The 144,179-nt window shown below is 35.8% G+C and overlaps 8 protein-coding genes across 14 annotated transcripts; 2 read left to right on the forward strand and 6 right to left on the reverse strand.

Annotated features, from left to right (window-relative positions):
* Positions 1-1,689: 1,689 nt before the first annotated feature.
* Positions 1,690-27,287, reverse strand: LOC100377601 (nucleosome assembly protein 1-like 1). Of its 6 annotated transcripts, none has more exons than XM_085500087.1 (15): positions 27,200-27,230; positions 23,703-23,733; positions 19,689-19,730; positions 16,223-16,347; positions 10,901-11,003; positions 8,818-8,959; positions 8,294-8,404; positions 7,558-7,618; positions 6,747-6,892; positions 6,166-6,305; positions 5,060-5,225; positions 4,380-4,499; positions 3,624-3,671; positions 2,832-2,894; positions 1,916-2,153 (listed from the first exon to the last, which is right to left on the reverse strand). In XM_085500087.1, the coding sequence occupies exons 3-15, from the start codon at positions 19,706-19,708 to the stop codon at positions 2,118-2,120; spliced, it is 1,281 nt and encodes a 426-aa protein (XP_085356213.1). In that variant the 5' UTR covers positions 19,709-19,730; positions 23,703-23,733; positions 27,200-27,230; the 3' UTR covers positions 1,916-2,117. The 6 variants fall into 6 exon arrangements, with proteins under 6 accessions (XP_085356230.1, XP_085356228.1, XP_085356213.1 ...); XM_085500098.1 differs by having other exon boundaries at positions 8,303-8,404; positions 27,200-27,227; XM_085500104.1 differs by lacking the exon at positions 23,703-23,733 and having other exon boundaries at positions 1,690-2,153; positions 3,648-3,671; positions 8,303-8,404; positions 27,200-27,287.
* Positions 27,288-29,607: 2,320 nt separating this feature from the next.
* LOC100368307 (leucine-rich repeat- and IQ domain-containing protein 1-like) lies at positions 29,608-59,941 on the reverse strand. 2 transcript variants are annotated; one of them, XM_006824697.3, is made up of 27 exons: positions 59,798-59,941; positions 57,904-58,041; positions 54,180-54,339; positions 53,861-53,955; positions 53,444-53,606; positions 51,778-52,088; positions 50,877-51,016; positions 49,353-49,850; positions 48,791-49,240; positions 47,559-47,703; positions 46,341-46,493; positions 45,117-45,267; positions 44,320-44,513; positions 43,750-43,877; positions 43,481-43,554; positions 42,495-42,588; positions 42,175-42,342; positions 41,033-41,299; positions 40,450-40,738; positions 39,936-40,058; positions 39,571-39,836; positions 38,825-38,901; positions 38,152-38,253; positions 37,842-37,917; positions 36,470-36,659; positions 32,832-32,931; positions 29,608-32,493 (listed from the first exon to the last, which is right to left on the reverse strand). In XM_006824697.3, the coding sequence occupies exons 2-27, from the start codon at positions 58,024-58,026 to the stop codon at positions 32,369-32,371; spliced, it is 4,662 nt and encodes a 1,553-aa protein (XP_006824760.2). In that variant the 5' UTR covers positions 58,027-58,041; positions 59,798-59,941; the 3' UTR covers positions 29,608-32,368. The 2 variants fall into 2 exon arrangements, with proteins under 2 accessions (XP_006824760.2, XP_085356237.1); XM_085500111.1 differs by lacking the exons at positions 53,444-53,606; positions 53,861-53,955; positions 54,180-54,339; positions 57,904-58,041; positions 59,798-59,941 and adding an exon at positions 53,098-53,161.
* Positions 59,942-60,193: 252 nt separating this feature from the next.
* On the forward strand, positions 60,194-67,174 carry LOC102806292 (nurim-like). The gene is made up of 4 exons (XM_085507509.1): positions 60,194-60,377; positions 61,229-61,404; positions 65,056-65,211; positions 66,311-67,174. Exons 1-4 carry the CDS (start codon positions 60,239-60,241, stop codon positions 66,590-66,592), a joined length of 753 nt encoding a protein of 250 aa, XP_085363635.1. The 5' UTR covers positions 60,194-60,238; the 3' UTR covers positions 66,593-67,174.
* A 6,213-nt stretch (positions 67,175-73,387) lies between these two features.
* On the reverse strand, positions 73,388-74,491 carry LOC100377933 (melatonin receptor type 1B-like). The gene has a single exon (XM_002737047.2). The coding sequence runs from the start codon at positions 74,489-74,491 to the stop codon at positions 73,388-73,390; it is 1,104 nt and encodes a 367-aa protein (XP_002737093.1).
* Positions 74,492-89,615: 15,124 nt separating this feature from the next.
* On the reverse strand, positions 89,616-98,626 carry LOC100368759 (uncharacterized). The gene is made up of 10 exons (XM_006824698.3): positions 98,107-98,626; positions 97,451-97,615; positions 95,105-95,289; positions 94,198-94,357; positions 93,959-94,070; positions 93,145-93,304; positions 92,706-92,850; positions 91,766-91,931; positions 91,087-91,283; positions 89,616-89,850 (listed from the first exon to the last, which is right to left on the reverse strand). Exons 1-10 carry the CDS (start codon positions 98,594-98,596, stop codon positions 89,822-89,824), a joined length of 1,809 nt encoding a protein of 602 aa, XP_006824761.3. The 5' UTR covers positions 98,597-98,626; the 3' UTR covers positions 89,616-89,821.
* Positions 98,627-100,643: 2,017 nt separating this feature from the next.
* On the reverse strand, positions 100,644-111,764 carry LOC100368914 (nose resistant to fluoxetine protein 6-like). Its single transcript, XM_085507619.1, has 15 exons — positions 111,279-111,764; positions 110,569-110,720; positions 110,206-110,284; positions 110,014-110,104; positions 109,709-109,914; positions 109,076-109,243; positions 108,699-108,792; positions 108,418-108,507; positions 107,840-108,020; positions 107,533-107,612; positions 106,154-106,261; positions 105,637-105,775; positions 101,337-101,523; positions 101,109-101,251; positions 100,644-100,976 (listed from the first exon to the last, which is right to left on the reverse strand). Exons 1-15 carry the CDS (start codon positions 111,658-111,660, stop codon positions 100,854-100,856), a joined length of 2,223 nt encoding a protein of 740 aa, XP_085363745.1. The 5' UTR covers positions 111,661-111,764; the 3' UTR covers positions 100,644-100,853.
* A 3,608-nt stretch (positions 111,765-115,372) lies between these two features.
* LOC146750815 (nose resistant to fluoxetine protein 6-like) lies at positions 115,373-123,450 on the reverse strand. Its single transcript, XM_085507653.1, has 15 exons — positions 122,831-123,450; positions 122,270-122,439; positions 121,761-121,833; positions 121,566-121,656; positions 120,973-121,271; positions 120,258-120,425; positions 119,957-120,050; positions 119,775-119,864; positions 119,326-119,497; positions 119,071-119,150; positions 118,775-118,882; positions 117,514-117,661; positions 116,297-116,483; positions 115,962-116,104; positions 115,373-115,756 (listed from the first exon to the last, which is right to left on the reverse strand). Exons 1-15 carry the CDS (start codon positions 123,180-123,182, stop codon positions 115,634-115,636), a joined length of 2,298 nt encoding a protein of 765 aa, XP_085363779.1. The 5' UTR covers positions 123,183-123,450; the 3' UTR covers positions 115,373-115,633.
* A 5,519-nt stretch (positions 123,451-128,969) lies between these two features.
* Positions 128,970-139,185, forward strand: LOC100368008 (nose resistant to fluoxetine protein 6-like). Its single transcript, XM_078005623.2, has 15 exons — positions 128,970-129,324; positions 129,833-129,987; positions 130,665-130,743; positions 131,919-132,009; positions 132,551-132,741; positions 133,674-133,841; positions 134,623-134,716; positions 134,826-134,915; positions 135,166-135,343; positions 135,790-135,869; positions 136,193-136,300; positions 136,812-136,953; positions 137,103-137,289; positions 137,420-137,562; positions 138,791-139,185. The coding sequence occupies exons 1-15, from the start codon at positions 128,970-128,972 to the stop codon at positions 138,911-138,913; spliced, it is 2,184 nt and encodes a 727-aa protein (XP_077861749.2). The 3' UTR covers positions 138,914-139,185.
* The last annotated feature ends 4,994 nt before the right edge of the window (positions 139,186-144,179 follow it).

Below are 144,179 nucleotides of genomic sequence, written 5' to 3' on the forward strand. Positions count from 1 at the left end.
GATTTACCATTTCAGGCATATTCAGTGGGTTTTAAATTCACGGTTTTGTCATTTAGATAATGTGTTCTATGCTAAATTTTACATATTCACTGGGTTTTAAATTAGCGCATTTTCCAGTCAGCGAAATAAGCTAAATTAAAACCCAGTGAATAATTACCCCCTTTACAGTACTTACTCCTATAATGCATGGCGCCCTCTACAGTTAACAAATCTCAGTCAACAATGCCTGCCCTCAGTGTTCAAACTCATCCTCTTTTGTTTCATTGCATACTTGTACATTGATATAGAACAAACTGGTACAGACCAACAGGATTTCCCACATTACTCAAAATAAACAACAATCCATTCAATTAATGGTCTACATGTGACACCATTATTAACAAGTACAGAGCTCATACTGAATGCACATAGTGCTTTATTTCTTACTAATTAATCATGATTGAAAGATATTCACAATTCAAAAAACAAACCTGGACCTTTTAACAAGTGGGATTCATGTCATTTTTTTTTTTTTTTTTTTTTTTTTTTTTTTTACAAACACAATAAATGCCCAGAGTGAAAAAAAAAAGAAACTATTACAACGCTAAACTTGCAGTCCTGTGTAAAAATTTCTTTATGACACTGGAAATGGTACAAATGATTTGGTATGCAAGACTAGGTAGAAAATTGCGCTATAAATTACTGACATGATAATACAGTATTGTCAACAACATTATTATGTGAACACATACTAATACTAAAAATGAATTCTAACAGGGCTAATACAAACAAAGATTAACGTATCAGGCCCAGAAAACTTTAAATCAAGGTATACAAGTCATTTTTAGCCAGTTAATGTATAATCTTCTAAGCCAATGAAATGCTATGAAATGTATGTGCCTGCTGTTTCTGCTATTAAAAACAGATAACATTCACGTAAATGACTTGTTAAATAGGTAAGCATCTAAAGAAACTATTTTTGGGATAACACTAGTGGTACTTCACCGATAAAGCTAAATATGTTATATCCAAGCTTTCAGAAAATACGTACAGTGTCTTATATGCTGGGTTCCGCTAGTAATAAAATAGTTTTATCCACGGGGGCAAATACTTTTTCAAGTTTTCAATACAAGTTTGCTCAGGCAATTTGGAATTTCGTAAATCAGACGAAACAAATCAGAACATTTATCAAATTTTTGTAAGAAATTGTAAAATTCTGGTGTAACATCCACTTCATATTAAGCAATATGTTTTTAGCTGTTTAATTTACATTTCTGCGGGACATTTTTTCTGGAAGAGCTACTTCGCAGAAAATTCATCTTTCCATTGGTGCAGAGAGTGACATTTCTTGTAACCAAAATGAAAACAAAATTCACCATTAATGACTATTGAAGGGTTAGCAGAAGCCAAGGTCATATGCATATTTGTTGTAAATATTACAAGTCGTGCCACTACCGGTACATGGATATCAATGATATGAGCGGGAAAAAAAAAACCAAACCACTCACTCATTAGTGTGAAAGTCACTATACTCCTTCGCAATCAGCTTACAGGAAAGTCTTACACCAGACAAGTAGTTAACCACTGAATCCAGATTTACAGAACACAATCGAACCTCAATAAATTATAAACTTTGACAAGCCCTCCCCTTCCACTCCCTGTAGGGAAGCTAAAAGTACATAAAAACACAATATCACCTGTACACATGCATTTTTATCCAAAGAATTTTTATATACAACAATTCCAAGTGTAATTATTTATAAATTCTGACAGAAAACGTAATCACCACTGATTGAGGTCCAAATTTGCTTAATGACTTAAAAGTCTTCGCAGGAATTTTGTAAATGGTGACATTACTGGAGGAATGTAATGACCACAAACAAACATTGACTCCAGTTACTATTGATCTAAGTTTCACTTAAAAACACAAACAACATTATTTATTATTTAATTAAACTACTTTTTTGAATTTATTTATTTGTTTATGCAAAGCATAGACTCTAGCAGTAGGTGTAAACTAGAGTTACTGCCTTTCTTATGATAAATTTGCCGAACGTGGATAGACTGTGAAAAAAGAAATGTTGTAAATCTTGGGGTATGAAAAAAAAATATGCAGGAAAAAAAAACTGTGGCTAGCTTCACTGTTGTTTACATTCTGATGGCTTCTGTCCATCCTGAAACAAAATAATACAAATAGAATGAAATAGTTAATATAGCTCAAAATATATTTGACAAATCAGTGGAAAAAAAAATTTTCTTGGAAGTTGATCTTATGTTAAATCTTGTGTCTACAAGTTAAACAAAATGTTGATGGGAGGTAATTTATAGTTCTTGATCTTGGTTAAGGCAGATACAAACAATTACTGTCTCCAATTGTAAACATGGGTACTCTAGTTGATAACCTTTGACCTTATATTATATGGACACTAACCCGACATAATTGTTTTAGTAAGAACATTTGGTCCAAAAGACAAAACTAACTTGACTATGATGGTCAAGTAAAATACATTATTTTTGCTTTTTTTCCCTGAAGGGATGAAGCGAAGAGTACCTTTTTTCCTATGTTTTACATTCATCTTGGGAAAAAAACATTATGATTCAGTGAAAATTAATTACATACAAAACATCCAAAATGTCTTTTCAATGAAAATTTATTATTATTAATAAAGTATTTTTCATCAGTTATTAAACAATTTTTCAGGTTTATTTCAAGATGGGGATGAAAACCTATTTTATTCTGACTGGACAACCATGTATCTTTTTTATAAATTTTAACTTCTACTGCTGTATATATAAAACCCTCCCACTACTTTTTTTTTTAATCATCTTCTCTATGTAACACATTAACGTACCTTGCTGGGATCGTATTCAGGGTCATTGTCATCATCATCATCACCTTCCTCGCCGTCAGCATCCTGAAAAATTAAATGCTACAGTCACCTGTGAATCAGGTCTTTCCCCCCTTCCCCTTTTCTCACACCATCTAAAGCCAAGACATGTTCAGCAGTCTGGACAGCAGCTTAGGAAATGTGCATAATTACGTCCTTCACTACATGACAAAGTATACACTCTCTGTGAAGGCATATATACATGCAAGTATACAGAAGGAAGTGTGGAACCAAATATGAAAATGAAAGAGAAGTTACTAATGGATGTATTGTAATTTCAGGTAATTATACACATTTCCTTTACTCCTACCTTAGCCAAAACTACAGTTATCATGCACCTGTTGGTAGAAAGCTACAGAGCACATGGTGGGTGAACATGCTGTACCTGTGCATGCATTATATGTTTACTGAGCTTCTGTTGCTGATGAACAACACACTCATATAAAAGAGAATGTAGTCCAGATGACTAGAAGACCGTGGGCATACAAGAAAAAGAAAGTCGTCACAAGACCTAAAGGGCATATAAGAGAAAATAGGCCCAATGACTATAAGACCTCAGCTGTACAAAGAAAGTAGGCCTGCTGACTAAAAGTACCCAAAGGTTGCGGTAGACGTACAATGCATCTAGTGTTCAAATTTTTAATGTTGATTTGAGTTGCGCAAAGAACCCAGAGGAGAACCCAGCGTATGAGTATACATAACATGCATGAAACATACGAGAGACTGCCATACATCTACCAGACTGTTAGTTTTTACCCCTGATTTTCTGTTCAAAATTACCTCTTCTTCACCTTCTTCTTCATACTACAAAAATTAAAAAAACAAAACAACAGTTACACATTTGCATAAAAAAATAGTTTCCCAAAAAATTAGATATAGTCATAGCAAGCCATAGACAATACTCACAACATATCGCAAACATCAATATTTTCACTGAGCGCAAGTTCAGATACCACAAGTGTCCATATATGGACTAATTTATTCTAGGACACAGGATTTAAAAAACCCAAATCCCACATTCTAATTCGATCTCATCACTGAATCGCAATTTAAATAGACATGTGTCATCGAACTGAAAGTATCGTTTGTTTATTAAACTGAATTAAAGTGCAAAGCATGCACTGTTCACTTATTCTTACATTAATGGTGGTTGCAAGTAACACACAGTTGGGATAGAAATTTCCTGAAGTTAAAATTATTTTCTGTGATCCACTGTTTTAAATAGTTGTGGTACCCAAACTAATTTTTGAATTATGAACCTCAATTGTATACCAATTTTCTAATCCAAAATAGCCACCACAGAAAGGTTTAATAACATGGGGAAATAGCAAAGTCAGTATTTTCATAGAAATAAGTTAGGAACCGCACTAATTTTATTTATGAAACTTTTATCAAGCAATCATCGATGTACATGTGGAATCATATCATCTAACAGTGCCTGACAAAGGTTGGTCAAATCAGGGAACAATGATACTTCCTCAATTGTGAAGTGTGTGACAAAAAAACACCCACCTCATCATCGTCTTCAATCGCTTCTCCTGTGAAGTAAAGGACGGCCTTTGGAATAACTCTCTCTCGGAAAAAGTGACCAATCTCAAAATCTGCTGCTAGCACTACTTCAGTCTCTTCATCCTAAAAATTGAGAACGATATCAAAATAAAATGCATGTTAAGCCAGGCTAGCATCTTGTGTTTCGATTGATTCTGACTTGATTTTACAGTCAGGAACATACTAGGTAAATGTAAATGTCTGGAATTATCATACTCATTCACTCATCAGCAACTCAGTCATCAAGAAGATTAGCATCTTCTGAACTAGTCATTGTCCAGCTGACCCATTACTGATCATTAGAATTAACATGCAATTTGTTGAAAAAAAATAGCTGAAAAGGAGAGCACTCTTATAATATAACATGCAAAGTGTCTGGCAGGCAAGATCCAGTCATTCATACCTAGGTAGGTAGGTACAGCAAATGTGGTTGTTTGCTACTGTGTTATTATTCAATATACTTGCATGTTTAGGCAATGTACATCATTACTGTACATTACAAGCTAGTTCTGATCTGTGCACACCATTTTGTATTGAGTATGCAAATAAGTAAAACCGTAATATCCGTGTGCCAGCCTCTAATGACGTCCAAATCTGATACAAAGTTCTCTAGACTAAAAAGTAGAAAACAAATTCCTACTCACCATTTCACCATCTTCTGGAACTTGTGGAGGATTAAAGAAATTAAAGAATGAATCATTTTGGACAGTTTTGGTCACCGTTCTGGTTGTCCCTCGTCCTTTATGCTTCTGTTTCTTCTTGATAACCTTAACTGTGATGTTCTTGCCTTTCTTCCAGTCTATTGTGCACCTTAGGAGTAGAGACGAACATATTCAGTACACAGAATCATGCAGTTACAAAAAAAGTTCACTTATTAATAGATTTGACAATCACACTTGAAAACGTGCGAGCTGAATCAAGAGTTGTCTATGAGTACGACTTGTCCAGAGAACGAGTCTACTCTTTAGGTATTGTATTAAAAAGGAGGACATGCAACTGTTGTCGTAAGCGATGGATATTTCAAGTCACATGAATTGCAACATGATCAGAAAATCCTAAAACAAATCTACCTACAATTCAAGAAAGACTATGCAAATGAATAACTCTGTCAATGAACTGTTTAGAGTTCATCTCAACTGTGTCAGCTAGAGTCCTTGCTTTTTTTTGAAAAGTGCATTTGGCTTTATTGAAAACATCAATAATCCCCATCACTAATACACCTTTCCGTAAAACAGTAACAGCATGTCTGCATATGACTTTGGCTTCTGCAAACTTCACCAGTAACTAATAGCAAATTTTATTTAGTTTCGGCTAAAATAAAATGTCAAAATCCTTCTTCTAGAAAAACACCTCACAGAGATGTAAATCAAACATTGGGTGAAAATATAGTGCTTATTTTACAATTTTCTACAAAAATTTGATAAATGTTCTTATTTTTCATTTTGGCTTACTCAATCAAATTTCTCAACAGTCCACTGTGCTCTCTGATGCCATTGGTTAAAATTTATTTGATTGACATACAGACTAAACTTTCGAGATTATGAAATATCTATTGCTTACAAAGAAGTACAAAACATATCAAAGTTGCATACCCTTATCTTATTAATCCTACTTCATATGTGTAGTATGCTAGTTCACTGACAAAAAACAATCTTCCCATTCATACCCCTACTACCCCAACTCATGTGCATGATATTTGCTGATAATTGAATTTTATTAACAGGTTTCAGTGCATTCTATACGTACGTACCCTGTACAGCTAACTATTTCAGGACCTTCAAAACTGAATGGATCGCTTTCATCAGGCTCCGATCTCATTGAATAATATTTAGTTAAGACTTTGTTAGTGAAATAATCATTTGCCGCAAAGTGAAATTCAAGCGTAAAACCCTGCAAGATAAAAACAATACTGTGAACTGTTGGTATTGTTATCAGTCCTCCCCTAACACATTTCATAGTAGTAGCAATACAAAATGTTTGAATATGTCTGATCGAACAGATAGTACAACGACCAACAATTTCAAACTGCGTCATTGATGCCATTTTAGGTAAATTGGGTTAAATTTAGCAAATTTTAAAAGATCAATGACAATTTTATTGATTTTCCTGCTATAGTACAAGCTTTTATTAGCATATTAAAATGAAATCTATAATGCATTGATCAAGAGGCAGGTGACATTTAAAGTACTTTGTACATTCCCTCTATATCAAAACAACATCATAGTGGTCATGGGGCAACATTATTTACGGATTCTGTAATCAGGTGTACCATGACATAAAAGCATTAAAAAATGTTAAGATGAAACAGATAAAGCTGAAAACTCAACTCACCATTGGTTGACCCGGTTCTGAAAATTTAACGTGGATATTTTCTAAACATTTAAGTATAGGTTCATCATGCTCTTGTACCATTTCACTCAACATGTCTACATTCTTGAAAATAGTTAACCAGAATTCTGGGATTCCATTGGGATTCTCTGTCAAAAAAAAGAATCAAAGAAAGCTTAGAGTTTTATTTATCCTTCCAAACAACAAGCATGGCAACTAATATTTGTCTGCTATCTGAAATGTACAGGTACAATGTGATTGCATTGACTTACTTACAAAGATTCATTAAAAAAAAAATGTTAAGTACTTGAGACATTGATGGAAAAGCTGAAAACTGACTTAAGTATTATGCAAATCGGTTAATTAATATGCACAGTTTTTAATGTAAATCTAATATCATCTGCACAACGTCACAGACCATCATTGTACCAAGTTTCAGAACTTGAGATATCAATAGAAAAGCCGAAAAATTGTTAATTATTATGCAAATTAGGTAATTAATATGCACAGATTTAAACCAAAACTAAACAGGTACGTGAATTTCCATTATTCTAAAGCATTCACATACCAAGTTTCATTGAAATATAATCAGTAGTACTTGAGATATCAGTGGTAAAGCCAAAAATTGACTAACCTTTCTACTAATTAGGTTATCAATATTTTTTTTTTCTTTATTCAATGGAGCTTTTAGCTCAGTAAAATATCAAGACTTTGTTGTGTTTTACAATTTTCATAATTTTTTACTAGTACTAGTTAGCCAGATCAGTCATTAAGATGTGTCACCATGCAAAATATACTGGAATTGCAAACCAACCTTCTTCCTTTTCATCCACTTTTTCCTTCTCTTCCAGTGAGGCTTTCTTCTTCATTTCATCCTGAAGTAAAGTCAAAACAGAACACTTATTTATGTATATTAAGTAGCTCATGAATATTAATCAACAACAGACCATGGTCACTTGAAAGAACACTTATGTTTTTTGTCAGTGTTATAATAACAGTACATTTTTCTATTTCATTATGGGCACATTCTCTTCTTCATTTTTGGAAAACACTTGCAACACACTTGCATTCTCAACAATTCAAAAGTCAGTCATACCCATTTCAACAAACTTAATTTGCAGCAACAATTACTAAGTTTGAGCTGCCCTTAAATGTTTATGGCATAATGACTTTAGTTTGTATGAGAGAATGAGCAGACTCTAAAAACCTATCCTGCTCACAAGATTAGCCATCCCATGTATGTATTTACTATCATGGTAAATTGTACCATTTTATGCATACACAAAATTTCAGAATTTGACATTGTTTGAGAAGACATTTCACTAAAAATCAGTGACCCTAGTGAAATCACTGCAGCAATATTCCACAAATTTTCTCTTGCAACATTGTCTCCATGCATCACTGATTGGACCACACAAGTTTACGTGCATTAATAAGATTACAGATATTAATTTAAATTTTTTGCATTAAATATTGATCACTCACTCACTCACACACACACAAATCAAATAACAAGAATATTGATTCCCCCACAATAAAGGCAGTCGTACATTACTCACTGCCAACAATTCATTTTCTTCATCGTCTTCCTCTTCGTCACTACTTTGCCATTCACAGTCCGAGTCTGTAGGCTCTATTGCACCAATCACAACATCTTTCCTCTAGTAGTACAATAAGACAAGTCATGGAAACCCAACATCGTCATAGAAATGTACAATCAGTCAAACGGCAGACAAAGACAAATGTATTTTGAATGAAACATTTTTTAAATGAAAAAATGCCATCTCTGCAGTTCTGAAAATATTTTGGTGTTTCATTTTGAAAGGTCACAAGTCAGCCATCTTGAATTGGGACACTTGTGCTATTAATAAAAATTGCATATGAATATAGGCAATGTAAACATGAAGTTTGAACGTAATTGACAGAGACAGCTCAAAGATATTATAGGTTGTACACATCTACAAGGGCAGTAAAAAAACATCAAAAATGACTAGGAAATAAACAATGGAATTCCCAATGGAATATTATGTTTACATAGTTGTCTCAATTGAAAACCAAAGTTACAATTACAAACCTTTTCATACAATGACTGATAGAGGGCAGCATACTTGCATTCAAGTTCATGCACTTCTTCGTAGAATTTAGCTTCTGTCTTGGCATATTTCACCTGTAGATTCTTCAACGCCTTGACACGCCTCTTGACTACCTTTGGTAAACTGTGATATCAAACGTATATACATTATATAGCCATAGTAATGCACTATGTCCGATATAGATAGAATATTCGTAGATGATTTTCCCGTGTCAAAATGTTGGTGCTAGTTTGGGTTTTAAATTTACCCAAAATTCACCTCCGTAAATTACTTTACAACAAGTCATTGAAAATGACACAGTCCCCGTTAAACTTTTGAAAGTTCTCTTTGTGCTCGTTATATTAAAGGGAAGGGGTTGTCGCGAGCGTGTCCTTGAAACTTGAGTTCCAAGTGGCGTATACAACAGATTGTTTATTTACATCAAAACACGTGCAGTAGTAATATGGCCAAAAATAAAAACAGCCATTTTTCGGCCATCTTTGATCTGATTATGAAATACACTCATATGTATGATGTATGTGCCAAATACGAATGAAAATGGTACATAAATTGTGGAAATATAGTAGTAAGACCAAAAATTCAGATGGCTGTCAATCGACCATCCTTGACCAGATTTCGAAACAAATTGTCATGGACATTCATCCTAACATGTATAAAGTACATGTATGTGCCAAATTTGAATGAAAACTGACAGAGCACGTCCAAGATACCACATAGAAAAACAAAACAAGATGCCTGCCAGTCTACCATATTTGATCCAATTGCGAAATAAATCGTCATGGACATGTATCCTAACATGTATATTCTATGTACCAAGTTTGAATGACAACTGACAAAGCATGTCCAAAATACAACATTTTCCAAAAACAAGATGGCTGCCAGTCGGCCATTTTGAATCGAATCGCTAAGCCACTGCATGTGCATATGTCATACATAAGGTACTAGGCACATGCAAAGAATGAACGGAATCGGTCCACAGGATTCTGAAATATGACTCTGGACAGATTGACGCAGGGATGGACAGACACACGGACGGACAGACACAGGAACTCACAAACGGTCGGGAACATGTATCCTAACATGTATAATCTATGTACTAAATTTGAATGAAAACTGACAAAGCATGTCCAAAATACAACATTTTCAAAAAACAAGATGGCTGCCAGTCGGCCATCTTTGATCCAATTGTGAAATAAATTGTCATGGACATGTATCCTAACATGTATAATCTATGTACCAAGTTTGAATGAAAACTGACAAAGCATGTCCAAAATACAACATTTTCAAAAAACAAGATGGCTGCCAGTCGGCTATTTTGAATCGAATCGCTAAACCACTGCATGTGCATATGTCCCACATAAAGTACTAGGCACATGCAAAGAATGAACGGAATCGGTCCAAGGGATTCTGAGATATGACTTCGGACGGACACACAGACACACGAACGGAAACCGAATTATACGTCCCGTTTCGGACTTTGTCCGAACGGGGACTAATAAGAGTGCAATTCAAATATCTATGGCAATTTGAACATTTCAATGAACATTGAATATAAGGGTTCAAAACAATTGAGTGCACAATGCACTCTGTATGTTGCATGTATACCCAAATATGCATACTGTACATGTAGGAATTTAATTTAAGCCAATATATAATTGCTAAATACAGATAAATTACATGATTTAAAAAAAAATGATAAAAGCGTGGTGGAGAATTCCAGAATGTGCATCAGGTGCTAATCAAGAAGTCACAGATGCAGCTATGTATATAATGATGGTCTGATGATAATAAATTAACACCTTTATTTGCCAAATTTTATTAATAATATTTGGTGAATGTCACATTGAGGTTGATGTAGATAATTCTAAAGCCCAACATGCACATCTGTCTATTTATTTCAATCCTTTGAACATTGGAAAACAGCAAAAATTTTCAAATGCTTCCACATGCTTTAATAGCATGTAAACACATAGCCTGCTGAAGACAGATGGATGCTCCATGGACAGTCGGTATGAATGGTATATAATCAGTCAATGCGTTGACATGGTGTGCACTATTACTTACTTTTCAATGTAACCAGTACTTTTTCCAACCAATCCATCCAACCTTTCTTGTAAAGCTGCTAATACCTGTGGATTCTGCATAACTTGAGATGAAATATCACCAACTGAAAGAAGAACAATGTCAAAAGTCAAAAACAAGTAACCCGACAAAGTCTGTACAACACATACATGTACCATATCTGATTGGTTCAAAGTGCATCTCTTATAGAAGTGCATATAAACCAAGACGTGCATATACTATACATGCTAGATCATTAAAATGTGGCTTATTTTTAACCAGACTTTATTTTTGATATTTTGTTTGAGTTGGTACATTGAACATATAAAATTAAAATCATTTTCAGGTAATATTTTTAATTAGTTTTTTAGCTCGAAATAATATCGTTATTTATTTATAATTTCCTAATCGTGAGATAAGCCTGTGTAAAGTAATCCACAGAACATGGTTTGAAATTGAACTTTCAGTCAACCTTAAATTTCTTCCTTTGATTTCTAAGTGTAAATTTAGGGTGAGACAATGGATGGGGTTAAAACAAGTCAAATGCCTCATAATACACTCCCAAAAATTTAAAACATAATTGTGGATTTCCACTGGAATAAAAAAACAAAAAATGGGTGAATGCGGAAGCTTTGGCTTCACTTCAGCTTCACCTTCGCTTCAGCATCGCATCATTATGGCATTGTTATGGCTTCGGCATGCATCAATGTCGCGACATTAAAAAGTTAGGCGGTTATCGCTTCGCGTCATTGTGGCCTCATTATGGCGACAATGTGGCATCAGCATCGCTTCATCAAACAAGTACAGAACTCATTTCGCCCAACCTCTCGCCCGATTCCGCTTTTCAATCGCTCGCTTTTGCGATCGCTTGTTGAATTTCCGCTTTAATTTCGACTGTGCAAAAATTCGGACTACTAACAATTTTCTGGTTTTGATAGATCACGGTTACTAGTTTAGTAACCGTGCATAGATGTTGAACAACCGTCAAAAGTTCAAATACTTTTTGTTTTAACTATAATTATATGCACGCAATCTGACCCTTTGACCTAGATTTGGCTGGGATTGACTATTTTATTTTAAACAATATTCTGACGTGAAGCACTGCTACAAAATGTATTTCAACAGAAGTACGACATGGTTGTCTGGGTTTCTTTTCCTGACTGTGTTGAGTTTACGATTTGTATAATTATTGTTATTTCCCCCAAGGAGAACACAAGCTGAAGGACCATGAAGCTAAACAGAAGTCCCACACATGGACTGATGGAGAGAAAATATTTCTAAGGCTAAAATAAAACCTAATATCTCTATGTATTTGTCAATTTTGCATATATTTGGATAATCTCGTCTTTCGTTAATAATTTCATTAGTTTGAAATGTCTACCGACCGTGTCCCAATAATTTGTTTGGAATATCGATCCCTGTTGGTTTCTCCAAACGGTCCCGACGTCCATCATTCAACACAATCAGCATTTATTTATCGTAATTCATGGGGATCATGTCCCGTAATTTGCGGGCTGTAAAACAAAATAATTTAACAAGTACTATTTATTATATATTTTTTTTACCTCGCGAAACTAAAACACAGCGTAGAGTTGTCGCAGTGAAACAGTCGCCTTGAAATCGATGGAACTTCAATTATCCATTTCTCGCCTTGAAATAAAATAAAAAAATTCGAAGAGCATTGTGGGATATATTATTAACCAGTCTTACCAATCGCTAGCTTTATTTTATTCAAATCCATAAAATTCACAAGTTTTTCGACATTTGTTGGCAACTTCCGTGCTAAAAATGGTTGAAAATGTGGGTGTGGTTCTCTCGCAAAGTCCCGTTGATAAATATGGTTCTGTGACCCAGGTTGTGCTCCGATCAGGTGACTCTCAGCCAATCAATGATGTTGTAAACAAAGCATATTTGACGCTAATTTAAGGGTCGTCGTACCATCCAATCTCCGGTGTCGATTCACTGTGCTGCGACAAACTTCACAATCATTCAATTAAAAACATCGGTATATTTTGACAAACGGCTGGGGTTTGACCTCAGTTCAAAAAAAGAAAAACTGGGCTGAGATACAAATCAGTTTTGCAAGTTGGGAAACAAGGTAAACCAGATTGGGGTCGATGATATTCAGTATCGAAGGACTTCCGTGTGTACAATGAGTTTCAAATTGTTCATCGACTGGTCACCAAATATTTACGGCTACAACTAAATAAACACTTTTTTACTGAAGCCCAAAAAATTATTTCTGCATGTCAAGTGCTATTCGATTTTTTACAAGGCCTGTGGTCACTGATCGTGACTTAATTTTGAAAATTGGATGTAAAATTTTACCATAACGACGCCACCACAACCATCCAATCATGGTTGGAAATATACGTACTTGTTTTGGAACTTTGTATCAAGATGGCAGGCGACAACGCCGATGCACCAGGCGGTGTACGCGTGTTTTGCATGAACTAGTAGTCCGGGGATCGGACTCGGCTAAAACTAAACGAAACACAGAAAAATACCACCAAAATGAGGAATCTGAATCTGTTCTCTTACCAGCAAATAAAATGAACGAAAATAAGGTAATTTTATAACAAGAACAGTTTCATTTCGTATAGCAAATTGTGTTGTTTCCGAACGACGATTGCATCATGTGATTTAAATTTATCACGATTTTCCTTGCAGTCAATATGACACTCGTCACCTTGCAATGTACTTCACATAGTTTTTGGTACCCAATACTCGCAACATTAAATAATTAAACAAGATATTTGTTTAAAATGTCATTTTACTCTTGGTCAAATTATTTTATTCCCCTTACCGCTTTGAATTTCAAATCGATTACATATAGAACTTCTGTACATGTGATTTTCACTACTGCCTTTCCATGTGAAAATAATTAGGTCATACTCATGTCACAATATTTTGAAGTTGATGCCATGTTGATGCCATGAGACTGCGAAGCTGAGGCGACAATGAAGCCATGCGTAGGTGAAAATGATGCCACAAAAGCCAAAGCTTCCGCGAGAACTGTACTGTATGTGTGACAGATTGGTGACAACCAAGATTAACTTCTAAGAAACGGGGCATCTTTTATAGAGGACATGCTTTCATTGGTGTTAAAACATGAAATTATAAAACTATTAAATGTATGTGTGATGATAATTATTTTTTGGCATAATCCAATATATAATTCCTTGGTGCTTATGATTTCAGTTTAATTTTCTAAACCCAGAAATACTAACCACACACACCATACATGTATATGCAGTAAAAATGAGAGAAAAAAAAAGAAGCCGCATTAATGTAGGTAAAAATCTGATACAGTCGTAATCAAGACCCATAATAAACTGATTGTAACTGGCTAAAAATTAATGCAATTCTTAGAAGTCAACATCATTTTAGAAAGTGATAAATGAACTTGTAACCAGTTAATCTCTCACACTAATTGTCTACAATTACTGAAAGCCTACAATATGAAGTCACCTGGACACAAAAAATACATGACATACGACACCATTATCTTATTAGTCGTGGTTAATTTGATTGTCAAAGTTCAAAGATGCTGACAGTGTATTCTGTTTTACATGCTCAAACAAGGTATACTAGCCATGGATATCTGATACATGGATTGCATTAGCCCCTAGGCATGCAGGAAACAATAGTAATTACTACCATGTTCAATACACAGTAAACTCAATAACAAAGAATATTGCATTTAGATTCATCAAGAAGCATTCCATGATAGACCTGACATAAATCCTTAGTTCCTGGGGACACCATGAATGCTGACAGTTCTACAGTATCAAGTCTCACAGCATTTACGTTTATCTCGACCGATTTGACTGCCATTGTAACAGTGACCAAATTTGTCACATATTTAATAGCTCCCTAGAATCCACTATTTTGGAATTTGAGATTTTTGATCCCCATCAGGGTGGATTCCCCCCCCCCCCCCACCATCACTTCCCTATGATCTATATCTTTTTCAACATCTGAGTGTACAAAAATAATGTCTCACACCAAGAATGACAACTCGTGCATATGAGCAAAATTAAGCATTGGAGATGCAAGACGAGCAGTAAAGCATGTCATTTATAAAGGGAAACGATACGTGAAATAATTCAATTAAATGCAGGTCAAGTACTCTCACAGTACAGATGATGATGAAAATGGACATTCACCAACAAAGTATGTTCCTTTCAAAATCTTCCAGTTTTCCAATTCCCATTGAATTAGAAAATCAAACATGTTTACAAACACTAGGGTATTCGTAGACTCTAGATTTGAACTAATAATAACAATTTTGAAAATTAGAGTTTTCTAAACACTTGCCCACATGATGAAAATACAAAGGCTGCATTTTGATTCAATTGCGTCTTCTTACCCACCTTCTGAAACGCCATTCTAATGAAACAAACAGCAAACGCTTCGACTCTCAGGTATTAAAACTGTCTAAGAAGCTAACAGATTTGAAGAAAATTGAACCCATGATGTTTGAAGAGAAAATTGGTGCTGCTAAACTGCACACTAATGTCTTTTCTATTACATTTATACTGTTTAAATGGACATACCCCGATGGCTACAGGTTTTGATAACGTTTCTGAAAAATTATGAAAGACGTATGTAGGCATTTTGCTGACTTCAGAATTCAAAAGGTTAACACTGATGCTGTTTTTTCCCTCATTGATATCGTCTATCCTTGGATGCTTTCATCAGGCGATGTATTCTAGTATAACTTTTTACAGTATATGGATTCAATAGTTGACCACAAGCTTATAATTAATCATGTTTAAAAAGTTTAGAAAATGAAAATGGTTGACTAAATATCAAACAATGTCGTAAAAAAAATATTTTTTTACTTTATGAACAGTTCATTGACAGGACAAACATTTAGTAAACAAAACTGAAAGCAGTCGGGCAATTTGAATCAAACAATTCCTTTGCAGATGATAAAGACAAATGTATACCCTAACAAACAAACAAACAGTATAGCTTTTGCCCAACCTATTGCTCATGTTCACACTTTGATGGCAGTATACCAATTATTGCAATCTGATGCTTATTTCGCCACTTACATCATACATTTTCATCACTTATCTTAGCGCACCACATGAAAGAATGAAAAGATCGATTGTTAAAATGCATGACCCAAACTTAATGGAAAAGCAATAAAAGCACAATCCAAATGGCATAAACATAAAAATGTGATACAAGTGCAATAAATGCACGGCCCTGAAGTGATGAATAATCAATTAGAACATAAAAAAAATCGACAAGTTGCACAATGACTGTACTCGAGGCCATGGGACAAACATAAATCATCACAAAGCTACTTACCAGCAGATTTACCAGGAGCATCACCAGAACCCTGTTTACCACCACTCTCTTCAACTTCAACCTCTTCAACTGAATCTTCATTCTTGTCACCCATTTCAATGTCCACTGCAGTTTCTACTGGTTTACTAGGAAATTCATAACAAAACAAGACTACAACGATTAACACATACAATTACAATGTAACCAGATGGCAACCACCAATTGAGAAAATACAATCCTTGCATAGGTCACGCCAATGCAGATTGAGGTACAACCTAAACGATCTCTCTTTTACGCATGTCCCCCCCCCTTTTTTTTCAATTAAATATTGTTGTGCCAGGCGATAGACATTGAATGTCACTGTTGTCTCTCCTGACTTTTTTTTTGTATAAGCAAATTGCAAGTGCTAGTGCTGACACAGTGCATTTTGCCACAGAAGTCATATGTTTGGGACTACATGACAGGGCTGTGTGGCCATCTCTCTATCAAATGCCAATTTTAATGCGCTATCTTGGCGTCAACCAGGTTCGGTCGAACACAAGCATCTGCCAAGGTTCCCCCAAAGTCGCATTCGTTAGTGAATGAATCTCGGCCAGTGGAATTGGCCTTCCCATTGAGTCTGTGGCACACTCACCCAGGGTAGGGGTCGACCCTTTGATGTTCAGCCCAAGGTAGGATTTGAACTTGGGTCTACCTATCACGAGTCTGGAAGGACAACCACTATGCTACCAGTGACCGGCTACTTTACCATTTCAATCATTCTTCACAATTATAACCCACATGCACATGATATCAACAGGGGTTGCATTAGTGTTCGATAATGTGGAGTCCCTGGGACCCACCCCTTATAAAATGTGTGGGTCCCTTAAAAATATGTGGGGTCCCTGCTGCTACCGCACTTTATTTTTCTAAAATAGTTTTTTGCACGAACTATTACACAATAAACATAAACAGGCATTAATCACATTTATATTGTACTTTATTTACATGTTCATTCCAGCCTTTACATGTCAGCAATCTGCATTATTTACATGGTTTACTTCTATTTTTACTGTTATTAAAATGTAATGCTGCTTGTAAAAATTTTAAATCATTACTGGGTTTACCTTCAAGTTCTTCATAAGCCAAGATAAATGAGATAGTGTCAGACTTAACTTAGACTTAATACGATTCTGTCAAGAAAAGGCAATGCCACATGGAACCTGCCGGGGAGGCGATCTTGCAAATAACGAATCGATCCATGGCTTCTAGAAAAGTGATTTTTTTCCCCCCAAAGTCACTTGTATTGTTTCAATTAATATTGCCCCCAGAAAACAATACACCCAAAATTTGTACATACTAGTACTCAGTAGTACCAGATTCTGCAGTAAATTCGCATCTGGGCAGTTATGGTTTTTAAAAAAAATTAAATGGGACCAAGAAATCGGCGATTTTTCGGCAGATTTTATTTAATATTTGTTATTTAAATATTTTGCCGTCATTTTTCGGACATTTCAATCTTTCCTGACGCCTAAAATAGAGTTTAAGTTTTTATTCAATTTCAAGAGTACGTTTTTTGTGACTAGCGTGAGTGCGCAAACCTTGTTTCGGTTCGAGTTGTTGTCACTGAAAATTATGTTAAATTAGTCTTCAAATGCTTAGTTTATCTTTTGAAAACAACTATTTTTTGATTCGAAAAAAAAAATCATGCCGTTTTCCCGTAAAAATCCAAGCCAAATGATCGTACTACAACATCGGCAAATCTCTTCCGCGTTGTGTTAAATAACATTAACATATTTAAATGAACTATGGTAATTTGAACACGTTGGCGTTATCCAGCATTTTTATTGGTTAATTGGAGATTTGACCTATTAGGTCAACCATGCAAGACAAGGAACATGGCGAATACTCGACAGCATCGAGCGTTAATTTGCGACCGGAATTATTTGCTTACGACGAAACGAAGTTGAATTTTATTTGCATTTCATTACAATTCAACAAATTTGTTTTTTTTAAACGTTATTATAATCACTACTGAGTAATAATCAACAATTGTGAAACTCAGCATGACTGGATTGCGCAACCGTGATCATTTGTTGCTCGGCAGTTGTGATCGTTTTTACTTTGTTTAGAATATAATTTCGTTACCAATTAAATTAGGAAAATAAAGTTTATTTCACGTACCAGGTTCGTTAAAGTAATTTTTTGGAGAAAAATTACCCTGGGTGACATTGTAAGTTTTAGGCGGTTAAATTAGCAGGTCTCAGTATTGACTGTCTCGCCGTACTTCAGACGGGACTTCACACTTTCCATTGTGAAATGTAGATTCTAATAGGTGTTTTTGAAGACAATGGCACAGTAGTGTACGTGAATTTAAAAGCTCTATGAACTTTGTATGCGGGACAATGGCATCGCAGATGCACACAATGCCTTTAGACCTATCACAATACGACCGAGACGTGTGCTCACCGGATGCGTCCCAGGGACTCACCAGTTGAAAAATTCATGCGTCCCACAGAAAAACTATGCTTCCCAGACGCGTAATTCCGCGTTAACGCAATCCCTGATCAATAAATAACATGTTGGGATTTAAAGCAAAGTCAAGCCAAGCTAAGAAAAGGTATACAGGTGTTCACATATTGAAATTTAGTATATCCATTTAACTAAGAAAAATGTACATATGCACAACACAGCAATTAACATTATATGAACCTAATTATAAACTATTTAATTTAATGATTGGCCAGATACTAATAAACATGTATAATTTACAAATTTTCATTAAGGCAATTTTGTTTCACTTTCGAATTACACCCGCTTTCAAACAGTAACAAACTATACTGTATTTGCTCTATTAGTACACATAGTGAATAAACTTAATAAATAACAGTTGTGTCTTTGGTCATAAGTAAAATTAAACGAGCAACATTACAATAAATCAAATATCCACTTCTACAAACAGAACAAATACAGCAAGGCCTAAAACGTGATGTAATGCTTACTGAACAAAGTCAGTCAGAATGAAATCAACATGCGACCCACAACTTCATGACATTATTTGTAGATGCAAAAACTCTGAATATCCCTCATCAGCCATTCAGTCAGCCATTTAGTCGCTAGTTTGAAACATCCAACAGTGTTGTATGCATTACATTTGTCTGTTTTGTAATCACATGCAGCCTAACCATTCAGCAAAGTGGCTGGTGATGTTACAAACCAGCAAGACATTTACCAGAATGAAAGTCTGACTCGGCTCATTTAAAGATGTTGCGTGCACAAAGTAAGAAGCATTGTCAAAAAGTCTTGTATTCAGACCACAATATTCACATCATAAACCAAGCCAGGAATTACATTTCTGATCACAATCAAGCAAAAAACAATACACGGTGTACACTTTCACCTTCAGTTATTCAAAATATTATAAAGCAACAAGAGTTCAACAAGCAACCCATACAGTAACACAACCACTACCGACACACATTCACAATAATGAAATTTGAAGACTCACGTTTCTGGATTATCTGCCATGGTTACTATTCTTTTTTATGTCCTAGGAGAAAAATGAAAACTGATTACTGGTAATGTAAAAACTGCATTTAAAAGTCGTTTCCTATATAGAAACCGCACCAATTCATTTTAGAACAAAATCACAATCATATGTGTACATGCTTTAATAGAAGCCGCATCCCCTCTGTTGCATTTATCATTCTAATAAAAGCCATGGCTGCTAATGCAGTAATATGTATAAAGGAAAACATTGCATCGTATTATATCACAACGCAAATGTATAAAGATATGTTGTTGCTGGACATTCTCTGGATGTTTTCGTTTTTTTTTGAATCTCAGTAAATATGATAATTAAAACAGAAAACAAAGAAATAGCAACCATTTTCTATTATAATACAATGTTTACTAACAGAGCTTGAAAGATAAAGTATTGTGTGCAATACACAATTAATCTAAAATAAAAATTATTCATTAAAATTATTTGGTCAACATGCTTATTTCATAGGGTTGTAATCAGAATTTTTCAATCAACAATATATCCCATTTTTATGAAAAATCAAAATAAAAGCACAGTTTTTTTGACAATAAAAGCTTGCATTCATTGAGTATGATATTTTTTGTTTTCAAATAAACATTTTGATGTAAGCTTTAGTGTAGATTTTTGTTGTTTATAAATTAATAACTCATTTTAATTGTCATCATGATGAGTGAGGAACATGCAGCTCTGTCAGGTAGTCGTAAACATGAAATTGAGTTTCAAATTGCACTATACATGTATATCAGTAATTCACACATAAAAGTCAGGAAAGATAACAGTGAAAGTTAACAGACAATCAATGCCCGAAAAAAAATTGACTAAGTCAGAGGTGTATTTTACGAAAAGAGACCAAAGGTTGACTTATGCTATAAATTCTGATAGGAAAATATCTGTTGGTGATTAAAAAATCATTTGGAGATTTGTATTAATTTTGATTCCTACAGTAATGCAAGAACCTTGACAAATATATCCATGTACGCATGATTATCAATGTATATAAAATAAGTGTGGGTAGTAATTTGATCAATTATCTGTTGTTGTTGTTCATTATTTATTATACTGTATATAGTGACGCAAGGCCATCAAGCTTAAATGTGTACTATAATTACAAAGGTAAGTAGACCCAATTGTAAAATACATCATATATTACGAGGTATGCAGTATTTTAGGGGAATCAACATGACTGCAGTACGGGCTTGCGTCTATTAAACCTGTTTGATTTGCATTTATGTCACTTAAGTATTGCATGTACATTTACATGGCCTAATTTTGGCATTAGCAATGGCAAATTGCTTTCTTTCCCATCACGCTCAAATAATCTTTTTTTTCATTAAAAATTTTAATGTACCACGCTGAGAATAGAACAGAATTTTTAAATTAATTTGATTTTGTATTAGATCATTATTTGCATAATATAGGTAAAAAATATCTAGTTCTGATGCAGAATGGAATCACAAATGTGGGTGATCATAGTAGAAGTTACGTTTAGATCTCTAATGCAGGGGTTAACACATGCAATATAAATATATGAAGTGAGCAATAAGGAATAGTAATAATTGTACAACAAATGCATATACAAGTATACAATAACAGGATGTACAAAGCCCATGGTAATGTACTATATATCAATGGCTGGCCCAATACGGGCAATTGCATCCAAGCATAGATCATTTTCTCCCTAAAGGTCACTAATAAAATCCAAAACACTACATGCATGTAACCCACTACACTTACTAAGTACATGTATGCCTCACCTCCTCAAAATATTAAAGAAGAACTTGCTTCACATACAGGTCACAATGATGTACATGTACTTACTATTCTCCTGTGTACACTAAGATCAGATGTACAAAGCCAAAACAGTCAAGTGTTGTGATGAGATATTACATAAATTATATACATGACCGACCCACTTTGCTTACAGAAAATGAGAAGAAATGTCTGTTTCGTGTTTTGAAGATTTGTTGCCATGGCACCAGCATTGTTACTATGGCTACCAATCCCGCAGGCTATCCTTCCGTATCATATTACCATGATGAAATATAATTATGAATTCAGTTTAGAATGGCTGCAGCTGCGTTTAGACCTTACTTTCTTAGGGGAGTGATCACTTTACTCGGCTAACACTCAAGACCCAGTAGAGAAAATCATCCCTCTCCAAATACATGCATACCATTTTCAAGAGTATTTCACAGCATAGATCCCTTAATTACTCGCATTCCTGTTTTATGGAGAGCCATTTCCAGCTCCTAGGTCATTTTCCAAAGGTATTAAAGGCCTGCGTACTTGAACTTAAATGTCTGAAGAATGAAAAGTACATCTAGTCATCCAGGAACATTTGAAAGTAGACCACCTAAACGAGCTCACAAAAGGGTTCATACAAAGGGGTTTTGAAATACCCGGGGTCGCCACCCTGTTGTCATTGTGAAGTAGCCTGCTCTAATATACCATGCAATACTGTGAATTGAACATCTATTAATCACAGTGATTAGAACGCAATAAAAGGTGCATCAAATCATACAGCACATTTTTCACCATTAATTGGTGGAAAACACTGTTGAATAGCAGTGCTTACTTTAATATAAACAATAAATAAGTGCCTTTCAATATCACACACACACACCATTATTTTCGATAAGAGCTTAGATTTCATGTAGGTGTACTGTTTTTGTGCTTCTACTGACCCATAATTTGAAGATTCTGTTGGAATCTAACATTACCAGTGACTTGCCTGTATACAATCACACAAGTCCTACATACAAAACATTTGAAACCACATGGCTCGAAATATGCACATATGTGTATAACCATCAATGTTGTGATTACTGTCATTGCCAGAAAGTCATTCCCTTCATTTTAATTGCAATGACAGTTGAATCAAACAAGTATGGTACGTACTATGATAACATCATTTGAATCTTCCAATGTTATTCAATCGGTCAACAGAAACACCTCAATTCAGTTTCTGAAATTTATAAACGTTTTTTGGAAATCAAGAAAGGGTTTGTGGTACTAATAGTAATAATTGGAAGATAAAGGTCACTGTGACTCACTTTTTCATGAACCACAGTGGATGTTCATTCTTACATTTTTTCGTTATTTTTTCCTTATAACTCACAAAATTCAAGTACATTTGGCACAAACTAAATCAAAGCGTGTTACAGTATATTTCCCATCGTAGCCATGGTGAATACAAACATCTATGAAAAAGTTGTATTGCACATTGTAGTGCATTAAATATTAAATCAGTCTCAACAAGTCTGGATCAGTCAACACATTTAATCTCACTGCCCACTGTTGTATAAGCATCAAGTTCAAACTCAACATTTGTAATTTGTTGATAAGTATTGCATACATTTTAACATGGATCTTTGTGAAGTATTTTGTAAGCAAGCTAGCACAAAGTACATGTAAATGAGTCTGACGAAGAAAATTAAAACAAGCAGCCTCTTGGCTGAGATAGCTTCGCTGTTAGCAAGAAAATGAACAAATCTGAGAAAGGTCTACCCGAGGTACCTATATGTATAGTATCAAAGCAATCTGACTTTGTTTTCAACAAGAATTTGAAAATATCACTTTTCACCAAAAATTACAAAAGTATTCATTAAAATTGGAAAACTGAACATATCATCCTGAAACAAAACAAATCTGAGGTACCTATATGTATAATATCAAAGCAATCAGACTTGCGGTTCTTAACAAGAAGTCAAATATATAACATTTTACCAAAAATGACAAAAATATTCACAAAAATTTTGACTTGAAGATATCACAAAAAAAAAAAAAACTACGAGAGGTCCACATGTAGTACAGTACTGTACTGTACCCATATATATACTTTCAAAGCAAGTGGACTTGCGGTTTTCAACGAGAAGTCAAAAAATTAAATAGTTTACGCAGACGCCGACGACGACGACGGCGAAGCTATTAAAAAAAAACTAATTTTACGGACTAAATTTAAAATCTGACCTATCTTACCTGCAGTGTGTCCTCTAATTAAACCGGGATCCTAAGTCAAAATGGAAAACCCAAAATCAAGTTAAGTCAGTTTGGTAAAAAAAAAAATTGTCAGATTGTGTAGGTAAGTTGATATGCAAGCAAAAATGATATTTAGTAGTCTGTGTTGCCTTGGGCTAATGCTAATTTAAGCCCTGTCGGTGTAAACTGAACCCTGTGTAAATTGAACTATGTGAAAACTGAACCTTTTGATATTCATTTTAGACAGACTTCACACATGTACCTAATCGATGTTGTACCTGATCCATTATATTGATAATATGTTAATTAGTGTCTGAAATGTTGAAGTACCACAAAATTATAGGGCCAAAAAAAAAGAAAATGTGTGGTTTCGGTAACATACACTTCGAAGAGAAGTAGGAAGTGTGCCATCAAAGCTGATACAATTCAATGTTATTCACCCGGGTGTCAAAACGCAACAGTAAATCATAGACTGAAATAATGATCTTGAAAATTGTGAATATTTTATGACATTCGTGAAGACGCTTTGTGTCAGAGAACAGCAGAAGAATTTTCACTGTTACAAAGTTTCATGAAATTTGCAAAATTAAAGCAGTACACAGTACTGGCATTTGATCCATTTCAGAAAAACATGCTATTATTACGTCTGTTCATTATTAACACTGTTGTATGGATGCACATACATTTTTGTATTCTTCTATGTTGTACATGGTAAATGGGATACACCATTAATTAGCTTTATTAAATTTATGTGCAGAGCTTTTTTGTGTGAAAAATTTATACTAGCTATAACACCAGTGTGCCCTCTGACAGGGCTAATTTTGTAGGGATCCTGCGTCAAAATGGAATCCTCAAATTCAAGTTGTTAGCTGCTTGGGTGGGAGGGATCAACCTTCAAGACAAAAATAAAATTGCATGTGAATGTATAGATGACTTGATGCACAAAGAAAATGCTGTGGTCCCTGATTACCTTTGTTTTTATATTTATTTTGTTTATAGAATGTGTATTTTATTTTACCAAATTACAAAACGTCATAACTATAGCAAGATGTTCTTTCAAGATCACTATATCAATATATGATTTTTGTTGTTGTGTCAATGACCTGCCAGTGAATTAGTACAACTAGTTACGTCACAGCAAATCTTCATGCGTCAGTGACACGACGTCATACCAGCTTAGAGGGTACACTGTAACACTTCTGGAATACAGATTTGATTTACTTTTTTCTCTAATGGTAACCACTGATGAACAAATGTATATGCTGTATTTGTTCTATTAGAAGCACATCTCCAATAGAAACCGACAATTACATGTGTTGTACGTCATTAAAACGTCTAATAGAGCAGTTATGGTGTATACACATGTACATGTATATATATATATACAGTTTATTAACAGTCCTGACAAAAAATAAGGCGAATATAGCTGATCAAATGATCAAACCTACATGTAAACTCGTAGACTGGTAGGCTACCATTTTCAAGAGCTTTTAGAAGTTTTAATCCAATGGTTATATTGGGTAGTCCAATAGGTTCAGTAGGAACTTAAAGGCATGTCAGAAAGTGTGAATACAAAACCCTGTGTAAATGAAACAATGTGGAAACTGAACCTTCTGATGTTCATTTTAGATAGATTCCATGTACCGAATCGGTGTCGTACCCATTGCCCTACTGTAAAGTTGCGTGATATCAATGATATGCACCAAATATACGATATACTGCAAACCGCTTTAATTTGGCAAAAAGTGATTTTTGCAAAATTTTGTCTTTACTAATGTCATAAAATTACACACCTGCCACTGTTCTAGTGTTTGTTTTGTTCATATCAAATGGTCCCACGAATAATTTACTAGACTGTACAATTAACGATATCATTGATAACAGTGTCATTGCGCTTACATTGACTGTATGAGTACCAACTTCTGCATAAAACATCCACTCATGTACAACAGCGCCATGGAAACAGATATTTGCTGAACATGCGTAATAAATTGAATTGCTTTGTTTATGAACCTAAATCTTTCCTGGTATTCAACGTTTGAAACATACACTCAGAAATCACAAATTCTATTTTGTAGGTTTTTCTCCCAGCGTTGATGTCTCTCCAGAGTTTTTATTTGCATGTGCAGACTGCAGTTGCAAGTACATGTAGTTCTTATTGTAGCGTGCATTTTCGTCACAATAACCACATTCCATGTTTGTAACATGAACAAATATACGTGACCGGGCTGTGTCATTGTTTAATCCACACAGTTAATACGCTGCTAAACCCAGCCATCCATGGCCCCCTCCTCCAAACCTGTGTGTTATTTTGTAGGGAAAATCTGTATTCGACCTCAGTTAAATTGAATGATTAGATTGGACATATAGAGGACCTGGCATTCAATTTTCAATAAAAGCACATAACACGCGACTTTGGGTTACATTTAGCATGGAAATACATCAGGAACTGTCAAGGTAAGGCGACATAATTAATGAACCTTGGCTGGGGAAGATGAAGGGGCTGTGTACCACCTATTTTGTAGATCAACAAATTTTAATTTCCTGAGACGTACATATTTTCTTAAATTTTGCGAGACAGTTGATTGTGAAAATGGCATAATTTTGTACATGTGTAGCAGTGAAAATGTTGTCTTCACGAATCATGAGAATTTCTAGCACTGAGAATTCGATAATTTACAGTTTGTGACATAATATAGAGAAGAAACAATGAATAAACATGTATCTGATAAAATTCCCCTCCTGGTAAATAATCGTTAACACAAGACCACCTGTGACACTTGCAAGTATTGAACTATAAAAATGAATTAATGCGAACTAACATCTTAGCGTCTCAAAATGGAACATTTATAATCTGATACATCTTTTGGATATAAATACATATGTTCTGATCATTAAAACATTATCTGAAATGGTTTCATTATTGTAAAATCAGAGGAAACCAGTATTGGATGATTACTTGAACTCTATTGAAATTATCATAATTGGCCTATTTCTGTGTTTTCCTTCGAGGGTAATGACAATTAATAAGGTCAGGTTCTACATTCAGATATTACGTTAAAATTGACGTAAACATCACGGAACACGCGGCGAAGACAACATTTCCAGTCGTCATAAAATTATTATCCATAATATTACAAGCCATCGCAATGACGACTGCGTAATTCTGTCGCAGAAACAATTGAATTCGGATTTGTTATTTTGGCTTTTGAAAAACACAATAACATGTAGATTGACCGTGACCAGTAATCACATTCGCCGGTTTTCTACTTTCTGCGGTAAAAAACACAGTAAAGTGGAATATAAAACACATGTAATATCTCTACAACATGGCTGCCAGCATCTTTTTACGAATGACAATTACAAGACTGTCACATGCCAACAATTAATTAGTTGTCAGCGTAATCGGAAATCATAGTTTCTACGATCACGCCTTTTTTAATTACACTTGGAATTTACAAATAAGAACTAATATTTGGTGTTATTAATTCTCTTACCTTCGAGACTGACAAGTTACACGAGGATACCGTCAAGCAATATGGCGGGACAAGCTTCACGCAACGTGATTGGATCCTCTGTGGGGTCAAAGTGCAGACATGTCCACTCATCCTCTGATTTTCCCGAAAATGTACGCGGGAAATCGGTCCATACATTATTGCTGCTCACAATTTATGAGGCACGCATGCCGACCCTGATGTAAGACGATGGAATATAAATTTCACGACCGGGAACCGAGGAACTCCGACCAATAACACGGGTATATACTGGCACCGACATGGCCCGGAACAGGGCTTAATTTGGAATGACTCATTCATTGAGTGAAAGTGGCTGGTGGTTAAAATAGTAACACACTTTTGATGTAAAAGTACAAGTTTTCATGAATGTGCGTATTTCTTGTCATTTTGAAATATATGCGTGTGTGTATATGGGCTAATGCCACGAGAAACTCTCTTGCCACCCCACCCCCAATGAATCAATGGCATAATCCTTAACCTTTAAAAGGTAAACCATTTTTAGGTTCGATGTGCTCCGCATTGAGTTGGGAGTTAAAATCTCAAAAAATTCTGATCCGATTTTGATCAAATTTGGTATCTGGTTACCTTTAAATAATGAGAAGATATAAGTTTTGTGGCCATGCACATGCATCTTAAGTAGCTAATTTGCATATTATTTTTCTCATTTCAGACTGTTAACAAAATTTTAAAGAGTGGTAGTCGTCGTGCCATGCATTGCATGAGATATATGGGTCTCGTATAAACAAAGATGGCAACTTTGACTGTTACACAGATCAACAAGTACCAGACATTTCCAAGCTTTAATTAGGTAATTTTTAGGTGATTGGAAGGTATCGAAGGAGTCACCGCCGGTATTCAGTGCAAGTCGCACCCACGTCAAACCTTATACGTGTGATTTCCATTTGAAGAACGCATTGTATTGTGGGAAAATAAATGTTTATCAACACAACGACCACTGCGCTTTAAATACACATTTGGCACCTTGGTAACTTGGGAGTAAAGTACACACGTGATTAGTTTTAGAGCTATGTCATCTTTTCTGACTGTTCTGCAGTTTGATTTTTTAGATATTTCGTTATATAATGCCAATTAGTGCATATATTCTGTATTCACACAGGAGATCTGCAAAGTTTATCTTTGATTATAATTGTCACCTTAAAGTAGAAGGTGTAGCATTCTACCTTAAGGTAGTTTGCTACCATTAAAAAAATACTCAGAAATCCTTGAAATCCAGCAAGAGGGGTTGGGTTACTGATATGTTAAAAATTCTAAAATAAAAATATAGCAAACTAAGTTTTTCAAAAAACGACCTCAAAAACAGTGTTTTTTTTAACAGTTTACAATTGGTTCCTAATGTAGAAACATTCTATCATTTCAAAATTGTTTCCGGTTACCTATGCTAAAAACCTGATACAGCTGTATGGAGTGTTATGACTATATACACATATGAGTGTCACGAAAAATTGGAGAATTTTGATTATTAGTATAAGTTATTTACCGGGTAGCCAGATTTTAGATTATTTTGCATGTTTTCTCCGTAAATATGAATGACGTCTTGTCGTGCATGTATGTCAATCATCACACAACAATTTTTAAAAAATTTACTGTGATCAATTTTTTCGATGTTTTAATGGTAGCAAACTACTACTTACCATTAAAACAAATGATCAGATTTACTTGATGTTTACACTGTAGTTTTATTTTTAGCTGTTTTTCACAAAACCCAGATAAAAATACATCACCAAACTACTTTTCGCACAAAACACAAGTCAAACATTCATGAAAATGGTGATTTTGGGGTCATATTGGTTCCTATGCTAAAGGGTTCACATCATATCTCAGTCATTCATTTGGTTACATGTGGTGAACAAATAGAAAGTTATAAGACAGGTACTTATGTGTGTCAAGAATTATTGTGACATTTTGAAGATTATTATTCATGAAATAATAATTTAACATGTCTTACGAGAATTATTCCAAAAATGTAGGCATTTTTTCTTCAAACGAATATTTCAAACTAACAATAAAGTTGATGACATGTGTCAAAACCAATTTTTGCTCTAATTGTTTAGGTCAAATACAAGCAATCTACCCCAAGAGAGAGAATTTTCGAGTGTAAATTGACAACATTTCTCTGTATAAAAAAAATACAATTACCATAGGAGTATTACCTACAGTGTGTATAACTGTATATAATTGTTGCCGTGGCAACAAATTGAAATAAATGATTTCTTATATTTATGTTGAACAAGTAGATCAAAAGTGGCATGCTACAATATCCATGTATAGCAGAATAACTGTCTGATGGGTAACATTCAGTGCACACCTAATTAGTTATGTGTATATGCATAATTATATTCATAGAAAGGTTATGATGTTGCATACAGCAATTTAGTTTTTCATGCAAAAATCCATACATATTGTTTATTATTCACATTATTATAGATTTGAAGCATATTGCCCCAGATTCATTGATTGGATTGGAAATGATACAGTTATTGAATATTACCATATTCAATAGAATATTTAAATTAATCCATTAATTAAACTTCAATGACATATATTTTAAATATTTGCCACTCCCATTACACACATTACCAGTTTCAAAGCTAAATTTGATAATATAAAATATAGTTTTTGAGACGTATATTTTCAGAGTGCATCAAGGACTAGCATTTTTTACCAAAATTTACTGAAAATATTGACATAATTGAAGGTATCATCACAAAATGAACAAATCTGACTAAGGTCCACCCAAAAATATTAAAACACTTAAGCTAAACATTTTAAGGAAAAAGTCAAAAATAGCGTTTTTTTACCAAAAATATTTATCAAAATTTGAGAATTGAAGATATCTTCACAATGTCAACAGCGGAGCTAAATAGTGCTACCAGTAATTTTTGTCCATCAGAACGTTTTTAAGTGGTAATTACATTTTTATATATGTGTAGATGCTCTAATAGAAGCCACATCCCTTCTGTTGTATTATATCATTTTAATGATATAATATATAATAGAAGTTGCATCTTTTAATACAGATTTTACAGTTCACGCTGGTCAATAATGTTAATGAAATCCACATACATGTAAGTGACATTACTGGGACACTATCCAGGTATTGCATTAACCCAATATTCTACTTCCAAGACCCCCTAATACTAGTGAAGGCCCAATTTTAGTAAATTTTTAATGATGATATATACACAAAACCTAATGTCGATTCCCCTCCACTTTCTCATCATAACTCGCTACACACAAATGTTTATAAAATCCATGCACCGCCCATGAGGCATTCTACATGCAACTTTTTAGGCTCAACTCCAACAACCTCCCAAAGCAAAATGAATGTTTTAAACAATGTAACTTCTAAATAAAATACAGATGGCAGTATATTGCATCACATAATTTGAAGGTTCAATCTGTTAGTGATGACAACAGGCAAGTAAATAACATTTATTAAATATGTACTGCAGAACACACAGCCATGCAACAACATTAGGATTGTCTACAACTGATATGCAAATGAGATAAAAAAGTCCCCTCTAAGAGTTTTCTTGGCATTTGTTGCATAACTTGAACTGCCCCTAAAATTATTGTTGGAATGTTATGATTTTGTAATTTGAATAATAAAACTTCCAAAGTTACATTCGTGTACAAACAAGAGTATCGAGAGCTACGAAATAAACTGCAAATTAGGTATGTGTCCATGAAGAACTTATCCTGGTGTCTTCATGGTTGGGATCGTAAGACTCAAAGTTGTTGTTTTTTCAGAATTTGAACAACAAATCAAAGTGTATTTATATAGATCAAAACATTAAACAAAACTGTGCAGCTTAGAAAATCGCTGTGACATTACAAGTCTCGGTCGGGGTTTTGGTGTCATAAGTTACATTTACTCTTTGATATCAATGTCACAAATATTTATAAAAAGGTCATGTGTCACAATAGATATCAATGGGATGTATTGTTTTTATTTTGTAAAACTCTTGAACTCCATTCTGTTTGATGCAATCGTCAGTATCTTCTTCAGTTACACAACAGACAACACTGCAATGTGTGTCTCCTTTTACTTGAATAGAACGAAAGACTGGATTGGCCAATCATTAGACAGAATTTGGAATACCGCTAGGTCATTGCTCTTGTGTGCACTTATACAAACATCTTGGATCAAGTGATGATCTTCCTGACGATCTTTGGCAAAATCTGGGAACATATTTAATAACAACATGGCCTTGCCCTGATCTTTGTTAAGTATGGAAGTTATTTTCACTTGTGGTGTGGTGAATCCATGCTGTATTTTCCCTCTCTTCACTCATGAATATACAACACTTGTGCTCCACAAACATCAGGGAGAAGCCATGGAATTATTTCAGAGTACATATTATATAGTTTAAAGCAAATATATAGTAGCAATCAAATTTTAATTTTAAAGCACAATTTCAATATTAAGTATTCACATCCAAGCTATACAATTGAAACTTATATTCATATTTACAAAGTACTTAAAATAGGAAATATATACAAATACAAACTGCAAAACTTGTAGATGGTTAAAATTAAGACATTAGTTTAAGAGTATAATACTGTTCATAGAAATATGCACACTTTACATAAAATTGGATGACCAAATTGATATTATCCTGAAAATTGATAAAACTGACTAGCATTAATGTCCAATCTTCATATATGCATAACTCAAAAAATCAATTGAAGGAGAGCTTAGAAAGGGAAATAGCTACAAGCCATGAAAGAATTACTCTGTCAATTTCCATGTTCAATAATTGCTTTAAAACTTGGCATAATTACAGAAATTTTCTGGTATAGCAAAAATATTCACAAATTTGCTGACCATTTTTGTTTTCACAAAACAGATGGCTAACCAAACTTCATGGTGCAAATAAGTAGTCGCACACATTCTAGACTAATCCATATTGTAACTACACAACCCCAATTAGTCTCTAAAACTGTTTTACAAAAAGAATTTTGTATATTTTATTTTCAGCACTACAATCAAAACGTGTATACACACCAATGGGTCATAGCACCATAACATAACATTAAACATATTTCCTGTGCTCCTGACTCAGACCACATTCTGTCAATATGTGGACTAGCTTATGCTTCATGGAATCATTGTAGAATACAAATTAATTATTTATGTTTGTTTTTTCTCCTTCCAGCACCCCATGCATCATGTCCTGTCACAGCCATCCTTGCCCTGGTGTGTGATGTTGGAGCTGAATTGGTCTTCAGTGGTGGGAATTGCACTCTTTCATCTATTGAAATAACACATAACAATTGATATTAAAGTCAACCTCAGAGATACGACTCACCAAAGGAAAACGATATTGAGTTCTCACTTCATGACTCACGACAACCTCACATTCTCACTGCATGAAATAAATACTGAGTTTCACTATGCAAACCTCACACAGACATGATTGACTATTAGTATTATATTTCAATGATCAGAGTATTCCATTACCTACAATCTACTAGCTACAGCTTTATATATAATATTTGCATACAAGAAACTGTCTATAAACATGCATGAACAGAGCAGTATCACCACAATGTATATTAATTGACAAACAAAGTGAGATTTCAAACTTACCAATTGGTGAAGAGAAGGAATGTCTGCGTGAATTGTCTTGGGAAGAAACCACTGTGCTTGTATCACCACCCACTGACTGTAGTTCTATACTCGGACTAGACTGAAGTTAAACACACACAAGAATGAATGTGAATACTTAAAACCTTATGAAACTTTTCAAATTAAATGAACCATCAAACTACAATAGGGCTGCTGATTGAAAATGATGCATATCATCACTGTTTATATATTTTCAGATAATGTATTTTTAAATGTATAATGTATTATCAATGTCACTATAGACTCACCACTAACTGAACTCATCCATGTCACTATAGACTCACCACTAACTGAACTCATCTATGTCACTATAGACTTACCACTAACTGAACTCATCCATCTCACTATAGACTTACCACTAACTGAACTCATCTATGTCACTATAGACTTACCACTAACTGAACTCATCCATGTCACTATAGACTTACCACTAACTGAACTCATCCATGTCACTATAGACTCACCACTAACTGAACTCATCCATCTCACTATAGACTTACCACTAACTGAACTCATCCACCTTACTATAGACTCACCACTAACTGAACTCATCCATCTCACTATAGACTTACCACTAACTGAACTCATCCATCTCACTATAGACTTACCACTAACTGAACTCATCTACGTCACTATAGATTTGCCAATAACTGAACTCATCCATCTCACTATAGACTTACCACTAACTGAACTCATCCATGTCACTAGACTCACCACTAACTGAACTCATCCATCTCACTATAGACTTACCACTAACTGAACTCATCCATCTCACTATAGACTCACCACTAACTGAACTCATCCATCTCACTATACTTACCACTAACTGAACTCATCTACGTCACTACAGACTTGCCAATAACTGAACTCATCTACGTCACTATAGATTTACCACTAACTGAACTCATCTACGTCACTATAGACTTACCACTAACTGAACTCATCTATGTCACTATAGACTTACCACTAACTGAACTCATCCATGTCACTATAGACTTACCACTGAGCTAATCCATGTCACTATAGACTTGTCAATAACTGAACTCATCTATGTCACTATAGACTTACCACTGAGCTAATCCATGTCACTATAGACTTGCCAATAACTGAACTCATCTATGTCACTATAGACTTACCACTAACTGAACTCATCTACGTCACTATAGACTTACCACTAACTGAACTCATCTATGTCACTATAGACTTACCACTAACTGAACTCATCCATGTCACTATAGACTTACCACTAACTGAACTCATCCATCTAACTATAGACTTACCACTAACTGAACTCATCTATGTCACTATAGACTTACCACTAACTGAACTCATCCATGTCACTATAGACTTACCACTAACTGAACTCATCCATGTCACTATAGACTCACCACTAACTGAACTCATCCATCTCACTATAGACTTACCACTAACTGAACTCATCCATCTTACTATAGACTCACCACTAACTGAACTCATCCATCTCACTATAGACTTACCACTAACTGAACTCATCCATCTCACTATAGACTTACCACTAACTGAACTCATCTACGTCACTATAGATTTGCCAATAACTGAACTCATCCATCTCACTATAGACTTACCACTAACTGAACTCATCCATGTCACTATAGACTCACCACTAACTGAACTCATCCATCTCACTATAGACTTACCACTAACTGAACTCATCCATCTCACTATAGACTCACCACTAACTGAACTCATCCATCTCACTATACTTACCACTAACTGAACTCATCTACGTCACTACAGACTTGCCAATAACTGAACTCATCTACGTCACTATAGATTTACCACTAACTGAACTCATCTACGTCACTATAGACTTACCACTAACTGAACTCATCTATGTCACTATAGACTTACCACTAACTGAACTCATCCATGTCACTATAGACTTACCACTGAGCTAATCCATGTCACTATAGACTTGTCAATAACTGAACTCATCTATGTCACTATAGACTTACCACTGAGCTAATCCATGTCACTATAGACTTGCCAATAACTGAACTCATCCATGTCACTATAGACTTACCACTAACTGAACTCATCTACGTCACTATAGACTTACCACTAACTGAACTCATCTACGTCACTATAGACTTACCACTAACTGAACTCATCTATGTCACTATAGACTTACCACTAACTGAACTCATCCATGTCACTATAGACTTACCACTGAGCTAATCCATGTCACTATAGACTTGTCAATAAGTGAACTCATCTATGTCACTATAGACTTACCACTGAGCTAATCCATGTCACTATAGACTTGCCAATAACTGAACTCATCTATGTCACTATAGACTTACCACTAACTGAACTAATCCATCTCACTATAGACTTACCACTAACTGAACTCATCTATGTCACTATAGACTTACCACTTACTAAACTCATCCATGTCACTATAAACTTACCACTAACTGAACTCATCCATGTCACTATAGACTTACCACTAACTGAACTCATCCATCTCACTATAAACTTGCCACTAACTGAACTCATCTATGCTACTATAATACCACTTACTAAACTCATCCATGTCACTATAAACTTACCACTAACTGAACTCATCCATGTCACTATAGACTTACCACTAACTGAACTCATCCATCTCACTATAAACTTGCCACTAACTGAACTCATCTATGTTACTATAGACTTACCACTTACTAAACTCATCCATGTCACTATAAACTTACCACTAACTGAACTCATCTATGTCACTATAGACTTACCACTAACTGAACTCATCCACGTCACCATAGACTTACCACTAACTAAACTCATCCATGTTACTATAGACTTACCACTAACTGAACTCATCCATGTCACTATAGACTTACCACTAACTAAACTCATCCATCTCACTATAGCCTTACCACTAACTGAACTCATCCATGTCACTATAGACTCACCACTAACTGAACTCATCCATGTCACTATAGACTTACCACTAACTGAACTCATCCATGTCACTAGACTTACCACTTACTAAACTAATCCATCTCACTATAGACTTACCACTAACTGAACTCATCTATGTCACTATAGACTTACCACTTACTAAACTCATCCATGTCACTATAAACTTACCACTAACTGAACTCATCCATGTCACTATAGACTTACCACTAACTGAACTCATCCATCTCACTATAAACTTGCCACTAACTGAACTCATCTATGCTACTATAGACTTACCACTTACTAAACTCATCCATGTCACTATAAACTTACCACTAACTGAACTCACCCATGACACTATAGACTTAACACTAACTGAACTCATCCTTGTCACTATAGACTTACCACTAACTGAACTCATCCATCTCACTATAGACTCACCACTAACTGAACTCATCCTTGTCACTATAGACTTACCACTAACCAAACTCATCCATGTCACTACAGACTTACCACTAACTGAACTCATCCATGTCACTATAGACTTACCACTAACTGAACTCATCCATGTCACTATAGACTTACCACTAACTGAACTCATCCATATGTCACTATAGACTTACCACTAACTGAACTCATTCATGTCACTATAGACTTACCACTAACTGAACACGTCCACTTTCCAATACTTGGGGATCTATACATGGCAAGCTTGGCTCACTTGCGTATCGGCCAAATGCTGTTAAATTATTAGTTGCAGGATTTGTTGTATTAGCATTGCCACTATGTGGACGGAGACTGGACGTACTTCCATCACTGCTGTAAGGACCAGCTTGTGTGTGAACCCATCTGAAAATTGTAATTTTATTTATAATCGTATACATGTAGTAAAGATTACAATAATGGAACATAACTGTTAAACATAATTAACAGGACCAAGTGTAACACCATAAAGACAGTGTTATAAGTAAAATATAAAATATAAAAATGTTGACAGTTCATAAGTAAAAGCTTTGAAGTCAGGAAGCAGGGTCTTACTTGACATCGCAATGCCTGCTGTCAATTTTGTAATTTTATATTAGATTGTATTTTTTAGTAATTTAGTGATTGTATTTGTTATTTAGTATATTGTGTTTTTGTTTTTTTGTTTTTTATATATATATTTCTCCTTGTACTTTGTGACCATTTTCTTTCCCTCCGGGGATTGTGTAAGAGTCAATAAGTAAATAAATAAATAAATAAATAAATAGTTAATACTACATGGAGAACTTTCTCGTTCTAGTAGGTGAGTGAGCTGTATATATTATTAGATTCCTGTCCGTCCAAGACAAAGTCATTACATTTTTCACAGGAGTAAATTACTGGGATTCCACTTTTTCTAAAACTGATATAATTTAGGAAATTCAATATAAAATGTTGACACTCATTGTGCACAATGACAAATGCAATGGATATAATGCAGGGTCATACAAAATGCTGTACTGTAGAGATTTGAATTTATCATTGTGACAAGTAGTTGATTGCACATTATATAATATATTTTAAGGAAGCTAGGTACACATGTTTGCTGACATCATCTTTATTTATTAGTTGCATTGACCTGTATTTGACAAACTTAGTGTTTACTTTAGTGTGATTTCTATGTTTGGGGGTTAAGTTCAGCTAAGCACCAACGATTCTGAAGTGCGGAAAATCTGAATGACTATATAGCCATGAAATCTGCTAATAGGACAATCAGTTTTGTCATCGTTGTACTATGTTTCGATACCGAATTGTTACAAACATGAAAGATGTAAAATACTTTCTCTCTCAACTTTCTTATCTGCCATTTCTTGACAAAGATCGTACTTCAACATCAATAAAAGTCTTCAGAGTTGTGCTCACCATTGCTAATATTCAAAATTTCAAAAACTTTTCAGCAGTACCGCACAACATTTTGTGTTTGTGTCAGACCAAAAAACTATAAACTTGTAACAATGATGGATTCTAGCTGTATCTGATGTGTAGCATATTTAACAATACTGTACTTACTCAAACACCATATCTTTTTTGTGTTGTTTCTCTTGGCGATTTTCTGTCTCTATAAAAGTTTGAATTTGTTGTTTAGCTGGAAAGAAAATACAGCAATGCATAAAATTTTCGCTGACAGAAAAGTTCACAATTTGACCATTTAGTGGCATTCACAGGGACTAGATTTTACTGAATACCTATAAAATTTCCTGATTTTCCAACACACGTTTCAACAATAGAGACTAGATCAAAAAAATTCTAATTTTTTACCATCACAATCAAAGAATTCATATCTTCCCGACAGCAAAAGAACACCAAGCATTATACCAACCTTTGAAATAGTCTTTCCTCCCTGCCTGCTTCCTAACTGGAGGGTGAACATTCTTGTTGGTTTCTTGTAGTTTCTTAAATAATTCATATTTCTTCTGAGGGTCTATGGAACACAACAAGATGCATGTTGAATCATTACAAAAGAAAAGTAAACAAGTAAGCAGCATGCCCCCAAAAGCCGTGGATCTGCTGTGATGCAACTTGTTATGCTAATTCACTGGCGTGAAACAGGAAATCGTACATTGATATAGTTATCTTAAAAAACATCTTTCTATACTTACAGAATTTGTAATTTACTAAAAAAAATAATAAGGAAAACTATGGAACACAATATTTTCATTTGTGCCTTAAGTATCCCACACAGCCACATACAATTGTTTTTGTTTTTTCATGAGGATCTCTCTCTCCAGCAGTCAACAAACTGACTCAACTTGATTTTGACGACTCCATTTTGACTAAGGATTCCTACAAAATCAGACTTAAGGGCACACTGCAAGGTATTGCATTACAGAATGATGTAGTTATGAATGCAACATGTAGATGAAGCATTGGTGGAGTGGCTCATTAGATAGATCACATATTATTATTCTGATTTACATGAACACACTTTCACTGTTTAGTACTACCGGTACTACTAGAAGAAAATGCATTATAGTCAACAAATAAAATAATACCTATTATTTTCTTTTTCCTTTGCATTTTCTTTGCCCGTTTTAACATTAGTTCTGCAGTTGAAGAATCCTTAAAACCCCTAGAATTAGAATGGTGATGAAACAATTCAATGTCAACGTTTGCTTCACGAATGAACTTGACTCAATGTTGCACTAGCAATACTGATAATTGTCTATTTTGAAATGAGACATATCCAATATATGGCCATCCATTTTATGGCAGTCAGGGATTGGGATCACATCTTTCCATGACCTGAACGATCATTGATATATTTTTTTTTTATTGATACATGTATCATAGTACGTATATGGAGAATAGACAAGCACACACAAAAAGCGAAACAAAATGGTCATTAGTTGGCCCCATCAAGTTATGAATGTATGGTCTTCAGAAAAACATAGACATGTTGAAACAACATGTATTAAAGACATATACAGCAGTCAGTGGGGCATACCGGTATTTGGTTAGATCACACAACAAAATGGTTGTACATATATATATATATATATATATATATATATATATCAGTGAACCCTTGTGTCTTTTATCAATACAATTGTTTAACAAGATCAGGCAGATTACATAAAAAAAAATTGTTTCTTGCAAAAAATAGCAAAATAATTGTGTGTTTTTTTCAAAACATCAGTATGGTTATTCGGAATGAGCACTATATAACAAATACAATTGATATATACATAAATGCCAGTGTATATTTTTGAACACCACAGGTGATAGTTATATTACTTACCATTCCTCACTGAGTTTATCCTGTTTACTAGAAGCATGTGTCCTGGGTGAAAATCCAGTGTCTCCACTCAGGCTAGAACCTGGAGGTAAAGGGGGCCTGCCCATGGGAGTAATCCGGCCTCCTCGGTTGTCAACAAGAGGAGAGTTAGCACCCCTCCAGGCATTCCTGGGAGGGTGTGGTTGCACTGGAGGTGTTGGTGGGAGCACAGGGTGGTTCATAGGAAGTCGTGGAGTCTCAGGTGGAACCCAGCCTTGATCAAAGTTTTCCTAGAGAGACAAGAGAAATTCACATCATGATGAATCTCTGAGAATACAGATAAGGTTGAAGCATCAAAAGTACTGATTAATCTACAACAGCACTGTTACCTCATTAAATTCAAAGGAGGACAGATCAACCTCTCCGAATAACACATCATCGTCTTCATCAAATCTAACAGTTCCCCTGAATTCAGAAATTCTACGTCTGATGTAGCAGCCTCTCCACCATGCCTGTCATCAATGGGAAAGAATGAAACAAATGAACTTTCGTTAAACATACTATTTTGTACTTCAATAAATGTACCATATATTACAACTGATGCTGTAAACTGAGATTTTAGGATTTTATGGCATTCATGAAAATAAAATTCTGCAAAAGTCACTGGCACTCAATGTTTTTCACTACAAAATTTTACAACTTTAATTTGACTCACAAAAATGTGTCTCTGGTTTCTTGGTTTACAGTAAATCTTGTATGCATGCTTTTACAGATTTCATAGTATGCTTTCAATCCAGAAAATATCATCTCGTCTTTGAACATTTTTTTTATGACAAAAACATAATATTTAGACTTGATTGAGGGTTGTGAAGTAGAGTAGTTGTACCAAACTACAGAAAATACCTGTATCGTTGTTGCAGCCATGTATTCCAATGGTGATTCATTAAGCTGGTTTGCCATAGCATTCTGTACATTTATGTGTGTAATCGTCTGTTCTCTATTAGATGGGTAAGATGACACTGGCGCAGCATCCTGATTTCTAATAATGTGGTGATGTGCTAGCTGTTTTCTGACTTGACACCCTCTCCAGTACGACTGTATCACTGTTGCTGCAAACCATTTTTGCATGTGTATGTCAATCTCACTGCGAACACAGTAACCTCGCCATGCTGCTTGGATCTTGGTTGCCGCACTGCAAACAAAAGACAATCTATTCATATAAGGCTCCTATCTATGCATTTAATATATGTTTGAAAATCTTCACGGCATAGATATGTATAAGACAATTTAAGATTGAAATGTACAGAAACACTGATGTACAAACCCACTGGTACTGAATCATATATCATGTTCGTCATACACTTTGGAATTAACACAGAATTCACGATTGTGTGTTGTTCTCAATCCATGAAACAATCTTTTAAAACACAATCGTTAAGACAGCATGAATGGACAGGCAAGGTCAAGTTTAAGTCAGCATACTTACACATGGAACTGCTCTTCACCATCATGCTCCATTTTCTTTCCAACCATGTCAGCCGTCACAGTGAATGTCACCTGCTTATCTGGTTTATTCTTGGTAGTACTTGTGTAAAGCTCTTCTGATGAGTCAGCCATGGTGCTATCCACAGCGAGTTCCCCATACTCGTGTGTGTATCTGTGTTGAACAGCTAACTCATACACTTCATTGAAATGCTGTGATTTCAAATCAAGTATTCTGTTCATATTCCCTTGGTGTCTCTGCCTGGCTTCCCTAAAGGATAGAGATAATTATTATCACTTGGTATTTAAAAAAAACATTGAATCCATCAGCAGCTATTAAAATCTATAATGCCAAGGTTTTCATGTCACCTTCTTGACTTTCTCAGGCTGCCAATGCACATGAACTACATGCATACTCTGCCATAGATGTCACATCCAATATCTGGGAATACTTTTTATGTGTTGTGAAACCATGATATTACTATATGAACTACTTTCATTGGATTAGCCACAGCTTTATGAAACATATGACAATTATCTCATCATATATATCTTAAAATTCTCATCTGAATTTTGCTATTTGATTGATTGTGAAGACAAGTAGTACATTGTATATAAAATAAAGTAAAATAAAAACATCAATGCTGGCACGCTACAGAGCAACGTTGTCGGATCCAAGTTTAAAAGTTGAATATGCCCTGATATGTACCCACTGATATATTTGTTATAACAATTTTTCCTCAGAAGATTCTTTGGTTATACATGCTACATGCAAAATAGCAAATTTGATCAGTTTAAGCATTCATGCGACACAAATGCCCCAAATTGTGGCGATTTTTGCTGAAAATCTAAGGCGGTGGCAAATCCATGTGACTGATCAAAATTATTTTAATAATTAGCTTTTTCATAATAAGCTTCTGCCATACATTCTACATGCAAAATATCAAGTTGATCGGTTGAAGTATTCCTGAAAAACAAATGCCCCAAGATGGCGACCAAACCATGTGACTGATCAAAATTATTTTTATTTTTCCCCTAAGAAGCTATGGCCCTATATGCTACATGCCAAATATCAAGTTAATTGGTAATGAAAAACAAATACTTTAATACATACTTAGATAAAAAGTATTAGTATGTCTGACTTACTGTATCTGCTTTCTGTGTTTTGTTTGAAGGTTATCTTGTAATTTAACTTGGGAATGACACATGGCTTCAAAGCTTGATAATAATCGAAACTGGTCGGCTGATGATTTAGGATTCAAGTCTTCGGAGTCAAGCCTCTGTAACCATGGTAACTGAGATACGATGACTGATCTGCAATGTAATAAAATATGGTTATCTACAGGAAGGTCCCACTACAAGAGTAATGTATACGAGTGAATAAGAGTAACTAAATCAGTCTTGACCCAGTGATAATTCTTGAAATAAATTGCTATGAGTGTAAATTTCATGAGCGAGAAATGTACCTGTATTTAGTTTCTTCTGTAACCGGGTTACCTTGAACCACTAAATCTTGCAATCTGTAACATTCACTGATACCCGACGTGACGCTAGCAACATCTGACAACAAAATGAAATAAAGTGGTCTAATTGTACAACGTAAAGTGGTCATTTTTCTTCTGATTCATTCTCTACATATTATTGCGCCTGGTGACAATTCCCGACAGTGAATACCACTGTTGTCTCTACATGTCTGGGACTATATGACAGGATGTGTGACTATTTTCCAATCATAAACAGTATAATCCTAAAGTACTCATGGCTTATTCCATTACAAATTGCATTCATATGACTAGAATATCATGCAACCGTAATCCACAATGTCCTTTATTCTACACCAACATCCCTTTATACAAAGCCAAGGCCATTTGAATGTCAATCTGTGAATTATTTTAAGTAAATGTGTAATGTTTACATTTATTGACACAAAATTACATATGGTTAGAAAATTCTGATGAGCACAAATGAGATTTGTAGAGGTAACTTGCAGCTTTGCTGGAAAAGTCCCTATTAATGTTCCTATAACCTCAAATCAAATTCTCCTAGCAGTGACTGCAAATAAGATTCATACAGATAATTTACAATGTCCTTTGTATAGTCACAAGAACGTTGCAATATGAAAACAGACGAAAACTTAGTACGTACGTAGGCATAGTACGTACCTAGACAAAAATTAATCAGTCCAAAAGTGGCGCCAGGGGAAGTGAGATTGTCACTAAATGAAGCAAATCATTTTCATAATATTACTAACATCATTTGATAGCACCTATAACAAATCCCTCACTACAGTGTATATTGAAATTTTCATAGGGAGTTTGCTATTGAACTTCCTGTACGAATCTTGTTTGCACCTGCTGTAACATGAATTAGTTCAAAAAATGCTTATGTTTATCTTTGAAGAAACAAAAGTTGATAATTTGTGTAAAATACAAGCACGAAATTCATTACTCACCATCTATACAGTTATGGCTGATGTCCAGTCTTTTTAACAGTAAACAGTTGGAAAGGGACGGAATTGTAGTTAAACTGAGAAGAAAATAATAACATCAATCAGCAACGTTTGGTAAACATAAACAAAGAGTTCTGGAATTGGGTACTCAAGTAACTACACAAGTAACAAACTTCTACCACTTTCCTTGCAAGTTGCAGTAGTTGGACTTGGTAGTAGTAGTATTTGGTATTGTGTTGGATAGTGTGTACAGCAGTGATTTCATGACTTGCCTGTTTTGACTGACTGATAGGTGTTCCAGTAATGGCAACCATGCCTTGGAGAGGTTTTCTAATGAACTTAAACTATTGTCATCTAAAAATAATTGCCGTAACAACACATGGTTCTTTAAAAGAGGAGGCTGAAAAAAAGATATACAATATTATAAGTAAATATTATTTGTATGCAGTAAGCATTGTATATGAACTGAAACAAAGATGCACAGTTTGTATGTTGCTTTCACCAGTCCAGGTTTATTAAATCAGCCAGTGAATAATGGTTATCCTATTTTTTTATTTATATTTTTTTATGGTTATTTACTTTTCATACAAAGCAATAAACTGGGTAAAATCCAATTCTGGATCTGCTACTGAATAATCTGAAAACACACACAAAGATTACATTTGCAAATACTCACTGTTTTAACCTTTTGGATGTTCAAGACAACGTTTTTCACTTGCAGTTTTTCCCAATTTTTTTTCCATTTTGTTTATCAAAACCAAAATTATGTCCATCGCACAAAAATTACAGCCACAAATAATAGTCAGTTATCATTGAAAATAAAGCCCCATAATCCACCTTACCTCTTGTAGATTATTTCCTGTTAAATTCAAAGTCTTCAAAAGGCAGCATTTTTCCAATTCCTGTACATTGTTGAGGTGATTATGAGACAAATCCAATATATGAACGGATGGTGTACAATTCATACCCCTGGTGCTGATCAGCTGATTGTGATCCAGTAACAGTCTGGTAAGTTTACTACAGGAATCTAATCCACCTGTAATTGAGGGATAAAAAAAACGTATCCGACTTCATTCTATCATGTATGTATCACTTGTCACTACACATTATGTACAAATACTGTGATTCTTGCTAGTATGGAGCAAATGATTTGCTGGTTAACTGTACAAGGTAAATCAAATTAATCCAATCAGTTTACAGGAAACAACAACGCTATAGAAAGTCATGATGGTTGTGTTTTGCCTTGTGTGCAGTGGTTGGTTGACAAAAATAAAATAATGATTTTGTTTGCTGCTACATGTATCAAAGGACAATAATTGTCGTGAAACACATTTTTGAAATTTTGTGTGAACAAACAATGCATGGGTACATGAGTTCTATATGTCACAAAGGATTATTATATCAAACATTTAATAAATATACATAATTTATACTGTATATGTTTGTGTTTCAGTTTCATAAAAGTTTGTGCTTCAGTTTAATAAAAGTTTTTGCTTCAGTTTGACATACAAATACTGGTTGAAACCAAATTTTAACATAATGAGTCATGTTACACCAGCCATTAGTGATAGTGGGGGAACAGATGTAATATCATGCCATCATGTCTCAACAGTAACAAGGTAGTAAAATATCCACTCACCAATTCTAGTTATTCTATTATTTGAGAAGTCAGCAACTCTAAGATCAAGGCATCCATCTAATCCATGAATACTACTAAGGCAGTTATTTGACATCTGAACTTCTTGTAGTTTTTGTAAATCTTGGCAATTCAAACACTCAACTTTATTATGCTGAAGAGTAGATTTATATATTTTGTATGAGACAAATAATTATTGAATTGAAATGCACTATCACCAGTGACAAGCACTGTCCCAACAGTTTAATTTCCACTTGCTTGAAATTTTTGCAATTTTGATGAATTAATGAACAAAATCAAATTGAATCAAAGCATATATAAACAAGGGACAATTTGCTAAATCGAAAAAAAAAGTGACAACAAACAAGTTTTTCTCCGATTGATCTGACTATTAGGTGTTAGGGTCGGATAACCAATCAGACACAATCTTGTAAGTAAGTAGGTTCCATATTGACCCCCAGTAAAATTTTCAGTATGACAAAGATATCTGGATTCTCACAATTGAATAGTGAGATATTAAAATTCCTAGCAATATCAGTTTGGATAACATAAAGTTTCTAACAAAGTTTACTGAAAGTTTATATATATAATGTATCTAAAAATAAATGCAATACCGAAGGTATTACACATAAAGGTTTACACATAAAAACTATACTAGCATGATTTTTACAGGTGAACACTTGTGAAATCATAGTGGCTATAATAATGTAGGTCTCCAAGGCTTCAACAGTAAATAATTTCAATATTTTTGCACTGGTCAAACCATGGCAAAGAGAGAATGGATGCTCCCAAACACAGCCATGGATCAAGTGCTATCTGCTTCCACAGATTTTCAATGAGATCAGTTGCTCTCAACAGCTACTTGACCACATCACAAAATCCACATTAAAAAGGAGTGGTCGTCGTGCTGCGCATGTGTGACATTTGCGTTGATAAACATTGATTTTCCCACAATCCAATACGCTCTTCTAATGAAAATTACAAGTATGAGGTTTGACCAGGGTGCGACTTGCACTAATTACCGCCGGTGACTCCTTCAATACTTTCCAATCACCTAAAAATACCTAATTAAAGCTTGGTAACGTCTCGGTTTGTACTCATTGATCTGCGCAACAGCCAAATTCGCCATCTTTGTTTATATGAGACCCATATATCTCGCTCATGTGTGGCGCGACGACTACCGCCCTTTGAGTTTATTCACAATACAGATGACAATGTAAAACCTACCTGTAAATTCAAATGTTGCAATTCTTTACAACTGTTCATACCATCAGTTGACACAATACCACACTGTACAAGTGAAATTGATCTAACTAATGGACAGTGTTGTAAGCTACACATATTGCAGCCATTCAAACCATGAACTTGAACAGTAATCACCTGAAAACAACAATATCCATTCATTAAATACATTTACTTGTATTATATCGACTTCATTTCTTTAAACCACTTAAGGCCTTGTCTATTTTTGTAACTCCACACGTGGCTTTTTGCCTCTATGTGTATAAAATTTAGTAATCATCAGTAACAGTCATAGATTTTGTTTCTCATTCAGATTCTAATTGCCACTGAGTGACAGTGTTTTTCTCATGCATATTAGTATAATAACCACAGTTTAGGTTCATGCATATTAAGATCAGTAATTTGCACACTTTTTTTAGTGTCAATTACTTCTGAACTTAGAGCTTGGCTAAATGTGAAGATTTGGAATTTTAGAATGAAAGTTCTTTCTTTTGGACACACAAACAATCTTGAAAAGTCCCAATACACATTGCCATATAGCGAGGGACTTTCCTATTGGTACTATCAAATAAAAACTATTTGTTATATTTTGTAATTTCACTCCCACTTGATTTTGGAGCATTTAATTTTTGTCTTGGTACATACTAGTTGGTATAACTACTTGTCTGTTTTCATTTATATTAAATCCATGCCACAGTAACATTCAAATAAACGTTTTGCTTGTCACATTTCTATATTATTATTTCATTATATAAATCAAAAAATGACTGACCACACCTTCAAAAATGCAGTGATTCACACCCTGATTCATTGCACATTGTGCAAGTTACACCCGTGTCCCAATCACAACTGTGTATGTTAGTCAAATGAACTAGTTTCAGATTAACTTCTAGAATCGACAGAATGTAACAAACCGATCTCTCATCTGATCTGACTGTTATGTATTATGATATGGTAGCCAATCAGGCACAATCTTTTAAACAGCTTTGCAGTGACTCTTATGTTGTCCGACATAAAGTCCAGACATAAAGGCTATCCATTGGTACACAAAATTAGTTTCAAATGCCTAGAATTTGCATATGAAAACTACCAACATAGAATGTAACCTAGTGTTATTTTTTTTCCTAGATTCTGGTCCAATCACGCTTCCCAAACCATGAATGAAATCACAAAATAGTCAGAACTACCGGTTTATGAACTTACATCTTGTAAATGCGTATGAGGTGACGATGCTTGCAGTATCTCGTCCTCAGATAACTCTGGTAAATTCTTTGCAGACATTGGTCTTTTTCCTCCCCTCACTGGTACATGCCTCCTAGACTTGCTCTTAGACTCACTGATCACTTTACTGAATTCAAATAAAACATTATTTATAGCTTAATAACTATATACATTTGCATGTGACTGACTACCATATTCCTTTCATCAACTGGACCAAAAAACAAATAACTATTTTTGTAAAAGGCTGAGTTGTTCTGAGTATGAAATAGATGTGGTAATTTTCAACAGAAAAAGTATGAACTAGGGAAACAAAACACAGAAAGACTTCAAGATGTAACTAGTTATATTTCTTGTTTACAAGAAGAACAATCAAGGTGGATTGATAGCACATGGATGTGGCCATTTTCTATCAGGTGGTTGAATTGATGAAGAAAAATAAAGAATTTTATTATTAGCAAATAGAAGGATTATTGTATACCCTAAAGTAAACTAGGTATTGATAAACACAATTTGCAAAAGATGCATAACTAATACATGTATTACATAATGCAGTGGTTCTGGGATGCCAGTCAATATTGTAAAGGTTGCTAGTATTGTTGATTTCAAATGATCTTGCCACAAGTTTTGTGAATGCCTCCCACCACATATTAGCTATACCGACATTATACTGCTATGCTCATCTTTCATTCATGTACTCCAAATAATGTTGCATGGCATTTCAAAAACAACACAAAGACATACATGTACTAGTATGCAAGATGACCCACACTCTGTAAATGCCATTGCTATACCACATCTACACATGTAGCACCAAAAAAACAATTGAATTTGCGATTCTGTGAAAGACCATATCATCACTCCAAAACGTACAAGAACTTTCAATTTTCCCTTATATTGAGTAAACCACTTCACCCACATTGATCTGTTACAGATTATTGACGTCACATTCACACAGTTGTCTTGGTTTACATTGAATGCAGAAGCACTATAGCACACGATGAAAATAGAATCCCGTCACTGAATGCAAACATTCACACAACGTAAACAGTTTATCAAGCTATAATCTCTCATTCAATTACAATGACAACTAGGAAAAAGATTTACAATAAATAAGGTTATCACAAGAGTACCGATATGTGTTGATCGATATGATCGCCATACTGCCTTGAAATGAACAATGAAATGAACATGAAATTACTACCTATCATACTTACCTCCAAGGAATGCAATTTTCCATCCATTGCAACCTTTGACTTTCCAAGTGTTGGGGCAGCATATCAAACATGGTAACATTGGATGCAGAGTTCTCCTCTAGTTCAACATTGTTTGTTAATGAATCTACTTCCTTACTAGTCCTTGATAGAACAAAAGTTTTATCCTTTTCCTTTTTATCATTATTTGGTTTATTCCTGGCACCTAGGTCTTCAGTGTCAGACCTTGTTTCCAAAATATTCTGATGCACAGATGCACTTTTTCTATTAACTGTCCCAGCCTCCATCAGCTTTGCATCAGTACTTCCAATTTGGTCCTGAATTTTCCCTAAAATTTTTTCAGCTTTAAGCTCAATGTCATCCTTTTTTTTGCTATTCATGTGTTGTTCCTTTTCCAGTTGTTCTCTAAGTCGCCTCTCTTTTTCCTCTTTATCATCTTTTGCATTCTTTTTCCTATGTTAAAGACAAATTATGAACTACTTTTCAAAACGACACAATAGATCAAACTAGAATTAACTCATAAATCTACTTTCATCTTCCATACAGAATAAGATTCTGAAGTCACCTTTCTTCTTCTTTACTCTTCTGTTCTTGTATCTTCATTTTCTCATCTTCCATCCTTTTCTTTTCTATTTCAGCCAGATGTTTGGCTTCCACCTCTTTCCTCAACCTTTCGTTCTCTTGCTGTATTCTCTCTTCCTCTTCCCTTTTCTTTTGTTCTTCCTTTTCCTTCATTTCTTTTTCTGCCTCTTGCCTTTTCCTTTCCTCCTCCACTTTCCTCCTCCTTTCCTCTTCCTCTTTCTGTTTCCTCTCTTCTTCCTTTATGCGTTCCTTCTCCTTTTCTTCTCTTTTTCTCCTCTCCTCCTCCAACTTTCTCTGCTCTTCCTCTTCTTTCTTCCTTTTCTCATCTTCCTCCTTTTTCTTTTTGATGGCTAACTCCTTTTTTCTTTTCTGCTCTTCTTTCCTTCTGTTTTCAAGTATTTCCACTTGTCGTTCCATCTCTACTTTTGTCTTTCTTTCCTCTCTCCTCTTTTTCAATTTATTGATGTACGGTTTTCTTACCCTGCAATAATGAATGGTTATTAGTTAGTGTTCTGAACTATCGTAATCACAGGAATTATAAGCCCTAACATCCTCAATCTGAACACAAATTTTATTATGACAGAGCTTAGAGTAATTGTTTGGTGGTACCAGACAGAAGTGAACGCTTAATTAATTATACGTATGGTAACAGCTTTCTGTCATAAGCTGTTAAACTTTTACACAATTTGTTCCAGGGTCTCTATTTTACAAGAATCACTACAACTGTGGAGGTTGCGCTAGCCTTTTCAACAGCACATCCTAAAATGCTTATAGTCCTAATAGATGTGTTCTACGTTTAATCTCCATGTCACCAGAGTAAATGTGAACTAGTCATTAATTTTGTTACACGGTCATCAATTTTACATGATATTTTACTGTGACAAAATAACACAATTAAAAAAAAATATAATTGTTAAATTGATTGGCGTAGAAGCTTCAAAGTAAAGGTGATGGAGCGTCTCTCATTTTGTTACCGTTTGGACGAAACACTTATTGTTAGTTAACTTGCTACTAATTTGGGATAATTACATACATACGTCCATTCTTGTGTGTAAATACATCCAAACACTTGTCGTTAAGTTGATGCATCAATATGAATGTGTGTGCATCTTTAAGAACATGTTTTTCTGAGTTATTCCAAAAATTTACATCACTGGGTAATGCGATCTCTTTAACCCCCTGCCAAATGAATACCAGTGACATTTTCACTGATACAAAATGTTGACCGACTGAATTCATCTCTTCTGAAATTTAAGCATTGTTTTACAGTATATTTTGTACCAGAATGGGAAAAGTATGATGTGCATTATATAAAATGCAATGTAACACTATATAAATGGTAGTAACATAACCAATCATACACTGTACACACAAGGCAAAATGAAAAGCATGAGATATTGAATGAGAGACTACAGCTGATATTCACTGTTATAGTCTGTGAACTCACATTCTGAAAACACAGTTTCAAATTATTATTTTACAATTTAATCTGAGGTATTTAACTAACCGATAGGAACGGTATGTGGCTTGGATTTTCACAGCAGCTCTAATTATCTTGTCATTTGTTTCCTTTCTCTGTTTTTGGAGTTGAATTTCAAGTTCTTCTTTTTCTTTGTGTGTCTTCTGATCTAATTCGTCTATGTTAGCCTGGAATTAATTAAGTAAATGTTTAAGCCATTTGATAAAAAAAATATAGCTTGTGATTAGTAGTAGCCCAAGGTACACATTATTGTTCTTGCAACTGCTGACAATACATATATGGAAATATGTATAGTGCATGTTTCAAAAGAAACCATATCCATATGTTTGCGACTACATGAAACAGCTGGGCAAATATCAATTTCAGGAGCTATCCTGGTGTCAAGAAGTTTATGCAGACCCACAAAGTTGCATCCGCTAATGAATGAACATTGGTCGGTAGCTTTTAATATGAACCCTATCTGTGGCACACTCATCCAGGGTTTAAAGATGATCTCTTCTGTGATGTTCAACCCCAAGCATGGATTAAAAATTACCTACCTACTACCTACTAATCATGGCCCACTAAAGGATTCTTGTCCTAGGATTTCCATATTACAAAATTAGTAGCTAAACTGGTATGGTATATTAATGTACAATTATGCAATTGGTCTAAAGTGATATATCAGTTTATTCTACATAAATTGAGCAATGACATATGTGTACTTATGTTCATTATTCTGTTGCTGCAAATACCATGATGGACTAAAGATAATATGACCATGGACATGCAAAGGAGAGTTAAATAAATTTTAAACCCCAAAAATGCATGCAAAATCTAAGCTAACTTTGACAAACTTACAAAGACTAATTAAGTAAAACACAGTGACATGACATCCACATAAAATGTACTTTAACAATTTAATTTATAATTAAAATATAAAGCATACCTTATATTCACTCAACATCACTTCCATTCTCTTTGTGTCTTCTTCAAATTCTTTTTCAATTTTATTTTCTTCTTCAAGAAGTTTTTGTTTCATTTCTTTCTGCTCGTTGTCATATTCTTGAAACTTCTCTCGTCTGATTCTACTGATTCTTTGATCTTGTTTTTCCATCTCATCTTTTTGCAACTCGTATTCCATCTGTCTTCTTTCATCTTTCTCTCTCTGTTTCTGCATCAGTTCTTTCAGCTTCTCTCTGGCTTCTCGTTCCATCATTGTACTTTCTGTTACAACTGCTACAGTCCACATTTTTTTATCTGTGAAAATTCAACATTAGAAACAAAATTTACAAACTGACCACCAGCACGCATGCTTGGAGTGTTTTTTTCAAAGAATGTACTACCTAAATGTTGTATTGTCCTGTAACAATGTGATATTATATCTAAAAGTTCTGGACAAAAAAATACTTGCTAAAATTTAGGTGTGAACACTCCTGACAATCAACATAATGACATAAAAAAAATTAATATTTATATTCCTCAAAAAAATACTACATGTTCTGTACTGATCATAATGTCCCTTAATATAACAACAATTGTATAAAAGTTCCTAAAAATTTGGCAAGAAAAATACTTAATAATATATGTCTTTCAATTAATACTACATACAGTACTGTATAAATGTCCCTTATAGAATAATATACCATAACATGAATTGTATAAAAGTTTCTAAAATAATTACCAATGGGTTTATCAATTAATAAATAAATACATACTTGTGTATTACTACTTACTGACTCTTATAGAATAATATAACATGAATTGTATAAAAGTTCCTAAATAATGGTGCAGTGATATATACATTGTATATATACCGGTAAGCAAAAAAAAAATACTAGCCAGATTTCAAAAAGGCAGGAAAGCAACACTGTAACTTGACAGATATTGGAGAACATTTACTAAAACCTAGTTTTCATTATTAGTAACATAATTGCTTCATTCTTTCCACTTATTCCCACGTCTCTAACAAATGTTTTATTTCACCTAGAAAATTGCACCTTCCAGTGACACCAAAAATCTTATTTTCAGCCTTAGAAGAACATCTCCAATAAAAGTGCACATAAACATGCATGCACTAATAATATCATATTAACTTATGACAATGATATGGTATGGAATATATATAGTTCTATTGATTTCTTAACTAAAACATTTCTGTTTTAAAATAATTGTTTAGGTCCAAGAATTTAAAAAAAATCACCAACTGTTTTAACTTGGACTTTCACTATCACAAAGAAAGACAGTATTTACACACATACACATGTACCTGTTACTTCTCCATTTACCAGTGCAGTAGCACCTTTCAGTTGAGATGGTGTTTCATTTGTGTCACCACTATCACAAAGAAAGATAGCATTTACACACATACAACAAAACTAAAACAACAAACTTGGCCGAAAGTGGGTTCGAAATGCAAATTAATAAAGTAAATGTTAGGATTACTTATTTAGATATCTGTGAGGTAGCTGTTTTTTTTTTAATTTGCTTTCTCTTAGGTTGACTTCTCCATTTACCAGAGCAGTACCCGGTAGCACCTTTCAGTTGAGATGGTGTTTCATTTGTGTCACCACTATCACAAAGAAAGATAGTATTTACACACATACAACATGTACCTGTTACTTCTCCATTTACCAGTGCAGTAGCACCTTTCAGTTGAGATGGTGTTTCATTTGTGTCATCAACCGTCAAAAATGTTTCCTGTGCATCCTCAATTTCGCCATTTCCATTTTCATCCATTTCATCTTTCTCCTCCTCTTTCTCAATTTCTTCCATCACCTCAAGAGATTGATGAAAACAAAGATGATTCACCAACTAAATAATCTTATTCAAATACTCCACATTGAGTTGTGTTTTAAATTGTTAGTGAAGCTGGTTAGACACCATGTGACCAAATCTACCTAGAGTATTAATTGTGAACATTAAATGTCGCCCACGGTATATACATGTAATTTTATATCAAGAAAATTATTCATAACCAGTCAAATTGTAAACATTCTTAGTTTAGTATGTGTATGTTTCAGTAAACTCACTCTATCATACAGCAACTCAGGATCCTCCCCGATAGTAAACGCAATTTCTTCAATTGCTTTTGATACTGGCTGATCTCTGGCATCCACAAATTTACCTACCATAAAAATGTAAAAAGAGACTTATGTGAAGCGTAGCACAAAAATCACAAAACATACATCATACATACAAACATACTGGCAAAATCAGGTAAGAATACTACAATCAACAACCAAAAAAAACAATAATATAATCAGTGTTTGCGTTGTGTTACTTGCAAGCACATCCATATTCTATACATGTATTTAAAACATAAATCACGAGAATAACCATTGTATGTACATTTGTCTTCCACTTTTTTTAAGATAGCTGTACAATCATCAATCTCTTTCATGACTCCTTCAGATCTACTTTGCACTCGTTCAAGGTAGGCAGTGACAGAATCAGGAATCTCATCATAATCATCTTTCTCCTCCTCCTCCTCATCTTCATCAAGATCCTCCTGACAACAAAACAGAGATTTTGTTTAAATCAATATTTATTGCACACTACATACAACTACAAAACTATATAAGGATGTCATCACCAACAGTTTCTGTATAACCCCTTAGACCACTACAACCAATTGTGTGTGCCTTTCAAAGCAATGAAACAGGCTTGTTTTTCTTTTACAAATTTGAGTTATTCAACATACATGTAATAATAATAATAATAATAATAATAGTCTTTATTGAAGTCATATCCTAAAAATGCATGTATGTAAATAGGTCTCCATGTGGTAGTTGAGCGCGGTAACTGAGCGTCTCAGTTTTCACGAAGATACGAGTTGAGCGTACGCTCACTTTCAAAAGTAAGCGTGGAGCCAAACAATGGAATGCTTGAGTGTGCTCACTTTTAAAAGTAGGTGTGGGGACAAACCATGGAATGCTGGAATGAAAGCTATGCTCAGTTTAACATGAAGTTGATACAAGTTCACATATTCACAGGAGAGGACGTTTGTTAAAACAAAGCAACCATGTTTAATTAAATATTCACGCAGTTTGACTCCTATGACCTTGTAAGAAGGACGCATCAAAAAATAGTCTTCCTTTATTCATCGTCTTAGCTTTCGGAAGATGCGAGTTGAGCGTACGCTCACTTTCAAAATTGGGCATGGAGCCACACAATGGAATGCTTGAGATAGTTTACTTGTAAATTGAAGTCTTGCGGTGCAATTAACACCTCGACCGAGGTATGACCACCTTATTGTTTACTGTGTAATCGGCGGAGTTTTACGTTACAGATGGATGAATGGAGAAGTCTGTTTCTGTCACTTGTAGAAAACTAACCAGTAGAGTCCCAACACGTATGGGTGGGATCATTAGCTCCATGGTGGGATGAGAAGCGTTATATGTATCAATAAATCTGTTTCCATGTCCATTAGATAAATACGACCAAGTAAATATTGAGTTTTCATTAAAATATCAGCGTTCAAATGACTGTGCATAGCTCTGATGTTTCGCCACACGTCAAAGTATCGACTTATTTGTTGTTATCACAGTGGGTGACGGCTGTGTTTTAAATTTAGACAAAGATCATCACGCTTATAGACAAAATGCCAGTACCTGGTGATTGTTTTTTTATGCGAGGTTTCAACGGGTAGAGTTGTTTTTAATTCCAGCTGAGGTCACGAACCCAGGATTACGTTTGGTAATGGACACTGTGACGCCATGTCCAACATTGAAAGCCAACGACTACCCCCACCATGCCCACCCCAGGCCCTGTTTAAGGAATTGAACGGTTTCATAGTACCTTTTCAACAAATAGATTGATAATTGCCGTCACTATTTTGTTATAGTTTTAGGAAGTGTTAATAAATATTGTTTCGTCACATTGCTACATTTATTTTGTTATTGCACGTCATATTTAATTGAGGTAAGTATATTTGACTAATGAAGATGGAAATACATGTTATCAAATATAAAATCGAGAGGGGGTACAATTATGCGAAGTACTGTATGCATGGCGTCCAACTTGAGGTCGTAGAAAGAGAGCGTACGCTCACTTGTAAAAGTTGGCGTGGAAAAAACAATGGAATTACACAGATTAGGAACTACATGCATGACCCATTACAAGAAACCAGAAATATTTTATGCACAATTTAGTCGATGTACATGTGCAATTACAAATATATCAAGATTGCTGATCATTTTTCATAATTTAACTTTTGTGGTTTCAAAATAGTTATTTGTGTGTGCATGTGGTGGTGGGGATGGGGGTATTTTTGCATTGTTTTTATTTGTCGGCATCTATAATGATGCTCAATGATTATACAACCGTTTTCAAACGTATTTTTAACGTTACAGAGAAGCAATGTAAAGCAAAGTAACAGAAAAGCAGCATATGTCTAAATGGCGACCAATGTAGTCTCGATCAAATGTGTATTTTATATGTAAATTTATATTTTCATGAGGGTGAGCCAATCGAAGCCAAATGATTCGTAGCTGTACAATCACGGAATGATTCACGTACAATGCATAAATATCGCGACATGCAAATTTGCACTACCATTGCTGTAGTATCAATCTATGACGGTTGATCTGGACATATGAGCAAAATGGTAATGTAAATTTCATTAATAAAACAACATTGTATGTGTGGACACTTTCACTTCATGCAAGTGTGCGCAACAACTCGTTGTCACTTAGCGTTGTTTACAGACGCCGACAAATGAAAACATTCAAGACAAAACAAACGTCAGAGTTGTAAGTAAATCTTTATTGCTATCGTATCCCATTTGAGATCTTGACATAAAATACAATAAAGTTGTAGGTCCCATGCCTACAATTACACGCAAAAGAAAGCGTAGTCTCTTATTACCAGACGCGTCCATCTTACAAGGTCATAGGGTTCAAATTGCGTGAATATTTAATTAAATATGGTTGCCTCAATTTTAACAAATGTTCTGCTCATGTGAATCCAGACCTCTGAAACGAACTTGTATCAACTTCATGTTAAACTGAGCGTAGTTTTCATTACATCACCAGCATTCCATGGTTTGTCCCCATGCTTACTTTTAAAAGTGAGCGCACTCAAGCTTTCTATTGTTTTGCTCCACGCTTATTTTTGAAAGTAAGTGTATGCTCAACTCGTATCCTCGTGAAAACTGAGACGCTCATTTACCGCGCTCAACTACCACAAAGAGACTCATTTACATACCTCAAAAATGGACATAGATCTAAGTACAATAAAGCATGGTTGTCATTCCATGTTAGAAACATTCAGAATAAAAAAAAGAAGATACACTAGTATAAAAAAACTAAACAAAACTAAAACAACAAACTTGCCCGAAAGTTGGTTCGAAGTGCAAATTGATAAAGTAAATGTTAGGATTATTTATTTAGATATCTGTGAGGCAGCTGTTTTTTTTTTTTAAATTTTTAATTTGCTTTCTCTTAGGTTGACATTTTAGCATGACAGTATTCTTTGTGCCTAGTATGTTGATAAAGCTTGTATCAGTGTTGCCCTCAGAACACTGTCTAATTGTGTTGAGAAGGATCTGTCTTTCACGTTTGTATAACTGACATTTTAACAGAAAGTGCTCTTCATCTTCAATATCATTTGTATTGCATACAGGACAGCTTCTTTCGGTAATTTTAATTTTATGGTATCTGCCCATTTCAATTTGTAAAACATGTGCGCTTAATCTTAGTTTGGTCATTGATGATCTGTGTAGTGGGTTATTTACTGTCTGCAGATAATTTTCAAGTGGTAATTCAGTTTTTAATTTTCTATAAGTACGTGGTTTATTTCATTTTGCAACAACGATATTGGAAATGTAAGGCACACGAAAGATAAACAGTATGTGAGAGCAACGAGTACAATTCATCTATTTAGTGAAAGCTTAAAGCTTTACACAAGTAAAATTTCAATTTGGACAACTGAATCATAGATCACTTATATGTATCAGACCATAGTTATAAAGTATATAAGCAGCATACATTTCAGACAAGTGAGTTTATAGGTTAATGTCAAGCCCTGATTACTATACCATTTCCTAAGATGTTGAGAAATAAATTATAGATACCTCTTCCTCAATATCATTGTCATCATTCAAATTTCCGGGCAGTTCTAACTCATCAAGCTGTCGTTGAATTTCATCTTCAATCCAATCATCATCTTGTGGATCTTGTAACTGACGCATACTCATTCTTGTCAACTCAAACTAAATTTAAAAAGAAAATTAATTAAGCTGTGCAGTATAAGGAACATGTTGGGATGTGTTGGAGGGTAGGGTAGAGTTAGGGTTAGGGAGTACAAAAGAAACTTTTTTATAAAACACATTATAGAAGCACCGAAGTCATCAGAAATCACACGTTCAAATGACTCAGTAAATTCGTCCCAAGACATTCTTCCCATTAAGCTTTCATCCCATTGCCTTTGTTCAGTCTTATAACCTATCTTGTGCAGGATGATGTCGATTTCAATGTTGGTGCAAAGAGTTGTCAATTTCTACGTATACATACATGTACAATGTATGTGTGCTAAGCCTTGTCGTGGTGACTTGATTTCACTAGAAAGAACCGTGTCGGCTGCATGATGCATATAAATACAATTGGAAAACCTTTACAACAATATTTACTATATTTCCCGATATTCAGAATGAACCTATTTTATCATGTTTTCTAACACTTCAGCACATTTAATATAATTATACTATAATCATGAAATATGAATAACTTTATTTTACAATTGATGGATTAACATAATGCAAAGTGTGATACAATAAACGACTGCTTGGGTTCAGTCTTCAGGGTGCACGTTGACAACGACTGTGGGACAAATCGACTTGGGACAAATGTGATTTGGGATGAATCGACCGTCTACCGTTCAAACTGTGTGTAAACATGGTGTGAATGTGGGGGACGGTCGATTCGTCCCAAATCACATTCATCCCTAATCGTTTCGTCCCACAAGTCGATTCGTCCAAAGTCGATTCGTTCCACAAGTTAATTAGTCCCAAAGTAGATTCGTCCCACAAGTTGATTCGTCCCAAAGTCGATTCGTCCCAAAGTCGATTCGTCCCACAAGTCGATTCGTCAGATTTAACTACTAACTCGCCAAATAAGCACAAATAAATCCAAACAACGCACTGTTTTTGCCGACGTTATATACAAACACCTTACACGCAACGTACAAGTTATTAGTTAATAAATACAAATACACCGTACAAGTTATTAGTTAATAAATACAAATACATCGTACACGCAACGTAGAGTTATTAGTTAATAAATACAAATACACCGTTCACACAACATGGAGTTATTAATTAGCGTGTCAGTAACAGTTGGCATAGAAATTGACCCTGCTCAAGATCTTAATGCTGACCAAAAATTAAACAAATTGGACGAATGTGAATTGGGACGAATGGAAATGGGACGAATGTGAATTGGGACGAATGGGAAATGGGACGAATGTGAATTGGGACGAATCGGAAATGGGACGAATTGACTGTGAACAGTGAATGTTACCACATAAGATGACAGGGTGAATTATTATTATATACATGTATGATCGTGGAAAGTATTACAAGGCTACTAATATCTTCAATGGTATTGGCGGGTCGTATGTTTTCACACATGTTCATGTTAAAAAAATACCGGTACTACATTAACGATAATTGTAAGTTGCAGGACAGGTTGGTGTCTTTTAGGGCGAACACCATGAGAGGACTCGCAGTACAAATTGGTCGGCAGTTATCACTTAGGTAAGATCAAATACACTACAAGTTTCTAAAAGTTCTCAATTAAAATGCAGCCAAATAAAATGACACAATCAAAACAGTGATCAATGATCCATGTTCCATCTGTGGCTAATGTGTGACCGTGGTTACGCAAGGCGACTCGATCGACGCTCGTCTATTGGACGTTAGCTACGTTTTAACATGTACATCAACACTGACAATATAAAACATTGCTTACCGTTGGACAATCTTTATTTTACTCGAGTGTAAAACTCCTACATCGATGGCGATCACGTGAGACAGAAAATCTTACTTTTTAACTATCAATCGCTAAAAAACAAAACAGTCGTCGCCATTTTGGATAGGTATTTTTCCCACAATCCTCAGCTAAAGTGATCCTTCAGCCACAGCAAAATAATCGACTGTAACTTTGCGTTGTTGTCACAATTAACTTGGCGTCAAGTTGTTGTCAAGGTTTTAACATTTATATATGGAATTGCTCTCTACATATTCAAAATCGAAAAATAAGCTCTTAATGCGTGTATTTTCGCGAACTAGATAATGTCCGATAAATGAAAAATTAACAGTAAGTTAGAGAGCCTAGGACTGGGATTCCCTCTTGCCTTTGAAAAAAAAGAGTCCAAAACAGAAGCGTACAAAACTGACGTTGATAGCAAACATGGTTGGTAAATTAGAATTGTGTTTACTGTTATCCGTTGCGATGGGAACTTTTGGCTTGTCTGTATTGACGTTATTTGAGCTGGTGTTCTTTCTTTACAACTCTGAAAACAGAACAGTCGAAAGACTTCAACGGAAAGGTCAGTTTTATCATAGACCCTCCACAATCCACTGTACAATGTAATATAACACGTCCATGGTTTTATCTACAGGTGCTCGGCATGGGATCTAAAGTGCTTAGTCAGTCGCTGACACCACTCACTAATGTTTTAGTGGAGTTGACGACTATATCGGCGACTGACTAAGTATATCTTTTTTTAGCCCCTGTTTATTATTCCATAAGCGTATATACCGAGCGCCTGTGGTTTTATCTACCTTTACAAAAAATGATCTGCTTGAATGTACGCCTTACATGTGTACAAGAATACTACATGATATATACATTTTTTATGTTTGTTTCATGTATACATCAAACCTACATGTTGAGTATTTCAGTTACTCCAAACAGTAAATGTACATCAAAATTACATGAAACCTGTACGTTTGAAGTATACTTGAACACCATATATTGCATTTATATAAACCCAAGCACAAAATCTATGTATACATTAAATATACATGAAGGAATTGGCCAAATCACTAAAAGACCAAGCCAAGAAGAATGATAAATTTGCTATGCGTTGGTATTATCATACATTGATCCTACATTTATACATTGTATGACCACATATTCAAGGATATCTGTAATCAAATATGGAAAATGTTTTTTTTAATTTGTTTGACTTACCGGGGTATTATGTTATGATATCTTGTGTTCTTGTTTCTGTGATTTCTGAGTGAATGCGCAATATGGCAGTGACAAAAGTCACAGCAGTTAAGAAATATTTCTTAGGCAATCAAATGAACTAAAAAAAACCAAGTTACCAGTTAAGTGGTGGCTAGAATATCTATCATATATTAGCTAATAATGTTTATTATAATAACTTTGTAGGCTTAACAGATGGAGGCAAAGCCCTGTTTCAAGATGTCTTGCTGCTTGTGTTGTTTGTCTTACAACACACACTAATGGCAAAATCTGTTTTAAAACAACTTTATAAAAAGTGTGGTGGAGTTGCCTTGCCCTTGGAAAGATGCATTTATGTCATTTGTAGTTGTTGTGCTTTGCAGGTTAGTGCTATATTTATGTAGAATTCAAATATGATTTTGTTTAGACCATGTGCATGTTTCTTTGACATGTGTGTCAACATGATGGTAACTGATTTACAGCATGTCAGCTGCTCTACTGTCACATGCTAGTCATTACTATTACAAAATGTTAGCACATATGTATTTAGTCATTCATGGTACATGTATGATATAAACTAATTATTGTTCCTACATGTAGATCAACATTGTCCAATTTACTATAGACAGGGCTAGATATTAAAAGTACTTTAATATTCAGCGCTTGATAAATCATAATCTCATGTGTATTTGCTTCTATTAAAAGTATGAATCATTTATTTATTCATGCATTCATTTATTCATTAATTCATTGTATTGATTCAAACAATCATAATAATAATAATAATCAAATTTTATTGCATCCTTAGAAATTACAATATTTTTTTTGGTAAAAGCAATAAATATATCCATACACAACACAATTACAATACAATATAAATAGATATGTTAAAGTTTTCTGTACTCCATGGCTTTAAGTAGATAGGTCCCCATACATTTAATTGCCTTGGAGTCCTTGTTGCTCATCAAAAATATAAAATTACTCAATTTATCTCCTGCATTAGTTAATGTAATATCTGTGAGCAATTCATGTCTAATATATTTGTACCGATCACATTCTAAAAGGAAGTGAACTTCATCTTCTATTTTATTTTGGGAACACAAATTACAAATTCTTTTTTCAATGGGAGTTTTTGGCTGTGTGTGCCTTCCTTTTTCAATAGCCAAACAATGGTTACTTGTTCGGAAGCGTGACATGCAGACTTGATGTTTTTTCGGAAGACAATTTAAGTAAAATTGAAACTCAAAATTATAAGTGTTTTTGAATTTTGCATATGTTCTTAGTTTTGTGTTTTCTTGATTGACATTCTGTTTCCAAAATGTAATATAGTTTTCTTTTAAAGTTTTATCAATGTTCTTCATATTCAAATCTGTTTTACTAGTTTGGATTCTTGAGTCAATAACTAAATTCTGAACCGATGAACACCATGGTAAATTGAATTTCATTTGTTCATAATATGCTTGTTTTGTAAGACATTTATCTGGAAGCCCTTGTATGCGTAACCAATACTTGATAAGGTTTTTCTTGGTGTCTATTAGTAATGGGAAACAGCCCAACTCTGCCCTACAAGCTAAATTTGCACCAAATTTATTTAGGCCAAGAATATTTCTACAGAATTTCAAATGTAGTTTTTCACTTGTAGTTTTGTCCCATTTGTTTTCATCCAAAACTTCAATTCCCCAAATTTCTGAACCATAAATGAGTACCGGAAGAATACATGTTCTGAACAGATAGATAAATGTTTTACAGTTGCATTCAGGTGGAATGTGTCTTAACATTGCATATAAGGCTCTGTTGGCTTTATCTACCATGTTTTGTCTGGCTTCAGTAAATTTCCCATTGGACTGCATTGTAATACCTAAGTAATTGTAGGAGTTAACACAGTTGATATGATTTCCAAGATATAGGAATTTATCATGTGTTTTTAAACCTCTTTTTCTGAAAATAAAAATTTTTGTTTTTGTTAAATTGACACTAAGTTTCCAATTAGAACAATAGTCTGATAAAATATCTAATGCTTTTTGAAGACCAGTGTTTGTTGTGGAAAGTAAAACTAGGTCATCTGCATAGAAGAGTGAGCTAATTTTAGTGTCATTTAGTGAAACATGGTCTATTGAACTATCCTGTAATACCGGATTCGGCTGATACCCCGCCCATCCTAAACCCCGTCCATGGGCGATGTTTCAAATAGTGGGCGATGTTTTGGTCCACACATTGCCTGACTGAACCAACAAACATTTTTACAGACCCCAATTTTCCTGTCCGACATCTTGTATTGAGCGCGCTATTTCAAATATGACGCTAAAATAATTCACTGTGAAGCCGAAAAGCATTAAAAACTTCAATAAAACCAATGCTGTATACGAATTGTTGTAGCGTATTATTACACTCGAATAAAGTCTACGCTTGAAAAGATGTTATTTACGAAGTTTAAAATATCCAAGCCTTCCTGGTTCGAGCCTCTTGGTTGTTATCAGTAATGTTTAATCTTTGTCTGTATCGCATTCCAGACAAAATGTCGGTAAACAAGAAATGGGCGAACTAAAATGTCTCCTGCGTTTCACATGCGACATGATTATTAAACAACACAGAGTTAAGCGGTCATGTACATTCTATAAAGCTAACCTTGTACACATAATAGAGGGACTGTGCCCCCAGTTAGCTCTTCGCGTTCATGGTATTTGTGAGAGTTGAAAGATTTTTTGAACACATGACAAGTAACTATATTGATTTACGTACGTTACGTCATGTACGTTCTATAAAGCTAACCTTGTACACATAATCTTGTACTGACGTGTTTTTTCTCCAAAAAAGACGTTCTCTTTCAGTTAACCCCCAGTTAGCTCTTCTCGTTCATGGTATTTGTGGTATTTGTGGTATTTGCTTCGCCGCGAGAGGCGCCCTTTCCTAAAACTTAGTCAGACCAGAGGTCTGGCAAGCGAGACTAGACTTTGACTTGCTTTTCCTTCTTAGTGCATGTTCTTGTTCACGTAAAATGCGACCTCTCACCAATGTATTAAAACACTTTGAATTTATACTTTGCATGATTATATTTGGTCAACGCATTTTTTCTAGACCATTTCTATCAACGCAGGGTTATTTTTTTAGACAAGATGGGCCTCGTAATATCTGCCAAAAGATCGCCCGCGATCTTTTGGTCCACATTTTTCTAAAAAAAAATCGAATCCTCCATAAGATCGCCCAGGGCGGGGTATCAGCCGAATCCGGTACATCATTTAAGTCATTAATATAGATGTTAAAAAGCATAGGGCTGATTACACAGCCTTGTTTTACTCCCTTAGTTGTCTCAAAAACAGAAGAAGTCTTGTTTCCAAGTCCAATCATGCTAAAAAATGTGTACATGCACTCGGACACATTTACAATATACATGCATGAAATGGATGCAATGATCATTATCCCAAAACAACAACTACCGGTAATACATGTAAAGACCACATGATAACAAAACAAGAGATGCTCCATGACAATTGCCTTTGCTTTGCTTCAGCATTGATTGATATAATAATTTTAATTATATTTCTTTAGTTATTTTTATGACAGTAAGATGTCTATTGTCAAAATGATAACATTCTGGTTACAAAGTGAATGCATTTTCAGGGCTTGAACTTTGGAGCTGGAAGGGCACTCATTTTTAAGGCCAAAATGTATAAAATGGCCAGGCTAAAGGACACCAAGGCATTGGGCATCAAGCCAGTTGTCTTCAATGTGTTCATGGAATTCAAGCCCTGCTTTTTTCTTTACATTACTTTCTAGGAACTTTGAGATAAAGTTAGAATGCATCTGTTTGAATGGCGTTTGGTCATTTAGCATGACCTCTGTTCATTCATTCATTCATTCATTCTCTTGCGCACACACGCACGCATGCACGCACACACGCACGCACTCACTCACGCACTCACGCACTCACTCACTCACTCACTCACTCACTCACGCACTCACTCACTCACTCACTCACTCACTCACTCACTCACTCACTCACTCACTCACTCACTAGATTTTGGATTGTTTTTCAGTTTATGATGACACATTGGCTACCCGTTGCAGCAGCTGGTCCTCTTTGGAGAAGTACTTCCAGTTTACTTTTTGTATGTGTTCACTGCATTGGATGGATTGCTATTGTTGGCACTGTTCTCATTGTAGACTACAGTGAATTCCTAGGACTTAAACAGGTCAGTACTGTCAGTCTTTTAAATAAGACATTTGTTGCACTAAATCCCTAATGAGATCAGCATTAATTTTTACCATGCAGATCAAATGGCCATCATATTTTTATGACACAACTTTAGAAAAAAATATGAAAGAAAAATCAGCTCTTAGTTACCAGTTTAAAAAAAAATTATCATTTGCACAAAGTCAGATCATTAAGTTTATGGTATTACTACTCTCCTGTACACATGTGTGATAATGGTGTGTAAACACCATGTTGCAACCTCAAATTAGTCTGATTATTAAATAAAGCAATAAAGCATCATGTATATTAATTAATCCTTTTAAATTTCTCCCAGACTCAGACAGTAAGTGAAGGCAGGGTGGTAGTAGGGATCACGTAACTTGGACGGATAGCTAAATAATAATTTGAGTTTGAATCAGAAACAAACTTCCATGCTGTCTACATAACTTTTAGTTCCACACATGCAAGGCTAAACATTCAGGGAGGCAGTGAAGCAGTTGCCTAGATATGCTTCAATTAAATACCTTTATGCTCTTCAAAATATGTTTTAACCTTCAAATATTGTTTCCTCACGTATAGCCTATATATCCTACCATTGTATTATATTATATATGTATTTCTTTACAACCACAAAGATTATCTTGGCTTACTATAACAGTGATTAAACAAATTATAAACCAAAATACTGCAGTTCATAGTCCTTTAAAATTGATTTTTACACAAGCGATTGAATGGACAAGAATGAAGGATTGTTTCTAGTCCTGAGATTTTGCGGTGTATTTCTTAAATTTACATTGTTTTGCAAGAAAACCAAAACAAAAGTTGTTCGCCTTTCAACAGATTTTTCAAAAACAATTTTTTTTTGGCACGGTACATGTACATGTTATGGGTTGGAAGGAATGGATGAAGGAATGAGTATCCAACAAACTGCTGAACCTATACATAGAAAATATATATTATATTTTACAAGGAGGAGTTGGGTTTTTGTGGTAGCAACAATAGTCTTTTCTGGCCACCACAAAAAGTAACATATTCTCAGGATCATCACATGGAAATTGTATTTTGATCAACCCTCACTTTACTTCTTTATCTCACAGGTTTACTACTACCTGATTGGTCAAGAGTCACCCATTTCCAAGAAATCTCCATCACTGCAAAGATTGTACAGTCACATGAGACATCCGCTATTCACAGGACTGACATTGATTCTCTGGTGCCAACCTGTCATGTCATTTGACCGCTTGCTACTTGCCGTAGTCTGGACGTTGTATCTAGCATTGGGCCACAATCTTGATATACGTGACTACCAGTATTTGAAAGAGCAATTACAAGTAAAGCATCAGAATTTGATGTACCACAAATCATTCCAAACTCTATAAAAAGAAAATATTAAATCATAGACTTTTTTTATTTTTATAGTTATTTATTGCCCTTTAAAATGCCAGTCAGTCTTTTTACTGTATTCATTGATATGTGTCCTATCTGGTGTACACATCTTATGTAATATACACAAAATTCCATCAATTTTGAATATGCAAGACTTAGTTCAAATTGTATTCATGAGCAGTGTGAATTGTACATGTGATTTTTTTACAGTAACAATGACATTGATCTTGTTTATGTAGGAACTAACTCTTGTGCTTGCTGAGGCTAGACTTCCCGACTGACATTTTTAGAATCAAGAAATAAAACTTGATTTCCTTATTTCTGAATTAAAAGCCTATTGTTCTGCAATATTCAAAATGAATACCAGAATGACATAGAAGCTCTGTTTCTATGGAAACATTAAGATACACAAAACTTCAGGGATGTTTTTCTAGTCAATGCAATCTCCACATGTATGTATTCCTAATGTTGTAAAATTAATTGCAACATTTGCACAATGTCCTTATGAGAATAGAATTTATTTTGGTAATGAAGAAATATGCATGGTCGAAATAAATTTACCAATTTCACTCTTATATTTTAATTATATTTATACCACTTTTGGTCATGTGACCCACTTATAATTGATTATTGTAAATCAGAAAATGCATCTTGGCTAAGACTTTGGTGGTTTGGCCAAATTGCAATGTCTGCAATTAACGAGCAGATAATGTTCTTCCTCAACTACTGAAAAAGTTGGCCAATTAAAGAAGTGGTTGAACCCACAATATGAATCACATCAGGTAGAGCCTGTAATATGCTATTGCAATTACTGATGGATGGTCCTGGGAAAAGGGGGCCTTAGAAAGGTCATCTTAAACAAAATGTATATTAATCTATGTTCAGGGTTGTGCAAGAAACAATGCAACTAATTAAACAATTTTATCATATTTTTTTTCATTGTATAAGTTCAAAAGTGTAGATTTACAAATATAAACCTACTTGGTCAGGATCACGTAAATTCAACAAGTGTTTTCTAGTATAGTATTTGTGTCAAGCACAGAAAAGGCTTTATATAAAGTTCTACACCTTTTACTTTTCTAAATGTTATTGTTGTGCTATGTTCTTCTGGGAAAACACCACATATATTACAGGTTTTTGCCACAGTTTGACTGTTTTAAAAATCTGATTGGCAAAGTGATTTCACATCAATAATATACAGGGTAGAAAATAGTCCACACAACAGAGACAAGATTGGGTGTAGTACTATATCATCAATTAGAAGCAAGCTTATTTAGAAATTATGGATGTTCTGTGTTTTAGAATGGATGAACCTCATACATGTACGTCTATGGTATTAATTCCAAATCTGCAATCTGTGCTTTAGATATATGCATATTGTACTGTAAATGTAAATTTTCATTTCAATATTTGTTTTAATTATTTAAAGACACAGTATTTGATGAGAATGCTGAATACAACGGATTATGATTGATCATGATCTTGTACACTAGCACACAGCTGTGTATTCATTCACACGCTGTTTTTTTCTTTGTATGTACAAAAACAATCGCTGTACATGTATATTATTATTGAACGAATACTATGCATTGTCCTGCAAGATAATCATTTTTAGTTTACAATAAGTCATAAGTTGGTCATCAATATGCAGTGTCAACAAAATTGCAAAATATTCATCTATTCATGGAAAAACAATGAATTAATCTCTGCTACAAATTTTTTTTTTGCTTACTCACAAAATATGGCAAACATTACTTGTATTATGTTGTTGCTATTGGTTTTTTTTTTTTTGTATTTTCATTTTTATATACTGTAATCTGAATAAAATGTATAGGTATCATATTTTTTTAGCTTTAATGGATATATCACTGTAAGCTTTTTCAGATCAATTGTATGGTTAAAATAATTATAATTTGGACATAACTTGAAACTGTTTTATTTACTTTGACCTTTGAATCCTTTGATGTATTTTTGAAACTTATATTTTTGTACTTGCACGTTTGTCATTTTTGAAAACTAACTTTGCGCACTCAAAATTATAAAAATCATTTCGTTCTGTTACTATAGCGACATTATGTGCGCACATTTGATTCACATGCCCTTGCAATATTGTATATAATTATCAATTTTCATGTTTGGGGTGGACATTATAAACTTATATCACAGGAATTTGATAACTACTATAGATTGTTTACTAATTCTATTTAGTAATGGCAACTAAGCAATGCTGAGACACATCCCGGAAATCACGTGATCATGCCAACGACTGCAGCGATCGGCTGTCCACGTGTTTACTCTGCCACGCCTTAGAGTTTATGATAGAGTTTGTAGGACTTTGTAAAGACGAGAAGGAGAGAAGCGGCGAGGCGTTACCTCAGTTCTGCATGTTCTATTGGCAGAGCTAAGATCCAAAGCCCGTCGCCATATCATCTCTTTGTTATCAACTCAGGAAAGCATATACTAGTGATAAACTATAAGATACCATGACATAAACCCCCCACCCGCTAATGAGTCATCTTCTCAACATTAAACCAATCATGTCACCTTTGGGTGTGTCATTCTAAATTATCGAAGAACTTGTTATTGGGATATAACCTTACAACTTTTTGGTTACCCAAGATCTGCGTTAGATCATGGACGTACTAGAGACTAGTACGTCCATGGTTAGATCTAGTCGACCAATTAAAGCTCGCCTGGGTAAACACTGGCTTCAACTACCATTTTTTTGTTTTGTTTGTCTTTTCTTAACGAAAACTCGGACAAAAATTATGTACTTGACACTTTCTTTAGTATCATGGATCTCGTTATAGCGGATCTAGCACCTCGGATTTTTTACGCATCGCATGTAGATTTGAAAATAATAAAAATATGAAAAACGACAATTTAGCTCTTCAACCTGCTTCTCTACCCTAAGATCTACAATCAGGGTCTGGTGTAGCTGTGGAATCATAGCCCTATGTTGCCGACCGCATTATTTACGTGACTGACTCTGGCCGGCCCATAGGGCTATGGGGCCTTGTGCGACTGAATACCGGTTAAAATCCACATGCCAAATTTGGTCGTCGCGAAAATCACATTTTAAGACCTTCGAAAGTACTCACTATGTTTATTTACTTCCAAACAATGACCAGAACCTATTTGCGCTGTGAAATGATGACGGTGGTCATAAAAAATTGACTTTATTTACCGTACACCGAGTCGCAGAAAAATAACAAGACGAAAGACGCCATTTTGTATTCCAGAGTTTATAGCAAATTACGCGAGACCTATAATTTTGTACCACGTGACCGAAATCAGTAGATAAATTGCGTTTATGCAACTAGTTTCTATTATTAAACAAAAATCATAAAATTATAAATACTGTATGTGATTGCTTTATTGGAACAATTAGAATAACGGGAAGAGTGAGTTTTATTCTTCCACCACTGTATCAAATGACCGCCAAACGAGATTACATTTATTCTGTGCTAGGGAGTGTGGGATGTCAATGGCTGCCGTTTTTCTCGTAATTTGCTTGGTTTCCGCGGTAATTGTAAAATATCACAAATTATTGCTTATTTATAAACACAAATTGCAAACAAAAGTTTGTATGTTATTCATCCAGCAATTAATTCACAATAAAGGTACGTCACACCATAGTAATCGAAAGCAAAAGCGATTTAATTTACGTATGCCAGATTTCTGTTTTTAAACTGTGATAGATCCCGTAGCTCTATGTTCGACTTACAACTACAAAATTAAAAAAAAGACGTCCAAATGAAATTGTTAGGGCGAAATTCGATTGTAGGTCGCACCAAAGAGCTACGGAACCGCAGCTAGGTCTGGTGCAACGTCACATTGTCCGACGATCACGGGATCAGGCCGGGAACAAGTTTCTTTAATATTTACTAGCTCTTACGTTATTTCCTGATACGTGACTTTATATCCGCCGATACAAGCGTAAACACACCGTTCCGTAGCCTTGTATATTTAACCAAAGACACCGTACTCGTGTCTTTGATTTAACACGCTATTTTATTTATTCACGCTTTGCGTAGTTCATACATCGGAAATACTGTTTCAGGTATCTCCACCTACTATTCAGACCAGATTGTGTTTTATTATGTATCGCTTTAATCATTTTTGATCATGTTAAACACTTGATAATGCGTGTTCATAAAAACAGTATGATATATATCGAAAAATAATATTTAAAAATAATGAATGCAATAAGGAAAACGCTATTGTGCGTGTGCTTCCAATTCCCTTTACGTAAGTACGCGTACGCGCGCATTTGGATGGGGGTCTAAGTTTTCATGTAATAGTGAATTGAAAAGTTGGCGGTTATACACGGAAATATCAATTTATCAGTATGTTGGACACATCTTACCGTGGAATGTTGAAATTCAAATCTAACCATATCGAATTTATTTTATCTTATAGTAGCAGTACCAACCATAATACACAGTAACTGTTTGTTTGTTTTTATGTTGGACTATTATATTCCCGTAAAATGATTTGTCCCATGCACGGTTGTTAACGTCAAATTGTTTTAGTGTAGCGGTACGTTATTTCGTTGACATGGTAGACAGACTGGACCTAGATATGTCATATTAATTCTTAGATACGGGTATGTATAATGTCCCGTATTATACTATGGAACGGAGAGGTACATCCACAAAACTGGAGAAATCAGCTGTCAGATTACATTATGTTTTTCCCAAGTTGAATGGCCTCTCGCTGCATCGATATATTTATTCAAACATTATTTAAGATGTTCATCAAACCGATGGCGCCGTAACTTTTACCGAGAATGCTGATTATTTGAGACTTTTTTCTATTGTATTTAGTGTTTCTAGTAGAATAGTAATGCTAATTGAAATGTATAAGTGTACAATTCATTTTGACGTCCCCATAAACTACTGATTTGATATTACCCTGAATTCGACTGAACATTTTTTATCCGTTTAATTGGTGTCGGGATAACATTGTATTCGCCGTTGTTTTGACGCAACAATCAATCGAAATATGGATGTTTGGATAAATTAAACCTTTATGTATGTCCAAAATGCGGAACCGCTTTTGAAGTGCAACACACGATTATGAATATTAGACAATTTCAAAACAATCCAACAGGGCGCGCGAGATGTATTTCAAAAATTTACAGCAAGTCTCAGAAGTACAGAATGAAAAATAAAATCTATAAAAAATACCAGGTTGAAGAATATTAGTTGCTCTTTCAAATTTCGCCAAAGCCTTACCTATATGTTACCTATATCTGCAGAATAAATCAAGAAAACTACACAAATTTACTCCATTTACGAATAATTAACGGTTTGCCCGAACGCAAGGCACAGTAGGAGGCGTGACCTGCTCAGCATTTGTCAACAATCAATCACAAGACTGGTTACGAACCACATCGAGGTCACGACTCGGTTAGCCTTGCTCAACTGGTCTTGTGATTGTTTGTTGACAAGTGCTGAAATGGCCACGCCTCCAACTGTGCCGTGCGTTCGGGCAAACCGGTATTTTTATAGCTTTTATTTTTCATTCTGTTCGTCTGCTTTTTCCAGTTTAAAAAAATATGAGCTGGCTGGAATCTTCATCCCTTGCCTATTTCTTACACTAGATACCAGCCGATACCCTCCCCCCCCCCCCAGTTCATAGGGAGTGCCTACAGTTGACCATAGTTCCTGGGCTCCCTGTGATTAAACGAACAGCTAATAAAATTCGACTTCATTCATCGTTTTTGCGTGAACAATCCCTTGTATACGAACACCTCATTACACGAAGAAAATAGAACACTTGCGCTTGTATATTTGAAAGCGAAATCGCCATCCAACTAAAGTATGGCGATCCCCTACTGTTATATAGATTCACCAAGAGTGGGCGTGACCACAGGACGGCGCCAGCGAGATTCGAAAGCCAACCGTTCAGTCAAAACCAAAGCAGTTATCCAATTCGCTAGCGAGTTTGCAAATTGGCTGCCCCAATACTTCTAAGACTTGCTGTAAAGAACGTTTCACTCTTTTGGTATATACACCAGCATAACTGTGCCAAGTAGTTAAACTGCCCATGTCGATCTTTCTCAGTCTACCGTGAGCGTACAAGCAGCTCTCTGCGACTTGTGGATTGGTGCTAAATTTACTAATATTCATTTATTGTAAGATGCAATTGGTCTTAATCTCAAAGGAATTCAATGGGGAGTGAACAAGAATCCAATTTACCAAGTGAAATTGAGGTTAATTTTCTCTTATAAGTCATCTTAAAGGTCGGCAGTCGTCGCGCTGCGCATGTGCGACATTTGTGTTGATAAACTTTGTTTTTCCCACAATCCAATGCGCTCTTCTAATATAAATCACAAGTATGAGGTTCGACCAGGATGCGACTTGCACTAATTACCGCTGGTGATTCCTTCGATACATTCCAATCACCTGAAAATTCCTAATTAAAGCTCTGTAACGTCTCAGTTTGTTCTCGTTGAACTGCGCAACAGCCAAAGTGGCCATCTTTGTTTATATGAGACCCATATATCTTGCGCATGCTTGGCGCGACGACTACCGCCCTTTAATAAGCTGGAAAGGATTCATATAATGCTGAAAACCAAACGTCCATATAATGATCAAATAATGGCGAAAAGATAAAAATGATTATATATTAGTAACACAATTAAATTGACCATATAATGATGAAAAATTGAAAAAAATAATGATCAAAACGCCTGTCAAAGGGAGGTATGTCTCACAGAGCAAGTCGCGCTCAGTTACGCATTTGTTCTCGTCCGGTGTCTGACGACTGGCCGATCTCACTCAGTTGGAGAAGCCGGTGTTTTTCACTTGAACAATAAATACATTGGTATTATTGGCCCAGCTGACAGTATCATTTGCAGTCTGCGAGTCGTCAATCCCAATGTCATTTTGGGCGTTCACCCAACAACACATTCGCTTCAGCACCTTTTTGTACGATTTCCGGAACTGTTTATTAAGTATACCGTAGAGGACGCTGTTTAAGCTGCTATTGCCATGGGCCAGAATAATGACACAAGAATGTACTATAGCAGGGAGGCGGTCTTTGTAGTCGACGAGAACGATTATGGCATATGGCCCCCAACAGACGAGAAACACGACAAAGATGGTGAACAGTGTCTTTATGAGTTGCATGTCTGTTTTCTTAAATTTTTTCGTGGAGTCAGCGGCGCTCGACGCCATTCTCTCCATGACTCGTTTTTTCTGACGTCGAACGAATATATAGACGCTTGTATAGGACAGTGCCACCACGACGATAGGAAAGCAAATCGCCATCAAGATGAAGAAAATAGTATAACCGTAGTCTGCTGTTCGGTCGTAGGTACACACCATGCTTTTGGAGTCATAGGCATGGCCACCCCATCCCAAGAAATTCGGTAGGTCCATTAGTACACAAGCAATCCACAAACACGCCACCATTATCAAAGTATTCTGTTTATTATAGAGATGCTTATATAGATCGTTATAGCAAATATAAATGAAACGGTTGACGCTAATCCCCATGATACTCCAGAGCGAGCAGGTGCAGCTGACCATGCATATCGCCCCGACGATGTCACACAGGGGGACGTTTTCCAAAAAGAAACGCTGCGTGCGGATGATGCCGATGACGTTGAAAGTATTGACGACTAAAGTGACTGTCATGTCGGCGACGGCCAGGTTGATAATGAACACATTGCCGGCGGTGAACAGGTTGCCCCGAAGTAACACGGCGGAAATAACCAGAAAATTGCCGAAGTTGCCGACAACCATCATGCCGATTTGCACGACAAGATACAGTATGAGAAAGGGGCTAAAGTAGTCTGCCTCCCCGCGGTGACCATCCTCTTTCCACGTGAGCGTCAAATTCAACGTAGAGTTGAGATTACCACTGTTGTTTACCTCCATGATCCCTTGCAAGATGTAGACGGCGGAGAGTTATACGTCGTTGTGGCAGTAAACTGAAAGTAGAATGAAATCACGTGATCAATACACGACATGCGGTACGTAGGACATAAAATCACACAATACTTCGCATTAAAAATGTACCGCTTTGATATATTTTTGTCTACGAACAATAAAACTCTATTTAATTATATTTTATTTAATATGGAAAGCATTATTTGTTAATATTCATTCTAAAATTGTTAGCACAGAAAAACACGCAATCTACTAGTATTTCATTTTGTATTGTCTAAAATTGACAACAGCAGAGAGACGCGATCGACTACTACACATATCGATGCAATTTTTGTGATCAATGTGTTGTTGTGTACGCGTGAACTGAATTACGTGTTATCGACACAGATGTCATTACACGTGTTATTGATCTGTTATCCATATTCCACTTTCTTAAAAGGTTTGGATATTCTGGGAGATATTTTTATAGATGAAAACATTCCAGCCACTCACTATAAAATTTGAAAAGATGTAAGACCGCTCAATAACTTGTTGTTGGCAGTGTGTTGCGACCATGTCCCAGTGCTAAAGCTCATATCAAGTTAGTTTTGCTGATCCTGTAAACTAATATGCTGCCAGCCAGCATCAATTATTTCTCTACACAATTGATATCATCTGAAAACTTTAAAAACTTGGAGGAAAAATTTCTTATACAGTATTTTTATATGAATGTTTCAATTCCAAATTTAATGTCATTGTTACTGATTCCCCTGTTTAGTTTGTATGTTCCTTGATTGTCAGCTCATCACATCGTAGTCACGAACATTTGGGCAGAGTAAATCATGTACGTGACAGTTTATTCATTAGAATTCCAACAAATGTAATTGCATTATAGGTTCTTTTTTTAAAGGTTGTAATTGTATTCTCGTTTCTTTTAAAGGAAATAATTGACACGTTTTTATCACTGATTTCTTTCGTGTACATTTTGAATAGTTTGATATATTCTAAGTACTTAATGTGTTCACAATTGCCAAAAGTCTTCCGTAAATGATCACGGCTCTCGAAGTAATTCGAAATAAATAAGATAAATGAATATACAAATCAGCATAACGGCATGTTGGAATTCTTGAATACAATTGCCATTCGTCATCACAAAAGTTGACAAAGCGGGTGTCATGCCCTCGTATATGCAATTAGATGGAGAATATATGTCGCCATGTGAGGACACAACATGTCAGAAAAAGTAAAGAACACGTTTACAGTACGTATACTGTCATTTCGCGGTTTCACATTCAATTCAATCATCACCCGTGACAGTATCCTCGTTAGCAATCTTACATAAAAACCTTTCATCCTCAGTTATCACGCACTGGTTCTATAATTATAACTTTTGAGGTCGTTTCCACATGTAACACGTTATTAATTCAATTGAAAGTTCCAAAGTCTCATTCATATAATTCTGTTTCGAGTTTGCAATGAAATTTCAAATAAACCAAACAGTAAATGAATGAAACATAAAGTACCCACTTCCAAATTGTTCTTGTTTGTGAAAAAGTAAAATCAGTATTGTCAATAATCTATGCGAAACTTTTATACATTCTCAAGCGTATGAACAAACGAAACGAAAATAAAATATCGTTAGCTTAGATTCAGTCTAAGCTACACCGGTATTCACACCGGTATTCACATCCCATAATGGAATGCATGCCAAATCCAGACTCGGAGTACTGTTGTGTCGAATACTTCTCAGTGAATATTCATAGAAAGTTTGCTAAACGAAGAGTAAAGCGTTCTAACATACATCGGGGCCGTATGCGTACGTAGTTTTCATCTATGATTATAACCATCACAATGTGTTTAAAAGGAAATATTTCAGTGTCTGACCCGATGTAGCATTGAATTAGGGTAAACTTAAATGCATTGTTGTTACCTATATGACTGATATGCATAATGGTGACGATGGAGTATAAATTGCATTGCCTTTAATGAAATGAGGGTTGGATAAAATAGTAATTCTCCAGGTTGTGTTTAACGCAAAGATATTCTCGATAAATCATTAAACATATCACTATAACTATAGCAATGCGCATATTTTCAAGAAGCCGGGGTGTTGGACAACAAGAATGAATTTATTTGCTTGGGGAATAAATTGATTATGGAACAAACCAAACCTTACAGAAGATTCGCGTTTGTTTTCTCGATTGGAGAGGTTGTTGTGTGTTGTGAATTGTATATTACAAAGCATCGTGTGTTATGTTGCTGTATTTGTATAACAGTTCAACAATAACAAATTTAATACCCCGAAAAGCGCCAAATTTACGGCCAAAGAGCGCCCTTAATATCGATCTTTTTAGTCAAGTTTTTAACAGGCTGCAGAATTTCCTCACCCGAAATCCAGCTGTGTACCCTCGGGTTCAATGCACACTTCGTTTGCTCGATATCATTTTTCTGGAATATCATTCGATATCAAACTTGTGGAAATGTTGGTAATATAGGATGAATGAACAACCAGAAGCGGTTGCTACAAAGTTCCTTTCTGCAAGTAAATTAAGTATGCAACATTATCAGCAACAGAGAACTGAAAACGGACAATCACAGCAAAAGATTGTGAGTGTAACGACAATATGACTTTACCCGACAAATCAAATAACTCACAACAAATTCCCACACAAATAAAATAACTACCCCTTATTGAGAGTAAATTAAAGCGCATGAATATCTCATAATTTTCAATCATGTTTTGTTTTGTCGATTATATTGGACACAAAATAGTCAGTTTGTTAATGCTCATCGAGTCAATGCTAATATTACTGATTGCTGATACCGTGTTTTGCAGAGGCTGACAAATTGCGTACCATGTGAAAACTGTGTCATTCAGTTAAGTGAATAAACATTGCGAATTGACTACGTAGCGAATTAATAACGGATGAGGATTTCGGCAATTTAATGTCGAACAGTGAATGACGTGTCTCTATATATGAAAAGCACGTGGCGTTTTATAGTGTTTTATGTCAGATGTGTATTGCCAAACTAATAGATACAATGTGGCTCTCCTCCACAATCTATGATTGATATCGTCAGACTGTCAAGTTATCACGTGACTGTGACAGTTAGCGGACGTTACTCGTGACTGTGTTCGGCATATCAGTCATTAAATACAACATTTGCATTTCTTCAATGGAACGATCGGTAGGCCAGACACACCGTAACCGTCGCAAACCTATAGATTCACAGTTATGTTACTATAATACCAGAAGTTCTATGATATGCATTACAAAAATATTTTAAAACTATATATGACGATAACCCGTGTGATACATATACATAAACACCAAATTAAACATGACTTGATCATGTTTTTGAGAAGTGCTCATTTGCATATAAGTAGTGGAAATACCATTTATATCAATTTAGCCAAACTTACCCAAGTATAAGTATTCAAATCTTAGTACGCGATTATAATTGTGTGCATGTTTTTGTTTCTGTATAAACGTATGGCATAATGTTTACGGAACTTGATGGACAAAGCTATGTCAACCAATGCTTAAACCGAATAGATGATTGGCAACGGGAATGTTCTTCTTCTACTTATATAGATAATAACAGTTAGGGGGAATGCAGTGCTTTGGTCATCATTACTATGTCACAGTGTGATTTTTTTTATTATTATTGAATTATCCACGTTGTATAGTGCCTGGTTGTACATTGTAAGACGGAAAATTAATACATTTTGGTTTATGTACGACGAATTGACACGAAAAAACGCCGCGTGACAATTGTTGATTCGTGTACTGTTGTCAGTTTTACGAGACTGGCCACATTGAAACAACTGATTTAAAATCTTTTATTTGTGACCCAAATAATGCTATAACGGATCGTCGAGTTTTGTTGCTAGTACTGCCTGTGGTTTACGTTTACTCACTGCGTATAGTGTAAACCGTTTTTATTTCGCTAGAGACAAATTTCCGCGAATATAAAATTCACGAACAAGCAAAAATCACGAAATTATGTAGCACTAAAAAAATGTCTTCACGAATACCATGACATTGTCAAACCACGATCATTTCTAGCAGCGAAAATTAAGTCGTTTATTATTTACAAACGCATGAACCCAGAAACAAAGAAATAATGAAGATCAATAATTTCACACTGATAAATAGAGCAAAGGATGGGAATGAGTATAAATACAATAAAAACTAGATTTTGCCCATAAAATGTCGTGCGTATAGTATAATTGTGCTTTTTAATAACTTGCGAACGTGATATTAGAGGGTGACATGATTGAGTGTGTACATGTGCATATTAAAGATGCATAATAATGTACTAACTCTATTATATACGGTGCCGGGGTCAAACTGTTCACAGGATGATATATTTTTGTATTTAGTTTCCATATTATACGCAAATGCAGTGTAATTTATTTAATGCTAAGTAAGTTGGTTTATAGCCTGAACATAAATACATAAAGCTATAATTCAATCATTTGATGTATCGATTTAGTACGTCTTAGTCTTGTAATAGTATATGTTCGATTTAGGATGTCCAGTTAAAATGTTCTAAAGCGAACAACAATAAAGTAAAGGTCGTCACAGCTTTGTGAACATGGATCGAACCGGAATTCTATTGTCATCATCAACAATAGTTAATGGACTTAAGCAAAAATCTGATGAAAGTAAAAAACGTGTCGCAATGATTGTAAAAGCATGTCTGTGATTGATATCTCTTGAAGCTACAAATCGGCTTGTTCGCAATTATAGAATAAAATAAATCCTAGAAAAACCGTCAATGCACTTAATGTTCGCTAATACTATTGATCTGAATGAATGTGTGTTAATTTTAACAATAATATTGTGGCGAGCAGAACCCAAATTACAAAATACAAAAAAACAAACATTAAAGCATGTCACAAGCTATAAACGAAATGTTACGATTAACACATTCACATCTAAGTAGCTCTGTATAGGATACTTATTTAAGTTTATTAAAAAGTATAATGGTTACAAAACAAACCGTATCGAAACGTTTTGTATCTCAGTACATTCTTTATATTCTCTCAGTATATTACCCCCGCTTTAAAACTAATTTAAATCAAATCTTATAACTTCTTGTTCATAATCCTGCATCTTCATGGCCGAATTATAAATTAAATATCATTTGAACACTGCTCTGTCATACAAAATGTCATAACATATTTCGCGTCCGTATTTATAACTAATTAGTACGTGCTGTTTTAGTGTGACTTTCTATACCTTTTTTATTAATTTCCGTCAAGCCACGTTCATTTCCGACTTTTTTCTATGAAGTCACTGTTTGAAGTCGACTGAATTGTATACACGTTAATGGGCATTCTATATTATCTACAGAGAAAACAGCGAATTTAATAATCCCTAGCGCGCTAAATGTTTCCGGATAAATATAATTACATGCACTGCTTTAAAATATACATTAATTTAAGACGTATTATCCAGGTCTGTGTTATTGTGTACATTTTGTGTGAAGTGAAGTCGAATGAGAAGTTAAGTTGATCGACGGCTTAATACTGTAACAATACATTTCGTTTAGTTTACCCGATAACGGGAGCGACATGGCATCGTACAGGAAATATGCCCCATACAATTGACAGCTGTTGGAGTTCTCGTGGTTTGTCTTGTGTTATATAGTTAATAACGTTTGTATATATAATGAGAGTATATAACATTCAAAAGTAAATCACGGGAATGCGAACATATTTGTGAGTATGTTTACTTGTGGTAGAGCTCCAAAGTTTCAAGCGAAAACTGTACACACATAAAAACTAAAAAAAAAAAACATTAGTTCGATCTGTCACTATTGTATATAAAAAGTTGTTGTTTAATAACACAAGTCACAAATCAACGCATTACACAATATATGTTTTCTTAGAAGCGGGAGAATAATTTGTTCTTTCACTAAAATTCAACTACATGTACTGAAAATTCCTGCGTCTATAACAGCGGTAATCAATGGTTGAGACAGCACAGCACAATGACAGAGCAACACGCGCATGGGTCTATGAAACAAATGATTTGTGATGGAATAATGGCCTGTCAAATGCGTCAAATTAGGAATGAACTGGAAATCAAATATATTGATTCAACTTGTCTTGACAGTGAATTGCGTACATTGTAGCCGAAAATTCTGTGGCCTTCTGTAGCATTGACGTGTTAAGACATTTAGCCAAGACATGACCTAATCCCATGGCTGGCATGATTATGCGAGTTACATAGCATATTTGCGCAGTATCAAGTAACTCATCACATATATGATAAATATCTGTGTGTTTTTTAGACACAGTGCGCATAATGATTAATTGCACTTAAGGTAATTACAACCAAACTTTTAAAATTACTAATTCATAACAACGAGTCATAATTTCAAAGGTATTGTATAAATATGTCCAGTCAAAAAACATCACGAAGATGAAATATTTAAAGAGTGTTAACTTGTAAGACTGAGAACATGGAACATGTGGCACAACGACTGAATTAATTTGGAATTGTTATCACTTAAAAGTACCGATAATTATAGTTATGACATATCCATATAGTAATCGGTTAAAGAACTGTGATAATTTTCGTTACATTTATAGAATAATTTAGTACTGAAATAATTAGACGTTCCATTAATTCGTTCTGGAAAGACTGATTCTAAAGCAAAACGAAAGAATACGATGGGAGAATGATAAAACGTACAAAATTAATAACGACATTATTGCCAAAATTATTATTTTATATATAATGAAAACACAGACAAAGTAAATGCCACGCGAATAATCTTTCTTTACAAAAAAAATAAATAAATGGAAATAAACAAACTATCTCTTACCTTTTGTCTTGGGAGAGTACGCCCAATAGACCTCTTGGTTGTAACTGCTAGCTTTCTATTTTTATGATTGCCATAACATGATCCCATCATTCCTTGTGCCGCATGGTTGTTGGTTGCCATAGTAACGATAATGATACCATTGTTGGGTGTTACATCAAAAACAGTCTGTTGCGTCACTGTTTTACTAATGAAAAAAATATCGGCAATATGTAGATGCCTTAATGGAATATTGAATTTTGTCGCTTTTCGCTAATATTGATCATTGATTAGATAAGCAGTACGTTCGTAATGCGCCACTATATTAAGAATGCAAACATGTCGCAAAATGTAAAGAAATAATATATAAATGAAGTATTGAATTGAGGGTAATGAATTTAAAGAATAAATTAAAGCTGCAGAACAGCTTTGACGCAACTTACCTAACTCAACTAACATTTCGGATGAAGTGTAGGTAGCATTTGCGAAAGCCTTTGAAGAACACTGAATAACAGATCAATTTTAACTCGATTTTTTATTGCCACTTTAAACGCCAAATAATTGATTCCCTGAGTTGTATTATAATGCTGCTCCTTGCACACTTTGCTTTTAAGTGCGAGTGCGACCATTGTTAACTTACTGTAAACAGTAAACCATGCACATTAAATAAGAAAATAGGAATACATAATAGACTGATATTTTGATATCTTTTGTCAGACATCGCCCCAAATAGTCCTATACAGAAGTTATAACTTATTCAATTCTTATTGCCGTAATGGCACACTGTAAATCGTGGGAGCACTTTCACGTGTTTCATTGAATTGGAAGCACATTGTTTAAATTAAAGAAAGTGCATGTGCATTATAAAAATATGTTTTAGTATTTTCGAAAAAAAAAGAATTTGCACAGTAATTAACACAATTTGATGGAATTAAATTAAGGGCATTGTAAATACCCAAATATGCTCTTTTTCAAAATACAACAGCGGAGCTAAAAGTGTCATTAAAGTGCTTAATGATTAGACATTTATAAATTAATGCAATCAATTTTATCCAGCAGTACTAAGAAAATTGAGTGAAAAGATATGACACATTAAGTAAAGTCCATCAAAAGCACGTATTGAAAAGTGCTTATTATCACAACACTTTTAAAAGTGTTTTTCACTAGACACACATTTTGTGTTTATGACCACGACACGTGGAATAGGTCGCAACAGAGGATACGTTTTACTGACGTGCTTACTATCATAACAATTCGACAAGTGATTTAATAAGACACAGACATTGAAAAAGGATTTCATTAGACACACAATTTCAAAAGTATTTCCCCGAAAACACACACTCAAGTCACATTATCAGCACCCGAAACACATTTTGGAAAGTGTTATTGAGCATTTTTGGTGGAAACATTTTACATAATGTTTTATCCGCAGAAGCATTCCCAAGTGGTTTTATCATATCCACTTTTCATATTTATGCAGATTATAAACACATTTTTAAGGGACTAGCTTTAAATGTTTTACCCCAAAACAGTAAAAATAATATACTCGTATATCTTTTGCGATTTTAAAACGAAACACTTCATGTGTTTAATTTTAAAACACTTAAATTGATTTCAATGTGAGGATAAAAATGTGTCAAATGTTAATACACAGTGCATAATTGCATGTTTATCATTTCGATGGATATAATTCTATTATCGAGTTAGTCAAAGTGTGATAGGTATTTTTGATGGTTAAAAACCTTTCACTTAGGTAACCGGGATTCGGTCGTTTCCACGCTAGGCTGACAAAAGACACACACAAGCTTCGTTCATGTTCCCAAAACGATTCTCTGCCAAGTCCCTGGTTTTCACCCGAGACAGCATTAAATCCATCTTTATTTCTTGTCACCCCTTAACCAATTACAATCAGTATAAGAGACTCCAAGGCCTTGCCTTCCAACAAACAACCAATCACATGAAAGTTTTACACATCATAATCAATTAATTACTCGTCAAGCTGTCTAGAGAAAACATTTCTATACATTGTCAACACTAACTAATATTGATGGGGTAATAATCTCGCACTAACATTCCACCAAGATACTACCTTTTTTAAACTCGCAAACAACATTGGTTTAGAATTACAGCTACTGTCTTGTATCTTAAAAACTGCAGAGTCATAAGATGTTTTTGGTTGATTTCGACCAGCTCGCCATCTGGTCTTGTCATTAACCTTTATCAGTATATGTCATGACAACCACTGTCAAACTGACTGAAATATAAATCATGATAAAAGTTCAAATTATCAAATACCTTTTTGTAACATTATTTAATCACAGTTTTTTCCGTCAACTCCATGTATCATTATGTTCATTCATGCATTCAATTGTTGATTCCCATGGCAACCGTATATCCGTATCCAAGTCAAACTCTAACTGTTTGGTACCTGTTTTCAAAAAAATCCTTTCTAATAATTATATATTGTTGAGTTAGCACTTGTGCATGCCGCCGTTCTAAAAAAAAGACCTTGGACCATTAACTTGCAAAATGATTAGAACACTAGCATGTGAATATAGCTTGGCATTGTAAAGGGTCGCCGAGCAATGCGTGAATTCATTATTTACACACACAAAAAAAACATCTGTCGAACGGCGAAAAATGGCCCATTTTGCGACCCGTAACTCAGTCTTCTGGCAGAACAAATATTACAGAATCGTATTCGTTTTTTAAAACATATACATTGCGGCAACGGTTACATGTTTTGTGTTGAATGTCAAACAAACGATTAAACTATTTTGTCGTGTTGACTACTAATTGGGATTAGTGTACGTAGTATGGATCTGCGATAAATAGAGGAATTCAACAAAGCCGGCGAATCTCCGTGAACATTATCTTCCTGACTGTAATTGCGTGACGCAGAACAATTCTTTGCTGTGAACTACTTCATCGCATTCTTCTCACCAGGGCGCAAAATAAGTAGGGTTTATTGAAAAGAGCAAAATCTATTTTGGGAAGCTCCAGCCATCGCGCGGAATTCATTGCTAAAACAGGAAATTATTTTTTGTTGAATTCCCTGAAGAAAGTGAAATTTGAAAAAAATGGGATCTGAATGTACTGCTTGAAACTGGTAATTGTTTTCTTTTTTTAGAATACGGTAGTTTACTCCGGGAGAATCCAATATTACTCACCAAATGTTTTGAGGTTTATGTGGAAAATATAAATCATTCTTAAAGCTAATTTGACCTTGTGCTATATTGTTCCACTTAATTGTATGCTGTTTTTGTTTTAAATAATTTCCTTATCCTGTATGGTTTCGTTTGCGTCATTGTAATGCAATGCCAACGCGTGCCAACCTTCGTATTTTTCATCAGATAACACAAAAGCATTGACAATACCGAACACCCATGGCACTGCAATGAAATACTACTCATGCACATTCAAAACATCCCAGAACAAAAAAATAAATGCCGGCATATGTAATCAGAGATAGTTTTCAGTGAAAACAGTATATTCGTCCATTAACGCAAACCGCACGCTAATGGGAAATCTCCTCATAACAGTTTTTGCCTAAATTTAACCACATAAAGATGACTAATTCTTACCGAAATATTGTTATAGACACAATCGTATGGGTAAAGTGTGAAAACTAAGGGACGAGTAGTCGCCATTTTGTTGAAATCCATCATGTGGTATGAACAGTAGAAAGTTATGACGCACAGCGCATACTTGTTTGGAAAACGACACATGAAATCATAAGTGAGAGTGTGAGAGGCTTGCCCTTTCAAAATTGCAAAGTATTTGACATTTCAATCAGAGTACCCGGTAAGTTGTCATCTTGTACCTTAATTGAATTTAAATAGATGGCTCCCTCTGGAGAACTGAGCGCAGCCTCGTGGCCATGAAGACCCTTCTCAATCACATTTATATTTGTACAAATTCCTTAAATTATGAACGTTGGACTGGTCGACACGCATAACAATAATCATCACTGCTATTTCGTCTCGACAATGAATCATATTGTTGATCTCACAGGTAATGTGAAAATAGATTAAGCTATGTTGCTAAAATTTAATGTGGAACTACTGACACTATTTTGAGTTATGTGCATTCATTAATTGTGTAGATTTCACTTAGTTTCAAAGTTTTTAGTCTAATGATATGACATGAAAATGTTATTGATGAAAAAAGGTAGGAGCGTTTATTGCCAGGAGCGGGGGGATCTCAAGTAAGTCTCGAAAAAAGATGATTACCCGTCCTCTAAATAGAGTCAAAATAAATGACCCTATCCAATATCAGGCTGAAAAATAATCACCCTCTTCTCAGTGTCAGTTATTCTAAGTTTCTAATTTGGGGACTACTAATTTGCTCGTTTATTTTCCATTTTTGTTCTCAAATTTGCTAAATTGAGATACTTGAGAATGTTAGGAACCGTTTTGCTGAAATGAACAGGGCGATTTTAGAGGTGTACGTCGTGTTTTTCGAGATTCAAATGACCAACTATCGACTATAACACGTATTTTAGATGAAAAAATAACTGCGATCGTTTGGTTTTTATGGTATCCATGCTAGTTTCTCTGTATGTCTTGATTTCGTCATTCTATGCACCTCCATTCATACAGCATTAGTATTTACATATGGATTACGCATAGAACGTTTTTGTACATAAAACAAAAAACGAAGCTGAGAACCTTTCATCACACCTTGGAAACCATGCAGAAGCTAGAATGGAACAGGCAGGAGTGGCAAACCCTTACTGCTGCTCTACATGATAAGTCAGCATTTGGGAATGAATGAAACCCAATCTTGTCATCATCAATGGGTACATTTATCCCCATTCTGTACACACTCCTCCTCCTCATCATCATCATCTGTTTCCGTTTTGCCAATTTTTTCAGTGTCTTCTTTTCTCCCTTCCAGCTGTTATAGCGGTACAACTGCTGGCGGGAATGGTGGTTGTCATAATAGCCATGGTAGTGGTAGTAATGTTGATCAGAGTGGTGGTAGGCATGGTAGTTATGGTAGTTATGATTGGCATAGTATTGTTGGTAAAATTGTTGGTGACTGTCATCATGGTAGTCATGATAGTGATAGTATTACCAGTGATAGTCGTGGTAAATAATGTTAGTTATGATAGTGGTAATACTGTTGGTAAGTTTGATAGTGATGTTAATTGTTAGAGCGGTGGTAGTCTTGCACATGAAGGTAGTTTATATCGTGGTTGTATTCACAATTGTAGTGTTAATGATATTTTGGGGACACGTGATTGTAAATATATTACTTTCAAACAAGGGACTTAGAAAGCATTATCCTACCTCAAAACTGGACATGAGAATGAACGACCCTCCATTGGTGATAAACGTCCCTTCCCTGACCATTCTTTGCTGTTGTGGTTTCCTAAATTAAATTTTATAAGACAATGTTTAACAAAGTTTACAATACACACAACGCAAGATAGGTGCTAAAGTGTTTACTGTCTAGACAAATGAAAAATAAAATCATCTCGGTAAATAAATATGCTGTGGCTTAATAGTGTGGTGATGTAGTGTTTCAAGGTCACCTAGTAACTTTTCCGTTTTTTCTTTTCTCCTGTAGATGACGTTTCCTAGATTTCTTTCCCTTTCCCTATGCACCGTTGCCTACTTCAGTAGTTGTATTGTCCGAAAAATGCCTGAAACGTTTGTGTTTAATAACTGGCTTCACTTTTTCTGTATGTTTCCAGCAAATTTAGCACTATTTTATTTTTGCTGTATAATGACTAGCAACGGGAAAGTGATATTATAGTCTATTCAAAACCTACGTGCTAAAGATGAATACATATACAGTATTATTTGTTGATACCTACGTGACTTAATGTAAAGATTATGTCGCGTGAATTGAGATAATGACTTCTTTCCTTTTGACATCCCTTACTTTAAAATGAGAAGCGTGACAAATTGCGCGATATTTGTTGTTATGAGGAATATGTTGCTGTTTTTTTTTTTGATAATTCACAATTTTCGTACAGTTTAACTAGCATGTGACAAGTTTAGTGTTAATAATTGTGCGTATTGAACAACAACTGTTGAAACCCTTCGTGTTTGGTCTTTATTCAATTGTGTTGGAGTTTTATTTATTTATTCCACGAGAAAAGTCAATTTCAAACATATTCTAAGTAACAAAATCGACTGTGGCACAAACCATATAGTTCTATAATAATTTTTTGGTTTTCGGTGTGAATTAAGAGCAGACATTAAATAAAAATATAATTGTAGTCAAAGCTTAGTTCAATGTTTGCTAATTAAAAAAACGGGCACAACATTTTGTCTCGGCTACATTATTCAGTGAAGAATGAACTCGATCGTGTACGTTGCCATGGGTCCCACGTCGAACAAGACGCGGAGCAGCAATTGTAGCACTTTAATGTTCAACTAGATTTCAATCAAAATACTGTAAAATAAAAAAGACTGCTCATCGTCGTGCTGGTCTCGGGATATGGTGATGTTCGGAAATAAATTCACAAATGAAGGCGTTAGAAAATATAATTTTAGTGATTTTTTGTGTATACTGGGTAACTACGAATCATGTTTTGTGTCAGAAATGTGTTATTGAAGCGTGTCGTGAAACCACCTGTAGTTACACATCGGAAATTGGTCTTATTGTTCTTTTAGTAGGCTTTTTTCGATTTCCGCCCCTGTTTTCACGCGAAATTACCTGCTTCAATATGCTTTCCACCGCACCGTGTCGTGTCGTATGTCGTTGTAAATTGCGTTGAAAAAAGGCCTCGGAAACGTTTATGTTTTATCATTTTCACTTTGCCTCAAAAAGATAATTTAACATTATTGTGACAACATTGTACATTTCACTTTCCTCAAATTTAGTTTTCGAGCTGAATCAATTTCTGTATTTTCAACCTTTTCTTTGTATAATAATCTCAGTATAATTACTAGTAAATGATATTGTATTTGCTCGTGTGGTCAATGACCTCTATCTATTTTGCAATAACCCCAAAAAGGTTACTTCTTAACTGAAACCGAACAGGACTAAGAAAAGATGAAGTGAAAAGCAAATCTCGAGAATTGACGGATTAGAGTGTAAAGTACGTGACGGTAGGCTACAGTGAAATCATTCTCGAATCAAGACACTGGATTGGGTAGATGTTATGTACGATGTGAAATCGGTTAAACAATCATTTAGGAATGCCTTGTATAATGATATTCACAGCCAGATCAAAGGCAAGCTCGACATTGAATCGAGTTATTAGTCACTATTATTCTGCGTTATTAAGAAACATATGTGAGTAGATCGCCGACAGTGAATAAATTCCAGTGTGGTAAATCAAACATATTTCGAGATTTTGAAATTGTGACGTTTTGCCGTTGAATTCTGACATGTTTATATGATCATGCGCGGTCCAATAAACATGTCCAGCAATTGACTAGAACACACGTGAGGTCATCAGGCTCACACCCTACATACAGAACCATGTGGGTTGCGTGGTGCTGATTGCTCGTTTGCATGGCTACTCGCATTGTTGTTTACATACTAAACAGTCAAGACAGCATTAAAAACGGCTAAAACTCAGTAAAGATATTTTAGATTTACCTTTTTTGCAGAATGCAGACCTGTTTATTCAATTAAGCAGCGTCTGTACTCGCTAGCAGATTGTCATTGATTTTTCTATATCAAGTTCTCCAAGCATACACACACGCTGAGTAAACTCTCTAATAATGTATTGTAAATCACATTGTATTGTAAGTAACAATAGAACGCTGGGGTACGTTGACGTATGTTGCTTACAATCTTATGAATGACAAATTAGCTTCGTTTATGTCACAATGCAGGGAGCGCAATAAAGTCTTGTGGAACGTTGGCTATGTTGAAATGAATCGTGCAATGAAGAACCATTGACCAAGGTCAAGGCTGGCAGCACGTACCCAGAAATATCGTTTTTTCGTGAGTTGTCTAGATTGTATTACAGCAACGCGCTTTTGAGATTTAACGTTAATTTTTCACTTTCTTCCTTAGACTTATTCGATGCTGCGTTGTCTTGAAAATTAACTTTTAAATTTCTATATCGCATGTGTCACTGTATTCACAACCTTCCTACATTTAACATGGTGAAAACAAAATGCCTTATCTAAAAATTGATACCGATAAAGAAAGTTGTGTTAGAAAGTGGAATAATTTTCTTTGTTAGGCACTATTTAATCTACGTATCAGTAATGATTGGCGGGCAATGGTTTTTGTGGGGATAAGGCATTCCTAATTTTCCCCCAAGGGGGAGAACAGTTTGAACCATGTTTGAGATTATCGGGGAAGGAGGGTTGTATTACTTGATCTGATACGAATTGCATTATATTCTATATATTGTATTATAAATCGTGAGTTTAATAACGTAATATAGTAAAACATAGCTATGAAATTTCAATTTCGTTGAAGTGGCAGGTATAGAACACGTAATGGTGTAGGTTTAACAATGTTGGATGTTGTACTTCATTCAACCAAATCCATGTCATCTATGTGTGTGTCCTTGATACTCTGCCAGCGTGAAGTGCACCTTCATGTGTTCAGCTGGAAGTATTTCAGTCCTGTTGAATAAATCATAGCAGGGTGAAAACAAATTAATTTAATTGTGTGTTATTAATTTCTTACATTACTTGTGCTACATACTCACAATGATATGGCGCGCTATTTAGATGACGGTGAACATGCATAGATATACTTAATTAAACATAATCTTCGCTGCGTAAAGCATTTATGAGCAACAGTATCTTTCTCCGCGTAATGAAATATATTTATGCGTAACGTTATAATTCTCCGTGTAATGCCATCTGGGTGCAAAATATATTTATTCAAGATTTCGTGAAAACTGCAAATCCGATATCAACCGAGAAAACCCTTACAAATCTGCACCAGATCAGATGCGAATTTTTAAGATTAATATAATCCCAAACTCCCAGCTGCAGGGGTCTGAGTGGGTGGTATTTTTTACACTACTTATGCAATTATTGCCTCACAAATGCCAAAGGCCTCACAGGGTTATTAAACTCAAACATCCTACGATTTGATTTGTTGAATTCTGATTCCAAAATAGATCTCAAATTATCTAATATGAAAGTAAATCTGAATCTGTTAAATTTCCGAACGATGTTGCATATTAGACCGGATCGCATGTTACCGTAGAACCTTAAAAAATGGACAAGACGTCATCTCGCTGATTCTGCTTTGGTTTTTTGCCTGATTCACCGCGAGTCGCAACATTGATTTCGTTTTCAATATATTGGTAATGACCACGCGTGTTAATACACAGTGATTAATATTGGCAAGGTAGTAGAATAGTTTTATTATATATGGATTCGGGAATGGTACGTTATGTGTAAAATAACACCATGATCAAAAATATCACGAGATCAACAAATAAAACGGTGTCTCCCGAATATCAGTTATGATAAATGACAATATTAACATAATCATTTTTATTTCAATTTATCGATCGGCGTTAAACAGAAAATGACACTCACACTAATGTGATTTAACCAAAGACAATAGAATGTCTTTGATTTAACCAAGGCTGTTATTCAACATGGCCGTGTATTCATGGAATAACGATCAAGCTCAATGATCTAAAGTAAACACCTATATGCCCAATGAATTTTATTTACATTCAATAGATGTGCGTCACATAGCCCTCAAAGCAAGTATTGTAACAAAAAAGCATATAAGTGTCTTTTCTGTATCCAATGTCATAATTACATGTACAGTAAAATACAAAAAGAATATTTGAGAATTTCTCCCAAATCTAATCGAAAACGAAGTCAGATTACCTGCAATGGCTGACTGGAAGCCAGCGTTGAAATCCAGAGCCACCTCATTGTGCATGTAATCAGACCGCGAGTCAGCAAACTGGTCCAATTTGTCAGGGCCACCAACCATCGCCCCATATAATACATGTGGGTTAGGATCAGGAGAGGCGTAACCATGGATACCCCATCCGCATGTTTGAGGTGGCAAAGGACAGGAACTTTTAAACACAATTTAAACGGTAGGTAGTTAATAAAAGATGTAAATCTTAATATAAAAATGAAAAGTGCACTATCTCGTCGATCAACGAAAACATTTCCATATTAGTGTCATCATTGGAAGCTGTGTATTTGGTAGGTTTTCTCGCACATGACACATATAAATGTGTTATCAAAATTACTGACAAACAATCAATGTTATATTGATATAGCGGACAATAGCTATACAAAGTATCACGGTGCCCAGTAAGGATGATCGACTCATCAAATGTCAAACGTGACACAGAGGAGTATAAATTCATTGTAATTTGTATTGTTCCTTTAGTTTGTTTGACGTGTAAATTTATAAACCTCCCCCCGCTAATTGCCGTCATATATTTTTGATGTGAACACAATAGATTCAACAGAAATTACTTCCCAATATCCGTCACTCGTTAATATGTGAGAACTGTTTCTACACGAGAGCGGATATAAAAAAAAATACCTTGCTCTGTGGTGGGGGCGCTGAGGGGGGTCGTCACCGTAGCCAACCACGTAGCTTTTGCCAGTATCACCAAGTATGTATCCTATCTGTTCTTTTGCCCAACTCTGATATGGTCTTGTCCTTATTCCATAAGCCGATGCCACTAGTGCAATGAATGCTGTTGACGCTAAGTAGGAGGAAACATCGTAACATTCAGATGATTTTGACGATGCTGATAAATTCCTACACTGAAAGTAAGCGTCTGGTGTCGATCTAAATATCAATAACTATAATCCTTGTTACCAAAAACAAAAATCATGACTAAACTTAGTAGAAACATAAACATTGAATGTAATTTTAAGGAATTTGATTCATAAGTACTGTTGGAAACCAGTATTATAGATATTGTGCATACTACGCCGACTATTCTCCTGGCTGTCTGATCTCACGGCAATGTTCGTCCGACGTACCATCTTTGTGTTTAATTTTTTGTTCGGCCAAATCGATATTGATATAAGATCATTAAAATATACACGAGATCTTATACTACGGAGATTCAGTAAATATAATACAAGACAATTAAATTTTCTCAGCGTAATGAATCCTACCGGCCATCGATCGCGAATCATATCGCCAAGGTAGCAGTGCGACAGTTGTACCTCTGTGCAATTCGTTTTTGAAATCATAGGAGCCAGTTGGTACAGTGATGTCCATCAGAATTTATTTGTGTATAAAAGTTTGGGTGTCCTTCCAGGTGCATTTTAGCATGCGGGGTGTACGTTTCTAAAGATGTTTGAACTAGTTATTATTCTGTCATACCAGTCGTTGACGGCGCTGTTGTATTTGAAACAATTTGTACGCTAAACTTTTGCATTCGAGTTGCTCCAGTCGCCAACACACGCATAATTTAATGCAATTGACAAGAATAAATTCAACATAGCCCATATGTTAACTGACTTACACGAGTATCTGAGAGAGCCCCATTCATGACGAAAAACCAGACCGTCTGGAGTATATGGAATACCACCTCCGGGTAACCAGTTTTTCATGAACGATTTGGTTTGTTGTGAAAAAACTTTCTCTTCAGTAAACCTGTATAACAAGAGCTGACACGGAAAAAGAGTCATTGCAAAACTACTTATACGATTGTATCTGATTGGCTATCAATCCTTAACACCTAACAGTCAGACCAATCAGAGAACAGCTTGTTTTTCGATATATAAAATTATATCCTCTGTATATGCTCCGATTCACCTGGAGAAATTCAATAGTGATCAACTGCTTTGTGTAAATGATACCGTTGAGGGCGTGTAGGTCGGTTATTTTGAATAAGATAGATTTGTCAGAATTGTGAAGTTGTATGTGGGTAGTCAATAAATATATCAATTTCTCCTACTCACGCGTACTCCAGCCAACACGTTGTTCCACGCGAATGAGTAAGGTCGTCCCCGTGACAGCTCGCTGTTCATTTGGAGGGCATATTCTAAATACTCGTCGTTCTCCGTCGCATAATAGAGCCAACATGCCGCCCAAGTTAATTCATCTTTGTACCCGTTAGATCTGAAATACGAACCCATGAAATAATCATGATGCTGTTACGTCATTAGAACCGCAGGACATCGACCATCAGAATGAAGCAGCCAATGCACTCATCGGTTTTATAAAACTAATTACTGAACACACACCGATAATTGGTTTTAGTAGAACCATACAACAGCTTGAATGCAATTGGGTTCGCGAACTCAAGATAGTTCATACAGTTATATCACTTTCGAAATTTGCCTCTAACCACATGAATCGTAACGACGCAGGGGGTCTGACGTTTACCAAACGCATTCATGAATCTGCACCTATAAAACAGACTCACTTGTTAGTCTACGATTTTCTGCAACCATAATTATGATATGCATTATTAAAGCTACCAAGCCATTCATAATACATTGAGTATAGATATATGGTAACACTTATTTAACACCCGTGCCCTTGATATTCATATAGTATATATATATATATATATGGTTACACGTGGTTCTGATTGAGGATGGGTTACTTAGTTACATTTCCAAACAAAAAAACAGAGAGAGACATGATGTGCGATTGTATAATTTTTGGAGAAAAATTTAGTCTATTTATATATATTACATATTATATACTAGTACTAACAAGATTTGTTTATATTCGTGTTAGGGAATAAGACGGACTTCCATATCTTACTTGTAAACCTTGCCTGCTTCCGGTACGCTGTCCGAATAAATACCACGATAGGTGTCAGCAAAATGAAACAATGATCGAGCTTCATCTAACAGTAATTCTGCGTAGTCATTATCTGAAACAGCAAAGCTTGTTGTTGTGACCATTCATATTGATGATGTTTCGTATAATGTGTTTTCGATTTCAATTTATTCTCGCAAACAAGTCTATTTTTCAGAAAATACAGGCCCACGTAAGCTTACCGTGCTCTTTGAAGGCAATGGAAGCCGCAGCCATTGCAGCCGCCGTTTCGCCAACGCAGTCTGATCCTGGGTGTGTTTCATTAACCATGAATGCTGGACGGGCCATCGTCATGTCTTCCGGGCGCCCCCAGTAACTGTGATCGGCGTCTACAAGACCCACCTATGTAATAATGAATACATGATTTATCATGAGTTATAAACGCTGCTCTTACGACACGTAGCTGATTATTTGTTCGATGAACAACGAAATGTTCTAATACGCACTTGTACTGATTGTATTGGTGCGTAAAACAACAATCGCTGTGTACATTTACGTGTTTTTCATCCAACAAATACTATAATGTGTGTTGTGAAAGCAACATTTTAGTAGTTTACAATAAAACCAATTTTTTATTAAAATATTATAAAAAGTACTTGTTTTTATTCATTATTTAATTTTCAACTGAGTACAGTATTACAACTTTGTTAAATGCATTCTATAATCGTCGTTTAGTCGAAAAAAGATTATTTATTTGAACTTAAATATCATAAGTAAAACGCAACGCTATGCCGCACTGCGCTACGCTACACGACACGACACGACACGACACTACACTACACTACACTGCACTGCACTGCACTGCACTGCACTGCACTGCACTGCACTGCACTGCACTGCACTGCACTACACTGCACTGCACTGCACTGCACTGCACTGCACTGCACTGCACTGCACTGCACTACACTACACTACACTACTGTGCTATATTCCGTATTTCAAGTAGAACAAAAAACAAGTTAATAATAACACTCAGACATATCTAAAAAGTGTACCATTTTAAGTACTAGTACCCGGTTGCCTGACTGTTACTATTACATACTAGTCAAAAGGAATCTGTATATAGGACGATTCGCCACAGTTACTTACGTGTACATAGAACTCATTATCCGAAGTGTGACACTTGATGAAATAATCGGTAAACCAGCGTAAGCAGTCTAACATATAGTTCGCTTCCCCGGCTACTTCATAGGCATCACGAAATTCAATAAAACCCCAAGCCAGCACGGTGGACGCGTACGCTGCAGGAAGGCCGAGTTTTAAGAAATCGCCCGCTGAAAAACATAAATACACGTTAAACGTAATACTAAAGTGTGTAGAAAAAAGTGTGTAACATTGCTGCAGTTAACGGATAGTAAAAGGACGGCTAACGGTAGCTACATAGCTCGTCGATCGGGAATTTTATATAGTGACTACTTGACCATGTGAGAATAACCTAGTTCTGAAAAAAAACCCACAGTTCTTCCCTGGTAAACGGGCATTGTGAGAACAACGGAACTAGTAAACAGGTCCTGTTTGGAACAAAGATTGATACCCCAGACCATTCGTCCCGGTGTTATCGCTATCGCCACACGAGACTCCAGCTTGTCTCCTATACAATTTTCCTTCCGCCCACTTAATTTTAATATTCATATGACCTTTGCACTGACATCGATAGCCAATCGCATTCGACCGCGGACGTCACTCTAAATAAACAACTGAATAAATTAATATACCATATTTGGAAGATAGCGGGTAAATTCAACGTTGTTGGTGTGTTCCTTCGGGTTCCGAAGTCGCACGAAACGAGTTCATGTTCCGTTATCTTTCGCAAGTAAAACAGGTCGATATGTATTAAAACATGGCATTTGTTTTCTTGTTTTAACCCCCTTATTACGCAAGCTTCCGTCGAAGTGGTGTTTTTTTCGACGATTTGTGGCATGTTGCAAAACGAACGAAACATTGCGGCATTCTTAGCGGTGGATAAGGGATCGACTATGTCGTCACATTTATGTCTCGTTTGAAAGAGAATAAACAACCGCGCAGAAAAAATATGTTGCTAATATTTAAGTGCGGTGCCTTGAAATCGCCTGCCCGACGTCTAAATTTCAAAAGGATGTTCGATTTGCAATGACGACCGTTCATATGTACTAGGCGGCGTTACTAATTACTACTAGGGTCGGTGTTTGCATTAAGAATTATAGAACAAAAGATCAGCAAAGCGGTGCTTTTGTCGGCGATTTTGTCAAAGGGAATATTGATAAAATGTTGCAAAACAGAATCGCGAGTTGGGTGAAAAATTGCGCCGGCGGCATTCTCAGCGATGGCGACACCCGAGAAACACCGTGTCACGGTGCATTTGTGCATCAGTACACCGAAGAAATACATACATATTGTTGCGGACGACTATTGTAGACTGTGTTCGTGTAGTCTTCGAGTTTTTGGACAGTTAAAGTCGTGTGTGAATTTATTCAAGCCAGGAAAAGCAGGAGGGATAACTTATGGAAATCGTCTTTCCAATTTGATTCCAGTGCGACGTTGTGAAAGGAGCGACTCTGTCGTCTCATCTATGTCTAGTTTGTAAGAGAAAGATTGATAGCGCAGACAAATCTGCCAATAATGTAAAACAGTGGCGTGAAATTGTCAGTCATTCTAATATCTCCCAACCTGTGAACGAAAGGGTTTGGATCTAACCCTAGTTCTTTGATGACAAGTGGAAGAATTTGGAAAATAAGCGATTTTCCGAAACCAGTCAGCAAAAAAGCGACAGTATCTTTCCTGTTACATATAGCTTCAATTGCGGACAATTGTTCTTCTTTGATAGAGTTGATGCCATCGATGTGTTTTAAGACACTGTCCACTGCTGACGCGACAATTTCCTTAGAAATCATTTTGATTTGATTTATGGATGGCGAGCACCGACACTCCGATCCGATGAACTAATCAAAACTAAAATGGCGCGTGTCACGTGACTTTGTTTACTAAAGATAGCGTGGGCGTTTGATTGACACTCAACTCATTAGTATTCCACCAATCACAGCTACATCTACTTTCTGGATGTGCGCAGTCAAATTGTATAGGAGACAAGCTGGAGTCTCGTGTGGCGATAGCGATAACACCGGGACGAATGGTCTGGGGTAGGTACCCCACAACCCGTCGGGGAAATAGACGTATACTAGTGCCCTCATGGCCATGCATTATGTGCTTAATATGCAATGAGTTCGTTGCCCGTTTACTGGGAGGTGCAGTACCTTCGTTCGGTTGTGCCGGCACCATGCACCAGGGCGAGCACCGTGTTATACACCACACGAATATTAATATCAACTCAAAATTCGCGAGGGACACAAGTCTTTTGTTTTTTCACGATCACTCGCCAGCACTGTAATATTTCTTATGTTATCCATTTAACCTTTTTAGTGTCAAAAAATATTAAGCAAGTCTAGTAAAATCTCTTACCGTCGTAATATCCACCTGATAAATCTTCCCCTTTTACGCCGCTGTCGTATAACGCGGAATCACCCCTCCATGCTATCCTATTATTTGATGGTAGCGCGCCTGATCTTTGTGCTTCGTAAAAGAGCAATGACTTGTGCAAGAGTTCACTGTAATCATACTCGTCACCTGGAAACAATTATATAGCTGAAATCAATGAATGCAGATCATCGACCTCATCACGCGAGAACTCAACGTCTAGCCATGAATTACACTCAGAAGCTTCGTGTTTTTTTCGGCTTAGTTCGTGGTGGTAACCAGTAAATATGACATTGAAATATACGAGGAGTACTCCCTTGAAATCGCGTCTGTCAATTCTTAACGCAATTGTTAATCACGAAGTTGTTTGTTTTGGTGTATTGTAAGTCGCTTTGTTGCTGATTAGTTGTCTGGTTCAAAGCATAAAATTTATAAATTTATAAGCATAAAATAAATAAATAAATAAATAAACAAATAAACAAACACACAAACAAACAAACAAATAAATAAATAAATAAATAAACAAATACATAAATAAATAAATAAATCGAACCCATGTACGGTGCATAGTAACTATCAGACCTTATAAGGCATCGTACTACAGGGACAAAAACTACAACATTTTTAAAGCAATTACCTACCGTCAAGAGTACATCCCTGCCTACCAAATTTTTCCACTTTCTCTCGTAAACGTCCAATCTCGCTCATAAAGTCGATCTTTTGCTCTTCAAGTTCTTCATTCCGTCGTTGTAGTCTTACGGCCGTTTTATGAGCGCTGTCTTGAACTCCTCGCATGTGTGCCTCGAATTCTTCATGCTTCTCAAGCAACGTTTCAACCCATTCTTCTCTTTCCAAACCGACTTGTATGTTCGATTGTATCTTTTTCTCGAACCTGTCGATTTGTACCTCCAGTTGGTCGACGTCTGATCGATGTGACAACTCCAACAGAAGAGGGCACGCATCCATTGTTTCCGCCCGTGGTACTTTCAACAAGTAGGGACACTCTTTGGAGGATACATTTTGGCACATAAGCTGGCAATTGTCATGTGCTATGTTAGTGATGAAGGAACACTGCACACGCCTCATGTGAACAGTCAGAAACAGAAACGCATATAGAGCGAGAACCTTCATTTGGACAATGAAGCCTAACGCTGGCGACGAGGAACTGAGCTTGCTTTTGATATTACGATTAGTCTTTAACATTGTAACTGATATCTGTTTTTTTTCTTCTTTGTAAATAACAAAAGAAGACTTTTAGTCTTCAAGGGTAACTGTCTGGATTTGCATTGATGGATTATAAAGTCGATATCGATTAATATGGCCTGTGTAACAAAGTATCCAGTTAGGTCATAAACTATGGTCAACTGTAGCACATAAATATACTTGGAGAGATTCTACGCGAGACAATGTAAAAAAAAACATTTGCCAATTTTAGCTCGTCCTGTCATATTCTACCCAAACTTCAGAATTGGTATCGCCCGATGGGAACATATTTGTATAAACGGAAAAAGTAAATTAGGTTCTTGACACTTGCTGTGAAAATAGCTGTCCCGCCAATTGGTTTTATCATCATAAACAGATGCTTACACTGCTCTAGAAAATAAAAGTAACGTGACGCTACCACAGCAAAAGTTCTTCGCGTTGGAATCCAATATAGTAATGCAGCCGCGCTGTGAGTCGTGTGTTATCCGATTTCAGCGATTAAAGGTTCACTTTGCTACAATGGATTAAATATATTTATTTGTTAGTTCTTATATTCTTTCCTCATAATTTATCATTATTTGACAATGTTTACATTATTGCTTTATTGCGTATTATGTCCTTATCACGTAGTTATTTGGCATTCTTTATTATTATTTAAACTTTATTTTTTAGATTATTTCAACAACATTCTATCATTATTATGCCGAGTTTACTGTATTTAACGATTGTTACGTCATTATGTGACAATTAGAACTCAGTCAACATGTCAATGTCATTAATTTGCAATTATTTGGACACAATTTCATAATTTCTCTTTTATCTTATTATTTATGATATAATAACGTACAAGTTAATGAAATAATAATATAAAAAATGCTAAATAATTAAGGATAATAAGGATATAACGATTTGTTCATGACTAATAATGTTAAACGATTTCCCAAGTAATGATAATATAATGTCGCAATATGATCAAAGAGCAACATATCAAAATAATAATGAAAGAAAAACAGTGACACTGTATAATGCACTTGAGCAAATATTGCTAAAATTAGAACAAGTCTCACTCCATTTATTTTACAACACTGTGTCGGATTCTAATGAGTCAGACTCGGGCGCTCGGCGAATCCCGTGTATGAACACACTGAATACCTTTGAAGGCAGTAAAACAGACAAAGAAGGGGGAGATACTGGAAATCGAGTCCATCTGATTACAAAATACATTTATTTCATTATCTGATCTGAATCTGATCAGATTGAATATGTCCGATATTTGAATAATCTGTTCAAACATCACATTTTGCAGTTTATGCGGACAACGACTCTTTCGATACCTTCCAATCACCAGACAATACCTAATTTTAAAGCTTGGTAACGTCTCAGTTTGTATTCGTTGATCTGCGCAATAGTTAAAGTACGAATTGTGTGTATTATGTGTATCAATTGTTCCCATCCCAGAATAGTACCCCATCGTAGCATGTTTAATTTCATCACATTTCGTGCAAATGATAGGTATTAATATTGCCTGAATACAAAGATCATTTTAACATTGAGTAACAGTGACATTGTTGATAAATGCGATGCGAAACTATGCACACTAACCAACACACGGAGAAGTAGTATTCCCCTCGAAAGAACAAGTTAAAAAAACAAATATAAAAAAGTCAATGCAGCTGTATATCACTTTATTGCGCATTATAGTTTAAATTAATGTCTAATTACACCAATTACAATTACACATAAACACAATTCGACAAACATTATGATTGGCCGTGAATGATATTGACATATGTAGGCACAATGACAAACACATGTATGATACAATACTAAATAATCATGAATAGGTATATACAATTATAAAAAATAATATATTTAACAAATACTTATAAATTGTATAAGTTTAATTTGAGGTGTAATCAAGGTTTTATCCGAATATATATTTAAAAAAAAATCATGATTGTAATAAAACACCTGCTTCTGCTACAACTTATAAAATTCATTTCAAAATTTTCTGTTTAAGTACAAGTATTTAAAACGACGGATAGAAAGACTGCCACATAAATAACAAATACATATAGCACAATTAATATATGACAAACATTTGAAAATCGGGAATCTTAATTGCTAAGACGTGTAACCTAATAGGAATACAACTTCATCTCCGGCGTCGTCGTCGTCGTTGAAACTACTCTCGTTTACATTTTCGTAGGAGTATCTTTTCCAGCCTCATCATGGGAGCTTCTGCCATCAGAGATACAACAAATGATGCACAGTAAGACAGCACCAAACCCGCAATATACATGTAGATCTGGTAAGAAAATAACGTATCATCAGTATAAACAACATATGGCGTTATACTGTCCTCTGTCATCTCGTGAAGCAGTTACGCGGTAGTGAGTTGTTACCCAACACCGTCCAGGGGCGTACGTTTATTCCTTACCTCATTAAAGTCTGTTAAGTGTATCAGCCTATCTCTATACATCATGTAAACCAATATCACCATGATGTGTATGAGATATGCAGTGTACGTCAACCTGCTTATCGGTATCCACGCTTTCCACGACAGTATGGCGTTTATCGGACCTGTTGAAGATATGTTATTGTAAATCTCGGTTCAACCTCAGACTAGTAATACAAACTTTATACAAATAAATTGCGACTATCATACCTCCATATCCCGTGAGACAGGCGAAAGTCAACCAACCGATGGCAACTCCCCAGGCTATTCGGCACACTGTCATATAGAATACATCAACAGGTCTGGATAACACAGTGCCGTGGAATGTACTGTATAAGCCATAGAGGACAGCTAAGGCGATAATCCACGCTGCTGCCCAGCATACCACATTTACAATCTATATTTACAATTAATATATATTTCTATGAAATATGCTTAAATATATGTACATATAATATTAAATTAACTAATTTGGATATCGTGTGGCGAAATGTGACGTAATGTAATTCACTGGCCCTACTTCTGAATAATGTCGCAAGGTGATTATTACCAAACGCTTCAGCGTGGTATTAAGAGTTTGTTTTCAGGGGTGGGTGATACCAAGGTGGGAAATGGATGCACATATGGGGTTAATTCCTTGAATTGCAATATAGAGGGTTCAGGCTGAAATACAATATATAGTGTTTTCATGTTTCGTCTGATATTTCTGTGGTATTCTGCTGCTGTAAGTAATGCACGATTTGTTCCGAAATTCAGTATATTGTGTGTATTCCAGGGTTATTCGTTTTTTGCTGAAAACACCCCTATTTTTTAGTGGCAGAGTTTGAATAGTCTCACTCCCACTGGGAAATCTGCATTGTTGCTTGAATGTGAGTTAATTAAACACACTTTCCAGACCGGCGAAAGAGTATGCAACAGCCAATTTTAACAGCCTGTCACGTGATTTTAGTCTGAATGTCAACATGAAGAGGCTAGTCCATTTTACGCAGGAGTAATTGGGAGTAGAATATGTGAGGGATAGTATCAACAGAGATGTGTATAGTGAAAAGTAATATCTATCCTTCATTTACATCTCTGAGCATTTCTGTTTTAGTATATTGGTTTGAAAATGTTGAACTTGCATGATTTGCAATGTGTTTTTTTAATGGGACTCCCCTATTGATCGAATTCCGGGTTTGAACGAGAACGGCACACCACGTGATTCGTTTGAATACAATGCTGATGGCAAACATGCCGTGTTACTGCGGTACTCCACTGACGGGATGACTTACTGCATGCTACAACTTCGCTTGTGATGTTGCTTGTTAGCCATGGATTACATGAATCTTGATTACCAGTCAAATGTTGTTCATTTGACGTTGGTAATCTTTATTTGGAACTGAGTAACTTCCTGGTACTTCGTACTATGATAAAAATCAGTCAACATACATCAAGTTCTCTCAATCGTAGTATTCCATGTGATGTACACCTAATATGCCAAAAATGTTGCTGAACGATTTGAACTGAATAAAAATAGCAGACGAAAATTTGTTTACAAAATAAAAATACTTCGGTTGCCAATGAAAACCGGTAAAAAACAAGCAATATGTTTTCGGCTGTTATCATGGAAGGGACATGAACGTGAAGCTAACGTCTGTTTATAACTAAAACCGGGCACCTTATACGAGGTTTGCAAAATAACATGGCAGTCATTAGAAATCACTTTATTTTATTGTTAGGACGTATCCAGCCGTTAAATGTATAATTTCCAATCGTTTTGCGATAGTATTTTCTAGATTGGAAGCAGCATTTACATTTTATTCAAAGTTCAAAGCTGCGTTGGGATTCCGTTGACAGTGGTAACAATGTCGGCGCCGGTGATCTCTTACCAGTGCGCAACGTAGCCAAAATAAAAGGCATGATCATTTGGGCACTGCTATTACAATACTTTGGCTGTTGCCATGGTAGCGGTGGGTCAGGATTGTTTTTCCAATTAGTGATGGTACGACCTGCCTGTCAAGTATGAACCGTGACAAAATCAGCCAAGCCAAAAAAAATCACAGAAGAGTTAAAAAGCCATTCCTGCTGAACAGTTACTCTAACTTCTGGGTCAACTTTCTCATTAATGAAAAAAGATATCAAAAATTCAAATAGTAACTTTTTGCCCACACTCCAGCCGAGTACAATGAGCTATGTCTGAGGTGTTGTATCACAGGGAGTTGGACAAACTTGTGTATTTTAATAAATTATTGAATAATAAAATGTTATATAACTTTTCTTTTACCCCCCTCCCCTTCCTGGTATCTATTTCAAGTATTTTTGTTAGGTTCAAATCGTTCACCAGCATTTTTGGCATGTTAGATGTACATCACATAGAATACTAGGATTGGGAGAACTTAATGTTTGTTGACCACCTGGAATCTGAGTTTTATAAATCTTGAAGGGCTCTCGGAAGATCCACCCGCTGCCTGGACCCGCAGTAAAATCTCCGATTAATATGGAGCCGCAACCATCAACATCGATATACCATGAGGTTTCTGCTGGCGACGTTGCGGCGTTACTCAGTTCCAAATAAAGATTACCAACGCCAAATTAGCAAAATTTAACCGGTAACCAAGACTCAGTCTATCCACGACAAGCAAGCAACATCACAAACGAGGTTGTAGTGTGCAGCTCACGAGTCAGCGACGACCGATTTCAACGAAAGTCATTCCGTCAGTGGAGTACCGCAGTTGCACGGCATGTTTGCCAATGTACAGATCTATGGAGGAACTTTTAACTTCAACATCAACCGTGTATCGTAGTCGCCCAGTTTAAGTTCTGGTTCTATCGTGGTCCCAACTAAAGGGCGACAGTCGTCGTGTCGCGTCCTGTTCGATATGGGACTCACAGCGACGTATACAACGCGTGTAAAATACATTGTCTATTTACATGAAATTCGAACACGCGCTGTGCTACAACCACCGCGCTTAAACATCCACGAGTTATTTATTCGGACAATGACTTAAATTAGACGTCTGATTATTTTATTTTCACACGTACGGCGACACGCGTTCTACACTGACAAGCGTTGCTAGGTCGCAGCACTGTCTTGGAGCATATTAATGGGCAATTGGGTTCCCCGATCTAAATTTCTATCCCGGTTTGTTGCACGTTCTTTTTTTAATATGAAATAATCAAATATGGGACATGTGTATAATAACAGAACCCCACACCCTCCCCGTGGCTTCGCTCGTGAAAGTACGGCAGCAGGATACACCGCATCACTCGTGAAAATAACTTCCATACGCAATGAAAGCCACGGGGAGGGTATCTGTCATAATACTTCATTATCACTGAAAACATTTTTCCCCTGAAATAAATTCCAGTGAATATTGTCGGAGATTCATAATATATATTTGTATTCGTTTTCATATTGCTAATATTATTATTACATGTCATTTCGCTATAGTTAATTCGTTTACCTTTCGCATGAAGGATTCCTCTGAGTAATTCTCGACCAATTAGAATCATTTAATTTCAGCCAATCATTTTACTCTGTATTGTATCTTTTTCTCCCGCGTACTTCATTTTGTATTTCCCGCTTACGTGTTTTCTCTCACGTTCGATTCGCACCTATATAAAGGGCTAGTTTCGGAGTTTCGGGGCTCCTTATTCATGTGCTACATGTTTTATGCCAGTTTATCCAGCAATAAACCATACCGTGTTTTGCATCCACATTGACTGTTTATTCTGCCATCAAGTTCAACTGAAGCGTATTATTATACCCCACAAATATGCGATTTCCCTCATACTGTATTGAGACACAGCGCAGTGAAAATTAGATTCACATGTAATACTTGAAAACATGTCAGCAAAAATAAATTAAGTGAAATTCTACGCGACTTCATAATAGTTGGAAATGAACACATTACACCCGACCCTACCACTCCATATACAATGTAAACTACACCCCAAAACATCCTTTCACCCACAGTTACTACCGTGTTTCACCAGTGTATTCTATTTGACGTCAGGAGAAATTGAAATAAACAAATTAATTATAATTTCAGCCTCTAGTTGACCACTGATTAAATAAACTACCTCGTCTTTATGTCAACTTGCAGTTATTCGTTGCCTACATCAGTGACTTCAAAATATATGTTTCAATCCCAGGAATTTCACTCGCTGTTAATTGCATGGGAGTGGCAGTCTTTAATGAATTTCTATTGTCATGTCAATTTCTTGCGATTACTCGAACATTAAGCTGTAACCACATACCGCCTAGGTGCTGTAATTAAATCCTGGTGTAAGCACCATATGAACTATGAACAATGCATGTGAAGCCAGCTGTGGGGTATATTCAATCCTATAGATTTCTCATTGTTTGGTAACTATTTGCTGCAAATGCAACAAAAATCAATATAAAAAATATTACCCACACAGTATTCTACAGGTTACTTGTTGATTATAAGTATGGAAATGAGATCGTCCAGGGTCAACGACCTGTCACACTTCCGTCGAACAATCACAATAACAGTCACATGCTCACCCTGGGAATCTTTACTCTGCAGGACGTTTTAACCAATGCATAACCTACTATCATGCCGATTAGATATGTACAAATACGGGTCCACGGTTTGGTATAGTAGTATGGCGAGCCTATAAAATACCTCTCAGGATCGCTAACCCTATAAAAAATAAGGAAACAATAGTACCCATCTGGAATTTGATGAAGGACATTGTCAATTACAACAAAAACAGCACAATTATAAATGCTGACGATTAGCACACACGTATATACTTAGCTCACAATTCACATATAACGTAACAATACCAGCTCTAGGGCATATTCTATTTGAAAAGAGGGGCATACATTACATTTCCTAGAGCGACATTCGAGCCGTTTTTGTTGTTCGGCCTCGACATTTTGTTACGGAGTGGCACTTCATATTCCTCGTCGTACTCGGACTTTATCCAATACATAACAAGACATACTGATTTGTATATACATTGCTACCAGTATAAAACTAGCGTAAACATGGTAGCTATTAACATGCAATACTTACGTCAACGCCATGGATGATGTAAGATTGTGATGGACAGCTAAACCTGCTCTGGTACCAATGCACATGGTCATTAACAATGCTATACTTGCAATACCAATTTTTGGCCATCTGAAAAAAAAATGTTGCTAGACCGAGTTAAGTAGAATAAAAAAATCCCTGTTATGAACATTCGCTCATCAAATCATTTTTAGCCATGTGACCAATTGTTGAGACGATTAGAATGCCTCTGTAAATTCGCACTTGTCTTTTTCTGCGTATACAGGTCAGTGCACCCATAGTTTATACAAAAGATTATATACATGCCACTTTTTATAAAGAATATTCTTGTAAACGCCACACTTTATACAAAGGAAACTTGTAAACGCCACACTTTATACAAAGGAAACTTGTAAACGCCACACTTTATACAAAGGAAACTTGTAAACACCACACTTTATACAAAAGAAACTTGTAAACGCCATACTTTAAACAAATGGAATCTTGTAAACGCCATACTTTAAACAAATGGAATCTTGTAAACGCCACTTTTTTAACAAAGGAATCTTGTAAACGCCATACTTTACAGAAAATGATCTTGTAAACACCATGCTTTAAACAAATGGAATCTTGTAAATGCCACTCTTTTAACAAAGGAATCTTGTAAACGCTATACTTTACACAAAGGAATCTTGTAAACACCATATTTCAAACAAATGAAATCTTGTAAACGCCACTCTTTTAACAAAGGAATATTGTAAACGCTATACTTTACACAAAAGCATATTGTGAACACCATACTTTACATAAAGAAATCTTGTAAAACCATACTAAATGAAATCTTTTAAACGCCATACAGTAATCACACAGTAATCCTATAAACGGCATTATTCACACAAATATACGTAAGTGCCACACATCACACAATGAAATTTTGTGAATTTGTTCATATACCTCAAATAAGGTAATTTCCCTTGATTATGTTGATTGTAAAACCTTGTTCAGTACCATTTAGTGTCAGTGATCATGAAATGCGAGAGACTTTCTTTCTGTTCTATTGAAAATTGCAAGTCAACGAAAATGGCCAATGTTTAAACGCCTTGCATTTCGAGAAGACTCTCTTGTACTTAGTAATTTGTTATGCCCACAACACCGGCAATGACATCTTGAGACAGATAATTACTATTTTGAGACTATTGCTCTACAACATATGTCAACATCAAGGTATACGATTGGATTATAGAACTGTGCCAACATAGATTACAATCTAGATGGTAGAACACATATCCTGATTTCTTTTTTTTTGCAATTTGTCCGCCTTTCATATCCCTGCTTCTCCAAAGCCTTTGATTTACCACACATAGGTTTAGACTTGCAAATCTGGAATTTGGGGTGATACATACCTATAGAGTAAAACTATGATAAATGGACTGATGACGTGGAATTGCATATCATTAGCCAGGTACCAAGCGACTCCGTAACACTGTGAATACAAAAACAGTCGTGTTATGTTATAACAGTTATGCAGGACTGGTCGGCTGCTGCAGCTGGTCAAAACTTCCGGCTGGTTATGATTATGGTTTGGACAAACGTGTCGATTGTGTTTAGATACAGGACACAGTCGACGTAAATATACCATGACCTTTGAACTTTCATGTTCTACTGTACAAAAGTTGTCCGATGAAAATGTTTGTTCGATGAATTACCTACCTGGTCAGCAAGAGCAGCAGGCCATGGTACAATGTTGTTTATATACAGCAAATTAGTCCACCAATACTGCTCACAAGGATTTTGTAAACTAGTGCGATAACCTTCGGCCATGGGGCCATCACCCAGATATACAAATAGATAAGTGTTGAAGAAAACTACGAACATGTAGAGAGGAGTCAGTCTGTAATTAAGCAAACGTTACAAATATATGCAGATACACTTCAAAAGACTTCGCAAAACAAGTGTAAGAAAGATTCCTGCAGTCCTTGACTTATTCATACTTTCTTGAATCTGATAAACTGCATTTCTAATAGAACACAAAGCGGAAGGGTCGTCACCTGCGCACGCGCGAGAATTGAGTCCCAAGCGATGATAACAACACACACTAAGAACGCAAAGGCCCATGGGTTGACGCGTGTTTGTAAACAATGACACGCTATGGCCATCTGACGTATGCGCAGGCGAAGACTCCCTGCTTTAAATTATAATAAATAAATTGCATTGGTTGTATGCTGGATTATTTAAATAATTTACTTACTAACTTACTTACTAACTAATTCATGTATATGTATACTTACCTCCAAAATCTATGAAAGTAAAAGAGAAACCAGTTGATTTTACGACCTTCTTTTAGCTCACGTAAAGTGAGATACGTCACAAGTAGACCACTGCGTGAGCAAACAAACACATTGAACGAGTTGAGTTATTGACAGGTTGAGTCATCCCCACACACGGAGAAGAACAACTTTGCCAACCAAAGTCGGCTATATCGAATGTACGAAACCCGGGTACTAGATTTCGGACGTTGAGATTAAAAGTGAGTGTAATACGTGCCGTGTATGATGGCGATTAAACGTACCTTAAGAAGAAAAATGTATCCACGGAGAATGTGGCATTACTGATAGCTTGAAAAGTAAACCTCTTCATAATGTCCCCTATCACGGCACTATTGTCTGTAATCAATACGTATATGGCAGAAACAATAAAGTGTTACAACATGGCATTTGAGTACCTGCGATATAACAACAGACAAGGGCATATTTTGTATATTCTATGTATTGAACACTCTGGCGTGCGGAAACTGTAGTAAATATCGACAAAAACTTAGGTATAACGAATCATAATATAGGGTCTGTTCAATTCCTTGGTAGAATTGAATGAGTGAACGCATATCTAATGTTTTTTTTATGTTCATCTTCCCTCAATTTGCTGTATATATACTACAAATGTACGTACCCGCCATATTGACTGGAGTGCTATAACTATGACCTAATATAACCCACCACATACTAAGCACGCGTATACCGTGGACCGCGGCCAAAGTACCTGACGCATGCGTGGTGTCTAATATCTTCCGCCCATTCTCCAATACAGAAAACGCAAGAATACACTGGCCAGGAATACCTGTAATGAAATATATATATATATATATATATATATATATATATATATATATATATATATATATATATATATATATATATATATATATATATATACATAATTAGGTATTTCGGTGAACATGAATAGATATACACAAGTAGATGCAACTAAGTATTTCCTACGACTAGTACTACTAGGATGAAATGGTCTATGGCAAGTAAATGTGTGAGACGAAGGCGAACACATTATAACGCCGAGACCTTTCTCTGAATCTAATACGATGCTGTGGAGAATTCATTTTTGAATCACCACCATCAAAATTACTCAAAATTAATTAAATTTAGGCCTTTTTGTTGAAATGAATTTTCTTTCGAATAGATGTTTGCATTGTCGTGTGATAATGTGACTATGACTATGGCTCCACAACAATTCTGATAGAAGTGATTTATAATATTTCTCGCGGATCTAGAAAGAATACCAACATACCTGGCTGGTATGCAAATTTCTTGACATTGTTGTCTGAGGTCGAATTTAACAGAGATTCCACCTCTTCCGGATCACCACCGAACCCTGACTGGACGTTTACCGGTACATCAAATTTGCTTGGAGCTCGATTCTTATTGATTTGCGTAACGACGAAGTCGTATACTGTTCCAATAATCATAAAGGTCAGTAGCACCCCGATAACGACTCTACGGGTAAGAATGAAATGCGACAATAGTAAATAATTGTCGGTATCCTTTAAAAAGGTAGAAACAGCATATTTTTTTACGGTTTACACAGCCACTTACAACATTACTATAGAACCCGTAGATAAGGAGTGCTCCTCCGTACAAAATAAACCGGATGGCTGTAGTTTCGGAATGGGGACCAATTTCGTACCTAGAAGCAAGCACACCAATACCACACACGGTAGTTACAGATAGACGAACAATAAAATACAATGACTTGTCAATTTAGATTGGTAGTGATGATTCAAGTACCTGTTTTCAATATCATGAGTACGTCCTTCGTGCTACAGGTATCTGGAAAGCACAAACCGATGCTTATAGCCCCCAATTTCTGCGAAAATACGCATACGAACAATGTGTGAAATAAGTTAATACAGTACGTCGCAAATTTCTAACTATGCGGCAGTCGTGGAAAAATACGATGCCATCATCCCGGAGGTGCACACCAAACGTGTAGCAATCTCATTTACATTGTTATTTTAACGGGTCACTGTCGTCGCATCGCGCCGGGTGCTACATGGGTCCCATGCGATACACTGCATTTTGTTGCATACTGTTTCAACATGATGGGCACTGCGTAAATGTCACCTGATACATACTGTGTTTAATACTTACTGAAACAGGAAATGAAGCCAAGCAGTATTTGCCATTAAATGTTGACTCAGCTGTCTGTACGTCTTTCACCTTGCGACACTCCTCTGGCGCCCCGATCCACAGAATATTCCCTTCCAAGACACCTGGCGGAAGTTTGCCGTTCGAGTCAAACACTGAAATAAATGCGAGAGTCGGAGTTGAACCTAATGTTGGTCGCTTTCGGGAAATACAACACGAATTGTAACACAATTATATGTGCAGTGTATGTTGTGCCATTTGGATAAAACACAGCCATTAGCGTGACGGGAAAATGCAATAGCACTTAACCATGGAGCTAAAATTATTTTAGCTCCATGACTTAACTAACTGTTCCAGAACCAAAGTTAACGTAGCGTGAATAGTTATGCTGAGCTTGTACGTACGACAGTTATGACAAACACCACCAACGGCTATATATTAAAACCTCTCATTTTCATAGCAACTTGGGATAGCAGGGGCTTAGATTCTTCAACCCGGGATTTGACCTTCACTCGATTACGGAGTGAATGTGTCACAATATTAAACTTCTGTACACAATGAATAATTATATGACACTTTACGAAATATACTGTGTACTGCTATATATAGTGTGTACTTCTAAGGCTAACTGCGCATGCGCTTGGTTTAAGTTCAGCGAGTGGTGACAGAAACATGTCACTGTCGACTCCCGTATTGTAACTTTGCAAACTCACTTTTAATCGCGTAACTTGATCCACTTACGATATCTTCGACATACTGAATTGTGTCGTTTACACATCGGATACTGACGTCTGAGGGGTTTAACGGAATTATGGGGATGTCCTTGTCAGGTTCTGCCAAGGTCATTTTCCCGAGATTTTGCAGAGCAGCTTTGTGAATGGCGTTTTGCAGGAATTCCTGATTCGTTTGACCGATGATTCGCAATTGATCGCCCGATACCCACATTTCGGTCCACTTTCCCGGTTGCTGGCCCGGCATTAAAACTTGCGCGTTGACCTCGACTGGCAAACAGCAACAAAGCGTCGCGGCTATAACCGTTACTGCCATGAAATCGAGTCCGCTTCGACGACGATACTCCGATTTTGTATACATCATGTTTGCCGTCAACAGTGCCGTGACGCCGTCGAATGATCTATTCCCCACACTAAGCAGCGTACGCCGATCGAAGCACAGCTTTTGTACCAGTGTGAACTTTCCCACGTGACTCATTCTCACATGACCACTTCACCTCCCCAAACTTCATGTGCTAGGGAGTCTGACTGACGGTTCATTTGAAATCAAAAAGGTCGACCGTAGAAGAACGATTCAGGTGAGCGCCGACTGCGTCGAAACATTTGGGCTCATATAAGGTATTAATATGCCAACTTTTAGATACGGCTGTTGACTCAGGATGATGTCATTGGACTAGCAAACTGTAGTATGTGTAATATCTTGAATCGGACGGAGTTCAACCTCGGTTCAACCATGAAACTATAAATCATAGTTCCATGGTTCAACATCACTATCAGGGACTGTGGTACAAAGAATCTACATATATGGACTTATTTACTCAGTTAGTGTTTAAAAACAAATACCTGACACGGGGCTGGGCAGGTATACCAGTCTCTAGCATTTCAATTTTGTTCTAAGGTTCGATTAATAAACAGTGGAAATCGAACTAGAACAACCGACACAGACCACATTCCAAATAATAATCTGTGAAGGTTAACGAATATCAGTTCGGCATCACAATAGTTGTCTTTTAATACTAATGAATATGAAAATGACGTGTAAGACCATGAAGCTTTGTCGGAAGAAACTGTCGCAAAGGTGTCCAGTGCTTCAATGATTCTTTGCGAAAGTTAATTAAAACGGGGGGGGGGGGGTCGTCATCTGCGCATGCGTCAGATGGCTATAGCGTGTCGTTGTTTACAAGCGTCTACCCATTAGCCTTTGCGTTTTTAGCGTGTGTTGTTATCATCGCTCAAGACTCAATTCCCATGCGTGCGCAGGTGACGACCATCCCGCTTTAAAGACAATGTCCAGCATTATAATACCATGAACAGACAAACAAGTCATTCGCTTCCAAGGCAGCCACCAGCTACACACATGGAGTTCCATACACCCCCAATAAATTACTGAACAAACCAAAACCGTTCTTTACACATACATTAGTGGGAGAATACGGTTCACAGATATTCCACATCAACAAAATATTCGCATTATACGTCAGCCACCAGCTACACACATGGAGCTCCCTACACCCCAATAAATTACTGAACCAACCAAAACCGTTCTTTACACATACATTAGTGGGAGAATACGGTTCACAGATATTCCACATCAAAAACAATATTCGCATTATACGTTTATAATAGAGAAGTAGCAGAATATAAATGGGTAGTCACTGTTCATTTGCGCACGAACTCCAAAAAGTGCATTGATCGGAGGTTCAGTAGTGAATGACTTCTTTGTTTGTTCATAGTATTATAATGCTGGACTTTGCTGTTAAATTCCTAACACTTCCCCAAACGTGTTTACCACATTAGTGCACGTGTCAATTGTTTTTTTTTTTTTTATCTATTAACCCAAAACTCGCAAAAGAGAATTTTTAATTATACAGCAATTCTGCACATGTAATTTTGAAACCATTCAACTCTGGTATAAATTGTCGTACTATTAAAACGTGTATAATAATATACGTCGAGTAGTGATGCAGTAGTTGTATGCGTAGAGGTGTAATTGACTTCCATGGACTCGATAATCTTATTTTTCAATATGGCGGCTTTTATGAAAAATAGCGATTTTATCAAAATACGAATAACTTTAAAAAATGTCAGTTTTATTGCCACACAACTCCGTGATTAGACGTATAGCCGAATGCAAGTATTGGTATTTCGACAAGAAGGAAAATTAACTGTTTAAACCTTTGCTTGTTACCCAAACTTTTTGAATCCGCTAATTTTACTTTAATATTCCATGTATCGACGTGCCTCGCTCCTATATTAAATGCTATTCTAAATGCATTATTTTTCATTGCAACATTGAGGACTTATTAAAACACTATTGTTTGAAAATAAAACTGATTAGTTTATCGTCAGTCATTGCGGGGTTTAATTTACCTACGTAATTAGAATGTGTATACGATGAAAACACTATGTTGTATGTGTCTATGATTGCATTTCGTTCTGTAATGATTTTGCATCTAGCACAGGTGTATGTGATCACGACACGTGAAATCGCCTTTCAACTTCATTTTATACGAGTGTACTAATATTTGATATTTTCAATTACACGTCAAAAAAGTAAAAACAAAACATCTTGATCGGAGTTTCTACTGCAAACACATTGCAAAAATGTTAACTAGTATTATGACAGCAATTTGAAACATATCGTAACTATTACAACCTTGCCTGTGAAGTATTTAATAAAAAATAAGAATTCAGGATGAAAGCTGAACAATGTTTGCTCCCACGGTATGAACTGAATCTTGCAAAAGCTAGGGTATGTATTAATATTCATATAATATAACTTTGTACGTTTGCTATAATAATATCGAGGTTATTTATGGAATATTATCACATCTCACTATTGTTACGCATGCTGTAATTGGTTTAGACTCAGTCACATGACATTGAATAATAATGAATATTACATGATATATAGCTCGCCATTTGGATGTTACATGGTATATCAGATGAATGACGTCACTGCGCATAACGATAAGACCCGATTTCCAAGGACGCAGGTTGTTTGGATCAGATGTTTTCATTTGTTTCGAGTTCGTTGCTTGTCTAGATACATAACAACTTTGTTTTATCTTCTCCAAAAAATGATTTTCATATGAAATCGATAAATTTAATATTTCCTCATTGAAACGTCTTTCGTATAATTAGTCCTTGACTCTCCTCAATTTGACTTTCTGTTCAGCACGTCGTTTATTGTAGCTATTATTGAAAAATCAGCCAGTTGAGAACTTTAAATCTCATTTATTACGATTGCTGCATAAAGTCACAGGCAGAAAAAATGCGTAACTATGATAATGGAAAAAAAAAATGTTTTTTTTTTTTTACTGTCCTGGTTATATAATAAATTTTCCTACTAATATGTGATAGGTATTTTTGTAAGTGTACATGTGTGCACTGAAATATATACACCCATTAAAATCGTCAAAAGTTTAAGCGCAAACATAGTAAAGAAAGCAGAATTATGAGTGATTTTGAATTTACTAAAAATGGTGGTGGGAATTAATTGCTAAACCAGTTAGTCATAGAAGGTCTATAGAATTGTGAACAAATATTTTTGTGAATATCACTGACTACAAAAGACGCCCATTGCGAAGTTATATGAAGCAACATGTACGGCGAAACCGCCACTGAAACCAGTGATAATAAAATAAATGCGATGTTTACTATTATACTGGACCGCCATCTTCAATAAAGTATGAAACTAAATAAAAAGACAAGTTGTGAAACGCGTTTTTCAGATTCCTACAAAACAGAAAAAATATCAATCCGGTCTTTCACAGCCAAACGATACGTTGGGAGTAAAATTAACCAATCGTTGTTGTGTGGAAAAATACCTTGCATACGAATACATAATTACACGAATAACATAGAGAACTTTCCCGGGGTATTTGAAACCGAAATTGTCATATAAGGCCGTCACTGATTGGTTACAGAGAAGGAATAAACCCGTTTTTAAAAATACGACATTTATATGGAGCATATTGCCTTAGATACCTAGTTATCCACAATGTCCATGCCATGGCTGAGCAATAGTCTACATGATCATAACGGTATTTTACCATTAAACACATATATTAATATTTATTTATGTTGGTTTATTTAATAAAACAATTTGGTAGTTAATCCTTTACATAATTGGTAACAGCAATAAACGCAGTAAGAATATGGAAAAAAGACAGTCTTTTATTTTAATTTGCGGAATAAATATAACAGTAATGCAAAATCATCGAACATCATATAGTACTTGGATTTACCGATTCATTCCCAGCAATTTTCCACATTTGCTTTATAAATAATTTGTTAATGGAATGAATACGACGCATAGTTTGATACAACTCCTATTATATGCTCTTGTCTTTTCGTAACAGTATCTTTTCCAGCCTCATCATGGGCGCTTCTGCCATCAGAGATACAACAAATGCCAAACAGTATGAAATCACCAAACCCGCAATATATATGTAGATCTGATAAGAAAATATAATAGAAATAATTACAGCTCAATGTATCACGTAGCACACATGTGGCATGCTTTTCATTGAAGTGCAGTAGGGTCTGTAATTATGGTTTTCTAGATTTCATTGTATTTAGAAGGAATTAGCGAGAATATAAATAAGTCGGGTTCCGATCGAGTCGGACAACGAATAAGCGTTATGAATGGTACGTGATTACCTGGTTCAGATCTGTTATATGTAGGAGCCTATCTCTGTGCAAAACATAGGTCTCTTGCACCATTGGGTGTATGAGGTACGCACAATACGTTAATCTGCTTATTGGAATCCAAGCTTTCCATGACAATACGGCGTTTATCGGACCTGTAAATGTCAGGCATGCTTTTAGTAATATGGGAACATTGTAATCCTAGTTACCATGGCAAATATAGTGATAGTAACCTTATATATGTTACTAGTATTATAATAAATTAGTAATATACATAGTGATTAAACAAACATGACTAGCGCTTGTTTGGAGATTACTAAAAGCGTTGTGTGGTATTTTCTACTTACCTCCGTTACCAGTAAGGCAAGCAAACGTCAGCCACCCAATAGCAATTGACCATGCTACTCTGCATATAGTCAAATATAATATATCAACTCCCCTTGACAGCTCAACGCCGTGAAATGTACCATATAAACCATACAATACAGACAGGGCTACTACCCAAGCCGCCATCCAACAGATGAGATTAACAGCCTAGATTTAAAAACATAGTTTAACTCTGGTGACATTGTCGTTTGTTATATAATAGTATTTCTTTTATCATTGTTTGTTTCAATATGAATATGCATTGACATAATTATTTTTTAATACCGACAAGTATTAGGATTAGGATAACAGCAGTGGTAAAACAGTACTACAATCTGTTGGGGGATAATAAATCATATTGAAAGTAGTATAACAACACATATTAGAGACATGAAATTAGCATATCTCTGTGTGAGGGGTATAATTCAGGCACATATTGAGGGCAGCATATATGCATGCAAGAGGGTATAATTTATGGCTCATATTGAAGGCTGAATAACTCTTTGAGGGAAGGACGGTTAATCCAAGGCAAAAATCGATAGCAGACTATATTTTTATGTTTCTTCCTTAAAAGAAATCAACAGGTCTGGACTACAGTGTGAATGATATTTTGGTATACTTTTTGAAGAAAAAAATGTATTAATTCAGGTATAGCAAATATATTTGCAGAGGAGGTATGGTTTTCATGAATTCAGTCTTCAACTGGGGTGAAACACATTCAAAGGTCACTGGTCCCTTAATATATCTTTTCTTTTCATCTCTGATGATACGGGAAAGGTAAAAAATAAATAAACATAAGTTGCAAACATTATCAGGCCACACATCAAAGTTAGGTCAAACATTGTGACAGGAAAAAGGCTGCAACATAGAATATAGAATTTATTTGGATAACTTTGTATACTGTTTACTGTTGGTACAAACCTATACCCCTCATAAATCATTCGTATGTTTGCTCAGTGACTGTATAACTCACCAAATGGATTTATGTGTAGATAACGTATGTCTCTAATCGCTGTTGTCTTTCTACCAATAGCATGATCCACAATATAAATACATTTTGCATGAGTTCAAATACTATGCTGACCAATCATCTATTGATCCGCAGTGTATTCGAATTCCATAATAGTATGTCCTAGCGTGGAGGTAAAATAGATTTTACCTCCATGGTCCTAGTTAAATATTTACTGTTTTTTCTTACCCTGGGTATTTTAAAGTTGCACTCCGTCTTGACTAAAGCATACCCTACAGCCATACCTGTGAGGTATGTGCCGATACGTGTCCATGGTTTAGTATACATGTATGGCGACATCAGAAAATATGTTCCACCAGTAATATTGGGGTCCAGTCTGTAGTATAAAATTATTATACGACATTGTATTTGTGTACATATAATATATGCAAATAATTCCCGCATTATGTTTAAATTGGCATGAAACATGTTGTGTCAAACGATGCCGAGATTTGAACGTGTCAGCTTGTCATTTTTTAAAACGACCAAGTTAGATGCCCGAATTTAAGCGATAAAATTAGCTTCAGATCAAACGATCAGACCAAAACAGCTTAAATTCAAGCGTCTGAAAATGTGTATTCTCCAACACCTTACACACAACTTGCATTGTTCTCATGTATACATATATTTTAGGAAGCACTGCTAAAGCCATTAGTGAGGAGTCATTCAATAAGGCATGGGAGGGAGTAATGACATACGTGGTCAGTATGCCCAGTACCCAAGATGTTCATGTATCGCGATCTGCAAAATCTTCAAATGTACATGTTCTGCCAAAGAGTTTTACAGGTTTGCACATGTTCTACCATTGATATTCATATCGTGAAACGAGCTCTTAAATCACGGGTCAGTGACGGGTATATTATATATAGGAAAGAATGTGGAAAACATCTAAATAGCCTAAGTGTGTATTTACTGTCCATGGGCGGCTTCATTTTTTTCACAAATCATGCAAACTGAGGCGTGCATCTTAAATCCTGCTCCATTCAATGGGGTGTTGTTTGTGCATTTATTTATATAGCGTATATAATTAAATAAGTAACATTTAAGTAATGAAAGTAAGATTATTTATAAATAACAATGTGTATATAAAAAATATATGTAATAGTACGAATCGGATTATTCATGAACAAAACAAATGCATTTTGGAATACCACTAGATATTAATAATAAAAAGAATACCACAATTGTTACATATAAAAATTATATATAATTAAATGCTCAAACGCTATCCCATTCAACCCATGTGTGAACTAATTACGCGCTTCGACATTCTATGGTTACCTAAACACTTTTCGATAACTTGAGCTACTCAGATGCGTTCGCTCGTCATGCATTGTATGTTACCTATTATTAATGACAACTTCAACCGCTGTATCAATCATTATACTATTACAACGTTACTGTGAAGTGTAAAGATGTATTTCGTCAATTGGGAAATGCACTGACTTACACAGAATTCATTGATGAGGTGAGGTCGTAATGAACTCCCGTTGCAACTCTTGCGGCAAGCGTTGATCCCATCAATACTGTAAGTAGTCCAAATCCCGAATAGCGCCACCTTTAATATATTTTGAAACAACAGAGAGAAGTTATAATGTATACACGTATGTCGAGAAAAACAAGTTTAAGACATTGTGCTTGCATTTCAGTAGACCTTAGGCGCAATTGACCTAGATCTCGCTAAGAGCGAGAAAGTCACGAGATTTGTTTCAGCGTCTAAGTTCAAGGCTCACAAGATTCACGTACCTTACAAGCAAGATTATTATTATAGGAGAAACCACGTGAAATTGCATATCATTTGCGAGATACCATGCCACGCCGTAACACTATATTATACAGAAAAACAATAATATTAATAAATGTCACATATAAAACCCATCCTAAGTTATCCCGGTCTTTGTATATTAAGGAGAATACTGCGTTATGTTACCCGAGTTTACCGCTGGGCTAATGACTATGAGAAGTGACTGAGACGAGGGAAAATGTCACTTTTTTAAATACCTGTTCCATCCCAGGCCATGGTACGAGGTTATTAATGTACAACAGATTAGTCCACCAATTCGTTTTACACGGGTCTTCGATTACGGAGTTCATAGCTTGATATGGACCATCGCCAATATATGGTAATAAGTACGTCGAGAAAAATATTATGAACATATAGACTGGGGTTAATCTGGAAACAATGTATAGAAATACAGAAATATTGTTTGAGGTATTGAACAATGAGTGAACTGACACATTTGTTAAATAGAGAAAATTTGAATATGGTTAGACTATATAAATCATGAAGAGACCTCAGTTGGCCGCCGAAGTCACATTGAAAGCGGGAGTGCTGACGAGAAAGTATGGGGCATTATTTCAGGAGATAACAAGTCTCGTAGCTGTATCGCTGCCAAAGAGGTCTAGGCGGCTATTTGCGTCCAGGGTTCCATTGAGCGGTAACTACTCACCTCCAGAAACGGTGGAAATAAAATAAAAACCAATTCACTTTTCTTCCTGATATTAATTCCCGCATCGTTAGGTACGTCACCAAGAGTCCACTTCAAATAAAAGTTAAGTGAAAATGAAACAGTCGATGTATATAATTTAGAACAGCCGTGCAATACAATAAGTATTTATTAATAGCACCTACCTTAAGAAAAAGAACGTATCAACGGAAAATGTTGCATTCGAGATTGCTTGGAAAGTAAACCTTTTTAATACTTCCGGTAAGACGGATATGTTATCTGCAATTACATCGATACTCTGTTACACATTTAAAATAAAGTAGTTGGGCCGCAAGAACATATAAAGTGTTGATGTGTATTAATATAATTCGAATAATGTACCTACACAAATTATTCAATATTATGTCAATTGTACATATTCAACCGGATGCAATGATGATAATAGTTATCTATAATTTGTATAACTCATAACAATAATAAACTTACCAGAAAACCCAAAAAGCGAACTATAGCTATGACCCAAGATGACCCACCACATACTAAGCACGCGGACGCCATGGATAGCGGCCAAAGTACCTGACGCATGCGTGGTGTCTAATATCTTCCCACCGTTCTCCAGCACAGAGAACGCAAGTATACATTGGACCAAAGTTCCTGTATCAAATTTGAAATGTTGTAAATATGTCATATTTGTGAGTCCATTGCGACGGAAGTGACATCACAGACAAAAACGATATTACTTGAGGGACAACAATGTGATGCTATCCACAATGCATTGCGTTGTACCTAATGATGTCATCACAGAGTAAACAAATTGTCTAACACTGTAAGATGCATTGCGCAAAATGATATGTCAAATCTCCACTATCTTTTCTTTTTCTGTTTTGCGTTTTGAAAAAACAATTCATAGAATAAATGTGTTGAAACCAAAATGTGCGAAATTAATACATATTCCAGAAACAGGAAAACATTTTTTCCACGGTTTTTCAGGACTTTGGTGTCATCCGTCGGCATATGAATTGTCTCACAACCATCTGACCGGTATCAGTACTCTCAAGTGCTACATATTATGTTTCGAGGAACTGCACTTAATTTACTATCAAAACATTTAATTAGGATATATGAAATAATGGAAGATTTTTGATACTTGAATCCGTGGTGTTGCGTTATTTCTAGCCATTCAACGTAAACTTGTGTTTACCTGGACGTGGTGACAATGTCTTAGCTCTTTGTTCATCGTGTATTACTGAGTGGGTGTCTTCATAATGTTCGTTTTCTTCCGGCACAGGTTTCAGTAGAGCAGATACATCTTCTTCTACATCTTGATCATCCTCGGGTTTCAAAAGAGGGGATACTTCTGCGTGGTCTCTCACATCGTTTTGAATATTGCTTCTTGTAAAAACGGGCAATTGAGTGCCGCTGTCTCTCTGTAGGTATTTCACATATACGTCATATCCGGTACCAACTGCCATTAGATACAGCAATACTCCAATGACGACTCTTCGAAATGAACACACGACACAGACACATGGCAATATGTTGGGTGTACTGTGTTTGCGTTTAACGGTTTGCTGAATACCAATAAATATAATCCCAAATCACAGAGAACCACTTGATAATAACTTGCATGTCAGATCACAGAGTACTAATTGATGTGCGAATCAATCACATGCACGTCAGATCACATACCATAGAAAAGATTTCTAACAATTTGTCAGGTAAATAGTTTAAATACACACATCGACTTTAACAATATAATCTTAAAACTCAAAACAACGAATATAATAAACTCACATCATGACGATGGCTCCTGTCGATAACGACGACTCCTCGATACAAATAACAGACGATGCTCGCAGACCCTGGACTGGAACTAATCCAAGTCCTACACACAAAAAACAAGTTTTTTAATGAGGTCAACAATATACTAACAGCATCTAGAACGATAGCCTATTCTGAATTCTAGTAATACCACCATTGATATCGTACCTGCGTTGATCAATACCAGCACATCTGTATTATCACAGCTATCTGGCAGGCATAGGCCAAGTTCCACTTGAGGCTGCAAACGATGACAATTATTTATACGTTCAATCGATTGGTATTTGGATGAGAATCATTATAATTTGTGGGAATTGTTAAAAAAGAGGTTCAAGAATTGTGGAATGATACAACGTATGAACTTCAATTGATGACTTTATTAATAGCACTTCTGATGAGACGCACCGTCTCCTACTTACGAGTACATCTTGGCCGTGTAACGTGGCTGGTTAAAATTGGTATGGTCTTGTACTTGATTGGCCAAAAGAGAAATGACCTGATTGGTCATTATGATTTAACGAGCTTGTCAATTGGTGGAAATTAAATCGATCTCATTGGCTGGCTTATCCTCAATCAGAATCCTAGGTTGTGATCAAACCCAGTTAGATTCGGACAAAATTCGAAAGTGTTTATTTCCTAAAAAAAATGTATAACTTTATGCTATCTGTCATACTCACTTGCAGAACCAACTCTGAGCTCATAGGAAAGGCAGCAATACAATACTTTCCACTGAACGAAGAATTGTATGTTTGGACATCTACCACTCGTCGGCATTCCACCGAAGAGCCGACCCACATGTAATTGCCTTCTAAGATGCCCGCTGGCGGCTTTCCGATCGAATCAAACACTGTTGGTGATCAATTTTGAGTGAACATGTTCAAAAGGTTAAGTTTAAATAGTCACATTCGTCGCCCTGGACATTCGAATTTCATGTTTAGCGTCACATGGCACTCAATTCGAAAATGGCTTGCATCGACTGTGGAGCTTTGAATTGACGTTACATAATATATTTCTTTGTTGAAATTATAAATAGTTCGAACATTATTACCACTGTTGTTGCATTATTAATATACTGCAATCGAGAAATAATAAACATTATCGACGTCTGTGCTAAAATTTAAACTTCTTGCGTTATATTGACATTAAATTGGTCACATGTCGTGTGTAAACATGCTCGATGAGCTTCTCGTGAACTCTTGCGAGTCGGCCGAAATGAAAAGAAATAGCCCGATACTTACTGCGCATGGCATAACTCTCGCCACGCAGAATGTCTTTAACGTAGTGAATGGTGTCATTGATGCACGCCAGACTTGCGTTTTCATAGGACTGCTGCGTGAAAGGTGTGAATTCATAGGTATCGTGAACGTCTTCTAATTGCGTGATATCGTCTAAATGCTGTAGCGCCGTCTCGTGAACTCTATTAAATAGTATTTCATTGTTATGTATTCTTAAAATGTTCAACTCTTCTTCGTATATTCTCATGTCATCTCCTTTCATCGGCTGCAACCGATCCGACTGAATTAGTTGTGCGTTGACAGCTAAACTTGACAACAGGAGAGCAATCTTGAAGGCAAAGGCGTGGAATTGCATTCTGTACAGCCACTTTTCAGAAACAAACAGTCAACTTATACCCGTCTTGGTCCAGTGACCTCTATCCGTCGTTTTCAAACGTCTTCTGCACGGATTCGTTCGAATAATTCGCTATTCCAAAATTGGGAATCATGCGCTAGCAGCGACATGAGCACAACTGGTAACAATCGTCAGCGAAATGACCTTGTATTGAACTTATCGTACCTTTCAATGTCACATGTAAATCCCGTGACTGACGCCACTATCGTAATGTAGGTCAGAAATTACGCTTCTAGTTCGCCGTGTTGTTTCGAATTGATCACGTGTGTTCGTTCGTGAACACGTGTCATGTGAATCATAATGACTCATCGGAAGGTCACAATATTTCACAACGAAGTGAAAGATTTTGTGTAGATCACTAGTAGCTTCGCGGTAAGTGGCTTTCGCGGTAAGTGGGTTTCGTATTGGGTGGGTCTCGCGGGGAGTAGGGCTTTATCGCAGTAACTGGTCGTTTCATCGTTGTTGAGAATTAAAGTTTTATGTTTCTTGCGCTATTCTGGGAATACCATTCTCGGAAGCTATTAATTTGTCCTTATGATTTGTGATGTTGCTCTGGCAGGAGTTCCAAAATAAGACCCATGCTCTGATAATGCCCATAGTTTCAAAAACCAAGAAAAATTATCATTATGATCTTATTGCAAAGGATAGTTGAATATTGTTTATTAAAATTAATAATCCCCATAACCGTTTTCCAATATAGTTAAATTATAGTATGTAACAAATATATAACTCAGTCTCATCAATGAAATAACGAAATGTATATATATATATATATTTACATCATTACTAATGCATTGCATTGCAATACAACTAATTAAATTGAACGAAATTGCAATATAAAATATTCCGTCAGTAACAATTCTCAAGGGCGTATTTCACGGTCAGTGTTATTTACGACAATATTTGTTTATAATTTTATAAATTGGCTTGGCAATTTCCACCCCAATTAGATATAATGTGTACATATTTTAATAAATAAAATTAAAGATACACTAACAAAAATGAAATATTAATTATTGGCGATCCGCTCCGCTAGGATTGCCCTTATAATCACTTTTGACATTTTGTGTGTGTGTGTGTGTGTCCGTGTGTGTGATTTCAAGTGTTTCACCCAAGTTATTAGGAAAAATCTGAAAACAAATTGGCCCACTGTTGCAATAGCAACAGCCAAAAAACTGTTTTTTTTTTTGGATAGCTTCGTGACAAATGTATCTCCTCCTACAAATTTGGAATAAAACACCTCAGACATAGCCCATTCTACTCAGCTTGAGTGTGGGCACGAAGTTACTACATGTATTTGAATTTTTGATATCTTTTTTCATTACCGAGAAATTTGACCCCAAAGTTGGGGTAACTTTTTATCAGCAACGGCTTTTAACTCCTCTGAGATTTTGTTTTGGCTCGGCTGATTTTGTTCATACTTCACAGGTAGGTCGTGCCGTCACTAATTGAAAAAAAATCCTGCATGGCGCACCACTGCCATTGCAATAGCCAAAAACTGATTTTTGAATACTTTCGCCCCAAATGTATTACCTCCTACCAGTTTTGTAATAGCAGTGTTCAGATGATCATGCTTTTTATTTTGGCTCAGATGATCATGCTTTTTATTTTGGCTATGTTGCGCACTGGTAAGTGATCACCGATGCAGACGTTGTTACACTATATCAACATAATCCCAACGCAACTTTGAATGAACATGCTGCCTTCATTCTAGAAAATGCTATCACAAAATGGTTGGAAATGTAACAGCAGAATACGTCCTAGTAATAAACTAAGTAACTTCTAAAGACTGAGTGGTTTTAGCGAATTCGTATACAGGGCCCATTTAGTTATAAACTGACGTTAGCTTCACGTTCATGTCCTACCATGGAAACAGCCAAAAACATGTTGCTTGTTTTTTGAGTGGAGCGGATCGTCAACCAGCCTACCGGCATGTATTGACTATGTCCCGGACTGTTTACTAGTACTTACTTACTTGTCAGTGTCTGACTGTTATATACAGCCCAGAACACATCAGAATAGTAAAAAAAAGTCAGGAAATGTCAGTTGCCCGTGCCTTGAGAGCCGTTGAACCAAAACAATCTGTCACCCTTTACCACCCACAGCATCGATATGATTTTATATTGCATGGAAAAGAACACTAAATGCAGCTATCTCGGTCACCAATGGAATCATCAATCTTCATGATTTATGCAACTGGTATTTCCATCTATTTGCTTAATGGTCTGAACTTTAAAATTGTCAAGTTCGAGAGTGTGTTTTTACGTACAGTGACGCGAACATTCAACAACGTGTTGAACAGGAAGTCTATCTTGGGCTAGTGGCATTGTTAAATTTTATAGAGTACAGGAAATGTTCCATTAAAGAATTGTTATGCATATCAAAATCCTTTATTGGAACAGAACATGTTATATATTCACCAAAAACAACGTTTCCATGTTTCTAGGCGTACAGCGAATTGGAAACAAAAGAAATCGTCCGACCCAAACCACAGGCGCTCGACTGACTTGCAGCCATGCCTGTGCTAGCTGTAACTTGAACTCTTTTGGTCTTCCTCAAATTCCTGATTAGTTCAATTAGAGTTTTAGTCTTGCCAGTTCCAGCTTGTCCCGTTAATAAAATACTGTGTCCATGTATGGCCATGTCTAAACTGAACTGTTGTAGTTTATTCATTGTTATTTTTGACATTGTGATCGGCACTCAAAGCTCTACTCCACTGGAGTCTGCCTAGCATCTGATTACTTGCTCTATTAAAACAGATGGTATCAATTAAAACTTCCTGTCATTGCTTACAATGACTTTGAATGTGTACTTAATAAGTACTACCAAGGTCATATACTTAAATAAATAATTGTATGCCTGTCCAATATGGCGACCAAAGGTAAAAACATTGTTATGCAAATTAGCTTTAGTTGAAAATTTGAGTTTTCTCCTCGATATCTACGTGACTTTGAACCAAAATGTTATCGACAAGACTCAGAATACAACTGTGACAGCCACTGAAACGCAATTGAAAGCAAATGAACACGTCAAGCAAACAAAACTTTTTCGAGTCCTGGCATAAAATGGAGGCACATACCATTTTGACTCTTGAGGGGAATGGAAATCAGTTGATTTGAGGGTGCTCAATAAGCAAGAGAGTAAATCCTTTTTATGCTACGAAAAAATGCAGACCTTGAACGTACTTTTTGGACTTTAGTACAACATCATTTTTGTTTGATTAGCTAACGTTTTTAGGTTCATTTTCTGTAAGTTACAGAGCACATACCTAAGCGGCCGTCCCTCAGCAAATAATGAAGCAAAGGCATTTTCGATGTCAAAATCGCGAAACTCACCCTTTTTACGCAAACTAGGAAGTTCGAATTAATAAACGAAGTACAGGTCGGCGAAGATAACATATCCAAGAATCAACACATACCAACAATTATTCTCAAACGTGAATATTCGTGGTGTATTTTAAGTCTAACCGGACCATAGGTGAAAATTTGTTAGTACTCTAATTATCCAAATATATTTTAGTATAAGGTAGTAAATATCCATGAGAGATATGATAACGGATTATGTATATTATAGACACGACCATATATAGTACACTACAATACTGTGGAATTATAAATCGGGATTAAAAGCTGCATGCGAAATACTATTATTCAGATCTCTAGATGAAATTACGTCACATACCAGTTAAAGCGGGAGGGTCGTCACCTGCGCACGCGCGGGAATTGAGTCCCAGGCAACGATAACAACACACGCTAAAAACGCAAAGGCTTGTGGGTAGACGCTTGTTTGTAAACAATGACACGCTATGGTCATCTGACGCATGCGCAGGTGACGACTCCCCCGCTTTAATACCCATACCTACACTATACGGGTATATTAAGCCCTACACATGCAATACAATATAATCAACAATATGAGCTATTCATGCATCTCAGAAACCTTCTTGGGTCCGAAACAAAACAAAATTCATATTCTATCGACAAATCATTCAATTAAATATTCCTAAATTAAAAAACAAACAATTGATGGCGCATGTCGAAAACAATCATAAATCTTTATGATATCAAATACTATTTTAAGAATTGATATTTCGTTCAACAATTTACAAATTATTTTTAAAAGTGTGTTCTCTTTCAACTGTATACCAGATATGCATACAATACACATTGATATGTATTACTGCACGTCTAAAAGGGTATATATGCTTTTACAATGTAAATTGTTATCAACTGTGTGTTTGATTTTATTCATCAGTAATGAGGAGTGTCAAATGTACATGTACTACAATTAAATGAAAACACGCCATGTTGCTACATCGGGGCGATGTTTGATCGTTTTAGTGTTTATTGGTCGCAGTTCAAAATATTGAAGAAATGAAACTCTGTCTGCACCATATAGCTAACATTACATTGCTTTCAACGGCAGGTCACAATTTCTGTAAATACAGACGCTATCAGTAGTCTTTGATGTGTCAGATAAGATACTGCTTAACTTGTGTCACAACATTTGTTTTAAGGCCCTACAGTCAAATTTCACAATCAATGTATTTTACACGCGTTGTATGCGTTGCCATGGGTCCCGACTGTAGCGCTTTAAATAAATTAAACATTATTGTTTATCACCTGTATGTATGAACCTGTACATTCAATTGCGAGAAATGTGTGACTTATCTTCTATTATCAGTATGTGTATTAGTGTTCAAAGTGCAGTATATTCATAAATTTCAACTTGTGTATCTGAAGTTATGACGTTTATTGAAGCAAAGTTCCTAGACAAAAAATTACCAATCTTGTTTTCTTCAATGTAAGAATTCCGTAATTGCTATTATTCGATATTGTTGTATAACTATTAGATAAAGCAGTCTTTCCTGTACCGGTCAGGTTCGTAAACAGTGTTTAACAGAAATACAATGATTATGTATTTCGATAGTGGATACCGGCAGCATAATTTATTGAAATAAACTAATGTCAATACTGTGATACAAACTTTTCAGTACGAAGAAAAAAATCTCACGCGAAGAAGTGGCATTCCCACGTTCACATGGAAAAAAAATATGTGATGTAACCTTTAACACGCCCTCCAGTCGCCACCGCAACCGTTGCGACGCGGTATGTGACGTATATTTCGCCCGCAAAATGTAGTGTTTCACACGTCGAACGCGCGGCGTCGCTATAGCTACCTTTACTTACTTCGTTAACATCGACTCTTTAATACACAGCAACGTCACGCACTCTACTGACTGACAAAAGTGACGTAGACTCTAGAGCAAACATGGAATGGCACGTTAAAACTGTGCAGCTGTCCACGTCCACAGCGAGTGTTATTTACTTAGTTTCAAGTATTTGAATAAGGTACACACGTATTAACTTAAAGCGTAGGCCAAATGATATATTGCGGATTGGTTTGACGTTTCACCTTTTCCGCGTTTCTTTTAGACAAAAATATAGCGAAACATATATCATCGATGCTTTGCTCCTTGTTTCCCATGACGTTTATTGTATGAGGTTTATTGCCATTTGTCGTTATCCCGTTTTTTTTCTAGACATGTATGCCTAACAATTTCAGCAAGGTTCACACACCCCATTTCCTCGACTTGGTACGCGTTATAGGGACATCGACGCCGAGGTCAAAGTTTGTATACAGGTCACTGAACCATTGCTTAGTCACTCTAGTCTCTTACCTGTCGCATAATCTGCTTAATTGGCGAAAACTCGTTTCGTAGTTGTTGCTCTATCATAAGGTATCCATATGTATTTTCAAAATTTATGGAGCTTTTCGCTGCTGATATTTTTACAATGTGATTTTTGCGTCTGGGCCCAACTTCAAGTTCGGCCGCTGCGACCAGATTACGCGTCCGCGGGATCATTGCAAGGGATATCCGTCAGAATAAAAACAGCGGCTGAAACTAACAACCATGCATTGAGTAATTATATGACTAACATCGCTACGCCACGCCGACTTGACGCCAGTGTGTTCGTCGCTAAGAATTTCGCCGAGGCGATATACTTGACGGATACCTCGTATAACGTTACGAAGCAATGCGTTGATGACGTCATACAAGTCTCCGAAGATATGATAGCGGGGAAGGACTACGCAATACAGAGTGAGTTGCTAAATTATGTCGAAATCATCGTTGACCATTATCAATTTTAATGGAGTGATGTCATAGTGGCATCACTGAAATGCCCAAATATTTCCCCAGTATATCTGCTATCCACCAACATCGTGTCTGTCAGCGCAGTCTTCCGTCACTGGGGATTGCGTCTGCGCCGTGGAATGTCATAAATGTGTGAGTTTCATTGCAAAACGAACCAGGTCTTTGAATTGCATGATCACTGTTATCAAATACATCAAATAGTGTATGTATGTATCTCAATAAACAATTACTTAATTTTTCACAAAATAATATCCTCACCGCGATTATTAGAAAGCAATTAAAATATTGCGTATGCAGAAAACCAAATATTATCATGGTGAGTGTGAAAAATGCATGGCAGACATGGCAGTGCGACATGGCAGTGCGACGGTTCAATTAAAGACTCACGAACACGTCACATCAAATACGCCATCAACGCTCAACGTTGTAATTTTTTTGTTTTTACCTTTGTGAGTGTTCGACGCAGCAGGGAAGATACCGCCAGGTGTCTTAGAGGGCAACTACCAATGGATCGGCTCCTCTGACGAATGTCGTGACGTCAACGATATTATGATGAATGGCACAACTATTAATGGCGAATACTGTTTGCTATTTCTTCCACTCGCTGGAGTAAGTATTCAAACTTAAGCGCTCTTACCAGTCATCTCAATTTATATTGTTACAAAAACGATTTGTTAAAAGTAGACTCGTCGTGCAGGTTTTCAATCTTATCTGATGAGCCTGAACTTCACTTGCATATTTTCCTGGACAACCACATTTATTACGACCATATTGCAGGAAATGTGTTTACTTTAACAAAATATTACTTTTATATATGTTTTTGTTTTTTCATTGTTTTTTATATGTATTTTATCATATATTTTTCCATATACTTTATTTTATTATTTATTTGCTGACTGTTTTTTTAAGTTTTGGTAATTGAGAAAGCCTACAAAAATAGTTAAAATAATACAAAATAGGATGATAAAAATATTGTACTATATTAAAAATAAAATCTATAAAATAAAAAAATACACGCCGTCAAACATCAGATTTTAATTAGATTAATATTCCCATGTCATATTTTAAGTCAATTTATGACAGTTATATTGGTTTCACTTCAAAATGCAACGCTCTGAAGCTGCACTGTCGAAATCTCGTTAGTAGCAAGACGAGAGCGAGGCTACGATTTTGATTTGCTAATATTGGCATATATAGCAACCGCAATAATGGGCACGGTGGTGATAATTCAAGTAATTGTAACTGTAAACAAAATAACAACTTAAAGTTTACCTTTCAACCATCAGGGTGCATCGACATTGCAGTATGGTCTGTGTTTACCTGACTCGTGTGAAGATAACGATGTACTGGAACTCGTCAACCGAGGTGATAAGTAATAATAATTTATTTCAGTAAAGGGCCCAATAATGTAAATAATCAAAAAAACTGCTCAGTGAAAGTAGTGCAGATTATATGAAACAAAAGAAAAGTCACAGCACAAAATAATTTCTGATTTTGAACGATTTGTATCATTGAAAGGAAAGTAAGATTTCTTTCTTTCTTGTGGGATGAACATAAATCATTTTTGGTATGTAGCTTCACCGTATACTCTCAAATTAAGGTCACGCAATGATAAAACGATATTCGTTATCTACCACAGAAATATTGCAGTATATTGAGTAATACGGTTGGGACAAATACAGTAATTGCAACGCCTTCGTGTCTACTATCTTTTCAATGCCGAGTCTGTGACTCGAGCATCGAAATTGTGTTAATGTATGTTTGTATGACATGATGTTGATATGCAAGACAAATATTTTTCTGGCTTGAGGAGAGATTTGTATTGACAGTATGTGTGGAGCCTATCGGAGTTGCCGATACTGACTGACCACTCTTGCATACCACGTTGTTATATCAGCATCGTCTTTTTACATAATTGCTGCCACCAACATCATCATTCGGGTAATTCGTTAATTCATTAATATATAATGCAAATAGAAAATTGGCTCAACATAGAGTCTTGTTCGGTACCAATACAACACAATCTGCTAAACCATTACTGAATACAACTTAGTTATACGATTCAAACTGTTTGTTAAACATGAGGTGCGATTGTGTTGTAGCACTTTTTTGAGCGACTCGGCTTTTAAACCATACAGACCTGAAATTGTGTGTGGTTTGACGAGTTCTACAATTGCATTGTTCAATTATTTTTTATTTACGATGGCGGGCTCGTTGCATTGACGCAATGCGCGTGCTTCATCATGAAGTTTCGACTACTGTAATTTTTTTTAGTGAAATGTTTTATCAAAATCTAAATTATTTCCAGAGTTACTTTGAGCTCAAATGGGTTCTACACTCAATTCTCTAAAAATTGTAAGAATCATGCAATTGTCAATAAGGGTTGTTCTCTGCTTATATTCAAAGTCCTGATTTTAGACCTAGGTGGGTATTTATGTATTACAAATGCGATGCATTCGTTACTATCACTTTAATATAACGAGAAAACCCGGAAATATGACGTTTTACTTACGGTCTTGTTATTTAATTGTTCTCCATAGGGCTGGTCACATTAGCAATACCTGGTCTACAGGTCATTGACGTACACTGTACTCAAGATTACGAGTTGACGACGGGAGCTATTATCACAATGTATGTACCTACACCAGATGCAAGATTCATTTTATTTTACAGTATTTGAAATAGTTTTTAAGATTTTCGGATTTGTGCAGACGCTACTATTATTTCTTTCTCAAATATGTCGTGGGTGTGCGATTAATCATACGATAGGCAGCTTTGCGGGAATTACTTTTTCCTATTCTCGCCCGCTGGTGTCCATTTTTTCAATTACACTCCAGAGATATGGAAGAAAAGTGCATCGGTGAAGCCTGTTTGTGGGCGCTATGATGTGACAATTCATGAGTAAATTTTGGAGTCGCGCTGATTGGTGCATTTCGAGCTACTGAGCACTGCAATATTAGATGTTAGGTGCATTTTACCACGGGTTTCTTGTAGCAACCACGGGGTAGTCATCGGGTTTCGCAGAAGGTTTGTCATGACAACGTCTGAACATCATTAATACGCTCATTGTCAATCATAATAACTGTGACGGTAAAAAAATAGCCACAGAAGAACAATACACATTAACATTGGCACACGTCTTATGATGCTTTTTAATCGTTTGCGTTTTCAGTTTTATCTCGACTTTGTTGTGTTTGTTCATCGTGGTTGGGACGTCTTTGGATTTTTATATTTATTATAAGTACAAGAAAAAAGAAGAGATACAGAAAGATGAATTCCACGTTGGAAATGGCGCTGTAACGACTGGACTACACGGACTTGACGAGACTTCGCCTTTAATTAAATCTCCCAGTTATTCACCGGGTTAGTGTACCGCCATTAATTGACAATAGTGCAATAAGCATTGTATATGTGAGACTCTATCGTCTCCACCCCGGATCGTAAAAACACAATTCAAGAATTACCGGCCAAAATGTTATCCAATCAGCACTGATTATTAGTTGTTTACATCGATTAATCGCATCAACGGTTTCCAAGGCTTGAGATTAGACAACGTTTATTTACAGTTAAAAATTCAAATAAAAATTAAATATGGCCCTATGTCGTCACTGGTCCAAAGAGGTACCCTTCTCTCACTTCGTGTTCGCTATTTGGATTCGTCATATTAACATGTGCCTGTGCGCAGACACGAGGAAGACACAGTGAAACCCGTGCGTGGTTCATACTTTTTACTCTGTTTTGGTATAAAAACACATTTGTTTACATTGCATATGAGTGTTCGTGACACGATGAACACGATTTCGGCGAAAATATCAGCACAAACTTTTCGTTTTACCGTATACCCGGTTACCAAGAGTCGAGACTCAGCAGCGCCCTCTGGCGACAAACTGCTTTTACTCCGTTACCATTTTTAATGTGGTCTATGGTCTATCAATAACAGATACTGTTTTATGGAGATTAGTTATTTTCTAAATGACGAACGACTACACATTTATTTTGACGTTGCAAAAACGTTTCTCTGTTGAGAACGTGACTAATTGTAAAGGTGTATTGTCGGGCAGCAGTTAAAGCACAGGGAGCCCAGGATACCCGCCGATACTTACCCCACCCCCGCTCATAGGAGACTGCGTACAGTTGATTATAGTTCCTGGGCTCCCTGTGGTTAAAGTAGAGAATACAACAGCAAAGTCACAGATAAAGAGGGCAGTACGGTGTCAAATGAGTTTATTTTTTAATACATTCGTGTTATTTGTTTGGTTCGTTTCATACTGATAATATTTCTGGAAATCCCACAGGTGTCTTTGCTAGAATTATTTTATCATTTTCTGTCCACGAAAATGCGTCGAAAATATTAGACACTACGCATGCGTCGGGAACATTAGCATGTATTCATGGCATTCGCGTGCTGAGTATGTGGTGGGTAATCCAGGGTCATGTGTACGTGTTCACGCCACTATTCACAGGTGAGTATCAGGACGGTGATTAACTCAGTGAGACAAAAACAAATTATACATTGAATTTCAAGCTTGAAATTATTTATGAAAAATGACTTTGAATGCTTCGTTCATGGGAAAAAAATAATACCACACCTGTAATTGTAATGTGTACCAATTTAACTAAAACAATTTCCTAAAAGCGCCAAGTTAGACTATTTTTTTCCAGTATCATTATTTCACGACGATATCGATATCGATATACATAATATAAACAGAGAATAATATATATGCCTGAATTAAGATTTTGGGCATGATCGTATGATTTGAAATATATTTTATATCCTTGAATTTATATATCTGAAAAATACTAAATTTTTAGAAAATAACAATTGGGATTGGAACATAGCCTGTGACTGGCCAATACAATTATAATTAATCGACTTCAAATGGAGATTATGATTGCCAGTCATAATTGTCTTCTGATTAGCATGACTCCGAGATGTCATCTGATTGGCTGGCTGACTGACTGTCATAGGATTTGGCTCTCTTGAATGGCTGTCATCTGATAACCTGTCATGACTGAATTTCACCAATGAGCTGTCGATTGGCTGAGATTGGCTCAAGTTAATCAGAAAATAAATCACGCGTTGGTCATTAAGGATAATAACACATGTTATCACGATTCCCATTATCAAAATACATAGTACGCAGCCAGTTTCGATGCTAGTTACAGAGACTGGAACACACTAATCATGTCTTTTCGTACTGTATGTCAACTCTCACAAGTTGAATTTTCTTTGTCAAGTAGATAACTTGCTTGAAATGTTGAACTATCTGCGCACGTTTTCTTTTCAAGCCATATTAAATGGGACGGTTTCCGTGGATACGTTCTTCCTACTTAGGTAAGTCCGTTCTTCAATGGTGTGAATCTTGAGTCAAACACAGAGGGCGCTTATTTTAAAGATAACGTAACAGTCATAAATAATTCATACGAACATTTTCTCTAATTAGTGGCCTGCTTGTCACGTACCTAACTTTGAAAGAACTTGAAAGCGGACGTCAAATCAATTGGATTATCTTCTACGTACACAGATACTGGAGGTAAGTCATTTCTGTTTTGGAATTTGTTATTTACACTATACTGCATATTTATATATAATCCTTAGCTGGTTAGCACCCACATATCACGTGATCCTCTATTACTATATTAAAGTATTCGCCAACCTGTACATTCGTATCAGTGTTTTAATAAGTCGTTGTTTTTTCGCCGTTTTTCTGTTTTAACTGGCTCAAGATTTCACGCGATTTCACTTTCTTGCTATGTTTCGTGACGGATGCCACTTTCTCGCAGGCTCACCCCGCTCTATGGCTTCGTGTTACTAGTATGGATGTATCTGTTCCTCTACATCGGCCGTGGTCCATTACAATGGACTATGGAGTTGTATGTTCAATCCTGTTACGATTGGTGGTGGACAAACCTACTGTATATCAACAATCTGGTGCCGTTCCCTGGAAATGAAAATTCAATGGTACCCGTATATTTCTTGCAATCGAGAGTATATCGATATGTGTTACATGTATATGGGAGTGCGGTCAGATAATGCGTTTTGCAAACAGCGCCAGCTGTTGTCAACATTGCGTTTTATTACACCTTTTGTATCTTACTGTAATTAATGTTATTTACAGCATGAACTTGTCTTCCATGGTAAAATAATAACAATAACTATTTATATTTATTGTTTGATGATACATCGCCCCGTTGAAATTCTACTCCGTCTATGAAATAATTTATTGGCATTGGAATATTGACTATATCACTATTCAATGATTCAACATAAACCAATGCGATATACTTCACAAATAGCCAAATGCCAAATCTTCACGACATTAACCTAATTTATTGTATGAGTTTTCTGCTACGACAGGAAGAATTACTCACCCTCAATAGACTATATATATTATTTATTTTTCTCAGTGCATGGCGTGGACGTGGTACTTAGCTAATGATATGCAGTTTTATGTCATCAGTCCAATAATCATAGTGTTATTACATAAGTAAGCGATCATAAACTTTTTACCATGTAAAGCGATATGTTTAATATTATATTATGATGTTATGTTTATTTCATTATGTGCATCGCTATTTATGCCAAGTGCTCCAAGGGTATGATCAACAAAAAATCACTATATTCTGAGAAAAAATGTTATAGATAAAAAAATATCAGTCACTCGGTTGTTATGTATTAATCATACGATCCTTAAATATACCATGTACTTAATATGGCCAGTTCTGGACTGCTGGTGTATTGGATTTCATAGAAGGTCATATTAAATAGACGCCATGACTAATGCTGTGCATGTGTATTGTCGTTGTATAGGAAGTGGTACTTCGGGATGACGGCGATAGTGACGTTGTTGTGTGGTTGTTTCGCTGCAACGGCCGCTTTGACTGTAGAATACGGCATTCCAGTCAATATGTTACAATCGTAAGTTGTTGAATCGTAAGTGTTTTCAGACACGTCGTCGTTTTCCTCGTGAAGGTTTTAATTATATAGTTACAATTATATTTTGAAAATACACGAGTATTTTATTTGCAATTTTTTTTAACAATCCAGTGTGTAGCCGTGACATGATTTCAATGTAAAGTTAGTCTTTCCTTAAATAATTTCATTGATTAATATTCTATTCAGTATCAGCTTCGGATATTGACGACATTTTATGTTAATTCTTACTCTGTTTGTGCACATGCACTGTATATGATAACCTATGTATCGCCTTATATGGCACATATAAGCATGCAGTCAGTAATCGTTATTGGTATACATAGACCAAATTGTAGTGCATTGTGGGATTGTTTGTTCAGATTACATGAGCGGGTGCGCTCTGTGATTGGCGAAGCTGTGTTCGATCCACGTTAGATTCGTACATAATGCTACAATGCACTATAATTTTGAATGCGATATGGTCTATGTCAATACAGTCATTCGTTTATTGCAGTCCGTATAAGAACGTTACAGATCCCACAGCCGGATTCGCACAAACTTACACCAAACCTTACACACGTATTCCCCCATACCTAGTAGGAATGGTCGTAGGCTATTTGTTGGTGAAAACCAAAGGAAAAATTAAAATACCAACAGTAAGTATGCATACTAGTATATCTTGTACTATAGTGACGTCACTATCACCCTGTTTATAACAATTTTAGAAAGTACACTTTTCACAACATTTTGTAGAAATACCCGACAGATTAATATATTACTATGACGACCTGGTCTTCTCCTACAGGTTGTAAACTTGATTTGCTGGGTGGCTGCATGGGCCGTAGCTATAGCTGTTGTATATGGTTTACATGGTACATATAACGGCAAAACACTATCCTTACCTGTTAATGTATTCTATGCGACGGTTTTCCGATTTGCATGGGCTGTGGCTGTAGGATGGCTCATATTTGCTTGCATCACGGGTCATGGCGGTAAGTTCCGAATCAATTTAATCAACTCTCAACTGTAATATCTAGTATGATCGTTCTACATTTCGAAAATGCAGTCAATGTATTAAAATAGCTAGTAACATACGAGTGCTTTGATTTGTTCGCTCATTAGGTCCAATCAATGCATTTCTATCATGGAAAGCGTGGATCCCTCTTAGTAGACTGACGTATTCAACGTATCTTATACATCTCATAGTGCAATATACATATCTCTACGCCGGTGACAGGCTTGTGCATATATCTCATTTGAATATGGTGAGTAGGATCACGTGACTATAGAATACAACCCTGTAAATAACTGTCATATTCAAGTCTAATATAAATGAAAGCAGTCACATAGCGTAGATGACGATACTATCATCATGTTTAACACTACGATAAAGACTTCGTGTTTTCGACATTGTAAAATTGTTTTGTTTTCTTGGGAAAAAATGAAAGTCAGAAATATATTACGAAATGTATTCTATATGCACACTAATTATAATTTTCATAATTACCGAATACACAAGAATATAATAGAAAATGGATAATTTGCTATATTCTCTATATTTTCATTGTATTTGTCTTGAATAATGACTGAACGAAACTGAATCAAATTACAAACTATGTAGTGTGTGTTCAACAGTTCATCTATGATCAATAACTCTAATAAATATGACTTGTCTGCATAAAAACGAAAGAATTTCACAATGTTGAAAACGAAAAGTTTTATCATAGTGTTGTTTGAAATTGTTACATCAGACCCAAAATAAGTTTCTAAATTTTGTTTACCCGCAGCGTTGGGGGCGTACGTGACTAGCCTGAGGTATTCAATACACGTATTTCAAACCATTCATCTAATGTTTGGCAAACAACAAAAATATTTATTTCTGGTTGGCGCGCGTCAGTTCCATAGGCAGAGCTCAGAATTGTTTTGCGACAAAATGGAAATGTGCCTGCCGTTGGTGGCGGAATACTAGTTCGCACATGTTACGTTTCATAAGAAAAAAAAAAAACACCGCCTCTTCGCTATTTTAATAAACTTTAGAACCGAAACCGGTCTTTAGTTTTGGTCTTTCTCGTGTTTGTATTTATAACTAGCTTGGCTGTAAATGTAAATGTTTTGATAGCAAATTCACAGTCACCATGACGAGAGCGTTGTTTTACATATCTTTATACACCAAAGTTATGCCTGTGCATTTTAGGAAAATTGTCCTAATATTTCGTGTAAATCCATACATGTAATTTTTCTTAAAACATCAAACTAATTGCTCCTCTATTTTATTAATTATTCATCATATCAATTAACTGTTGACACGCACACACTGTTTATTAATTTAATTTAATTTAATTTAATTTAATTTAATTTAATTTAATTTAATTTAATTTAATTTAATTTAATTTAATTTAATTTAATTTTATTTAATTTTATTTTATTTTATTTTATTTTTTTTTTTTTTTATTTTTTTTTTTTTTATTTTATTTTATTTTATTTTATTTACAGACATACTCTTTCATCGCTTCCATGGCGCTGTCCTATTCTCTGGCATTTGTGTTTTCAATAATGGCGGAGGCACCTATGATGAGGCTGGAGAAAATCGTACTGAATAAAATAAAACGAGAATAATGACGTTAAAAAAGGCGATTCACGCCCTCAGTGAAATCTCTGATTGATAATACGAACTTAATTACTCGATCATCCAGCAATGCATGAACGTCAACAAAATCAATCCACTGTAGTATTGTGTCCGTCGACAATTTAACAGCGCCACCACATGGGTAATATTGTAACATGATCCTAATATTTTTCTTGAAGCACATGCGCAAATGTTACATGTAAGTAATAATGACTAAGAGGTAGCCATGGATGAATAAAATTTACATTTTTCTATGCTGAAATGGGGATCGAAATACCAATGTTACTAAATATCGATAACTAAACAGCTTATTTGAAAAGTTTTAGTTCGTGTGGTGCGTGCGATTTGTGTAAATATACTACGCACATGCGTTAGTATGTGTAGTATAAAACTATATCAAACGCATACAGTCTTGACGAGCACCATCCGGTCCCTCTTAGTTTTCTTTAGTAAGATTTCTCTAGAATAATATTCTCAGTGCGATGCACCTTCCTTTGATCAGTACGATCATATAGTATTTACAACTACCAAATGAGAATGATTAGTCGAAGGGTTAACTGATCATGATCTGTATATGGTACAGAGTCTATTTAATTGTATTGCTAATGACACGGAAACTTTAAACATGATATTTCGTGATTGTATCAACGGCTTACCAGTGCAAATTGAGCCCTCTAGTGACAAAAAGTCGGAAAATATCCGTTTTTTATTGACGTGCGACAGTTTACAAAATATATTGACGATGTGGGGTGGAAATCTTCCAGCCATTTACGTCACAAATGTATTTATACATATCGTGGCTACTGAGGTTTAATGATTAATCATTAAACTGAGATGGCGCTATGTCGGGATGCCCGTCATGTTGGAAGCGTTTTTATGTTAGATTAAAGTATGTGTCAAATCCCACTCATGGTATAGATGTGAATGTTTCCCTGCGATAAAATACGCTATCTACGAGTATCTTCTGGTTCCTACCTTCGAAGCAAGGGGGAAACCCCGTACCCAAGGGCAGATTTAGAATGGTGCCGACAGGACAGCTTTGGTCTTGTTACCCAAACACAATCTCCATAACGCATACGTCATTGTAATGATGTGGCCCTTGTACGGGCATCATTCATATACCTCTGATAACGATTATCTACAGACCACTGACACGTGATGTTATCATGGCGGTACGTTTGTTGTCAGCGATAAATATGGCCTTTTTTGAAGTTTTTAGATGTTTATCAGAACACGTCGATGGATAGGGCACCGTCTGTGACATAGGCTCACGTGTTTTACTTGACACACAGATAGTTATAATTAATTATCTGTCGTAATATCGTATTTCACGAAATGACCCAAGAAATTTTGAAATTTCGGATAATTTTATGTAACATGTTTCAGTTCCCGGACGATTCCATGTACAAGATGTATTTTATGTGCATACAAGCTAAAGGTTAGGCCATTGTTATGTTAAAGTTGTGGGACATATGTAATTTTGCGCAAACATGGGGAAATTCAATTATTTTTTTTAGAAGAGTCAGGTAGATAGAATCTTTCACGTGAGCAGATATGTATAAATAAATTTATAATTATATTTTCCATTCTATGTCAAAATATCAGTGATTTTAAACCATGATGACTATATATATCAATCGATTATTCACACTGTTGATATCTCACACTTGGGTACAGTACGTACAAACTGCTGAGATCATCAGACAAAGCAGGGATAGAAATAAAAAACGTAATTTTATGTGCAAAGTGTCGTTATAGATGCAATGAAAACAAATCTAACTGGATTTATTAAAACTAAATAATCTTTGGTGCGACAGGGAGAAATCACTTTTGCTTTCTTGACACCGAAACCCGTTTCACTCTGACGCTTGGCCTAACACCATAACTACTATTCTATCACGCTGTTATTACGCCATATTAACATCGAAATAATATGAAGTTATTACAAGGAAACCTCAATGTATGTACGAAGACAGTACAGCGGGAGTATCGTATTATCTGGGTGCAAACTTTGAGTTATCCTTGTAATAACCTTATTATTATTCATCTTTTTCTTGCAAGGATACACCCTGAGAATGTCGAAATTCAAAATGTTTAGAACAGAATCAGCGAACTTCTTTGTGTGGAGTCAGGTGAACGCCTGGTGGCAGCCATGTTTCAGAAGCGGAGGCATGACATTTTGCCTGGGAGTGAGATCTGCTCACCAACATTGCGCCGAAACGGAATGGCATTTCATTTGGGAGTAGGGTAGTGTAGTTACATCAAAAAGCATCATTGAAATCTAATGATTGGTTCGTGAAATATTGATGTAAGATACACACATATAAATACATCTATAATTACAGATACTTACACAGATGAACTCTCACTGTGTGCCTCGCATATAGCAATCAAATCCACATCTTGTCATATGTTACTGCACTCACCTCAGGTAAGAACAAACAAATAAAAGACTAGATGACCAAACTAACCACAATAATTCAGCTAATAGATTTCCGGAATTAGATTTTGTGGATTTCTATTCATTAGTTTAGCGGTTCTTGCGATATATGTAGTTAAGTGCCACGTATAAACGCACACTCAAAACTAGGTGAAACGAAGAATAATTTGCCAAGTAGTTTTACCCATTAGAGCTTTAATGATTTACTCTTTACTAAAACAGCTAGCTCCACTGTTTTGTGGAGTGTTTTCCACAATTTCATGTTATATCTGGTGATATATCAGTGAGTTTCCATGTTTATTGTTATCACAAAGTTTTAAATGAGAGCCATGGTGGTTTGTGTGTTTGTTGTTATGGCAATAGCATTAACTATACCAGTTTTCAAGAAAACTGCATTTTATACCAAAAATATTCGCTAAAACAAGAGAATTGAAGATATCGTTACGAAATGAACAAATCTGACATAGGTGTACCCAAGGTACCAACATATCAAAGTATGAAAGCCATTGACTTCTCGTGAACAAATTTGTATCTACACCCATCCAGGAAGCTATACATCAAAAATCAAGCCAATGGTTCAGTGGTTTTGGCAAGAAGTCGCCCACATCCATCCTTCATCCAATCATTCATCGAATCAAGACACTAGGCGCGGGACACAGCATCATGGTATACGGCCCCTTAAGCTAAAAGTCACCCATTGTCAAATTAAATCCTATACTTGGTCATCCGTCCTCTAATAACCCAATAGGAATTATTATCTTCTTCAACAGTAGCTTAGTGATTACCTGAACTTCGACACTTTACACTATCACGCAAACATTATCTAGAGGAATGGGTGAGTGTAACACATATTCTGACTAAGATTAAACTCTTTTTAAAATCTTCAGTCCAATTTAATTACAAATCTTTGATGACTCATGTTAATGTATTTAGTACTATGCAATGATTATAGTTAGACAGATCACACAAATAGTGTTGCGTAATTAAAGCATGCGACGTCTACAGGGTGTTTAATATACATGAAATTCGCTACACGATGAAGGTGAATAAGTACTGTGAAATAATTGTAAACTCATATCAAGAATGTGGTGGCGCTATAAATAACTACCCTAAGCTAATATTTAACAAATACCGCTGGATCCAGTTGTCGGGTATGAGCATATTTCAATCACCCATCATTCACATACAGTTTTTTTCTTGGTTACTTTGATGCGTGTGGATGATAGCAATATGCCGTGCACCTTTTTGACTTGGTACGTTATAAGAAAAACAGGATCGTAAATGTTCGCGACCCTTACTATAATCCTAGCAGCGCGTGTAAACATTTAGCGAAAGATTCAAAAAAAAGTTAATGTATCTGTGAATAATAGCAACATCATCAGTTTTTGCAATGCTAACACCAGAACTGATTACATTGTTATTCGGGCAGAGTGTAAAGCTCATCTGAACACACATACAGGTCAATACTGAGTTCATATGTCATATAGTTAACTATTGCCACAACGTCGAGTTCAAGTTATAGTGTGATGTACGATTCTTGCCAATGAGAAGCTCATACCACTAACCTTCGGGAGGCTTGTGTTAATAAACTACTGTAAAATGACTAATTTTCACTGGGTTTAAATTTCGCTGATTCACCATTTCAGGCATATTCAGTGGGTTTTAAATTCACGGTTTGATCATTTAGATAATGTGTTCTATGCTAAATTTTACATATTCGCTGGGTTTTAATTTAGCGCATTTTCCAGTCAGCGAAAAAAAAAAAGAATTAAAACCCAGGTAATAATTAACCCCTTTACAGTACCAGCAAGGTTTGCCGTGGCACGCACCACATAAAACAATAGCCGGTGATAGTCTGTCTTTACAGTGGTCTGGATGAGAATTAACTCGAACTGTATTCTTTTGTTGTTTTTTCTGATTATTAAGAGAAGCACGCCTGAAATAGGGGAAGGAAACGCGTTGGCGGGAAGAAGGTGTCGCCTTACACGTGAAATACATTGAGCATTATTATTAGTTCGATGATTCAGTTTATACTAGTACCCCAGTCTATAGAGTAAATATGGCGTCATAATGCATAATTATATGTACAGATCATCGAGAATATAGTAGACATATCGAGACGAAATACTAAATGTATGTTCTTAGTATGAGGCTTACCCGCACAGCATGGTTATTTACACAGTCCCGGGAATGAATGGATGTTCTAAATGGTCAATGCCAGACGGTTATTAACTTAAAATACAAATCAATTGTACCAAATACTATACATGTTGGCCAAGGCATGCCGGACCTGGTTAATAAATAATGGAGATGCCCCATAGGAGTGAATCGACGCTGGAGCGGGTAGCAGATCTCTCACACATAACAACGATAATTTACAACTATTGCTCCCCGTAGCTAAAAAATGAATAATGGCGTACACATTGCATACCTTGCTATGATTTCCTAAAACACCTTAGCAACATTTATAACATTAGCTTAATTGAAATAGGAGAAGTAAAATTGAAAACATTTAATGCCAGGGTAGAACTTCATGTCGACACTTTCTTTGGGAAAGGAATGAGAACAAAAAAATATGATTCACAAAAACGATGTCATTAAGTACAACCTGGTGAAAGTAGTGGAATTATCACTGTATGAACAAACGTATGAACAGACAGTGCAGTCTGTGATAGTTCGTTCACCCGGCCATTAGACTGTTCATTTGACCGTCCTTGATCCACTTTTAACTGGTTTATCTTTATTGCACCTTATAATCTGATGGACTCATCACTGCTGCGTATTTGATGAAAGGCAGAGGCTGATGTTCGTCAACA

The sequence above is a fragment of the Saccoglossus kowalevskii genome, chromosome 1 (assembly GCF_978046115.1).
Source record: "Saccoglossus kowalevskii chromosome 1, keSacKowa6.1, whole genome shotgun sequence".
Taxonomy (NCBI): Eukaryota; Metazoa; Hemichordata; class Enteropneusta; family Harrimaniidae; genus Saccoglossus; species Saccoglossus kowalevskii.

Coding starts and splice junctions, on each gene's coding strand:
- LOC102806292 (XM_085507509.1), top strand. CDS start 60,239: ATGGTTGGTAAATTAGAATTGTGTTTACTGTTATCCGTTGCGATGGGA. Junction 60,378..61,228: donor CGAAAGACTTCAACGGAAAG/GTCAGTTTTATC, acceptor ATAACTTTGTAG/GCTTAACAGATGGAGGCAAA. Junction 65,212..66,310: donor AATTCCTAGGACTTAAACAG/GTCAGTACTGTC, acceptor TTTATCTCACAG/GTTTACTACTACCTGATTGG.
- LOC100368914 (XM_085507619.1), bottom strand. CDS start 111,660: ATGATGTATACAAAATCGGAGTATCGTCGTCGAAGCGGACTCGATTTC. Junction 110,285..110,568: donor TGGCTTCATTTCCTGTTTCA/GTAAGTATTAAA, acceptor GTATTTTCGCAG/AAATTGGGGGCTATAAGCAT. Junction 106,262..107,532: donor ATCATAGTTTTACTCTATAG/GTATGTATCACC, acceptor TTTTTTTTTCAG/ATGGCCAAAAATTGGTATTG.
- LOC100368008 (XM_078005623.2), top strand. CDS start 128,970: ATGTATTTTCAAAATTTATGGAGCTTTTCGCTGCTGATATTTTTACAA. Junction 135,870..136,192: donor ATCATAGTGTTATTACATAA/GTAAGCGATCAT, acceptor GTCGTTGTATAG/GAAGTGGTACTTCGGGATGA. Junction 137,290..137,419: donor TTGCATCACGGGTCATGGCG/GTAAGTTCCGAA, acceptor TTCGCTCATTAG/GTCCAATCAATGCATTTCTA.
- LOC100377601 (XM_085500082.1), bottom strand. CDS start 19,708: ATGGCAGATAATCCAGAAAC. Junction 4,500..5,059: donor TTCCAGAAGATGGTGAAATG/GTGAGTAGGAAT, acceptor CTCAATTTTTAG/GATGAAGAGACTGAAGTAGT. Junction 2,895..3,623: donor TTTTGAACAGAAAATCAGGG/GTAAAAACTAAC, acceptor TTAATTTTTCAG/GATGCTGACGGCGAGGAAGG.
- LOC100377933 (XM_002737047.2), bottom strand. CDS start 74,491: ATGGAGGTAAACAACAGTGGTAATCTCAACTCTACGTTGAATTTGACG.
- LOC100368307 (XM_006824697.3), bottom strand. CDS start 58,026: ATGAGTATGCGTCAGTTACAAGATCCACAAGATGATGATTGGATTGAA. Junction 52,089..53,443: donor GGTAAATGGAGAAGTAACAG/GTACATGTTGTA, acceptor GAATTTTCACAG/ATAAAAAAATGTGGACTGTA. Junction 42,589..43,480: donor CAGCCATAACTGTATAGATG/GTGAGTAATGAA, acceptor TTTTGTTGTCAG/ATGTTGCTAGCGTCACGTCG.
- LOC100368759 (XM_006824698.3), bottom strand. CDS start 98,596: ATGAAGGTTCTCGCTCTATATGCGTTTCTGTTTCTGACTGTTCACATG. Junction 92,851..93,144: donor ACGTGTTGGCTGGAGTACGC/GTGAGTAGGAGA, acceptor TTTCCGTGTCAG/CTCTTGTTATACAGGTTTAC. Junction 89,851..91,086: donor CTTCCAGTCAGCCATTGCAG/GTAATCTGACTT, acceptor TTTATTCAACAG/GACTGAAATACTTCCAGCTG.
- LOC146750815 (XM_085507653.1), bottom strand. CDS start 123,182: ATGCAATTCCACGCCTTTGCCTTCAAGATTGCTCTCCTGTTGTCAAGT. Junction 119,151..119,325: donor CATGGCCTGGGATGGAACAG/GTATTTAAAAAA, acceptor TGTATAATATAG/TGTTACGGCGTGGCATGGTA. Junction 115,757..115,961: donor ATATAACAGATCTGAACCAG/GTAATCACGTAC, acceptor TTTTCTTATCAG/ATCTACATATATATTGCGGG.